General features: G+C 41.8%; 1 long non-coding RNA gene across 1 annotated transcript; it reads right to left on the bottom strand.

Moving 5' to 3' along the window:
- Positions 1–32,302: 32,302 nt before the first annotated feature.
- Positions 32,303–100,331, bottom strand: LOC121065477. The gene is made up of 3 exons (XR_005817092.1): positions 100,228–100,331; positions 33,855–33,967; positions 32,303–33,105 (listed from the first exon to the last, which is right to left on the bottom strand). It is a non-coding gene; the product is annotated as an uncharacterized LOC121065477 (long non-coding RNA).
- Between the last annotated feature and the right edge of the window lie 41,891 nt (positions 100,332–142,222).

Genomic DNA, 142,222 nt, shown 5'->3' on the forward strand with positions numbered 1-142,222 from the left:
GTTTAAAGCAAGGATAATGGCTTTGCAAGGAGGTTTTAATTCAAAAGGATAATGAAAAAGAAAACAAAGAGGTAATAATTGTCCATCTATCTCAGCACAAATAGTTGTTTCATGCTGCATGTGAAGATTTCAGCTGCGACATCATTTGCCAAACATATAATATTCCTACTATTAATATGAATTGGCTTGCAATGAGGAATAAGACCAGAAGTATAAGTTAGCATATAATTAAATATACAAACATACAGCTTCTGCTAGAGACTGTAAGACCAGCAACAACATTTCAGTGAGCTGTTTATGAAACAGCCAACAAGAGGTTACAGAAATGTCGAACACAGCATTTCTTACATGAGTTGCTCCAAGCACCTAGTGCCAATGCAAGCTGCCCATCCAAGGCTGGGCAGAAAGGATAATGCAAACCACAGATGTCTATCTCGGTGACATGCACCACTGTTGGCTGGGAAAGAACAGCCTGGGTGCCCATCAAATCCAACGTTGTAAGCAATAACAGTAAGACAAAACAGTGGAGGCACACTTTGCAGTGTTGGCTTTGGGAAAATGAAGATTTTGAAAATTCAGTGAGATTACTGACTCACCCTTCAATGAACATTAAATAGCTGTCTGCTGTTGTTGGCAATATTCAAATCAATACCTTAGAGGTCAAATGCCTTGTAGCAGACCTGTTCTACCAAACCTAATCCTACTGCCAAAATATCTTCACTTGCATTTTGCATTAAATACATGTAACACTTTAAGAGGACTGGTATGTATGACCTAATATTATTCATGCTTATGGCATATTGATTTCTTGAAAAAAACAACACTACTGAAATCTGAGGCCCAAGTTCAACAAATCCTCAGTTCTGCAGTTAAAATGCAACTCCTCTTTTGTGTCAGGCAGGTTCCTGACTGTAGGTTCTGCTACTGCTCTTCATTTAAATCTTGACACTCAAGTAGTCTTAAAAATATATATAATAAATAATATTGACATTACGACAGTGTCATTCTCTTCAATCATCCTGTTTCCTCTTGAGAACAAAATGACACTGAGAAGCATGAGAGCTGCGGGGGTTGTGACAGTTGTAGAAAATCCTTCTACTTGATTCTACCCCAAAAGGTATCAAAGGAAATTGTCTACTGAATATTGCTGGCATAGTCTGCTGTAAGTTTTACAATATTGCTGAAGTATTCTGCAGTGGAAATGGTGAATACAGCAGTGTTCCTATTACAGTCTCTAGTGTTGTGAATGCTTACTGTTTTTGTTGGTTGCTTGGTTGGTTGTTGTTTTTTTTAAGGTTCTTGAAACATTAAATAAAAGTATATGGATGGCTCTTTGGGGCTACCCCAAAGGCTCATCTGATCTGGAACCTGGTCTCAGATGGTTGCCTGAAGAAGATGGTTAGGGAAACAGAGCTGTAAAATACAATGAGCAGCAAGGTGATCCTTGCCCTGGCATAGCCTCCCACCTCCCAATTTTTCAAGTGAAGATAGATTTTGAATGGGTGTTTAGAACAGCCAAATCACACAGTTGTGAAATCCCACCTGTGCTGTTTTGACAACCCAGTTTGCAACCTCCGGTCTAACCCCAGCATGGGTAAGAAATATGGCACAGTGATTTAACACTGCACATTTTCTCAGTGAATCAGCATGTGTATCTAGGACAACCATTTCTTGATCCTCAAAGCTGTAATACTAGGAGCAGGATACTTAGCACCCACATGTAATGCATTGCCCATTCTTGGCTCATGTATCCTTTCCTCTTTGCATAAGGCAGCATCTTTTTACACTTCCATTTATTAACCCTGTTTTGGAAGGGGGGATTTTATGGTGTTATTTTTTATGGCTTTTAACACTGTGGGAAGAACGTAAGACCCAAGTAAGCCTTCCCCCTGCACCTCTAGGCTTCCTCATTGCCTTGAGTAGGATTGCTTTCACAGATCTCCATGTGGATTTGCTACTTACTAAGTAAGAGAAAAAACAACATTCTGCATATTACAGGGACTCAAAGGCATTGTACTGCAGTCAGAATTGGATTAAATCAGAGTTCAAGATACCTGTGTTTTCACTGTGACTTGGCTCTTTGCCTGCTGGGTGACCAATTATTTAAACAAAGCACAATAATGATTTATGTCATTCAAAGTTCCTGCCTTCAATCCCAAGACTTCAAAAGACAATTTCTTGCCTTTGGTTATGGAGCATTAGTAGATGTCCAGCTAATAGAAGCAGGGGAAAAACGCAACACATGCACACAAAGTGGTAAGAGATGAAATGTTTACACAAATAGTGCTGGACCAGCAAATTATAATAGGCCTTCTGTGAGAATTTGGGATATCGATGTGAACTGGAATAAACCCTGAAATGCCATATTTAGCCAGACTGAAGAAAATGAGGCATTGTGAAAAATAGACTTAGAGATGCTCACATCTCCTACAGTTTCACAATATGTGAGTGAACCTACCATAACAGCCGAAATACTGTGGCTTTGTTAATTAGCTGCCCTTCTGTAGTACGCTGTTTAATCAGAACAACAGCCATAGAAGTCCCTCCCAGCCTCACAGCAAAGGTGTTTCAGCAAAAGCTGTAGTGAGACGTGCTATTAAATGTGCCTTTCTTAATTCATCTTGTTAAAAGCATAAATGGAAGAGAGAACTAGTTCAGCAGCTACTCTTTCCTATCTTTTTTGTCCCCATCTGGTCCACTCATTCTCTGGGGAGCCATGTTGTCTTAATTTAATTGTACATGTGAAGGATAAAGAACTCGGGTTTCAGTGAGACCTCAGATGGTGACAACTAACAGCAGTATCCAAGGCTAAGGCTGCAGCCAAGACGTCAGGAAGAGCTACGGTGTCCATCTTTCTCAATGGAGCTCAGCAAAGCCTGCTTAGCTTACTCTCCTCTAGGGTGAGGGACAGGTTCTCATATGGAGACAGCAGCAAATAAACCTGAAAAACAACATCAGGTGTGACCAGCAGAAGAGCTGCCAGGAAAGCAAGAAAAAAAATTAACATCCTTCATCTTCAGGTAGCTGCAAATTTCCTTGTGCTCTGAGAGAGCTACTTCAAAGCCCCACAGCAGAAATCTTGAGAATTACCCCCAAAATGAGAGCAAGCTGGGCACTTTCCAGAGCCTGGCGCTATGCTTCTCTCTCATCTTCTCCACCACTGGAGCTGGCAGCTGCTGTGTGCCGAGGCCCCACATGGCCCCACAAGGAACCACGCTGGTTATAGCACAACAAGGCAGGTAATGCAATCACATTTTATACTTCTGAAGCCAGCTATATGACTGCCAACTCTTTAAGTAGAGTGCAGAAGCTTTGCTAATAGGGATGTTTAAAGCTGTTTTTTTTTTTTTTTTTTTTTTTTTTTTTTGGAAATGGCTCTGCTTTGACTCATGTTGTATACACCAGATTTGCTTTTATGCTGTTCTCAGTATCTCACTCAAGCCCCCGAACTTCCACAGATTATCCCTTGCCTTTGGATGCGGAATGTGATTGTTCATCCAATTAACACAGGTAGGGGGAAAAGAAAAGACCCAAATCCACAAAGCGGAATAATTACTAGAAAAAGATATCTGAGGATTCCAAAAGGCTTCAGGGAGAGTTGTGGGAAGCAGAAAACTCAAATACCACGCATGATGGTATGAACGGTCTGCAGGAAATAATCCCCCCAGTAAGTCAGCGTTGCCAGTTTTTTCTCATTATGTTGTATTTGGCATGACTTCCTACTCTGAGTTCCTCCGAACAGAAAACCCCAGATATGAACAGGGATTAGCTGAAGTACACTACCAGAAACCTGACACACTTTAGGCTGTGTCAAGCTCTGGAGTGCTGTAGCTGTTGTTATACCCACACAGCGAGCAAGGCTGCGGCTCCATACTGCGGGCAGAAGGGAAAAGGAGACAGAGGTAAGGAAGAGGTGGGCAGCAGTGCCAAGAATTTAAGCAGGGGTGGCTGCCAGCATGGCTTCTCCACAGGACCTCAAGTGGTCTGTATGGATAGCACCACTTGGTAAGCACATTCCCAGTCATCTCCCACCTCAAGGGGAATCTGAGGAGGAGGAAGATGGGGAGATCCCAAAGCAGCAAATCCCCTTTTTCTCCTCCCCTGAAGACAGCTGTAAGTCAAAGTGCAAGTGCTGATAATGGTAAATCTAGTTCAAGCACGGAACTGAAAAGAGGCTTGGAAAAATCATCACTTCAGAAGCTGAGGTTTCAGCCAGTTACTAGGTCAAAGTCAGCACACCATTTGTCTTAACATCCAAAACTTAAAATCATGACCCTCTCCAGAGCAGTGTTTCTCTATTCTCTATTTTCCAGCCTTCTTTCTGGTGAAAGGATGAAAACAGCTAGCCCAGTCCAGCTCTTCCACAAGTAGGCAGCACATCCGCTTTCCTCTCTCTGTCCTGACAACCCCCAGCAGCCCTCCTGGAGCCTTTGGCCCCTTCTGTCTCCAGCAATGCCCAGTCTCCTCACTGCTTCACAACACAGGCATAACTGTGACACATACCTGAGGGGAGCCACAGAAGATTTCACAAGAAAGACCAGAAAAAAAAAAAAAAAGGCAGTTTTCAGAAGGAACTGGTTTTGATGTCAAAATGCAAGTGGGGAGCTAGTTTTTCTAGCTGAATGCAGGAAAGCAAGGTGTTGCAATAAGTTACCCTCCAAACTCAGGCTCCATGCCAAGCTTTACCCTGTGTTTTCCAGGTGTGTTGGAGAAACATGTTTCTCCTGTCTCTCTGCCTGCCAATTGCATCATTAACTGGGAAAAAGGTAGTGCCTTGCAATAGCCACTAACACTTGTTTACTTAACACTTTCTTTCCTAGCAACAACTGGTGCATTACACATAGGATTCAAAAGGTGGAGATAACTGGTCAAATTCTAGAAAACAACATCCAAACACTGTCTCTCTCAATATATGAAGGAATATTTTAACCAGAGAAGGAAGAAGCAAAAAAAAAACCACCTCCTTATCTCTAATAGTACCATAATCTTCCCTGGCTCCAGCCACTCCATCTGTACAGCTGAAATGTTTTAGATAAAGCCACATCCTGTGAACATGACAAAGGCAAAGCTACTCCTCTGAGGATGGGGAGTAAGTGCATAAAACAACCATTACCATATCAGCACTACTATCATGACTGGCATATCTCAATGTACCTATATGATGCAACTACTTCAAACATAATAAGACACTATTACTTTTCACTTCACTGTCTCTCCAGCCAAAAAGGTTATTTTCGTTACAGTCTAGATGCTACTTCACTTAGCCCATCCTATGAGAGATGTTACATGCAAAAGTGGAGGTTATTACTGAGATAACCCCTCTGTCAGTCCTTGTAGGGAGCTCCTCTGATCTAGTCCAAAAATAAGATTACCCAGAGGCTTTAATGAACTATACTTAATTGATGTCTGGTATTAACTGCACCCTCGTAAGAGAGATAATATCTTTTCCCTGGACACATATCATTCATATCCTGACATAAATTTAGTGTTTGTTGAGTGGGCCCATTTATATTGTCTTACAAAATGTCAGACAGATCAGTTCTTGCTTCAGTTTCTAATTTCCTGATATAATGGATATGTACATCCACCATTGACAGGCAGCAGGTCTCAGGCTGTAGCCTCAACAGCATTATTCTTTCTGATTTCCACATTAATTATTGACAGATAAAAAGGTATTAATTAAGAATGGCCAGAAACAGCATACCTCATTGCTAACCCACCTCATTGCAGAGGACTGCGTGGCATGGCAAAAGATGGCAAGTAACCTTTGGGGGAAATCTGAAGAACCGATTGAGGCAGAAATATACAGAGGAACTTGTAGGAGTTAGGAGCATCCTTTTCCCTGCTGTGAGCAAGTTTGAGAGCAGGCTTAACTCCAGCAACAGCCTTGTCCTTTCTCCTTTCCATCTGTCTTACTAGCATGGACTCAAGACATTCACTGTAGTTAGAAATACCCACAGCCAGGACAAATGACAGAGTGAACTCCTATATCTGGATAGACACAGACACAGACACAGATTTCTAGGTTGGAAGAGACCTCAAGATCATCGAGTCCAACCTCCGACCTAACACTAAGCACTCCACTAAACCATATCGCTAAGCTCTACATCTAAACGTCTTTTAAAGACCTCCAGGGATGGTGACTCCACCACCTCCCTGGGCAGCCCGTTCCAATGCTTAATAACCCTTTCGGTAAAGAAGTACTTCCTAACATCCAACCTAAAACTCCCCTGTCGCAACTTTCGCCCATTCCCCCTCGTCCTGTCACCAGGCACGTGGGAGAATAGACCAATCCCCACCTCACTACAGCCTCCTTTAAGGTACCTGTAGAGAGCGATAAGGTCGCCCCTGAGCCTCCTCTTCTCCAGGCTGAACAAGCCCAGCTCCCTCAGCCGCTCCTCGTAAGACTTGTTCTCCAGACCCCTCACCAGCTTGGTCGCCCTTCTCTGGACTCGCTCGAGCACCTCCATGTCCTTCCTGTAGCGAGGGGCCCAAAACTGAACACAGTACTCGAGGTGCGGCCTCACCAGAGCCGAGTACAGGGGCACAATCACTTCCCTAGACCTGCTGGCCACACTGCTTCTTATACAGGCCACGATGCTGTTGGCCTTCTTGGCCACCTGAGCACACTGCTGGCTCATATTCAGCCGACTATCAACCAATACTCCCAGGTCCTTCTCGGCCAGGCAGCTTTCCAACCACTCATCTCCCAGCCTGTAGCTCTGCTTGGGGTTGTTGCGCCCCAGGTGCAGGACCCGGCACTTGGCCTTGTTGAACTTCATACAGTTGATCTCAGCCCATCGCTCCAGCCTATCCAGATCCTCCTGCAGAGCCTTCCTGCCCTCGAGCAGATCGACACACGCACCTAACTTGGTGTCATCTGCAAACTTACTGAGGGTGCACTGGACGCCCTCATCCAGATCATCGATAAAGATATTAAAGAGGACCGGCCCCAGTACCGAGCCCTGGGGGACACCACTTGTGACCAGCCTCCAACCAGATTTGACTCCATTCACCACAACTCTCTGGGCCCGGCTATCCAGCCAGTTTCTAACCCAGCGAAGCGTACGCCAGTCCAAGCCCCGAGCAGCCAGTTTCTTGAGGAGAATGTTGTGGGGAACGGTGTCAAAAGCCTTACTGAGGTCAAGGTAAACCACATCCACAGCCCTTCCCTCATCCACCAGGCGCGTCACTTTGTCATAGAAGGAGATCAGGTTCGTCAAGCAGGACCTGCCTTTCGTAAACCCATGCTGACTGGGCCTGATCGCCTGCTTGCCCTGCAAGTGCCGCGTGATGACCCTCAAGATAATCTGCTCCATGAGCTTTCCTGGCACTGAGGTCAAACTGACAGGCCTATAGTTCCCCGGGTCTGCCCTCCGGCCCTTCTTATAGATGGGTGTCACATTGGCTAGCCGCCAGTCAACTGGGACCTCCCCCGATAGCCAGGACTGCCGATAAATGATGGAAAGCGGCTCGGCCAGCTCCTCTGCCAGTTCTTTCAGTACCCTCGGGTGCATCCCATCGGGCCCCATCGACTTGCGCACATCCAAGCTCCTTAGCAGGTCGCCAACCATTTCCTCATGAATAGCGAAGGCCACATCCTGCTCCCCATCCCCTTCCACCAGCTCAGGGCACTGGGTGTCCAGAGAACAACCGGTATTGCCGCTAAAGACTGAGGCAAAGGCGGCATTAAGCACCTCAGCCTTTTCCTCATCCTTAGTAACCAGGTTTCCCCTCGCATCCAGTAAAGGATGGAGATTCTCCTTAGTCCTCCGTTTCGCATTGATATATTTGTAAAAGGATTTTTTGTTGTCTTTAATGGCAGTAGCCAGGTTGAGCTCCAGATGAGCTTTGGCCTTTCTGATTTTCTCCCTGCACAGCCTCGCTACATCCTTGTAGTCCTCCTCAGTGGCCTGCCCTTTTTTCCAAAGATTATAAACCCTCTTTTTCCTGCTAAGCATAAGCCGCAACTCTCTGTTGAGCCAGGCCGGTCTTCTTCCACGCCGGCTCATCTTTGGGCACGTGGGGACGGACCGCTCCTGTGCCGTTAAGATTTCCTTCTTGAGGAGCGCCCAGCCTTCCTGGACTCCTCTGCCCTTCAGAACCGCCTCCCAAGGGACTCAGCCAACCAGCGTCCTGAGCAGCTCAAAGTCAGCCCTCCAGAAGTCCAATACAGCAGTTTTACTGGTCCCCTTCCTGGCCTCGCCAACAATAGAGAACTCTACCATTTCGTGGTCACTCTGTCCAAGATGGTTTCCGACCACCACATCTCCCACCAGTCCTTCTCTGTTTGTGAAGAGAAGGTCTAGCGGGGCACTACCCCTGGTAGGTTCACTGACCAGCTGCATCAGGAAGCTATCTCCCACACTCTCCAGAAACCTCCTAGACTGCTTTCTCTGTGCCGTGTTGTGTTTCCAGGATATATCCGGGAAGTTGAAGTCCCCCACGAGGACAAGTGCCGACGATTTTGCAACTTCTGTCAGTTGCCTATAAAACTCCTCATCCGTCTCCTCATCCTGGTTCGGCGGTCTATAACAGACCCCCACCAGGACGCTAGCCTTGCCGGCCTTCCCGCGGATCCTAACCCACAGGGATTCAACCTCATCATTCCCAGCCTGGAGTTCCACAACATCAAAAGATTCTCTAATGTAGAGAGCCACGCCACCACCCCTTCTGTGCTGCCTGTCCCTCCTGAAGAGCCGATAGCCAGGCATTGCAGCACTCCAGTCGTGGGAGCGGTCCCACCACGTCTCCGTGATGGCAACCAAGTCGTAGCCCTCCTGCTGCACGATGGCTTCCAGCTCCTCCTGTTTGTTACCCATGCTGCGTGCATTAGTGTAGATGCACTTCAGCTGGGCCATCGCCTTCTTCCCCAGCCTAGCCATTGTTTTCCCCGGCACGGCTCCAACAAGCCTTCTTTGAGCCCCGTCCCCCTTCTTGCCTAGTTTAAAGCTCTCTCTATGAGCCCCGCCAGCTCCTGGCCTAGGATCCGTTTTCCCCTTGGAGATAGGGACCCGTCTGGGGCCATCAGGCCAGGTGCCGAGTAAAGCTCCCCATGGTGAAAAAAAACAAAATTTCTGTGCTGGCACCAGCCTCTGAGCCACCTATTAACCACGTGAGCTTTCCATGTCCTCTCCGTGCCTCTCCCTTCCCCCGTAGGGATAGACGAAAACACCACCTGCACTCCCGCTCCCTCCACCAATCATCCCAGCCCCCTATAGTCCTGTTTGATAGCCTTCAGGCTTCTCTTTTCAAGATCATCACTGCCAGCCTGGACTATCAAAAGCGGGTAATAGTCAGAGGGGCGAACCAGGTTTGGAAGCTTCCTGGTAATGTCTCTGACCCTGGCCCCAGGGAGGCAGCAGACTTCCCTATGCGTGGGGTCAGGCTGACAAATAGGGCCCTCCGTTCCCCTGAGGAGGGAGTCGCCCACAACAATCACTCTTCTCTCTTTCTTGGTGGAGGCAGTCCTGAGGCGTGGAGCCAACTTCCTCACCTCAGGCATCCTCCTGGGTAGGCCCTAAAGAGCAGCTCAGGTAGCTGAGGAAGGGTCAAAGTCATCAGGTTCGGCTCCTCCTGCAGAAATCCTTTTAAAGCATCATCCAAACATGGGCAAAAATCTTTTCAAAATTCAAGACAGACACAGCCCCTCTGAGTCAGTGTTTCTGAAGAGGCTCTGAATGCGACTCCTGAGCTTTGTTCATGATGAGACACACGGTGCTTCTGCTGGCATTCAGGCATGCCTTTAATCACCTCATGCACAAGAGACCTCCCTGCCCATAGGAATCTGAATTCCCAAGGAAGGCTTTGCAATACTGAGGTGCATGAGAGGAAAGGGTAGACAAGCTGCCATGCTCAGTAGCAGCAGATAAGAGGACCACAGTCCTTACAGCTAAATAAATAGCAAAGCATCTCTTGAGGCTGATGATAAGAGTCCCCCTGAAGGACACAATCTCAGCTCCTTGTAGAAGAAAGAGCCTGGTCATGCACATACACTGCTGGTAGTTACACAACCTGCACCTTGGAGAAACAGCATCAAAGCCAAGTAATATCGAGTCCAGCATTTGCTACTGATAAACACTTGAAAGGTAACCAGTCCTGAGAACTTTACTCCATTAGAGTGCAAAAAAATACGTATCTTATTTCTGACACTCTTTGCTGAATACAAAACGGTGGGAGTGAAAAATCCTCACAGTATCAATACAGAAAAGAATGACTATTTCACAGCACCACATAAATATACAATGAGTGAAGTTTCTCTGTTGATATGATTTCAAAGAGTGGTCATCCAGCTGTATGAACACTCATTTGCACACACACATACATCAAAGGACTCTCACAATTGTTGGCAATTTTTGCAATACCTGCCTACCCCAAAACCTTCTCCTGAGTTGGTGTCATAACCCATTGCCAGGAAAACTGCTTAGATGCCATGTATTTCCAACAGGTGAGATCAAACGGAACCAAGCTGGAAAAACGGAGATTTCTCCATCTACCCATTCACACAACTGCTTCTATATGCAGAAGAAACAGAAAACCAAATATACCAGATAAACTCAGCTTCTCACAATCACCAGCCACCCACCTATTGTTGAGAGAAATCAGAAAAAAAAAAAAAAAAGCTCCCTCTGATTGTGCACAAGAGAAATGCTGGAGATTATGTACTCCTAATGTAAGGATGTGCCTGCTGATGCTTGTTTTTCCCTTCTCTGTCCAGCTTCTTAACTATTCCCAGATGCAGGAAACCAGTGATTATTGATTTCCAGTCTATATTTCAGGCTCTGATTATTCAGTGAGGTCTCAGAGGGTAACTAAAGTAATGATTTGTTGCTGTTCAACAGCTGGAAAAATTCTTAGCTGCCAGCCCAACCTTGCCTAGTTTGTTCTGCCAATGTGATTTAGTACCTTGTAGGTGCGCATCTGGAAGTTGTGGCACAGGCATGCATTTTCCTGTTTGTGGCCCTCTAGAGTTCAGCCTCTCCTCTACAGTACCAAAAGTCTTCAATTCCCATTCATATTAACAGGAGTTGGGGGACACTGAATACTCAAGAGAGGTTCCTGGCACAAAGAGAAGGTCTTTCTTGTGACAAAGAAAGACACAAACATGGTACTGGTGAGTTGAAAGCTTCTTCTGTCTCCTTCTTGAGAGAAAGTACTCTTTTTTATGCCACTCCTTTCATTTCATTTCAAACTGCAGCCATATTTTTTCAGATTAATGTGTCTTCACCTGCATTCAACTCACATCATTTCAATATTCAATGTTTTTTTTAGATCCTTATCCTTGAAGTCAGTAGAGGCCCATTCAAAAGCCTGAGGTATCCTTGTTATTAAATGTGGCTCTACAGATGAGCACTGGCATCCAATAGGTCTTCTCAGGAAAACTGCTATTACACATGCATCATATTAGGATTAAAAATAATAAAAAATAAATAAAACCTCCTTAGTCAGAAGCTTATCTAGGCTTGAATTAATAGCCCGCACATTCAACTTCCTGTTTGTTCTGTGTGCCCTTGCTGCAAATGTTCCCAATCTCACGCTGTTTCTGTAATTGTGTTGAAAAAGGCCATCAGATTCAGAGCACTGTTTCCCATATTTCTGAATTACATTTATAGACGAAGGTACTCCAGGGTACAGTGCACGCTTATCTTTCTGCACTTTAAAACATGGCAGGAGTACCACAGTTCTGAACTAAAGATGCATTAGCAGAGTCATGCAGTGACAAATTGCATAACACCTGCTTTTACTAGGCTTAGCTCCAGTCTGCTATTAGTCCCTCACTTTCACGAGCATTCTATTTTACATGTGAAAGAATAAAATAAAACTTGGTCAAGGTGGAATTGTAAATAAATGCCAGTACATTAAGTTGAAAAAGCTTCAGGGAATGTCAGTGTTGACAACCAGGAAGGTCCAAAAGCCTAAAAACGCAAAATTTACACAAACAAGACCAGTGATGCTGTATGATACATGGCCTGTATCATTCCACACAACACCATGGGACAGAGGTTTGCATCCTTCACAAAGATCAGGATACTGAACCACAAAGCCCAAGCCCCATCCATTTACAACACAGCACAGGCAGCCAAACCAACTGATGTTTTCACTGCACAAATGTGACGCACGTGGGTACATGGTTTCTGTGCTTCTGAGCCACGGGAAATCAGGCTGTAATGTAGGTTGGTGTGGCATACATACCCATGCTAACATGAGGCTGAGGCAGCTAGATTAGGTAATGTGGCGGGAGCAGGACTGTCCCTGTTCTCTGAGGCACTGATTGTCCATGTTATTCAAACACCTCCTCTCTTAAACCATCTGCAGGTCTTAATTAACTGAGAGAGCCCTGCTGCATTGCTCGGCATTGCTGCTGTTTCTGTGACTGAAGCGAGGTGGGGTCTCCTTCAGAGATGGTGCCAGGTCCAGTGGGAGAGACAAGGGATGATCTCAGGAAAGCAAAAGTCCATTTCCAACCCTTACACAGATCCATTTTACAGCACTACACACACTTACAGACACCTCATCTTCCCCTTACCCCAGCTATAAAAAGATGTCTGTAAAGCATCCTCTGATCTTCTGACAAAAGATACCTTAAAGAGGGGATTACAGATCTGAAAACAGGGAGGACAGATGTCTTCCTCTCCACTCTGCTCTGCCTAAGGAGCTCCTCTGCCTCAGCACATAGCCAACTGCTGCTGGCTGCAGTAACACTGTTAGGCAAGGAGGACGGGATAGCACTGGGAGCAAGGCAATGGCCTGGAACCCAAAGAAGGTGGTTTTAGCTCCAAGCTCGCTGCAGGTTTCTTACTGGCTTTGACTTAGCCATTTAATCTTTCTGCACTTCAGTTATCCCATTAGAAGAATCATGAGATAACTCTTTTAACATGCATGGGTGTTGTAGGTACATTTAAGTCGCTGAAGAGCTCTTATACTAAGATGATTTAGGCTATAAAAGTACGTAAGTGTATTAGGAATTCTGTAGCTAGCTGAGTCCTATTTCATATATGGCATACGGAGTTCTTAATCCACAGATAAATTCATTTCAATCCCCAAATCTCGTCAATGGCACTGGTTTCCTTCACGATCAACACACACTCACAAATCTATCTATCCCAAGCCATCTGGATATTACTGGATTAAGAGAAGCCAAAAAAGAGCGGAAATTAAATAAAAATAATGAATAAATAAAAATACTTGATTTTAACTATTCATAATTCACCAGTATTTCAGCTGGTGTATTTAAACTTCCCAGAAACTGATCGTTGCATAAATTCTCACATGCCAAATGTCAGTAATGACAACCTAGTTAGTTCAGAGGCCAGGGTATGGAAACTGTACTTTAAAAGAGTAAAGTTAGCTTCAAACTGAACTATGAACAGAAGAAACCTTTAGTAATGCACAAACTAAGCATGTGGTTTTTTACTGCAGTACATCTCAGTTTCACAAAAGCAGCAAAGATCTTGAGGAATGCATAGTCTGGAGCAAAGGGGATATAAATTACAGGAATATAACTAGCAAAAACACTGAAGTAAAGAACCACATCATGTTAGATATGAAGTGTCCTGTCATAGATCAAACTTCAGGCTGAATACAGTGAACTTACTGAAATGAGTATATCACTCTTGTAGTATGACTAATGCAATCATCTTGTTCATGTGACCTGATGAGAGCTTTCTGCATGTGAGATTTAAGGTGAGAATTTAATAAAATCATTGAGCTAGAGCTAATGTCATCTGGTACTTTAAATTTTTAAGATGGGAAGTTATTAACAGATAAAAACCTTTTGTTGAGTTCGGTTAGTGATTCAAAAAGGTAAATTTGCTGAAATGGCATGACTGAAATGAAAGGTAGTGTTAACATTCATTCTTTTGCAATAAATAATGAGTTTAGAAGCTCAGGAAGGCTGATGCATAGAGCCCTAAATAAAGCCAAGCATAGCCTGGGCAGATGCTGTTTCATACTTACTCCTTTACCTCCGTGTTCCAATTTAAACCTCACCAGGAAACAAAATTTAAGTGCTAATAAATAAATAAATAAATAAATAAATAAATAAATAAATCTATTTCACAACTGAGTATTTTTTAGCTAGGCAGTCAACTAAATACCTTTCTAGGCCTTGTAGCTGTTTTCATCCTTTGATGCAGACAAATACCCATGTGGTAAAGGTAGAAAACAATACATCATACTTCATCTGGAAGCCTAAATAACCCTTAACTATGAAGAATAAGAGAATTGGGCTCGTACTTCCTAAATCGTTGTTTCTATTCTAAAGAGTCATGACTTCTAGCCTTCCTGCAACCTGAATTTGATGGCAAGGCATCATTAGAATATAAGAGGAAATAAATTGTCTTTTTAAAGAGGATGAAATAGCACCACCATTAGTATTTTTAAAATGGGCAAGGATTTTTTTAAATGAATGATTGAGTTGTCCTGCAAGGAGACATTTAGGCCTGCACAGAGTGCCAATAGCAAAAGCAAAGAAAATAGAGCCCCTAGAAGCATTAATGACTGAGGGCATGGTTTGGATAACAACACAAAAAAGCAGGGCATGACAGAGATAAAACAATAATGGACTGAGGGCTCTTCTGAAACCTTTCCATCATCTTAATAATCTTTAAGATCTTTCTATAAGTTTTTGAAGTACCTCCACTTTGAATCCTTACAACCAACTTGCAAGAAGGCAGTTTAATAGACAGAAAGAATTGCTGAGACAGATATTGGGAAAAAATTAATTGCAAATTTGCATTATATTAATGCTGATTTTATTTAATAGGTGGATTTCTAGATGAAAGAAATGCAGGTTCTTCAACACGTTTGACACAAAAAAAGCATTTGATGAAATGCCACGTGAGAAAGTATTCATTAAGCAGGAGAAGATAGGGATTAGTGCAAGGAAAGAAGTGGTCTGAGCATAAAAAGGAAGTTCTTGAACGAAACGGAGCTGACTACTGCTGTACTTTAAGAATCATCAGGAACCAGTTATGTCTCTTATTTTCATACAATGACTTCAGTTAAAAACAGGACTGAGCTACAACATTCACTGAAGGACGTCATCTGTAAAGATGAGTATCAGGATATTGTGTGGGAAGAACCTGAGACATCCGAGAACAGGAATAGCAGAAATTGAATCAAATTGCATAGTACAAAAGTGGCAACATCTTGCACTTAGAGACTACTAACAAGAAGTTTTTCTCTAAGCTGAGAACTCATTAGTTGGAGATGACAGAAGAGGAAAAAGGCCTGGGGGTATTCACAGAGGACAGGATGACTAAGCCATGACAGAAAGTGTAAATACAGTCCTTAGTTGTTTTCAGGTAAAATGTTTCTGGTAGAAATAAGGAAGTATCAGCACTATTGTACAGCCCATAAACGCCATGGAGATGCATCTGCAATATACTTCTAGGCAGTGATATTTAAAGTAAAAAAGAAAGATAATTTGAATCTAGAGCAGGTAATTAGGATAATGAAGGAAATTAGCAGCTTTCTTCCCAACGATGAGAACAACAGCGAAACGAAGGATTTAAGGAGATATGAATGCTGTCCACAAATAGCAGAGAATAAATGCCTACTAGCGCAAATTATGACTTATGCTAAATGACAGTATGGGCACAAAAAAACATCGATTTGTCATGATCAGAGATTGAGATGGAGATCAGAAGAGGAGAGAGGCAGAAGAACCACCTTACATGAAAATGTTAACAAGAAACTAAATAGGAAGAACTCCTAGTTTTAAAGTGCAGCATGATCCCCTTCCTGAAATGATATTATGACTTAAGAGCCTGAAAAACAGTGGACTTGACTCAGCCCTGAAGGTCCCTTCCAGTCCCATTTCTCTGTGTACTGCTTTAAAAAAGAAAAAAGAAAAAATCCATCCCACTCCTCCATCCCCCATTTGCAGTCCCAGCTCAAATAATAGTAGTTCAGTTTCGCTGCATTTCTGAAATCTATTGGTGTTTAAGAACTCTAAAGGATTTTGCTTTTCCTTTGCACATAGCCCTTCCAGTCCTTCTGTCTGAACCACCAGTTGAAATATAAATAATGATACGAGTACTTAAAGCAACCTGATAAAGTCCTAGTATAAATCAAACAGCTGGAATAGAGACCAATCCAGCTAAAAATATGCCCAGTACCAGAAAATGAAGCACCACAGGTAGAATGGATTTTGGCTTTTAGAGGTTTTTCTGTTTTTTGTTGCTTGTTTTAAAGGTAGAAACTTGTTGCAACAACGAATTAGTCCATCCACAAAGCAGCAATGTACCACCTGCTCCTATCAATACTACAAAGATGTATCTTAAAACAACTTTTGTGACGCTACATGTACTGAATCTTCTCATGTATTAGTATTTAAATGGATAATGGCTAAAGAACTGTTTATGAATGACTTGGAAGATGTTGTGAGAAGAGTTTTATGTTTTAGGAAACCTCTGATGCAGAGGTATTCAGTCTAATATTATTTTTTGTAATAACTACCTAGTTTTCCTCTCCTGGCAATACTTCACAATACAGCAGAAGGCTTATTTTTCAGTCCGACATGGTCATGACGGCATTTGATATTACAAATTGCTCACTCAGATGAATAATGAAATACATGCAAGTAAAATGGATTCCTGGGTACTGTGATTCACTAGGCTACACGTTCTTTTTTGTGGTTTCCTGATACTTCTTCATACTACACTTTCTTTGCCTTATCCCTCTCATTTTGCACTGCAAAGCATCTTCCATTTGCAATCATTTTGGTTAATATTTTACTGTGTACTAATTATCCACAAAATTTGTTATGCTTTTACACAGCTTTGCAGGCTGCTCTTTTTTTTTTTTTTTGTATTCTTTTCTCCTATATTTTATAAGCCTTTGCCCAGACCAAAGATGTCTAGGTTAAACAGTCATCATTCTCATACTGCTGACTATATCTCATTACTATTGCTCCATTCATCTTGGTTGGTTTTGATTCCTTTCTGTTTTAAATCTGGCTGATTTTTTTATGTTGGTTCATTATGACTGTGTCCACTTAAGATCTTTATTTTCTATAAAAAATCCACTGGAGTCAATAACCAGAGTGTTATCAAGAAGAGGATATAAGGAACCTCAAGGCCAAAAAGATGTGTCTAACTTGCACCCTCAGAGAGACATAAACAAGAAATTGTGAAACTGTGTGAACAAGGAGTGAGGGGATGGCATTTTAAGTGACCTTGTGGAATCCTTCCTTCAGTCTCTACCCCTGCAGATATAAAAACACTCATCTAGCAACGAGAACTGTGCATTTGCTTTGTTTTTCTATCAGACTGAAACTCCCACTTAAATGCAGAAGGGCAAATTCTCACGTTCCTCCAGAATTTCAGCCCAGTCCCAGGACTCCAGCTGAGCAGAGTTTTACCAGACCATGTCTCCCCAAAGAAGTCAGGCTTAACAACCTGTTTTTAAACCTGGACCTGCTGAGCAGGCTACTGCTCACCGACCGTGGCTACAGTCATGGGGAGTCAACCTCTAACATGGTTCAAAGGGCAGCCTGTCCACTGCAGGAGGAACAGGACAAAAAAACACTGGTGTGGTCCCGGTATACAAGAAGAAAATATTTGAAAAAGGATAACAGCCATCTACTGCTAGGTTTCTGGAGTACTGACAGAGGCTTGGCTCAGGGGAAATTACCTGAAACCCTTCTCTTAGCACGCCAAAAAATTAAGCCAAGACAAAAGCTTCCCTTACAGCACATTCAGTTTAGGTCCCAAACCCAGGCTGTGAATGAGGAATGCTCTGTTCATCATAAAGCATCATCATCTTCATCATTTCTGCTGCTCCTCAGCCTCCCTGTTCCTCTGCACGTGTGTTTTGTTCCAGTTTGAATGGAGGAACCCCAAAGACACAGAACAAGGAACAGAAACAGATGACAGAGAAATAAACCTCCTTTGTCAAGTTAACTTGCTGATATGCTCAATAACATAGTTCTTTTTAAAAGTAAAAATGCACACATTATTAATGCAGTTTCCCAGCAGCTGGCCATTCTTTTAAGTTGTCAACCCATTGAGAAAGCAGATATTTAAGTCTTTAACTACCTTTCTGTAGAACTATACTGAGCCCTCAATCAATTGAATTTTCAATAGCTGTTTGATTTCCCAACAGGAATAATTTTATAGGCTAGCTTCCTACTTTCTCTACTCACTACTGAATACAAGATCATTACCATGTTCAGTGTTTTCTGCCATGTATGCAAAGCAAAAATATAGGAGTCCCTACTTCATATATGCAATCCTGTAATATATTGGATACTTCTCTTCTGATCCAGTGATGCGCATATGAATGTCCTTCATTTCAAGGATACTTCCCTCAATTATTGTAGTGCTCTTTAAAAAGCAGGGAATAATTAATGCGCTTAAAGTTGTGTGCTTTCTTAAGCTCTTTGCTACTGTCAGGTGCTCTGCTCAGGCATGCTTAACAGGATGCAAATTTTTGGACCTATGCACTACATTTATGTGGCAAGGTTTTGGTATTGGGGGGCTGCAGGGATGCCCTCTGTAAGCAGGGCCCAGCAGCTGCCCCATGTCAGAACAGAGCCGGCCCCAAAGGGAACCCACCGCTGACCAGAACTGAGCCAGTGAGAAATGTTGTTTGCACCTCTGTGAGAGCAGATTTAAGGGGAAAAAAAAAAAAAAAAAAAAAAAGCTGGGAGAGCGAGGAGTGAGAACCAGCCCTGCAGCCCCCAAGGTCAGCGCAGAAGGAGGGCAGGAGGTGCTCCTGGCACGAAGCATGCAGTCCCCCGGCGGCCTGTGGAGCGGCCCCTGGTGGAGCAGGCTGTCCCCCTGCAGCCCATGGGTCCCACATGGAGCAGATCTCCACACTGCAGCCCATGGAGGAGCCCCCGGTGGAGCAGGAGGATGTGGCCTGGAGGAGGCTGCAGCCCATGGAGAGCCCCCGCAGGAGCAGGCCCCGGGCCGGAGCTGCAGCCCGTGGAGAGGAGCCCACGCAGGAGCAGGGGGTCTGGGGGGAGCTGCCGCCCGTGGGGGACCCATGCTGGAGCAGCTTGCTCCTGACGGATGGACCCCATGGTATGGAGCCATGTGGGAGGAGTTCTTGAAGAGCTGCTGCCTGTGGGCAGCCCCCGCAGGATCAGTTTGGGAAGGACGGCATCCCGTGGAAGGGACCCCACATGGAGCAGGGGCAGAGAGTGACTGTGAAGGAGCACTGGAGATGAAGTGTCAGGGACTGACTGCAGCCCCCATTCCCTGTTCCCCTGTGCCACTCAGGGGGAGGAGGTGGAAGAGGGTGGGTGAGAGGCAGGTAGTTTTAGTTTGCTTGTGGTTTCTTACCGTTCTAGGCAATAAATTACACTAATCTCCCAATCTCTAGTCTGTTCTGCTCATGACAGTAATTGGCAAGCGATCTCCCTGTCCTTACTTGACCCATGAGCCTTTTTTCATCATGTTTTGTCCCCCTGTTCTTTTGAGGAGGGGGAGTGAGAAAGCGGCATGGTGGAGCTGAGCTACCTACTGGTGTGAAACCACCTCAACCTAACAGACTGGAAGTACATCAGCATCAAAAACAAACAAACAAACAAAAAAATAAACACTCATTTTCCTCATTTTCTGTGAATCACGGCAGAAGTTCCTCATTGGTGTTCAAAGTCCATTGTAATCACTGCAGCTACTTAATGATCATATCAACAGAGCCCATATTTTAAAGATGCCTTCTTCATTTGTGAGACACCCAGAACTGGAAATTGGACTCGTGTTACTTACTCTTTTCAGTGATCTTTTCATATAATCTTTACACAGATTTTTGAAAGCTCTTCTAATTAGACCAGGAGCATTTCAAGCCATGCAATGTGTTGCTATGTTCCTGCCGTAGACGCAGAAAGAAATGGCTATCCAGGCTTAAATGTGTGGCTACTGCTGTCTTAAACAGGAAGGATGGTTTCAGTGAGGTTTTAGGCCAGAAATCTGTTTTTCTACTTGTTTTTATAACACAGCAAAATGAGCAGTCATGAGGCAAGCCCATGACAGGTTAGAAATGAGAAATTCTAAGGGCTATTAAACTTTCTAAAAATGTTCCCAGTGGATCAGCATAGACTTACCCAGTGCCTCTATTTCTGTATTTGTGATATAGTGGTAGCATTCAGTGTTCGGTGCTTTATTCAGTGAACTCTTAACAGTTTGGTAGTAACCTTAGCTGACACAAAAACAAGGAAGGACATCACAGCACCGGCACTCCTGAAGCAGGATTTCAGCTTAGTTTGTTCCTATTACATTTTTCATGATAATCATTTTACAGACTCTTGTTTTGTCTTAAGTTTTTTGTTGTTCGTTTTGGTGGTTATGTTACTTTTAAGAGGGGACTGTTTGCTTTTAAGTCAATTGAAAAAAGCAGGCATTGAAAGAGAGAGAAGACAACTTTTTTTCCTCAGTCTGTGCATAAAATCAGAGCAGCCCAAAGCAGTATTAATTTGCCCAACACACAACACAAGCATAAGTAACCAAGTGAGGAAGTAAAACGCAAAAGGTCAGGTTATTCATAGTCAGTCTGCTGAAATCCAGCACAATGCATGAAAATGAGAATGGCCAGGTCATATTTTGCGCGTGTAAAGTTTGGTTTTACACCACAAAATGAGAATTTGAATCCAAAGGAAAGGAATGAGTCCATGCCCAGTAAGAAGATAGAAAATACCTGTACTGGGTAGTAAGAGACACCTTCTAATCATCAGAGCTTTGAATGGACTTTCAGGCAGGACCTGCATCCATAACTTATGCCCTGAATGGCATGTGTAATTGCTGTTGACAATATAAAATTTATTCTAGATTTATACTGGAGTTACTGAGAGCAGAGGTCAGTCTTTCAACATGAAATAGGTCCCCTGAGAGACACTGCAGGGTATCAGAGAGTGACAATTTGCATCATAAGAGCTTCGATGACACTGACATCAGTAAGTGCCCTGTCAGCATTCTGAAAGAAAAGTAGGCACAAAGTATACAGATTTTCATTCAGTGCCTTAAATACTTAGCACTGGAGAAAAAGGTTGAGTCCAGGCATCAAGGAAACCATACAGCTCTGTCTTTCTGTCCCAAGGCCTGCCGTACCATCACCAACCTATAAAAACACCGACATAAGCCCTGATGGGACCAACACCTTTTGCAAGGAGCACTGATGCAAATCCTATCTGTTAAAGCACTCTAATGCACTTTTCACAGATGCTCCAAGATTATTGGAAGGAAACTTGGAGGAGTTTCTCAGCCTCATATCTCTATAGAGACAAAAAATATGCAAAACATTAAACGAATTTGACAGCCTCCTTGAGTTCAAGAAAGGATGGGAAAGAGTAGCAAGAATTAGCATTGCCCTTACAAGTAGCAGCAGCCATCTCCTGCTTTGTTTCAGCACGGAACTTACACCTCTGCAGGAGCACAAAGGAGCCATAAAGCCGCGCTGGCTGCCAAGCCAGAGATTCTCCTTGCACAGGGAGTTCACACACCGCAAAGCCAGAAACACCAACTCCGTGTCATTCGTCCCTCCCTGCGGAGGTGATGGAGGCAAATGTCAGCAGCAGCTCACAACTGCAATTCTCCAGCTGCTGGAGCAGCTGCATGGGGCCAGTGCCAATCTGGAAAATATTAGAATAATCTTAAAGCTGCTTTGAATTATTCCAAGAGCTGAACCAGATGGCTTAACTTTTCACAGCAGACCGCGCTTGCCTCTCTCTGACCTGCTATCAGGATTTCATTCTTCACAGCTCGAATCCTTCCTTGCATGGGGGGGGGAGGGGGGGGGGGGCTGGAGATTACCTGGGGGGGAGATTACCCAGGTGTGCTGCTACCAGCATATTTTCTTTTTTCATGAGTAGATATTTAGTCAGTGACTGACAGTGCTTCAGGCACTTTAACCAACTGCTGCCCTCATTTAGTGCTGAGTCTGCCCAGATCTTTTGCTTCTGCCAATCAAACCTCAAGTTTGCCTTCCAAAGTTTGTCTTGGAGTAAAATCCATATTTTTTTGCCACACTGATTCAGAAAGCCATCTGACAGAGCTCTCCTGATCAGCAGGAGAGGACCAAGATATTTCCTGGAATGAAACTCTTCATTAAAGGACTTTCTCTACCAGGGAAGCACAGTGTAGTTATTACAGCATGTAATTAGAAGTCAAAGGACTGAAGTTTAAATAAAATACCCATGTGACTCAATTATTAACTTTCTTAGCTATTAATTTGCAATATGTACCGACTCATCTCCATCACAGGCATATTGACAGGCTTAATCACTGAATATACCTGACACACTATAAAATATTGAAAAGCTGAATACTTGGTTTTGTGGAGGTGGCCATTTTAGTAAACATAACAGAATGAGGGAGCTAGGAGATTATTAGCTAAAAAAAAATAAAATGCATCTGCGGTATAACTTTCTTCTTTCATGAACTTGGAATAAGTTTTCTGGGGGCACATGTAACAGTAAGTTGCCCTCTACTACTGAACAATACTACTATTTGAATTAATCTTGTAATAGTCCTAAAAGCAAATCTGGTTATTGTCAGACAAATTCATGAACATTTGGACCCAGGTTTCTTCCCCTAAAACAGAAAAATAGTTTTCAGCTCCTACTGAAAGCCTTCTTTTACTTGTAAAAATAATAATAGTAATTAAAGAAGGAAAAGAAGGTCCTCAGATGAAATGTACACAAAGGACTAAAAAAGCACCTGCAGGAGACAGAACCTTTTACTTGATAGGGTATTATAATCATTGGAAGTAGCACACGCTCCTGTTTTGCCTTTACAAGCAAGCCCAGTTTCATTTAATGAAATTGATGTACATTTAATGAAATTAATGTACAAGACCAGTTTAATTTAAAGAGCCATTTAAGGACAACCTGAAAAAAAAAAAAAAAAAAAAAACTACAGAATCAGAATGGTTGAGGTTGGAAGGGACCTCTGAAGGTCACCTTGTCCAGCCCCCATAGGGCCACCCAGAGCAGGCTGCCCATGACCACATCCAGTTAGGGTTTGAGTATTTCCAAGAAGGGAGTCTCCACAACCTCTCTAGGCAAGGCATGCTAGTGCTCACAGAGGAAAAGTTATGCTTAGATGGAATTTCTTGTAACTCAGTTTGTGACCACTGCCTCTTGCCCTCTCACAGGGCACCACTGTGAAGAATCTGACTCCCTCTTCCTTACTCACGTATTTATACACACTAAAGAGATCACGCTTATCTTCTGAGAATAAACAACCCCAGCCTCTCCCCATATGACACGTGTCCCAACCCCTCAATCATCTCTGTCATCCTTTGTCGGACTCTCTCCAGTACCCCATGTCTCTTCTCTACTGGGATGCCTAGAACTGGAGCCAGTGCTCCAGCTGTGGCCTCAGAAGTGCTGCGCAGAGGGGGGCAAGTTTATGCTTGTCAAAACCTCATTAAGCACATTTAAGCAAGCACGTTATTCTTTGATATTCTCAATCTCATTATCTAATGGTGCCTTGGTGCCTGGAATTACCAAGACTTTGCCTCAGTTCCTACATGCACTGATGTTTATGGGACAGGTCCCATGAAAATGTTGTCCCTCCAAAGCCTAGGGAGGAACAACCCATTAAGAGCAGGGACTGCAGACAGAGGAAGAGCAGATGCAGTAAGCAGCAGACACTTGTAAAACAGCTTCTTAAAAACATTTCCTGCTTTCCTCTCTAGGAGTCAGCAAGCACAACGGTTTGAAAACAATCCCCAGGAGAGTGCACCTTTGTCCTAGACCAGTCACAAGAGAACATAAATGAGAAGTTACTGCAATAGCACATGCACCTGAAAGACATTAGTGAGGAGATTCATATTTCCATTTTAAGGCACCAGTTCAGTAGTGCATTTTAAGCAAGCAGTGTATTTATTATTATTCTAAAGAAACAGTGAGCTTAATTACGTATTACAGACGTAGGAACATAACTTATACTACGGTCCTCTGTGCTATGTGCTACACAAACATGCATACACATCGGCCTCAAAGAATTTTCAATCCAAACAGAGAGAACTTATAAAAAGTAGAATTATGCAGGCTGGAGAGATTAGCTGTTTCCATCCAAACAGTTCAACAAAGATTCAAAATTTCCAAAGTGTGAATGACTCCTGTGCCCAGATACAAAAATCTCTACCCACTGAGCCTCCCTTAAGACCCTGGATATTGCAGAATGTTACAGTGGAAGTAAAAAAGAATGCAAGACTCAAATTCTGAGCAAAATTGTGCTCTAATATTACTGTAACATTAAAATACCCAATGCCAAACCTCATGGGTGGGAAAAGATATATCACAACTTTGCTTCCAAAATTTTTCCAGAGTTCTACTTATCTCTGACTTTTCTCTGTTTGCTTTTACCTTTTCATGTGATGTGTTGCAGATTTTCCTTGCTATTCAAAACACTCTAATAGCAGGGATGGGTTTTGAAAAAAAAAAAAAAGAAAAAGAAAAAAAAAGGTAAGTCTGTAACAAGGAAGGACCTACTCATCTACTCATGACATGTCCATGGTTATAAAAGCAGCACAAAATGCTGAAGGTTATGGAGAAGGAACAAAAGATCAACTTTTCACTATGAGCATAAGGAAACAGCACGTTTACTATGGAATTGCTGAAAATGCTAAGCAAAATCAGGAGAAGTAAACAATGCCAGGAGCTTGGGGACAGGGTAACAAAAATGACACAATTCATAGCAATTTACAGTGTAAACCAAAATAGGAAAGGCTGTATCTCACAGTCACAGCATAGTTTGGGGAGAGAGGAGGGGTTAGCCGATGGAGCCACTTAGCTGTGGAAAATCCTCTCCTATTTTATGGCTTTACATAGCATTATGCATGCCCTTCTGGGCAAGAAGTGATGTAAGCAGTGGAAAACCATCTAGCCTGTGGATGGACTTAATGTGAGATAAGCTATCTGGCGTGGAAACACATCTAGCATGCTTGGAAAGGAGTAAGCACTTGAGGGCTTCACGGCATGTTTATAGACTCAGCCATTAAGACAAAGGTCATCTTGTCTTTTGAACTGCAAGACTTCTCAGGACAATATATCTTTCACTAATCAGTAAATAACCAGGAGGCCACAGTGAAGTCCTGGCTTTGACTGGCTTCAAGATCCTACTGCAACCTACATGTCAGCCCACTGCAGACAAATCTTCAGCAGGACCAGAAGCAGGGCCTTGATCTCTGCAGAGGTAATCCAGAACCTGGATCGTCTTCCTTATTAAAAAAAATATTTTTTTAAGCAACCAAAACCCCATGAAAAACAAATAGAAATTACTCGGGGAGGGAGAGAGGGGGGAGGGGGCAGAGGGAAGCTGAACAGGTTGTGGAATAAAATTTGCACCTTACAAATACCACAGGTTCTAGATGCAACCAGTGTGGATTAGAGAAACAACCTGAAAATAAATCAGAAAATGCTTGACTTCAGAAACTATGTCAGTGGCAAATGGGAATGAAGGTCTAATTATCACACCAACATGTTTCAAAAATTAAAAATAAATAAATAAATAAATAAACATTTTCTGCAACTGTCACAGTGTCAAAACAAATATCTGCATGTTCGAGCAGATGTCAGATATTGTAGAGGCGTACTTGCAACTTTAAACAGAAAAATGTCTAAAATTGGAGGCATAATCTGTTGCCCTAATTGCAATATACACATAAATCTTAGCTGGAGAGAAAAGTGCTGATTTCATCTTTCTCTTTTTCTACATGCAGAACCTGACATCTGAGTACAAATAAACTGAACGAATCAATAGCATTTTCAGATACTTCCAGGACCATCCCTGAATGCCATTATTTTTCCTTTTCATCTTAATACTGTTATTTGCAAATGTGAAGAGTGTTTTATAAATTATTGCACTTGTACTGCAGTTAGCAGTAATAACAGAATCCTTTACTGAGACTATTTAATGTCTCACTTCAAACTCATGGACTATTTTTCTTCAAAAGAATATTTGTGGAAAGAGCCCATCAATGACATTTAAAGACTGCATAGAAACCACATCATTATTATTGTTGTTGTTATTGTTATTGTAGTCAGTCTCAAGACAAATGCAGATGTAAACAAAGTGGGTTCAGCCAGAGATAAGGCATTTTAGTAAAAAGTCCATGTGTAAAACAGTGCAGAAATGACATGCCTAATATGAAAACATTAGACTTCTTAAAGGCATCCTCATAGAGATGGATCTTTAAGAGAGACCTAAATGTCAAGAAACCGCATGCCCTGGAGATTTGCTTAGGCAGGTGCATTCATTCACCCACACATGACCAAGGACTGCAGAATCTGGCCCTGAAGCTAACACTCCAGCCACCTCCTTTCACAGCACCAGCTGATACTGAGTTGTACCCCACATACGTTCAAAAGCATAAGTCAACAACAATGCAGTTGGTTTTGTAATTAAAAAGAGCAACATCTCTCACATGGTGCGAATTATGAAGGAAACTGGGATAAACCAAATTGTCTTCCTCTTTTGCCCACTGTGCAGATAACCAATTTTACCATTTTTAAATCAATTATTTCTTGTGATACATGTCATGCAACCTATTGGTTTAGCCAAGAAGTCAAAGGGACTCTAAATTCCAGAGAGCTCCTCTGTCAGTGCAAAGGGCCACAGCTCCACTGAAGTCCTCAAAGCTAAGACACTCATAGAATCATAGAACATCCCGAGTTGGAAGGGACCCACAAGGATCATCAAGTCCAACTCCTGGCACCACACAGGTCAACCCAAAAATTCAGAACATGTGACTAAGTGCACAGTCCAAATGCTTCTTAAACTCCAACAGGCTTGGTGCAGTGACTACTTCCCTGGGGAGACTGTTCCAGTGCACAACAGCCCTCTCAGTGAAGAACCTTTTCCTGATGTCTAGCCTGAACCTCTCCTGCCAAAGCTTGACATGAGTCCTGTGGGTTCTATCACTGGTCACTTTCTCTTAACTCTGCTCAAACTCTGTCTTGACGTGTGTGCCAAACACATAAAGCAGTTCGCAAATAACAAGCTACAGTAAAGGGGACAATACTAGTGTCCTGTGTCTGGTGTGAAAGCACCAATGAAAAGTAATGCACATGAGGAAAAAAAGATTGCTAATATTAAAGACTGAGGTGGTGGGCTCTGAACTAGCTATTACCAGTCCAGAAAAAGATGCTGGAGTTATAACAGATAGCATTATGAACATGTCAGCTCACTGCTTAGTAGTTGTCAAAAAAGCAACCAAAATGTTAAAAATTATTAGGAAAAAAATAGAGAACAAACCCCAAAGCAATCATTCTGCCTGTATCCTTATTCCTGTTTTGAATTCTGCTCTCCTCATCTCAGAAAGAATGTAAGTAGAAGAAACACACAGAAAAGTGATAAAGATGATCGAAGGTTTGGCACAGCATCTAAACAAGGAACAACCAAAACATTGTGATTCCTCAGTCTGATAATGGAGATCGAGAATGAGAGGAGTTGGCAAAATCAGAAAGGGTATAAAGAGAAGCGGAGACAACTGTTCATTTTCTGTTCTAGTATAAGAACTAGTAGGCATCAAACAAAGTTCTCAGACTGAAGACGTACCTTCTAAACAAATAACTGAATGTGTAGCCTGGCTGTATAAGTTGCTATGAAGCTTGTAGAATTTGGCTAAGATGCTACAATCTTACAATTGCAAAAGCCAATCACAAAAATTCATAGAGGGGGAAAAAAGAGGTCCATCAAAGGCTGCAAAACATGCAAACAGCATACCAGGCTGAGGACTTCAAGCCACTAGAGGCTAGGAGAGTATACTGGCAAAGTACTGAATGCCTGCCCAGTACTTTACATATCAACCTGTAACCATTGCCCAACATAAGATGTAGTGACATATGGACTAGTACAGCCATTACTGTACTCTGCTCAACCTCTTTCAATAAGAGAACATGAGAGGGAAGCAGGGATTTCTTGCAAACACAAGGTTTCCTTAGGCAGAAGGGCACTTAACATGCTTAATTTTAAGCTCATACTTAGGTCTTATTAAATTTAATAGAACTGAGGTACAGGCATAAATCCTCTCTTAAACTGAGGTGTTTTCTGGGATCAGAGGTTTTGTTATTACTATTCATATCAAGGTCTTTGCACAACTGCCTTCACCTTCTGTCATTTTCCCAGGATAAAGCTAAATGTGCATAGTGCTGCAACAATTCATTACGGGCAGACTGAGCACAAACTTCTGTGATTTAATTATGTCAAAGCTCTATTGTCAGAGTTGATTGTTACTATTGCATGGTAGTTTGTCAAACAACGATTTTATCTCCTATAGTTCTATCCACAATTCTTAATATTCACTTTTTTATTATTATTTTGCTATCACGCTCTAATTGAGCAGATGCAAACATCCCAAGGGATTTTCTTTAAAAAAATAAATTATGATAAGAAACAATGAGTCTAACGTATTTTTATTTAAAATATTCACTGATTATGCTCCATTCAGAAGATAAAGAACAAGAAAAAAGTAAGGACCTAAAGGAATTTGTGTGTTCAGCAATGTTAATGACTAAGACTCTGGTCATGTTTTCTAGATGTAATAATATATCCTATAGCCTTTTGGACTAATCAAACAAAAGTAGGGGATTTATGTTCCAGTGCGCTTTAAGAAGAGGGCTTAGAAGATTCCCAGAGTAATTACATTTGACATCCAAAGCTATTTGATTGCAGTTTCTGAACATTTCTACCACATTTCTATTCAGCATGTGGCAATCTGAATTATGTGATGTTTTGAAGCTGATTAATACATGGTATTGGTCTTTTCCTTCTTTCTTGTTCTGCAGTGCTGATTGCTTTCATATCACTAAGGCAGAAACATTGTGAGTACATTCAAAATTGTCAGCATTACAAAAATCTCAGAGTCACTGGCATATTGGGAACTATTATGTAGTATTTGGGGACCTGAAATTTAAGGCAAAGAAATGGAAACCTTAGTGTATACTAATGGCAAGCAATTTTCTGCCACTGCAAATTTTGCTAGGACAGTGTGAAAGCTGCTGCTAATATATTTTCAGAGGACAAAATGCTGATGTAAATACCTTTGTGAGATTGTATTATTCTAATGATTTTACTTTTACTAATATGATATGGCACAGCTGACACAAAGGCGATTTTAATCCTCTTTCCACTCATCTAATTCCTGCTCTTCCACCTCACTTTTCAATCATTTTACAGGTGCTGTGTATATGCTACTCTGCTGTATTATTCAGCTGCAGAGAAAACTAGTATCTTCGGCAATTTCTGATAGCTAAAGGATGAGGCACTTTTACAGCACGGTGACAGAGTCAGGCTACCAGCTGTTGCCTGACCCAATGATGTGACAAAAGCCAAGTGTGGACAGTGCAGACATTCAACAATACTGAACCCACTGCCATGGAGCATCTCAGACTTGCAGCCATGACATCGATTTTGACAGGACAGGGTCTTTTTAGCTCTCTGGGAAAAGCACCATTTGTACTTAAGTGGATGCTCCAGTTCACATGCCATCTATTTTTGCACTCAGGATTTCTAGCCAATGTTTGTTCTAGCACTTCCCTGACAGTGGTTAAGGAAGCAGTAAAAGCCATTTTGTTCAAAACCTATACAGATATTTCATGATAAATGCCCTCACCTTCTCACTACAACTGCTGCCAGCCCTTATTGTAGTGGGAATTAAACTAGGACCTTAGCGAGTGTAGGGTACAAGGCTGAATTTGTCCTCACCTGATTAACACAGTTCTTGCAAGCGAGAACTGTCCAACCCTGACTTGCTTTATGGTCTTAAGAAAAAAAAAAAAAAAAAAGCCTCATCACTGGTGCAGTCTTTGCAGCACTGAGTACTGGCAGTATAGTGGTACAGAGGAGTGGGACCAGTGTGGCTTACTAAATCCAGCTATCAGAGTCCAAGATGCTGAAGATGAGGTGCCTGGTGATTCACTGCTCTCGAGGCCTCGTAGCAAATGTTCGCACACATCTTATTAGTTTCTGTGCTGTCTCTTCCCCACCTTCTATCTAAAAATCAGCACAGGGGTCACTGAGCAATGCTCCTGACAAGGTCCCTGCATCAGCCAGCACAGTAGTCCTCTCACTGGCAGCTCCACCTGAGTGCTGGCGAGTGCTGAGCCAGACCATCCTCCAGCACTGACTTCAAGAGAGGCATTGACAGCTGGGAAAGGTCTGCTCTACACCTTTTTAATAACCAGCTCCTCAAGAAAGAGAGGGAGCAAGCTCTGAGTTGGTAGACAGTGAGAGAGAAGGTCAGGAAACCCTCTCAGATAAGTGCAAACTTGTATTTTGAAGATTTGGGAAGGGTAAGCCGGTCTTTCTCACTTTGCAGAGCCATTAGCTTAGGGTTCTTTGTCATGAAAGCAAACAAACAAAAAAGCTTTTAATAAATGGAGTAAGTCAGTGCCTTTGTTACCAGATCTGTATTCAGCTATTGTCTGGAGCTAAATGCAGTTAAAACAGGGATTATTCTTTGACAGCTGTTCTTGTGGTGATACGTATGTGTAGTCAAACTCGGCCGTGCTTTCAGAAGCAGATCCATTTTTTATCCATTTTTTACCTTGTTATAATAAGAAGCAAATGATTTACAATGAATTATTTATTTGATTAATTTCATCCTTTTTTTCTTTTCTATCAATGAATTGTCCACAGACAGCATGTTGAATTCTTGAATTCATTTTTAATTTAAATAATATATTTGATGATTAATTCTGGGTATGTAAATTATTCATCAGTTGCTAATTCACAACTCAAAATTTGTTCTGTGGCATGCTATTATGAGACTCAGAAGACACGTGCACTCTTTCCTTCTCCCTCTTTGGCATGCTATACCTAGTACTGTATTATGAAAAATTTGTGAATTTTACTATTAAGAATATTGTATATAAAGTATATATATATATATAAAATATTGTCTTAGAGTTAAAATTTGAATTAAAAAAAATAACACCTCCCAGTGCTAAGCTTTACAATTTGAACCCTAAAATGAGTTTAAAAGAAACTTAAAATCAAAAACCAGGACAGGAAAAAATTCCTGCAGAAATTTAGAATATAATTCTGTTGAGACAAAGTGTTATAATGGGCTAGAGAATGATTTGGATAAGTTCAGTGCTGGATACTTTTATACAACTTCTCAAACCAGATGTCTGCAGTGATTTGTTTCCCTAGGAATGCATCATCCTGTTACCATCCTTTAGCTGAAACAACAGACAATTCCTAACCTGTTTCTGGAAACACAGACAAAAGCAATTGCAAGCACAGAAATTCATCTTAGTCATGGAAGATGTATGGTACTATAATATCCATCACCTCATTCTAAGCTGCCTTTTTTGTCTCATCATATACAACTTAAAGCACCATGCCACCAAAAAAAAACCAACCCTGCTATCCGAAGAACGTTTCTCCTGAGGTAAGAATGGGTTCAAAATTTTAATAATTTATTTGGTGACAATTTCCTGGCATGCAGTGACTCATTACTTGCAAATTGCAAATATTCACAAGTTGCCACGCAGCAATATGGCACGCTTTCTGTGATGCACGGGCATCTAAGCCTTCAGATCCCACAAACAGCACTGCAGACTTATGTAGCTACAACATTCACATTTATACAACTGTTAGTACAGAACTCTGTCTTACCAGGTGAAGAGGTTTTTAAGCCTTAAGCTATTTTTAATCTTCTGGATGTTTTTAAGTCATAAGAAAGGATGCTCTGTTAATTTCCCATTTTAGTCAGCAGGAGAGAAGGCAGACGATATAATAAACACACAGTCAATTGCACATATGATGACTTGTATACTCATCTGTAAACTCTACCACAAACTATTAACAAGCAGCTGCAATGATGAGGGGAAGAAAAAAAAAAAGAATTATATAATAGTTCATCATGATAGAAGCTGAGCATTAATACAGATTATTTTTAGCTGGTTCCTATGGAAACATGACTTCTGTGATCACACTATATATGTGTTTCTAAATAACTTTTGAACCTACTGGCTAATTTCAACTACCTCCGACAGAATGGTGGAGTGCTCACGATAGGTAAAGTCCTCTAGTTTGTGCAGAGCAGTAGGGTATCTGAGCGATTGCCCACACTAGAGAGCAGCTGATGGATGAGCTCAGCCTCTGTTGGTGAGCAGAGCATCTACTGGCTGAGGCATGGAAAAAGGTGATGAAAGAAGATGGCATGTATTCCAGTCGTAGAAAAGATGTCCTTTGGAGCTAATAGGCTGCCATGAAATACAAATCTACTGGAAACTAGACTTCGTTGGCCCAGGTGCTTACAGAGGTTCTAGTTTGAAAAGTACACAATATTCCGCTCTCCCAGAATTAGCTTACTTCTTGAAAAGGGAAGTTGACCTTAACACCGTGCTTTTATTTCAGACATAAAATCAGAAAACTCAAGCCTGTTGTTGCCTTTAACATATTAAACTGCTGAGCATGCCTGATTCTTGATACTGCAAGTGCAAATGCAGAGATTTAACTTTAAAACATACCACTGCAATGTCCTGTTTAAACAGGTTGTGACAGGCCTGGTGCTTACAACTCCTCAAGGACCCTTCTCTATATCCTTTAAATTCTGTCCACGGCCTGGATGGTCTGTAAGTTGCCCTCACTGAGCCCATCAACTTCAGTAGCTCTTTCCCTTCAGAGCCCCGACCTTTCCAGTCTCACGAGGGTAAAAGAGCCTGGAAAGCAATTCAGTCATGTTCAGTCACACTTCAGAGAATGTGCAGCCTGGACAAAGTTTCCCTCTTCTTCTTTCAAGGGAAAAAAGGGACAGAAGTGGCCAAAGGAAGCGCCTCCATGCTTACTTCCCACCTCCTGGCCTGACAGAACCAGAAAAATGTCAAACAAAACAACTAATTTTTCTGATGAATGCTGTCCCCTCCAGTGGGTCACTCCAAGCAAGTCCCACCACACAATCCACGTAGAGCAAGGTTCTACTCATGCCTCTCTCTCATCAGTTTTCCCAGCAGATCGTGAAAGAAGATACATGGTGATAAGTGAGTGTTCCTTCTGCCCACTTGCTCTTCTACAGCTGCAAGGTGAATCCCAGCCACAGACCTGAGAAGTGACTTCCCCACAAGGACAGGCAGACTCCTGAAGGTCCGGAGCAGCCCCTTAGAACCAGCTCTCATGTCCAATGCCAGATCCAAATCTCCTCCTGCAAGGTGACCAATATTCAAATGGAAAAAAATAAAAATAAAAAAAAATGGTCAGCTCCAGGAACCCAGTTCCTTGGTGGCATTCACACACCAGATGAAACCATTCATCGCATAGGGCCGATTTTACCTTTCATCCTGCTTATCCTGACCGTGGATGTGTCCATAAGCCACCACTGTCCTGTCTGACCCCTGAAGGATGCATCGTTAGCACCAGGCTAAGAGATCAAAGACCTACAGGCTGTGCTGCACATCACAGGCCACAGCAACCGTGCTGGGAATACATGTACCTAACTTAAGTCTTCTGGATCAGCCTCCGGACTCACCTCTTTTCTCCACCGACCATGCAGAATACAATCAGGTGCTCTGAATGGCAACTAAATGAAATGCCTGCAGCAACCAGAGGAAGGCTGTTAATACCACCTACTTCAGTTCCCTCTCCCTGCTACTCACAGTTTTTAACCCTTTTTAACCCTGCAAGGTTTTGAAACAACTGACATATATAACGGCAGCAACCCAGCTAAAACTCAACCCCCTGGAAGTTTTAGCAAACGGGATGTGACTTCCACTTTCAGTAGCTTTTATAATATATGTGTTACTATTCCACTGCATGTTATTCCAGTGAATGTCACCCAAATCAAATGCTTTTCATACAATTACAAAAAAAAAAAAAAAAAGAGAGAGAGACATTAAGATTCTACCCACAAGGACAGGAGCGCAGTAATAACGAGGGAATTTTCTCTGGCATTACATTTAATTTAGAAGTGCCAAGATTAGTATGTAAGCTCTTCTGGACACTCTGGGAGTTGGTATCTTGCTCTGTGGGTGTGTACACGTCTGTCTTCTTCTGTGTGGCTCTCACACCTGCAGCAGATAATCATATGCTGTTTCAAATGAGTTGAGAAAATGAAAATTACCTTCAAAAAGAAGGAAAATGCATTTGACATACCTCTTGTTCCAGCACTTGCGAGACTCACTATAATTACCACTGTGAGCTTGCAGGCAGATGGCAAACACAGCAGCAATTCAGTCAGCAGGACGCTGCAGAAATGCTCTCACTAACATTTTGTTCGAGATGTTTCAACACACAAATCTAAAAACTGGCAACCAAGACAGAACTCCTGCGATTATTAGTGAGCCTTAAATAACGAGCACGTTACATCTCCACTGGCCTTCCATGTCTCTCTGTACCCGCAGCAGGACACCTATGCTGTTCCCTACCTAGCTGTATGTGGTCTGCCCAATTAATGTTTTTACAGATGCTAAGATAGAAGGACCAGTGATCATTAACAGATGAGATTGAAAAGGGCCAGATTCCTCTCTGAGGGGGGAAAAAAAATCACACACATGCCAGGAGAATAATTTTAAGGCTCAGAGGCTTGGGCAGCAAGAGCGTCCAGGCAACCTGGAGGTTGTGAGCACCCACGTCACACTGAGCTTTTCATACGCCGAAGAAGGGAAAGGGGCGGGGGAAAGGAGAGCTTTGGGAAGATAAGGCTGGTAAAGAAAGAAAAAAAAAAGTAGTAATAGACTAAATATCCTGCTGCCTTAAGGCAGAACGGTTATCTTTGTTCAGTTTTTTAATCCACCTGACTCCTTAGCTAGGGGATTTGTGAATATCTCTTTGCACACGAAATCTCTTCCCATGGAACTGTGCAATAATTTGAGAGGTTGTAAGGAAAGGGTGCTTATATGTCTGAAAAGCATTAAAAAACTAATGCCAGAGTCCTACTGCAATGACAGGAGCAGAGGGAAGAGGGTTAGCTATGTTCTCTTTCTCTCCTTTCACAAACCTGTCACTTAACCTTGTGGGATTTTTTATTTTGTTTGCCACATGGGATGTGTTTTTACAGAGCCCCTTTCTCTGTAGTTACAGCACTGGAAAAGCAAAGGTGTGACTCTTCAGTTGCCTTCCCAGAGCAGTCTAATTTAGACTGCCACAGGACTGAACACTTTACAGTGTTTCCACAGCCGAGCCCTATCTTTATATGTAAGGATGAAGTGATTGGACCAACCTTCGCTATGCACAATGAATTTTGCTTGCTCAAATTACTTTAGGCCATGTTATTTGCACCCCAAGTTCTTTGCATAAGTTAAAGATGTGACCGAAGATTTCATACTGCAAAGGTATGAACTTCCAAGTATATGCTGGTTTTTTATGGTTGTAGACTGTTAGGGCTTATTTTAACCCATAAAAAGAGAGGGATTTTTAAATGATCTAATACATAAAACTAAGAACAAGATTAAAGAAGTGGATGGCACTTTTTAAAGAAAGAACATTTCCCCCATGCCCTTGGCTCAGAATGAGAGCAGAGCCAGGGCCAGTCACTGCTCCTACCAGCAAGATTGACAGCGAAGGCAGAGCACCTATTGTTTGCAGCACACAGCATCTCAGCTGCAGCAAAAGAAAGCAAATGCAGTCCATGACGTATAAAGAGTAGAGAACAGTCAAGCTTTTATACTTGGACTAAGATTCACAGAAAATTAGAAATGTTTCTTCTTGTACATTTAGCTGATAAGTATGAATAAAGGTTTTGATGCTGCAAAGGAGCTGGCTACTGCTGAGTGCTCCCACTCCCCTGACCTTGTGGCTGTGAAAGCTGTAGGGGAACGCAGCAGCAATTACACTTTGACAAGCCATGACACACAACTGACCAGAAAGTGCCTTATCACTGGTGCAAGTACTGTTTTTGACCAATCCTGGCAATACATTTTACATGTAAATGCATCTTCTGTTGCAAGTATATGTCAGAATTTTGTTATTTATGCTTTCATGCTACCTAGATCTAAAGGTGGTTGCCACTTATGTTTTATTGCAGATGAATTAGATGAGGTCCACACTGTCCCTTATCTCATTAAATTTATCTTGGTAAAACTAAGGTGTCATATGCCTACTTCAGTATTATCAAAGTGTGATAGATTCTGCGGGGTTTTAAAAAAAGAAGTTTATTAATGAAAGCAATATTTAGCAGCTTGAAAAATATATCTGCAACTTGGCCTCAAATAGCATGCAATGATTCATGTGATAATCACTTCTGTCCCGTAGAAGTGGGATTTGAATCCCCTCTAGCTGGGTACGAACAAACACACTTGCCAGGTGACACACCCTGGCTACCTCCGCTAGCATCACCAGCTTTTAAAAGAAAGCAAAGAAGTGGCGTTTTGTATCAAGAATGGCCCTGTGGGCATCTGTACAGTCTACACAGATACCAGGATTAGGAATTTCGGTGCTTTGATGCGTGGGCATTCGAACTTGCCAGGAGAAAGCAGCTGTTACTAGTTTGGGTCGGTTTGAGCTATACTGAAATGAATAACATGAATAAAATGAAGTAACAAAACAGAGAGCATATTCACTGAATACATATTTTCATAACTTAGATAGTTGTAGGTTATGTTGTAAGTTAGAGTATCATATTTCTGATATAAACAGCAGCAAATTAGTATATGCAGTGTACAGAAGCTATGCCTCAGCCAGAGGTCATAACAGCACAGGAAAAATAATCTGAGGGTGGGGAGAGCTTCAGCATTTTAACAAGCTTTGCATAATACTGTAACAAGAACTACAGCAAACAAAATACACAGATCAAGCATCCAGAGGCGCACACGCAGCATTCAGATCAGGGCATGGGTGTTCAGCAGGGACAAAAGCTGCTGATCAAAGCGCAATGTCCTCCCCACCAGTGAACAGCAGCCTTCCCTTGCTAAAAGCCCTTTACCACAACACAAGACAACAGAAAGCACACACTTTGAGCAGGAGCAAACTTCGAAGAAGACAGACACGCAGAAAAGCACCACATATTGGAGCAATTAATATTGAGAAACAAATTTTATACCCTGCTCATCCTTTCATGCCATCAAACAGGCAGCCCACAGAGGACAAGTCAAAAACACTGTGAAAGGTCTCAGGGAATGATTACAAACAGGCCAAAAAGCAAGAGCAACGTTAAATTTTTTTACATAACATAGATCTACACCTTCTCCAAACCAGTCCCAACCGTTGATATATTTTTCATCAGTCTTGCAGTAGAGCCCATCACTACTGACAGTGCTTTTCCTGACTCCAGCTGGCATGAGGGATGCTCAGAATCAGAATTTTTCCACTCCTAGGGGCCATAACAGGGCATACATCTTCACGCACATCCAGATAATGCACCTTTCCGTTTTGAGCTAATGCAATATTCTTTCAGTACCAACGAGATTTTGCTAATGAATGTTTTAGCATTCTCAGTTTTCATGTACTGTTAATGATAAAAATTACATTTATGGCATTTTATATTTTCTGGGAGCTTTCAGTTAATTAATAAATGAATTGATCCTTAACAACATAAGTAGGTTGCTATTTAGATTACCATTTTTAAGTGGATAACCCAAGGCAGACTGAGGTTAAGAACCTTGCCTATGATATGATAGCAGAGGAAGTAAAAGAGTCCAGGCTAAAACAAAATTAAATGCTGGTTTTTAAAAGATTAAAGGATACCAACAGATGTGTTGGAAGAGCTTCTTTTTATGGGAGCTCAAGTTCCATGGGGAAGTTTTCTGGGGAGGGGTGGGGTGGGGAGTAAACACGGATATCTTCAAACCCTATTTTCAGCAGTGAATTAAGATCATGCTGAATTTGGCTTAAATAATGCAGGCAGGAATCTTCCCTGAATACCATGAGAAACCACCAAAGAAATACTGAAAAGTCGGTCAGGATTCATTTGTTCTACAACTTCTGAAAACACGATTTAAAACATCCACAGACAGTCATATGCCTTTGTGAGACTGAGAGACAAGATAAGTTTGCTTCATCCTATTTAAAAGCTTTTGGAAAGAAGCAGAAGATTTGCAACGCTCCATGCAGACATAAAACTTGCAAAAATACATACAAGTCAGAAAGCTTCCCAGAAAAATACTTAAATATCCAGGCCAACTTGATTTCAGGCAACAGCTACACTTACAACACACAAGGTCTCCTCACACAGAAATAATCACATGGCACATGAAAAGTCATTTTGAAAACTATTGTGTCTGTCCAACAACAAACAGGGTCTTATAGATTTGCATGTGGAAACTTCTTAAGACACCACTTCCCTTCCGTTGTTTTCCAAGAAGTGAAGCAATTCCTTATTCATTCTAATGGAAATGAGGAACCCCTCTGTCCACCCTATATATATATTTTTTTTTGTTTGTTTGTTTGTTTTGTTCTTTAATAAAACATACAAAATGTGGGATCCCCAGCCACAGTGGAAACCGCACAGTGATGCCTTCCAGGGCACCACTAGACATTTATTGACGCTGCTTACCAGGAGCTAATTCTGCAGCTACATATGTTTCCAAAAGTCAACTGATTTACACCAGCTCATTATCGGATTGTGTATTTAAATCTCAACTAAAGATGTGTCTTGTGGACTCATACAAACAGCCATTTTAGCTCATCCGGAAGTAATGAGAATTGCTGCAGACAAGTAATGCTAGGCTCTGGCACTGTAGCTGGGGAAGTTTCTGTCTCACGTATTTTCACTCTGTGAATCTCCAGCAGACACCGTAACTCCATTTCTCTGCATTTTAAGGCCTACAGTCACTTAGATGCTTTGCATGGAGAAGCAATTAAAAGTTGTCATCTACTTCACCTTGCATTCCTAATGAAAGTAACACTTTTATTTTCAGGCTATATTCAGTAGATGTATGGAATATTTTCAGGGTCCAATAAGCAGGTTTGTTTACAGACATGGAAGAAAAAACAGAAAATAAAATTAAAAATTAAATTAGGGGTCATGTTCCTGTTCTTGCCGAGTTACTTCCCTAATGGGAAACTTCAGTAAAATAAGTTGTTAACTTGCCTGAACTGTTAAACCATCCCAACCCCCACACCCCCCCCAAAAAAAAAAAAAAAAAAGAGAGAGAGAGAAGCTGTGGATGCCCCATTCCTGAATGTGTTCAAGGCCAGGCTGGATGGGGCTTTGGGCAACCTGGTCTAGTGGGAGGTGTCCCTGCCCATGGAAGGGGGGTTGGAACTAGATGGTCTCTAAGGTACCTTCCAACCCAACCCATTCTGTGATTCTATTAAAAATTAAGATGATGAACTGCTTTTGAAACAGATTCTCTGCAGGAAAGCTGTTTCAAAGTGTTACAGTAAGGAACATTATATTTGAACCAATCACCTCCGTTTTGGTAACATAAATCAGCACAACTTAACAGAGGTGTCTCACTGCCTGTCTACCTTTGGATACTCTGTTTTGAAAATTGTAATTCCAGGCAGAGGAGAGATATGGTTAAGCAAAGAAATCAGCACACTCTTTCATATAATTTAAACTACAGAAATGAAATCGCAGTGAAGTTCATGGCTTCTAAAGTAGCTGCTAGAAGAAGAGATTCCCTCTTCTTGCATTGTGCTCATGGTAAAAAGAAAAAGAAAGAAAAGAAAGTAGTCCAGTATTCTATTAAGAGTAATGGGAGTTTTAGTTGAGCAGTGATAAAATTTAGCTCAGTATCTTGTTACACTACACCCTATTTATGATTTCCCTCCAATCAGTTCCTATGGTGAAACACAATGGAGAGCTGGGCCCCTTGCTTAGCATATTTCCCATTGCCATCCAAGGTAAAGGTCACTAATGCACAGGAATTTTAGACTCTAGTTAGACATTCACCTAACAACATGTGAGTTACCATGCAAATGTCATCCTTTACCTGAAGGCAAATTCCTGCCTCTTAATATTTAAATCCCATCTAGTTTTCACCAATTTCTAAACACCACATCTCTGAGATGTTCTTAAGAACACATTGAAGGACAAAACGTCTCCCTCTCTTTCCCTTCTCCTGTTAAATAATATAACTTTTTTTTCTGTTTTACCAAAGCAAAACGTTCTTCTCGATTCAGACAGTAAGGAAATCTCAGTTGAGCTGTTAGAGAAAATGTAAAGTCAATGAAAACAAGTTCCCTTCTTCGGAAAAGAAGTTCACACTAAAGAGAGAACTGAAGACAGCCACTATCATATCTCACTTGTGGAGACCTCACCGATACTGGCAGGTCTTGCCTAGTACATGCTGCATCTGATGCATGATAGCAGGGTCTAATGCACACCAACCTTGAAAACCAAATCTGCACTCCTCCACCCTTAGCTAACGAACACACAGCAAGGATAGGGTGTTTCTTAAGTCTGCACTCCCCTCCAACAACTTCTTCACAGCTGCAATAGATGCCTCTGTCTGCTTGGAATTTACAGCTCAAAACCTTCTCTTCAAGATCAGTACCCATTCTCTCCTCTGAAGAAATGAGACGAGCAGGTTTTATTATTTGTTTTTAAAACATTGCCAAGCTGTACAACTTTCACAATGACCTTCTTGGAACAGCACTAACCTGGGAAGTTGTTTCAGTCCCTTGCTTTTGAGACAGGATGAGGGAGAGCCAGGAACCCAGTTGAGTTCCACAGAAATATTCCGGTTATCGAGATTTGTCCCCGGAAGCTCTGTTCTTGTTCTGATAGTTATAAACAAACAATAACACCACCACAGAAGCCTGCTGGCATAAACGCATCTGAGTAAGACCAGAATCAAACCCATTGAATCTTTTACTGCAGACACTGAGTGTTGAAATGAGATGATATTGCTACAGGTGGTACAGCTATCAGCTGCAACGTTAACTTTGATGTGGCCATTTTACATAAAGTATTCTCTCTCCAGACAATGGAAGAGATGGCAACAAAGGCTCATTTCTTCCAGATCAGCTAAGTTTTTGCTTGTATCAAGCTTTTTGCTTGAACCATGGTGCAAGTCTGCTTTCATAGCCACATGGTCTAGTCCACAAAATGCCAGTCCAGTTTCTAAAGCAGAGCCCAAGTCTGCAGCAGACATGCAGTGCTTAACTTGGGGTTCCAGTTATGGAAACACAGTGAAGGTCGAAAGGCTTTTGGCACTGAAAGCTTTTTAATCATTTTTAGGTACAGCAAGTGGAAACCCTCCCCACAGACACACCACCAAATCTTTGGAAAGCTGCATGCTGTTTGGAGAATACTGCAACTGGGCCATGAAAAAGTCTGTGCCATTCACACGCATGCTTTGCTCACTGTGGATTCACCCAAGTGACTGGATCAGAACAAGAAAAACAAAATGATGCACTTTTCTCCTTCCCTGATAACTCTGGCTGCTCATCCTCTCCCTGCCCTGGAGGATAATAGAGCAATAAATCATCTGTTGAGAGAGTGTGGCAAAGACACCACTCTAAGCTGTAACTGCTTTTGCAAGGCTACATCTTATGTCTCATAAACCCTGGGCTGCAATCTGCTAATTGCAAACAGGCTGAAGAGAGCTTTGTAACCCCTTAGTGCAAATGTACCTGGCGAGCCAAAGAATCAGGCCAAGAGACTGAAAGGAAAGAGGCAGCCACTCTGCTCCTTTCCTTGTAGAGGCACTTCCAAGGAGAAGGGGGTTAAGAAATGTGTAGCCCAGCCATTAGCAGCAAGTGCAACCAGGCAGCACAGCTTGAAGGTGTGCTGGAGAGTGTGCATGGTTCCCAGGCTGGAACGGGTACAGAGGACAGGTGAACAGCCAGCATCTGTGCCATGCCGTGCTTGCACGGTTTGTCCCAAGCTTGCTCCAATGGCCAGTGCTGCTCATTCCTGCCCTCTCCATGTTTCTGACTGCGTTTTGCTTGGTTGTGCTGGTTTCCTGATGCTCTGACTGGCTTCCAGTTATGCAGCCTTTACTTTTATGTTTCAGTTGCATCCAATTCTGCCTCAATTCAATTTATAAGCCAGTTTTTGTGTAGCACCTGTGAAATTTCTGAAGTGCATTTACTTGTGATTGCTGGCTTGTACTTCAGGCAAGAGAAGAAAATTAAAACTGGATGTCATTGCAATGACTTAGAGGTACACGAAAGCAAAACTTGAGCCTTAGCTTAATCACCTGAAAGAGCCATGAATGACTGAAAAAAGTAATATCATAAACTCTAGGAAACATGAATCCTTCCTCCCAAAATCATTTTCTGAATAGTAGACAGTGATAAAGAAGAGTATTTATGTTGGTGTTCTACACATTTAATTTTATTTATTATTTTAACAGAAAATTACTGACAAAGGCAGCTGTGAGGCATAGATAACTACCACCAAAATTTGTTGTCAACTATTAGAATCAATGTGCGCCATCACCTGGATGTGAGAAAATAATTTATTTTCCTATTGTTTCTGACTGAAATGTCTTGGAAAAATACAGAAAATAAGGAACTTACCCCTTCTTCCTCTTTTAGAGCATTTTGCATTTAGTAGTCATAAGCACTTTGGCTGAAGACCAAGAAAAACTCACATTGGTCACGCAGGAACATATAAAGCACATTAGCTGCTCTAGTGTTTTACCAGCTCCTATGCTTCCCCTGCATCAGAGTTGCAGAGCAGCTGGAAAAAGAAACAAGACAGTGAACAAAAACAACTGGCTGAGAACTGGATGCTAGAATAACCCAGAGACACAAACACTCAGGGAAAAAGTCTTACCAGGTTTTAAAACAGAGAGAATATTAACCAGACCCCCCCCAAAAAAGTCTGGAAAGGAATACAATATTCCTTAGCATGAGAAGCAACAATTCACCAAACTAACCTGACAGAATATTGTGATACTTTTGTCTCAGGTGCAGGGAGAAGAATTAATTTAAAGTATGCCAAATAATTCACCACAATATTAAGTTATGCCATCTGGAAATAGGATATAAAACTCTGGGATTTCTCTCAAGATCAGATTTATAGAAAGAATTTCATATTTTGATAGGCCATTTAAAAGCAAACATCTTACAGCTGACCCCAGACGCTTTATCTTTTTGTATCAAATGCTTATTAAAGCTCCCCATCCTAAATAGATTTTTGTTTTTCTATCTTTTTATTTCCAAGAGCAAACACACATGGTGCAGAGCAGCATAGCACAAGAGATACTCAAGCAAACTGAGAATGAGCAGCATGGCACAGGGCTGTCCCACGCAGAGGTACAGCTCAGGTCCTGTAGGCTGTAAGACTTGTGTCTCCAAGCAGCACTGCCTTTGCTAATAAGCCCACTACCCTGTTGACACACTCATGTGGCTTCAAGACACTGCACTTGTTTGGCAGTTCTTCCTCAAAGTCCGACACAAACCCAATGGATACAAGTTGCATCAACGAAAATTTTGGTTAGATATAAGGAAAAAAACTCTTCACTGTGGACCATTGCTGAAACCAGAGCCCAGAAAGGTTGTGCAATATCTGTCCTTGGAGGTTTTTAAAACTCAATTAGACAAGAATTCCAGTAACCTTGTTTAGCTTTGAACTTCGCCCTCTTCTGAGCAGGAGGTTGGACGAGAGGGTCTAGAGGTCCCTTCCAACCTAAATTATTCAGGAATGCTAAATGGCACTAGATGTACTGATGCAGAGCACTGTGAAAAGACAGGCAGGTAAGATTTGCAAAATCTGTCAATCTGTGGATATCAAACCTACACCAAACCAGGCCAGACCAATGCACAGAAACAAGTTTTATCAGCCTTCCCTACCACCAGCAGAATGACAGGTATCGCACCAAGCATGTCTCTCCATATCCTCCAACTCACCCGTAGCATGCTATGACAGTACTCCCACAGGTCTGAAACAAGGAAATCCCTTCCCCTTTATGCTTTCCCCACTCTTTCCCCACTCTTTCCAGTACCTCCAGGAATTTTACAAACCTTCTCCACTGCTAAGTTTCCACATTTCCACTGCATTTACCTTGGCTCCAAACACCTAACAAGAAGTGTAGAAGCATTTAGCAATCTTGACAGGTGTTAAAACCCTGCACATCATTTTTATCTGGTGTAACAAGAAACCATAAGGCATTACGCAACTGACCCAATTTGAGGCATTTAACATAACAGAGTTTTACAAAGCACGTCTGTTATAATCTACAGAGGACTGATCCTGTCCCCAGTGAATATCAATAACCCTGTTACTGGAGGCAGAACCAGACCCTTTACGTCAGCACCACCCATCCATATTCTAAATAAGTTGTACAAGGAAACATATTAGTTTCTAATCTTGGTTCTTCAGCACCTAAATGAGCCTCATCACCATAGCAACAAATGGCTTCACAATCTTTAATGCCTTTATTTTCACAAGTCCTCTGAGAAATAGAGGAGGACAGCTGTCCCCATTTCACAGCTGCGTAACTGTGATGCAGAGAGGCAAAGTGATCTGCCCCAAATCCTGCAAGATATCTACTGAGAGCAGGATGTCAGGCATCAGGTCTCCCAGGCTTCCTCCTAGTGCTCCAACCTACCTCACCATTGCTTCTAAAAGTACTTCCCATGTCTATGGTTAAATGAGCATAGCCTCTAAAAATCTGACTTTTATATTTAGATGCTCAAGTATTCTAAAAGCTTGGCCTACCCCTTCATAGACTGGGCTGCATTTTTTTTAATTATTATTTTTATTTCTGCAGGGGTTTGAACTATGGATTAGGTCCAAAGGGCATTAGAAAACAGATTTGGCCAATTCATTAAGCTAGAAAGCATTGGTGCTTTTCTAAGCAAATCTCTCAAGTTTCATAACGTTTTAAGAGGCTGCAAAGGAATCTAATTCTGTACTTCCTTTCTGTTGTATTTGTAAGCATCTGGCTTCTACTCTGTCCATAGGGTGCACTCTAGGGAACACATACATTAGGGGAGCCAGCAAAAATAAAAACTTGTCTAGTTCTCCTAGCTGTGTCGGACAACAGTGGGTTATCCCAGGCAGGCATAAGCTCTGCAGAAAGCCAGGCCTCCTCTTTCTGTATAACCTAAACTTGTAATTTGTATGGGTCTCTTTTCCTTTCCAGGCATAAAATTCCCATTTCCAAATGTGGGATATTCTGATTAGGGCTTCTGTGTTAAGCTGTTTCAGCACAATTTGTTAGCAGGTCAGGACTGGTTTCTAAATCCATTTTACAGTGCTGTTTTCCCCCAAAGTTCAGATATTTTCTCGATTCTCTTTTAGTTGTAATGGTTTATAGGTAAAGCACATTTAACTCATGTGATTTGTTTATTTTATGAGAAAAAAATAATAAAGCAAGATTCATTTATCAATATAATATTTTTAGTTTACAGTTAGCATCAGTTGTATACAAAACATCTCAACCTTAAAATGTCTCTACTTATCACAGCAGTCTACACTGTTTATATTTATGAGGCAATTTGCACAAATGCCTTTAGATTGATGCAGTGATCACATTTATTTCATTTTTCTACATCTCGTATGTTGTGTTCCTCTTCCCTTTATACTGCCTTTTTCCAGGAACCTGCTCCATTCATCTCTTAGGAAGAATGGCTTTAAGAGAGGCAGATGGGAGCACCTAAAAAGTGAAATATTGAAACTGTCTCTACATGACATAAGTGTCCTCCTGAGTCCTGGTGAGTATTATATGTATTAAAAGGCATGTCTTACTTCAGAAGTAGAAGCTATTACTTTTAATTGTAGTTCTCAGCATGAAAAACTTAGAAAAAGCATCTTTTTCTCTCTTCAAAGTCAGGTCTGTATATTAAAAATGGAAACGCTCCAATACACACTAAAAAACAGGCCATAGTTGTCCTAGGAATACACAACAGCACTGCTAAGCATCACTGTAAAGAAGATATGTTAAGTGTGAAGTTGCCTTAGGTTTATCTTGGCTGTCTTAACTCTGATGAGATTAGAGCTGCAGAATCAAAGGCAAATGCAGTTCCCTGTTTCACTACAATAAACCTGGTGCTTATTTAAGCTACCAAAACATGTCAATGCTTCACTGTATCACCCTGTTTTGCATGTTAGCACTTGGTTCTTATGCAGAAGAGGTTAAAATACAGAACAGATGCTTTAATCTAAAGACGAATCACAGAGCTGTACCACCCAAGAGAACTGATGTTATGCAGCTCACCTCAGGTGATGCGATTGACCTCTGAGGTCCAAACACGCCTCAGTGAGCGCTACCAGCCAATCTGGCAGCTGCCAGAAAAAAAGTGTCAAGAGAGCACCAAGTGAAGCAGATTTTTTATTTGACATTTTATTTAGGGCTGTCTTGTTGCCTCCCTTTAGAGGTGAAGATGACCTCTTCGGAATGCAGCATTGCTGGAGCCATCCCCAATGCAAGTGATCCAGCAGAAGAAGGGAGGACACAAAGGTTCCTCAAGGATGTAAAGCAGCAGAAGGACTTGTGCCTGAAGCAGAAGTCCAAATGAAAAATATGAGGATGCCATAATGAAAACACACATGGGAAATCAAAGGAATTCAAGAAAAGACTTACATCTGTGGCACACGCCTGTTACACAAAATTGACTTCTCAATGAATATCCCAACAATAGGGATTAGTGTTGCTTTTGCATCACAAGCTGAATGTCCACATGTTTACACAAAGAAAGTGTAAAAAGTCCTTTACTAAGTTACCCAGAACTAACCAGTAACTGCTTATTGTGGTGTCACACACCTTCCCACTGAGAAAACAAAAGCAATTCAAAACACATGAGGTGCACAGAGATTTGGTGACCAGGCATGTATTCAGCAGCCTTTGCCTGCAGCAGAATGAAACAGGTTTTGTGTGTCAGTTTGCATTAAAAAAAAAAAAAAAAAAAAGTATTCTTAATAACACATGGATATCCATTTCAATAGCTGCCAGCAAGGATTTACTCTGTAAATTACTTCCTGTGTGAGGTGAGCATGGCTGTAATGGCATATTTCCAACTTCAATTCATTCTGCATAGAAAAGCAAACTTCCCTTAGATTGCTACTTGCATTCCCTTGACATAGTCTCACTAGAAAATAGTAGAATTAAATTAAAAACTGCTTATATCAAATCCATTTTTCTTGCATATTCTACCTGCCCAAAGATATGTCTGAGTCTGGGCTAGAGTTTAATGGACAATTTAAAGAGTGTCTAGTGACAAGCAAACTAACCTCCATTATCCTTAATTTAAAGAGGTATTGGAAAATGGTAGCAAAATAAAGGGCTTATTTGAAAGACCTTGGAATCGGTTTCATATTCATGTTTTGTACTATTTAAGGAACAATACTGCTGAATTGTGGGTTGTCACCCTCTGACACGGTGCTCAACAGAAAATTGAAAATCAGAATGCCTGCCCACACTGTTAAAACCTGATGTCAAACACATTAGAGATTTGTTGATATATAAAGCAACAGATAAAGAAAAACAACAAATAAAACAATACAGTTGGAAGCCCTGGGAGCTACCCTACTTCATGAAAATAGCACTCTGCATTTCAATGAAGAGAAACAATAGTTGTAAATAGCAATAGTGTCTCAAGAGGTTGCCCTCAGTTATATGAGGCTGCCAATGCAGACATATTTCATGAAGGAACAAGCAATAGATTCTCAAAAACACACAGGAAAAAGATATAAAGGGCACTGAATCTGCCCTCTTGCCTGAAATGGACAGGGAGAACACAGCTGGAGCAGGCTGAGATTGTGAACATGGCACAGCCAAAACAGATGGGTTTGCCATCTCCCGATAGCTAAAGTGCCACTGGCAGAGGATATCTCATATGTTGGAAGGAGCAATGCAGGGCATCTCAAAAGTCGACCAAACACTGTGAGCAGAGCTATCCATCAGTTTAGCTAATACCTTTGGTTAATAGATGGCAATGAGCAGCATGTTGCCAAACTCCTTGGTACATCTACCTTCTCACCAGAGATATGTATCTCAAAAGACCAGTGTGTATGGCAATGTGGACAACAAGAACAGCCAGGAACAGAGGAAATGTAGAGCTAGTACTGTGGAAAAGCCTGGGCAGGCAAAGGTTCAGGTGTTGTGCTTGCTAGTACAAATTCATGGTCTCTGTTGTGTTCCGTGGCCTGAATTCACATTCATATTGATGAAGACAGGAAAAAACTTGGTCCAATTTTTTCCTTTATCATGTTCCTCACATCAAAAGGCAACCCTGACAACTTCTGACCAAACAAAATGAAGGTTTTGCCGTTAATATTCCCTTCACAGTAATGCACATATGCACACAACATGCCCCCTGCTCTCTCCATCGTTCACGTAGTCACACTTTGCGTACTATTAAGCAGGTGATGCAATAACATCTGAAAGCTGGTAATACCTTGAGTCCAACTTACTGGACTTGCCTGCAAAGCTAAACTACAACACACATCCCTACTTACAGAACTATTTCCAGTGAGCTCCATGGGGAGGGCTCCCAAGGCCAAGAAAAGGCTGCAGGAGATTTCTAAATGGGCTTTATTGGTGACTTTGCTCTTGCTATCAGAAAGTTTTCCTGGCTGCTTTCCTCATTAAGCCAGCAATGGGATACCTCAGCAAATGCTCAGACACCTGAGATTTTAAGAATTCTGCAAACATCTATGAAGATTACAGACATACCAAAGATATACTGGGAAGATACTACAGAGGAGAAGCTTCATTACTAGTTCGGTGGTTGGGATGAAGCAGGTAATAAAATATCTCTAACAAGGTAACCTGCTTTCTTGGTATTTCATAGGCACAGACATAACTGATTTTAGAGATGGGCTGAAAGATTCACATAACTGAGCACACTTACAGTAAAATTAATAAATATATTTCAACCTTATTACAGCTGCTACTTAGCAGTCGAAGTGGTAAAAATCCACGCTTCTATGGCTCCAGAGTGACTTCACATGCTGGACTGCCTCCAGTCCTGACTAGTAGATCACAGCGTTTGCTTTATGCCAATAAAATGTACAAAGACAAGTGAGATACACTAAGTGAAGGGACTATAAAGACAATTAAAAGAACCAAGTGTCCATAAGTTGTTCAAGCTATGATGAAAGAGAGATATCAACAGCCTGGAAATAACAAAAACAGAAAGAACACACTTAATACGCTCCAGGGAAATTACTAGAATGAACTTGTGGCTCCTGTTTTGGAATCAGCCCAGTTTTGCCACTATTGATTAGCTATCAGTCACTGTCCTCCAGTTAATCAAAATATTTTACCAATGAGGATGAATTTTCATACATTTTTTTGAGAATTAATTTTAGGTGAAATAAATCCAACAGTGATGCAGTAAACCTTTCCCCTGTGGTGAGAAGCTTCCTGTGAATCCAAGCAGCACAAAGCTCAGACTGAGCTTCTCTGTATTGATGGATCAGCACGAGCTCAGTACAGGATGACTTCATACACTGCTGCGTCAGGCCTCTTGGAAACAGTAGGCATGATAACTCAAGTATTTCTTCATAGTGATTCATATTAGGCAGTGGAATATCCTCCTGAGAAAAGATATGGCAGCCTTCTTGTTGAGAGAATATAAAACCAGGAGAGCACAATACTAGAAACTGTCCTCCAGAGAATAAAACCTGTAACAGCCTTGTTGACAACTGAATAAGGCTTTTCCATCTTTAATATCTTCGACGACGCACACACCCTTAGGAAAGCTGAAAAGATTCATACCTAACAAATCACAATATTATTTCAGATTTTGGACAAAAAGACATTTGAAAAAAAAAAAAAAAACCACCTTTTGGCTATCCTAAAGGACAAAGTGAGGTCTCTCTGAGGTAACTATTAGCACTATCATTATGAACTTCAGTTCTAATCAGGTGTGCTGTTCTCTTTTAATATAAAATATAAACAAAACTACAGAATGCTAGATTTTCCTAAACTAATACCTGTCATATTTTTCCTTCCTTTATTCACATTTCTCCTCTTTTCCACTGTAAATAGTGGACTCAGTGAAATACTGTTGCATTACCTACATTCCCAGTTTAATTCACAGCAGTTAACCCTCTCAGGAATTGCTGAGTTCTGAATAATAAGATCTTGGTGAGCTTTCAGCAATAAACCAGAGAACAAGGTGTTCCTCTAAAGCAACAGCAGAAGAGATTTCCTTACATTTTTCAGAAACAACTGGAAAGAAAGATTTATGAAGTACATTACTGTAAGCCACAATCAGTCACTCTCCAGCATGAAAGGCTTGAAGAAAGAAGGTGCTGATCTGGGACCCCAAGGGTCTTATTGACATTTAGGTTTCACAAAAGATACAGCTGTTCTAGAATTCAGGCTGTCCGAAGCTTTGAGAAAGAAACAAAGACTGTTAAATAACATGGCCAACCCAATATTCAGAAATAAAAACAAATGCCAAGAGCCCCATCTGCCCTTCTCAGGAAATGAGCCAAACGTTGTTCTCTACTTTTCTGAATTCACCCTTCTATGAGATTGCATTTAAAAAAAAAAAAAAAGGCAGGGTAAAGGAATGGTTTAATACAAGTGCACAGAATTTGCAAGGAAATGGTTTAATCTAAAGAAAAGCAGTGCTCAAAAAGATCAGGAACATTTCAATTTCTCCTGTAGAAAAGTATCATAAACTATTCAAGTAACTCCCAGAGCATTTAACTTCAAGTAAAAAGCACATGCAGAAAAAAAATCTGTGGATGATTATTAGGATTCCTAACAGAAACAGCTGGTGGTTTTACAACAGGGCTAAGCCCTCCATCTCCATCCACCAGACAGCGTGAGACAAGACCAAGAAATGTAGATCATGCCCAGAAAAGAACCTCTAAATACAAGTGTGAAATAACTGCGAACTTCGCCATTACCTCCCTACTTTAATCCTTTACCAAATTCTGATTAAAAAAAAAAAAAAAAAAAAGAAGTAGTAGTAAGAACAGCATAGGAATGAGCATGCTAGCTTGACCCCTCTCTTCCCAGGTAAATTGAATGCTACCAGTGCAGGACATTCCCCACAAACTTATACACTTAGCCACAAGACACCTGAGTGGCAACAGGTTTTCCTAAAGCCGCAGATGAATTGGAGTGCATTCTACATAAATGGAGTCAGAATCTGTGAAATACTCCCTACATAAGTGACTTGAGAGGCAAATGATGATTTAGGACCAAGGCAACACTCCTTTCTTTTTCTTTCCCCCCCAAAAAACTCCTTCCTCATGGCCATCAGTTCAACATGAGCTCCTTGTGTTCATCTCCTTAGCTGTTTTTTTTTCTTTTGAAGCTCTGCCCATTCACTTATTATAATAATGAATAATTTACTAAAAAGAACAATCAAAGAAAACATAAGTCTGCCTTAATATTGGCATGTCAAATGATGTTTAACAGTTGCCTAGCACCACAGATTTCAATAGAGCATTTCTTCATCCCCATCAGAGTAAGTTAGAGAAGCAGCAGCAACACAATGAAACATTTGCAGAATTTCTTCTTCTGCTTTCTACTTTCTGTAGTAGAAAGATTTCTTCTTTCTACTTCTTCTAAGAGCTACAGTACTTCACTATAATAGGAATGATTATATGTGGATTTAGCTCAATTAAGCATCAGCTTGGTAATGATTTCTTTTGTTATCCAAACATTTTTGCATATGTTCATCAGGATGACTGAAGTTTACCCAGGAAGCCAAGTCAATTTTCTAGCTTTATAGTTGAGACAAGTTTCAAGAAATATTTTTAAAAACTGAAACTAACTAATTTCCATTCACACTTGTTACTTCAAATGGAAATGCCCCAATTGTTCACATACTGGCCACAAACGTATTCCTGGACAAGTCCCTTCCGCCTTTTTTCTGAACCTTCCCCACAAAAGTATATGTATTAGGTTGTATGATCTGAGAAAGGGTGGCAGGTCATGCATCCACATTACATCACGTGTAATTGTTGATTCATAAAATAAGGAAGAAACTATAGTTCAATACACCAGCTGAGGAGGATATTGATACTAGCAAACAACTCCCTGGATGTAGAAAATAGATTATTTCCTTCCTCACATAGCTGGCTTGAATATTTGAAAAAATTGTTGCCACATTCCACCCTGTCAATTTCCCCCTATGCTGTGAAACTGCTTTGTCCAGGTGTGTCTTTGCATCTTTGATTCTTCACTTTGCTCTTCTGGGAGCTCTCTATAGTAGGTCCACATCTTTCTTGAGTGTGGAATCCAAAACTGAACAAACCACGCCAGGTGAGTAGTTTGGCACTATGTGAGTAAAAAAAATTACTTCATATTTATGCATCCTAGAATCATATTTGTTATGTGTCTACCATATACCCCTTCACACATTTTCCATGGGACTTCACCATCCTAAATTTGAATGATTGATCATATTGGTCAGTCCTATCTATTCTGGTATCTTACCTTGTTACTATTGCAGAGCCTTTTATTTATTTATTTATTTTTATTTTTTTTTTTTTCTTTTCAGATAGGAGTTTCAATTTACCATTTATAATTCATATCTTCCCGTAAAATATTATGGCAGTCCCTCTTGGATTAATGTCATCTGCACATTTAACAAGAATGTTCTCTACACCGTCTTCCCGGTGACTGATGAAAATACTGAATAACACTGGGTCTAAGACAGCCCCTGTATTTTGACTGCTGGTAACTTGCTGTGGCAAGTCAGCAGTGCTATAGCCCTGGATGACGTTTCTCAGGCCACTTCAATTTAAAAATATCAAATTAGTCAAGAAGTCTCCATTTTGTTGTTCTCTGTTAAAGGCTGAGATCTTATCCTTTGTCACTTCTTCTAAGTGTTTCTAACACTAGTTGTGGGTGACCTCTTCCGTGAAGGTTGATGGAGCATTAATTATTTCTCAATATCATCTCTTGCTCTGATGTCCTATTCCCAGGAGCAGAAGACCAGCTCTTCCCTCGGTCATCCTGTTACTGTTTGCAGAACAATTTCCTATTACTTTTTTTGTGTTGCTGCTTCTGTGCCTTGACATTTTTGATATTGTGCCTACATGTTCCTGCTGTAAGTTTAATCCATCCTTTCATTCACAATGGTATAAATTCAAAGGAAAATCAATGATTTCAACAAAGTTTCTTGCACACAAAAGGTCATATCATCATGTCCCACGTTTCCAGATTTAATTCATGAAATTATTTTCTTCTTCACTGTAGCAAGTGAGTCTGGCATAAACAAGGACAACCACACTCTGTCTGCTCCTACAAATGCCCTCCTGCATCCACACTAGCTCCGCAGAGAAAGTTGTTTGGCTCAATGTGAGACTAATTGAAATACGTCCTTTTTCCATCCAGTTAGACCAGTATCACACAACATTTCAATGCATGGGACAGCACTTCCTCTTCGCTCTAAAGCAGTTCCTTGAAAACACACCACTGCTAATGGTCTCTCTTTTCCAAAATGCTCTGCAGTCTGTTTGCATAGGGCAGCAATTGCAATGTGGGCAATTTTGATGAGTATTTTTCCTACATTCTCTTAAAACTTTTAGACCTTTACTCTAACTGTAAAGCTACCTGACCTTTTGAGTCAGATATTCTCATGCACATTCGCTGCTTCATAACTCTCTTGTTTTCAACATGCAATATGTGGATCACTTTACAGGTTCACAGATTTCAGCTGACCACTCCCACTTGTAGCAGAAGAATCTACCTGCATACACATACGTAGATATTTATATGTATGCACACACATACGCATATTCATATATGAATACACACATTAAAAATATAAGTTATGTACATGTACAGACACACACACTTATATATTGTGTATGCATACCCTTTTCATATTTTACCTCCAGAGCTACATATTTGCTAATTATACAAATGCTATCTTGCTACCTGACAGCTTGAACAGATTCATTTCTCCAAAAATTCAGTCATAAAGGCAATTATACAAGAAATTATTAGTTTGAGCCTAGAATGAGGGAAGGAGTAGAGTTAAATATACACAAAAGAAAACAAGTTTTACATCCATGAAAATAATCAAGCATGGATTTTTCAATGACAGTCAAAGCAGAGAAGGCATGTATAACACAAGGAAAAGAAAAAAATAGAGTGACTGATCATTGATATAAACCACCACTGAAATTCAACCCTAAAAGCCAATTTAAACTCCTTCCTTGTTCACTTTCAGACAAGGAAGGATTCCTGTGGCATGCAGGTTTCCTCTGGGCTTGGTGCTGACCCTCTGCACAGAGAGGTTTTACCACCCAGGATAACCCCTGTACCATTGCAGCCACATGCTGCTGTAGGAGCTCCTCAAAGGAGAAAGTCCATGCTATGCATCAGCAGGACTGGTTGTAAAACAGACAATTTAATATCTATTTGTATACTAATGAAAAGAAAAGATATTTCAAGTACTTATTGACAAAAGGAGAATACAGAATGGGGCCTCTATACTTTGGGCACTCATCTATATGATGCACATGGGGCAAGTGGTTCAGGGTTGTTCTGCCTGGTCCATAGCTGGGGCTGGATACTTGCTCTCTCTCCAGGCATATTTACAGCCAGAGATAACAGCTATAAAGAAACCACCAAGTCATTTCAGTTTTGATAAACTACCAAAAACTTTTAGACAGCTCTATCCTACCAGTTCCTTCAAGTGCCGCATGAGTCACTAGGAAGACTTATCTCCTCAACTGGATATCAAATTAAGCTCATACAAGCAGGAACAAAAGAGGAAACCATAACCATTTGAGACCTGCAATATTTAGCCTCTTGGTCTCTGAAAAGACAGGTCCCATCTATCAACAGAAGCCACTTGCATTACCTAGAACAAACCTTGGTCAGAGGGATTATTTGTAGGCATGAATCCACACAGAAATAAACAGTTTAAAACACTTCAGTGGTGTGGTTATAAGACCTTCAACAATTTTTATTTCCCTGGCCTTTTCTTAGAAAGTTTCTGGGAGATGTACCTCTCTGTAATACAAATAAAGGAACAAAAACTGCAGGTTTGTACAAGTACCCTCTGGATATTATCCATACAAACTAGAAAGGGAAACAAGTAATGTTTAAGGGTAAAAATAATATTATGGTTAATCAAACAGGAAAAAAAAAAAGAAAGAAAAAAGTCTCTTCTTCAAGAAGAGACACAGATTTACCTTAAATTGGACTATAAACCCATTCATGCATAATTTGTATGGAAAAATTCTTCAAATAAACCAAATGAAAGGAATAACCCCCATTCTGCAATCACAAAGATGAACTTGATGCACTAAAATGAAAAGCAAACAGAGCCAGCAGCAGACAAAGCTAGGAAGTATGGTTTCTAGTAAATTTTAACTCAAAACACATTTTATCACTCTGTGTGCATTTTCCAACAATTTTTGCTTCAAGGGGGCATGCATAAGACCCACCTTCTCCAACCAGCTACCTACTCTCACAAAACTATTAGGAATTCATTATTTTTGAATATTCTACCTCTTCATCAAACATCCTCAAAATTAATTGAGTCACAAGGTAGTTGGGAAGGAAATGAAATATAAGACATAGCAGCAGACAGCACAGTCATGCAGCTTTCAGTTAGTTTTCAGTAGTTTTTTAAGGAATTAAATGAAAAATTGCAAGCACTATACTTATTTACCAAACCACAGAAAAGTGAGGGAGTATGGCCTGAGTTAACATTGTTCATTCAATACAATGGGTTCACTTAAGAAGGGTAGAAAAAGTCTCCTGTTCACAGTCTCATACTGCAAATAGTAAACAGCTGAGCCCACACGATTACCTTCACTCCTTTCTTGCCTTTCAGATCAATCACAGAATATCATATCCCATTCCTGCACAACTGGCTGGGCTCTCCTGCTGGCTTTGTGCAGCAGCAGCTCTAGCAGACAAAGAAATTCGTCCCTGCTAACAACATAGGACCAAAGCAAATCGTGGTTTTCACTTGCTCATGAAACACCTGAGATCCACTCAGCAAAGCAGAGACGGGGAAATCTCAGGGAGTTGGCTGTTGGGGCTGTCACCAAGGGAAAATACAGCCTCTTCTAATTCATGGGATCTGGCTAGGTACCCAGAAGTTTCATTTACTAATATCGGTGATCCCATACCTGGTCCTTTTACCCTTGCACCTCTTCTGCAGACCACTGGATTTTGCTGCTTCCCTTTTACTTTTTCTTTTATCACAGTTATGTTCAATGTGTCTGCTTTAAAGAGCAGATTTGAAACAATTTGTGCTATGTCCTGCTTACTAGTGTCTTTTAAGTTATACAATATGCACAGTGAGCTTAATTATGAGACAATGACAGGAAATTTATTTTTTTCCAAAAAGCAATAAATGTTAAAAATAAAAATGTGATGTTTAACTGGCAAATTGAATTAAAAAAAAATGTGAATTATTAACTGAAGAAGTCACTCAGCTTATAATAGTCTAAACAATAATGGCTGTATTATTTTTTAAAATTCCATATACTATTAGTCTTGCATCAGCTAATAAAGTAAAATAAACAGCAAGCATCTCATAACGAATAACAACCCTTCCTTAAAGAAAGAATTGCTGCAAAAATAAAGTGCACAAACAAGGAAGATTAACACTAGTGTAAAGGAATAGGCACTTTGAGCAGACAAGCATGCTTGAAAGACCCTCTGACCTGTATGAACAGCCAGGGCATTCCCACCTCAGAGAAGCTGGCCAGGCCAATGTACCTCAAATGGAAAATGGACCATAACAGAAGGTGCAAAGGGCACCTGAGCATCAGTTGAGGATATGAGAGATTTCACTGCACGTAACAGCAATGTTGGTGCTCAGTGGGTCACTTCTGTCAAAACTCAGAGTGCAAAAGAACTTCTGCTACTAACAAGAAAAAAAGAAAAAAGAAAGAAAAAAAAAGAGAGAGAGAGAGAGGTTTGTTTGTTTTCAGGAAAAAATGTCTGGGGAGTCTTTGTTCCCAGAGCTGAACATCTTGGCTTCCTTCCCTGAGCTCCACAGGAAAAAGATTACTTATTATGAGGATGCCTTTGCAGGGACAGTCACAAATTCGTTACAAGAAGTTTGCAAGAAATATCTCTATCATAGCACTGTCTGTAAACTAATGGTACAAGGCAACAGTCGTGTTGAAAAGAAAGATGACAAACCAAGAAAACACTGAAGTAGCTTCGAAAAACAGAAACAAAAATCCTGTCATGCCTCTGTGCAACAGAAATTCCTCCAAGTCTGATAAGGCACCAAAAATCTGACCATTACTGTTCTCACAAAAGAGAAGTGTGACAAAACTCCTGACGCACTTTGCCCCTTGTCAGGGTGCACTGAGAGACAGACAAAACTACTGTTCTGCTCATGTCAAGGCAGCTCAGTGAACAGATCTCTGATAAAAAAATTAAAATACATAATCTGTGCTTGGTTACTGATGTCAGCCAGACTGCATCCTTAACAAAAATAAAGGATATGCAGCTGGCCACAGCACAATAACTTCCTATTTTATTAAAATTATTAAAAGAGAAGAGAAAATACTCCTCAGGATAACATTATCTATAAGCTCTTCAAACAGTAATAACGCAGTTCAAGGAAATATGACTTTTACTATCTTCCCCTTGGATAAAGCCAATGTAGATCTTATTGCTTACTCTGTTCTTAATAAAGAAAAGTTGGTAAACGTCTCAGCATCATCAAATAGGTTTCAGACATGCAATTCTGTCCAAGATTATCTAGATTTTCTCAGGGGAAAGCACTGAAAGTGCCTGCACCAATACTGGCAGGGTCTGATTTTAATAAATGTTTCTCCTTTGTGTGTGCTCATACTGTAATAAAACACATATGGAAAATAGTGAAAATATTCAGAGAAACAAAATTTTCTGTGATGATGATTCATTGAAAGCAAAATCAAATCTGTTATTAGCTATTTGAGTCTAAATGCTATGATGAATGACTGGGATTTCCACAGTACTTTGCATCTTCAGAGTACTGTAATTAATTATTCTTATGCTGTGTGGCATTGTTTTCACACTAGGCTCTTTCAAAGTTCAACTAGACATTAATTCTAACGGCTCCTTTCCTCAGCTGCCATAATATGACAAAACTCTCTGGGCATATACCTAACATACATAAAGAACAGTGTTGTACTGAACCCTGCAATGACATAAACAGTACTTTTATTTTATTTTAATTGCTTGATACTTTTGATTAAAACCTTTTAAAATACTTTAAAGTGTTTTTGGTGTGTTTTTGTCCTTTTTTTTTTTTTTTTAATAAAAGAAAGCTCCAGAGGGAGCCCATGCACAAAGAATATATATAAAATAGCTTCCAGACTAATGGTAAAACTGTGTGCAGAAATTTCTTTAAACTTACTTTTGATATTTCAAAACTACAGAGAACTATAAATTTCAACAGGGAATAATCCTCCAAAGAATGTTTACATAACAGGGCTTATGTTGTTTTATTCGGTATACACATCAATAAATACAAAGCCTGTTGTAATGGAAACAATCTCCAATTAATATCAAAGATATTAAAATTTTGTCTCAGATTAAGAAGAGCTCAGAATAGCCTGTGGTAAGTTATCCGCAGGAGACAAGAGACAACCAAAGGAAATATTAAAATAACAGTAAGACAGCGGGGGTTAAAGAGGAATGGGTACATCGTGGCACCCCAGGAAAAGTATTCAGAAAGCCATGCAAAACCAGCCTGCTAAGGAACACATCAAGGTAAATCGGGTGCATGATAGATTTCTTTTCCATTTCTCCTCTGAAGAGAATTGTTGAATGAAATATACTTCACATCCCATTCTTATTTACATGTGACTCAGCTGTTTTCACTGGAGCTCATCTTATTTCTCTTGCCCCTTCTGACACTGCAGATCAGGCCCTCTCCTAAAAGCTCTTCCACTCCAGCTGTTTTCCCTCATATGGAATTAAAGAACCAGCTTCTCTACTGGGATTTCACTTCAAGTCTTCCCCTCCACAGCATGCAGAGAATTTGAGCCAGTTTTGTGACGTAATAAAAAGATTAACCCAAAGGGGAAAGGGAGAGAATAGAAAAACAGTGAAAAGTGCCAGGGATTTCAGCTAACTCCAAAATGACGCTCCTCTAAGAACTGGTGGTGAGAGGGAACTTGAGACAGGCAGAGGCATACGGTGACCTCCCATCAGGGCTTTGCTTTCCTTCTGGATGGCACCGACAGTTTGAGTCCTGGCAAAAGGGATGTCCAGATCTCTGTTGTTGTCAGCTGCTTGTCTTCATAGGTTTATTACTTTACCATTAGATTGATAAACTATTTGCAGACTGCTTTCAGGTCCACCCGGACCACAAAACCTTAGGCATCTTCTACAGTCTACAAAAGCTCCTCTCATTTTCTCTATGCAATTTGTCTCTTGCAGTTATTTTTTTATTCTTAATCATCATTGCCATCCCCAAATGGCTGGCTCACAGATTTCCATTAAAGCCACCGATGGGAGCCCCCTTCCAGGCTTTGCCACAGAATATGGTTTATCCCCCAAAGAGGGAGGTTTGGCGCATTGACCTTATCGCTCTCTACAGTTACCTTAAAGGAGGCTGTAGAGAGGTGGGGGTTGGTCTGTTCTCCCACGTGCCTGGTGACAGGACGAGGGGGAATGGGCGAAAGTTGCGACAGGGGAGTTTTAGGTTGGATGTTAGGAAGTACTTCTTTACCGAAAGGGTTATTAAGCATTGGAACGGGCTGCCCAGGGAGGTGGTGGAGTCACCATCCCTGGAGGTCTTTAAAAGACGTTTAGATGTAGAGCTTAGCGATATGGTTTAGTGGAGTACTTAGTGTTAGGTCAGAGGTTGGACTCGATGATCTTGAGGTCTCTTCCAACCTAGAAATCTGTGTCTGTGTCTGTCTGTGTCTGACTTCCCTCGGCAACAAGGAAGCTTGCCACTACTTCTACTGTCCCTGGCACCAAGGAGACTGCAGCGCAGAGCACTGAGAGTTTTACTTGAGAATATCCTCCACTGACATTTCACAACCATCCCTTTCCCATTCCCTTCTTCACCAGCATTCATCTTCTGTTCACATGAGCAGAGTTTACCTTATTGTATACTGGCAAAAGAAAAAAAAGTACTGTAAAACTGTGACACGTCTACCAACCCTATGGAGGACAGGCTCCTAATACAAATCCTGACATAAATCAGAAAAAGAAAATGTTAAAAGAGAAAACTTGCTTTATATTCATTTTAAATCTTAAACAAACAAACAAAAAACACTTGCATAACATTCCTCATCTTGATCATTGCAAGCATCATCATCTTCATTCTACAGACAGGAAAACCAAAGCAAGAGCTGAAGTAGATGACTTGCCCCAGACTAGAACATACCTCAGGGAACAAATCAGGAGAACTTCAGAGTTCCTGCCTCCAGCCCCCAGCCTGAGCACTGCTGATCCTACTGAGATTTTGGCTTCCTCCACTTCAGATTGCCCACTATTGTTTTGCTTTGGCTAGAAACTGCAAATCCCCCAGCAACTGGACTTAAAAAAAAAAAAATATATATATATATATATATATGTACACATACAATTCTCTGTATAGGTTCCTTTCCTGCTATTAAATATTCTTCCAGCCTTAAACACTCCAGCACACTTCAGTTTTAGAGGTATTATGGAATATCACATAGTTAGGGCAAAAGCAACAGTTTCCCAAAAAGACTTGGATTTTTAAATGCTGTGCTTTTTGCTAAGAGCAGAGATGCACAAACATACAGATGAACTGAAATAATCCTATTGCTCTGTTTTGTCTCAAAGAGCTATGGGGAAAAAGAAAAAAAATACACGAATGAAGAATGGAAATATTCGCTGTGTTTGATGGAGGAAGTATGATTAAAATGCACTGAAGCTGAAATAACAACTGAACACTGTCAAGACTAACTCTCACTAACTCATACCACAAGTGTCACATTTGTAATGCAGGTAAGAGTATATAAAAAACACCTCATCTCAAGGCATATCTTATAACATGTGGCCATTATCATTAAAAAGATATCCCCTGGAATGTCTCACAAGACTAGGAGAGGCAGAAATGCATACCAGTGTATCTCCAGTAATCAGAAGGAATTTAGTCCTGCCAGCAGAGGTGCTCCAAGATAACCATCATTTCTCTGTTTGCTTGTACATTACTCCCTTGATATGCCCTCCTTACACACGCTCAAAATTTTTTCCAGCAAAATAGTTTTCCATGGGAAGGTACTAAAAGTGAGCTGTTTATGGGACTGTGGCAATTGCAGAGAATTCCAATTTTTCCTTGACCTCCAGTGAAGCTTTCTTGGGTTTCCTGGATTTTTGGCTGAACAATTGAGGACCTCTATGAAGTCAAGGAGTCAGCACTTGCATGAAAAAGGATCCTACCAGGAGACTGTCACAGAGACAGGGATCCCAATTCCACAGGTGCCCTGGGGTCCAAGGAAGTCAATACACTAGTGAGGAAACAACTGTGTGCTCCAACGAATGGTGCATCACCACACATCTGAATCAAGGGACACATCAGCCAGGCTGAGAATGCTTCTCTTGCTCTAAAAGTAGCAGTCATTAAAAAAAAAAAAAAAAAAAAAAAGTTAACGTGTAAAGAAAGAATTAAAACAGATACTGATTTAAAATGTAGGCTATTTTTTTTAAATAATGTCAAATTAGAAATTTATTTTTAAAACTTATTTTGATTTAAGTGCTCCTGTTCTTGTTTTTCTTATTTCACAAGACATTTTTTCACTTCAATGCTTTACTTTGATTTAGAATAAAATGTTGTGTTTTACTGGAGAGTTTCCCACAGGATGAGCATTCATCCAGCTGCATTTTTCAGAGTCAGTGGGAATCCTAAGATGCCAGCTTAGTTCAGCAGTCACTACATTGTTTTACAAATTAACATGGCAATGGTAATTAGCATTGGCAATTGCAGAATGGCAGTAGTAATTAAACCAGCAAAAGTGTAGGCTGCATATCAGGAAATATTTTTCAACAAGGAAGTCCATTATATTTCGAAATTTGCCCCCCAAGACAAGGAACAAAAACCCCACCACTGGAATCAATTAAGCGAGTCAAAGCACTTGAAAATACACCATGGGGAACAATCCCGCGCCAGCCAAGAGGATGGGCAGGATGAGGTTCCTCACATCTCTCAGATGTGGGAGCATCCCAACCTCGAGAACCCCTGTTAGCTAGGAGAGCATCCCACCGAGGGTGCCCAGAGATATACCCAGGCCAGAGATATACCCAGGCAGGAGCAGCAGCTCATGTGGCCACCAGCTCTCTCACGTTGCAATGCAAGAAGCAAAAGAGGCTGCAAGACACTTCCCAACGCTAAGGAAAGGCTTCCCCAGCAGCTACGCCATGACTAAGAACTCAGGCAGCTCCTTCAGCAGCTGCCTGGCTCTGGCTATCGATATGGATATTGTGAGGGAAACATTCCTTAAAGAGTTATGCAGACAGGTGTAGCCTGGGTCTCTCGCCTGTTCCTGTTCAACGGAAGATGAGAGTATTACCTTGTATTTTAAGCCTGAAGGGGTCTCAGCATCTTTCTCCCAGGTTTCAGCAACACACTGCAGAACACAAATTTCAAGGTCTTGTCCTGCATCGCGTGCCTGCGGCCCCTGTTAGAGGGGCAGCGAGCAGCAGCGGAGGCAAGTCCAGGCCTCCTGGGAGCGTTTCAGCTCCCCATATTTCAGTGCAGCACCTACTGCACTATCCGCATGCCTCTCGAGGTGCCGGCATGAACATCAAATAGGTCTGGAACAGCTTTTTGATCAAACTTTCAGGCTAGAACCAGTTAACCTCCTCCCAGCAACAGACTGCTCTCCCAAGTTTGCATAAAGGAGAAGAAACACTCTACAATTTGATATTCCCCCAATCAATGACATTTACATGCCTTTATTCACAGGCTCGTTCTGATTTATTTTTTTTTATAGCTTGCACTAGTCTCCATAAAACCCCCAGCTGAATGCTGGTCTTCATTTATCTTCCACTCCGTTCTTCCAAATGCCAGAGGAAATTTCTCAGTCAAAAGATAACCTGCGCCTCCTTTATTTTTTCTCCACCCCCTTCATTTCTACATGGTTTCCGAACACCTGCTCTTTATGTTGTACTGCAAAACACTAGGCAATTAAAAACTTAGAGAACAAGTAAAAACAAAGCTTATCTCTGTGCAGGGAATTACACATTAGACAGTAATAGCTACACTGCAGCCATGAGTAAGCTGCTAATTTATGTGCGTGTTCAGTGCTAAACTACAAAAGCCAAAAATTACTGGGATTTTTATATTTAGACTTTAAATTCAAAAGTGAAGAAATTCGAAAGTGAAGTACCCATGGCAACCTTAATTCTGTTCATCTTGCCCTCTGATGCAGCACTTGCTCGGTGATTACATATTCCTGAGTAAAGCTACATCTCTCAGATGACGTAAAGCAAGGTTAAAGTATTCCTAAAATTAATAAAGTCCTTCAGTAATACTTGTAACATTTACAGCTAGAGGCATTCAAAACAGATCTTGAAAAAAAAATGAACTTCCTTAGGTTTTGGTAGGAAAAAAAAATGTAAGCTGCCGACAAAGAATTTTCAACTCCTTTTTTACTCTTTTTAACATTTGCTTTTTCACATTGCTCTCAGTCTCTTGATGTGAGAAATCAGTAACACACTAGTCATTTCAGTTGGGGATGTCAAGTTTCTGCTTCTCTGCTTATGCTCCAGTGAGAGCTGAAAAATATCATTTACCATGACTATTTGGTTTTGTGGTTTTTTTTCTCCCCTATTTTTCCCCACTGAATGTTTTTACAATGATTTGTATAGACAAGTATCATATCATATAATGATGTTTAAGATAAGGAGAACTACACTGTAAATTTCCAGGCATTTTACTACTGAATTTTAACCTAGTTTTCTAATAGGATGCTTATACGTTTGTGCTGTCTGTCCAGTGAATGTGTGAATTTGCAAGTCCTCCCCCACCTTTTGAGTTCAATAGCTAATTTCACCCAAACTTGAAAAAGGAGGGTACAGTCTCCAACATAACTGAGTTCCTACAAGTTTAATGGAAAAACAGGCAGGCTAGAGGAGACAGACACGAATTAACATGGCCGGTGACACCCCAGAAGAAAGGGGAGCAGAGCAGAGCCATCTCCCTTTCTGCTTTACAGCAGCCAGATGGCATTAATCTACTGGCAATGCCAAGCTGCAGGTTGGACAGGGGGTTGCTGTTGGTGTGGACAGGAGGGACAAATTGCATATTTTGCCACTGGCAGTGCTGTCTAATGCTCCTGATGAGCAAAGTTTGCCAACTGGACCTCAACACCATTTCCTCAGAAAACTCCAGTAACTGAGGACTGAGAGTGACAGCCTGGAAACATACAACTTAGGGGCACCATACTCGATGGGAGGATTCGAGTAGTCTTGCAGTGAAGGGCAGCAGAATGAGACTTCAAAAGTGGCCAGCTAATGTACTTTGAAAAAGGGCTGCAGGGGAACAGACTGCAGAGCTACTGCAGTGTTCATCCCAGCTGACACACATGGCAATGGGAGAACTGCTCACAGCGCTTTCTGCTAAAGCTGAACGAAGAGCCACATTACTCCAAAAAAGCACATTACCTTTCACAGTGACTCACTTCTTTACAATGTAAAGGTGACATGGCAGCACCTTGCGAACACAGGAAAGTCCAACTACTGGTTTTGCTGAGCTACAAAAAGCACTGACAAGCTTCTCAGCTCTGTCCACACTGCCCCAGCCAGAAGGCACCAGGTGAGCTCTAAGCCACAGAGAGTCCAAGGCATCTCTTACAGGTAGCCTGTCCCAGCACCCTGAAGAGGGGGACCTGATGTACTTCTGTAGCTTCGTGTTGTTGCAGAAGGAGCACTAGCAGTTTCTGAAGCAAGAAGGAACAGTCATCTTGCTTCAAAAACCCAGGGAAAATGAAAAGAACCTGACCCAAAACTTCCAGAATTTCTGAGATCACAGCGTATTTTCTGTAGTTGCTCTGTAGAGGTGATGCACAGGCACATCCTAACCTGAAATAATGGAGAACCATAACCAAATGCTATTCGCTCTCTCTCACCCTCACCCTCTCTCAAAATAAAACCCAAAAGCAGCAGCACCACCACCCAAAAGCATAATCTCTTCCTATATATCACAAATTAAACTGGATAAGAAACAGAATAACAAGATTCCGCCTTCTTCCTTCCTACTCAAAAAAATATAGCATTAACTTCAGCAGTGATAAAACATATTGATAGTAAAAATACTCCTCACCGAAACTGTGGTTACAGTCTGGGAAGCTGGAACTGAGAACTACTCCTTGACCACCCAGTACTCCACAAGACTCTGATCACAGTTTGGGGTACGTGGTGGCATTGCCCAGGAGTCTAAAGGAGCACTTCGATGGATCTGTTCCTTGGTAAAGACCATCTGATACTGGAAAGTTTCTGGGAAGGACCTTACACGGTTAAAGAAATTACAGTTCTGCCCAGTATCTAGATAGGTCACATATGAGTTTACACTTTCCTGCTTCTGTCCTCCCCAGTCAAAGCTATGAGCTCTTCCTGCGTTGCAGGACACTATGCACACACCTTACCCTACACCAGACAGCAAATGAGACCATGGAGTACACAAAGAGAATCCCATCCCCTTCCTTCAGGTCAATGCCATTCAGTGACTCTGAGTTTGTGTGAAGCCACAGTATCTTCCAAGAGAACTACAGGTAGAAAACAGTGCAAATGAAGTTCTGTTTACCCAGTCACATTTCTCTCTTAAAAACAAATACATGGGGCTAAGGATGTTTTCCCCTTCTATTTCTGTCATTCTCAGAGCTCTAGGCAAAGCATGAGGAACAGCTGGTTGCTCACTATTCACTACAGGTTCACACCAGCAGTCCTATATATAGGCGATAAACAGGCTCACAGGCTTCCCCCCAGCACATGCTGCTCATTCCCCCAACCATATTGTCCTCCCCAGACCGTCTCCCTGTCCCCCAGCTTCTCCTACACTTCACAGGTGTGCAGATGCACAGGCTTCAAAGCAGCGCTTCAGAGGCACTTTATTTCCTTGGAAAAGAAAAAAAAAAAAAAAAGAAGAAGGAGAAAAAAATGAAGTAAAGCCTGTAACAGCTTCATTTTGTGCTGTTCAAGGGAGCTTAGAAATCATTCCCGAAGAGGGGCAGGAAGAGGTGAGAAGCAGAACCATAAACAGCCCTAATCCTGATGTTGGGCTCCCACCTAGTGGGACCACGCTGCACTACTCTACGTGCTAGTGCAACCCCAGCACCTGGGCAGGCCGTGTTCCTCCCGGCTGAGAGAGGCATTTTACATCCCCCTCAGTTTTCCCCCTGCTCTCACCCTGCCTTCAGCAGCAGTTAAATGCTACTGTTTGGCCCACGGTGAAAAAGGACCTGCTGGGGGACTGCCGATGGGGGCAGGAGGCTGCTCGAGGACTCGCCTGCCTTTAAAAGCCGCACAAAGCCTGGAGACTGCTCCCAGCCTCAAAAAGACAGAGTCGTGCGGGCTGTGTCACTGGAACAGTCATGGAGAGCAGGAGGGACCAAGAAGACCCTGTTGAAGGTGAAAAGAGGAGCATCTGTCCAGGTCTTTCAGCAAGAGAGGACCATGGGGCAGGGAATGCAGCAGAGGAGGGTGGGAGGCAACAGAGTTTTGTGCTTTCTTGCTGTTGTTTTTTGTTTGTTTGTTTGTTTAGCAACTCCAGAGCTAAACAGAATTTCAGTTTCAGCCCTCCCTTCCCTTTGTGGATTCCTCTGTCCATCAGCTGTGCACTGTCTCAGGTTAGAGACCCCAAATGCTCTCTGGGCGTACCAGAAAACTTGTTTCTCCCACAAAAGGATAATTCCCCAGAAAACGCATAGCACTCAGCAAATGCCCATTCAGCTCTGTCTGCTAGCAGGTTTCTCAGGCTCGGCTCTCGCAGCAGCAGCACCATTCACATAAGCACCAGTACCTATCTTCTGAGTTATTTTGCTCTAATTTGGAAAGGGCAATGCTGCAGGCAGCTCTAACAGGAGCAAGGCACTGAGCTCTGTGTGCATTACACCTGCCTTTCTGAAGCAGCAGCACTTTCCCCAACAGCCTCTGAGAGGGAAGCTCATGCATCTTCCCTGCTACCCACCTGGCTGTTAGTGGAGCTGCAGCCCATTCCTCTAAAGTTCGAGTAAAACAAGCATTGCATGTTGAGAGAGAGATCCTGCAGATGAGGTGGCGCTGAAGGGGGCCGCCTTGATTAAACTACGTTGTTCTGCTGAGAAGTCCTCAATGCACTTTCTTGGTTATGGCTGTTAGAGCTGCAGCAGGGTGACATGAATTGCCTTTTATCTAATTGGAAAACTCCCACAGAGTTTAGAAGTACTTATTTAGACAGGCAAATCAATAAAGGAAATGGTAAGCATGAGAATATAGTGGGACTATAGAGGCTGTGTGGGTCCTGTATGCTTCTGCTTAATAAAGATTAACTCTAGCCAGTTTCCTGCAATGCCTGGACAGTAGCAAAACAGGTAGATTCTCCCCAGGACATCAAGGAGTAGCTTGCCCTTACGTATCTATCTAAAGGCAAGAGAGTAATCCTTCCGTTGAAGACCAGAAATTCAGAAGGAACCATAGAAATTTAGAAGACGTTGAAGAGAAGGAAGAGGAAAAACTTATCTTCAGTGTAACAGCTCTGAAGCTGGCAACCTGATCAGAAAGGACAAGGGAGCAAAATCTGATTTACAAAATAGCAAGGGCTACAGCTGTATTTCCACAGTTTTGCTGTTACAAGGAACATTGTGATGAAGGAAATGAGCAATGATCTCAGCTTTCCCACTTGCAACTTTCCGTGTCCTTGTACATCCACCCTCACCAGTGGCTCTGCAAATTCCCACCCATGCAGCCACTCCAAGACCTCAGAACTATTAAGAACAGTTTTTCAGTTGCTAAAAAACTCCAGGTTTCAAGAAAAAAAAATCACCTAAAAAAGCCCACAATTCTTACAGTTGCTTAGTTTAGGATTAGTTTTGTTTTTCTTATTTCTCTCTGGCATTCCTTCTCCTAAATCTCCAATCACTTTCCCAACAGGCTTATGCTAAGTAGCTTCATGCAGCCAAGAAAAAAAATCCTGTTTAGCAACATAAGTATCCCTTTTCCCACTGATGCTAATAGGAGTTTTGTGCATAAATCACGGAATGCACTGATGGGAGAACAGATCCCCAAGCCTACAACTATCTTTATCCACTGCAGCAAGGGTTTGATTCTCTCCTCATTTACACCAATATATGGACCTCAGGGGGTGCACATCTGACATGCGTCAGCATAAGTCAGAGAAGACTCAGGCCATGGGATGAGAGCAGAGACATTGACATCTTATTCTGGTGGCAAAAGTCAGAAAGAGAGTTCAGAGTAATGCAGGTTGACTCATGATGGCTTCTCAGAAGATGACAGCACTGGGCAGGCTGGGACTCACGCTTCAACCTCCCCATCCTTACCTCACCATCTCTCTCCTCTGCCAGAGGAGAGTTTCAGGGGTTTCAGCCCTTCCACAGGTACTTCCCTGACATACAGAAAACCTGTTGTTTCCTTGCTGGGGGACAGCTGTTTAGAACTAGGTCTTGGAGGGGGTAGGCAGGACCTCATGCTGGTAAAGCCTCTCCTTACGAACCACTGCATGGACATCAGTCCACTAATCCCATTGCATCTTTTGCAGTAGAGGACTACTAAAACAGGGTATCCTTTACCTTCTTCTTGCTCTTCTTTAGAAATATCTATAGAGCGTTCATGCAGTGACCTCTCCAAGCTACCCCCAGTTCTAGAGAAGGTGAGCACACAAAACAAAGGTGACCCTGACAGTTTTTATTTGGGAAGGCTGTTTGATGCCTCTGGACTGCCAATAGCATACAGACCTCTTCTAACATTGTCTGGCCTTCATGATGCCCTCCAAAACATCTGGTGGGTTTGGGATATTCCAAAGCAGGTCAGAAGGTGGGTCTCCTCTGCCAGGCACGTCAAGGTTTGCAGCACAGGTCACTGGGGCTATGGTTCCTTTACCCTGGTGTGGGTGACCAGAGGCAGAACAACTGTTAGGAGCCCTGCAAAGTCTTAAGAGAGAAATATCATGACTAAGGGAGCCTAATGGAGCGTAAATACAGCTGGGGTGACCCAGAACTTCCTAAGGAGAATATAAATGCATAAAGCTAATCTTTTCTGGGGTCTTTTTCTATGATCATTGAGCTATGTAGGTCTATTGTTATGAGAAAGCACTCCTTTGTTTCAAAGAAAAATTACTATAAGGATTTTACATAAGTTTTTTTCTATATGACAATTCTTTAGCTCAGTTTTCTTTAAAGACAGGGTTTTATCGATCAACATTAAAAAGTAAAAAATAAATAGCCCCTTTAAAAAAGTACTTTTCATTTGCATTATACTCAGTTGGAGAGGGAAACGCATAATAAAATTAATGGATTTTTTAATAAGTTCCTTTTCTTCTTATAGACAAAGTGTGTGTTTCAATAAGGACTGTTTCTCCCCTTTCATGATCCCGCTCTAAAGTCATGATCCCATACTTTGGACATCAGTCTGTTGCCATGGAAATGATAGTAATATCACCCAAAAAACGCAGTATTATGATTTCACTGCAGGATCAAGGACAGAGAAAAAGGCTGCAAGGGATCAGGTCCTTAAGCAGCAATAGCCTTAGTTACTAACAAAAAGAAAAAGAACAATAATGAAAGATACATTCAATGCAAATTAATTTACGTCTTGCAATGTTCAAATAATATTTTTTTCCTAGAAGGAAAATACTTTTTAAAGCACTAAATGCTCACTTTCTGTTCTTCTGATCTGCAGTCCCACCCTCCATTTGAAATGCATCTTTTCTGTGAATGGACCCTAGTAATTTCTCCTTCTGTTCCTCCCCAGTGCCCATCCCAGGATCACCCTCCTGAGTTTGTTGTCCCAGACTATTAGTTAAAGGACTGATATTTAATTCAAAGAAAGAGATGCATTTGAAAACAGTCATTTAGTTCAGGTGATGTGTGTGATGGGAAGAGGTGGTGTGTGCCAGATTTTACCCTGAAATAGAAATAGTACATGGCTAACATAACACACTGATGTGGTAAGTTCTGTCTAAACCTCCAAACACATACTTTCAGACACTGAGTATCCCCAATACCATAATTTACACCTCTAAAGAGGTAAGAGGAATTTCCTTGTTCATTATCACAATCTGCCATAGCACTTGCCCATGCTAGTTGAGAAAATTTTAGTTCTTCTCTCAGAAATTCAGGGATCCTACCTTAAGAGATGGCCAGGTCACTTTCAAATGTCACATACATTCAAAAGTCCAAATTTTGAGGCCTTCACTTCCACCAAGCATTTGGTTAAACCTGAAACGTCATCAAGACCACTAAAAGTCCTGCATGGATGAATTCAAACCTGGGAATAAGTTTCCAAAATCTCAAATTGTAGTAGCTCACAATGGGACTTGCAGGAATGTGGGTCCTACTGGACATTGCTGATGTAACTCCTGACAGGAACACCAATGTTGCAAGGGCAGTGGGCACACTTTGAAAGACTCCAGAAGAGAGCTGTGACCCTAACAACTTGCTTTCAGGCCTTATCTGTTCTCAGGAGTTATTTTTCAGTGGCCATTTTGAAGGGTTGCCAAGAGCCAGAGAAGAGAAGAGATGCTGCTACAGAATTTGACTTTAGACTTTGAGCTTTAACAAGCATGACTTTCTCCCAGAATCTGCCAGTCTTGGCAGCTCCCTAAGAGCTCCTTTCCACATAACCCACATCAAACGGTTTCCCCTTGCAACCCTATCTCAGGAAGAAAAGAGGATTTGCAGTGGTCACACACAATACAAAAGGTGCTGGAAAAAAGATTAGGGTGAAAGAAGAAGAAAGAAGTGGTCAAGATAAGTGTGTTCTCCTTCATGGGTTCTCTCATTTTCTTTGAGATGAAAAGTAACTTTCTTCTAAACATCAATATACAGATGCCATAAACTTGTGATTGCTTATGAATTTACATGTATACAGCTCAAATTTCTCAACATTATTAACTCTTCCAAGTGAGAAAGCGTAGAGCATCTGTACTACATACCAAAAGACTATTCATTCCCATTAGGAATTTACTGATTTTTTTGCCTCCAGATGTGTTTTAAGCTGCTGGGATGCCTCAGAATTGGGCAGATTAATGTGTTCTAAATGTCATTCGAAAAAGGGCACCGCTGCCAATGGCTCATTCACACTGCACAGATTTAATTACCTAAATGGGCTTCTTCTCCCCCCCCGCTTTTTTTTTTGTGGTTATGTTTTGTCATTGGTTTGCTGTTGTCTTAAAAAAAAATCCACTTCAGTTTGTATTTTTTCCTTTCTCATTGAAATTAATTTCCCTAGCTGTTTTATTTTTGAAAACACCTGGAATATGGCTATTACTTCAAAGAGGTAATTATGAAATTAGAAAAATAACTATGATACTTATTTCTTTAATTATGGATATAAATAGGGACTATAATGCAGAAATTGCTTACAGACATCTTTCTGGATTGTGCTGGAAGAAAACTGCAGAATCTGCTGCTCATCTAATTCCGAAGAGATATAAACCATGATAAAATGAAGTGGTTCCTAAATCTACTGACGGTTCTGTCTGAAACTTTGACGAGGCCCTTCCCTATCGTAGCCCTGTTTGTGCAACCAGAGCAAAAATGGTTAGTTTGGGATTTTGTGTTTTAACAGTTTTCTTGGGTTTTAGTACATCACTGAAAGCAGATAGTACCTGCAGGCTTACTACAGGAAGCAGGACTTCCCTAATCCTGAAAGAAGTACAGCAAGATAAAACACAATAGCAGCCTATTTCTTTTGCCAAAAGTCTTAGCCACTTGCCTTTTTGAGCTGGAAGAGTTAAGCCCACATTGAAATGCCTACACACAGAATAGTAGCCGCTCCAGTTGCTACACAAAAGCGAGTGCATTAAGGAAAGGTGACAGGGAAGGTTTTTAAGAGCAGACGGGCTAAGCTTATCTCAGGCATAAAATGGCTGCAGTCAATCTCAGGTCGCACTCGGTCTCCTGGGGCCTCTCCCAGCCCCTCGGCACTAGCAAAGGACAGAGCCTGCACATTAGGGGACCCAGGCCAGCAAGAGCCCGGCACAAGACCGAGAAATGGTAGCAACAGCACCAACAATCAGAGCAAAATGCCGTTATTCACCAACCCTGTTCAAAGCCCTATGTTATTTTAGATGGCCACGGTGACAGCTATAATTAGGCACTCTTAACACAGTGTGATGCTTTTCAGAAATCAAGGCCATTTCCTCCCCTGCAAGAGTCATGTCAAGGGGCAGCTTCCACGACTGCTGCCTGCTGACCTCTCTCTGACACAACTTGATGATTTGCTGTCATTGATCTCAGCCCTTTTTTTCCCATCCACTGCTCCCAAGCCACCTGCCAGGTAATAAAAATCTGCATCAAAATGCACAGCACATGGGGTGCTGCAAGCCAGAAGTGACATTTGTCTTACAGACCTGAAAAACTGACAGTGTCGACAGGGACCAGTTATCGCAGTGTTGTTTGATCTTTCTGCTGAGGTTGTAAGTAACTTCCATCAGCATCCGAAAGGGACTGGATCTGCCACATTAACTATAAAAGCAAAGTGCTGCTGTGCCAGTGGCAGAAGACACTGTTAAGCAACACAAACAGCACTTGCCATCTACAGATCTCTAAAGACTCCCTGAGTTTCAAAGGGAAGGTTTAGGATGCTGCATTTTTCTTGCACCATTGTTAAGTAGCTCTTTTACTTCTCACTCTTTGTTGTCAAGATCTGTGTTTGTATTCATGCCCAACATAGGCAGCTCAAAATGGGTTAACAGAACCCAATGAGGATATGTGACATTTCACGCCCAGTCCCACCCAAATGGGAAAATTCTGGATTCCTTTGCTCTCCAAAGCACCTCCATATGTTAGCAGAAGCAAATGGACCCACTGCTAGAGGTAACAGTATTTGGGGCCTATAGAGATCTGCCTCTCTTCCTACTCCCTTTTTCCTCCACAATGTGCAACCCCAGAATATGACTTGCATGGCTACAGAAGATATATCTGAATTACATACCGCTTTCAAAAAGCCCATTGTGCCAGTTTTACACTGAAAAGCCAGTGTGGTAACCCAGCATAATACCACAACGACAGCGATGGGGAGCTAGAGCTAGTGCCATGTGCCTTGCCAGAGAGGCAAGCTTACAGAACCGATTCTGGCTCACTGCTTTTCCCACTCCAGGTGTCTAGCCCTGAATGAGGAGTAAAAGAAAACCACAAGAGAAAAAAGACTGGAGAGAAAAAAAAAAAAAAGGACAAGAAAGGGCAGGAGGTAAAGGCAAACTGACAACAGCTGTTCTCCAGTGTGGCACACACACTTACCACACACTTAAGCAAGTGTGGAAGCTAAAGCAAAACAAAACAGAGTCATGCTTCCAGAAAAAAAACTAATTATGCTGGGTCCATGAGGGACAAACTGGACCAAGCAATTTCCAAGCAAAAATCAAACTCCAAATGCATTATGCTAATCCTCAGACCTTTAAAGATCTTTCCCACAATTGTGCCTGTGTCATCACTTGGTGTTTATCAAACACTATTCATTGAACAACCTATTTGGTGTGAGGATGAAATTTTCTGAATTTACTGATGTTTTGTGAGTTTACAAGAAGCACCAACTCAGTTGCTGCTAGTACCACAGACTAAGAGAGGCATCAGGACATCTCTGATGCCATTTTCCTACCTGGGAAAGGGATGAATTCATCATTTTCCATAAATCAACAGTAAGTCCAAAGTTTGAATGATTTCTGTAGTCTCCATTTTCAGATGCATTGCAGTTAAGCCTAGAATATGATCACATTTTTATGTTAAGTTCATTGGCTGGCTTTGGGAATTGCTAATGCAGACACCAGGCTTTCATTTTACCTCAATTTCTTGTACAGATAGTGATCAGTAGTGATTAGAGTCTGTCATGATGAAAGGGAGTTTTGAAGGCACACATGAAATGATTCAGTGATGTCACTCGAGTTTTTGGATAACGGCGGTTCTTTCCAGATTGGGGGGGGGCAATCTCTTATTTAATCTCCGTGAGGGATGATCCCCTCACAATTACCATTGAAGTACCTCTAATTGTGCAGCCAGGGAAGTTGCCCAGGCTGTGGACTTCTGCCTTGTTAATAAATTCCTACAGGATTTCTTTTTTCTGTCGTCACAATGCAGCCCCTTTCATAAACACTAGAAATGTCTGCTTAAAAGTAATCTTTGTTTCCATCCAGTTGTTCAAGGCTTCATACCAGGAGACTTTTTACTCATCCTCTTCCCTCAGGTATGTATGTGATGCATAGATAGATGGTCATATATTTAAGGAAAATTTATGTTCATTTTTCACTTGTTTTTTAATAGATGGAACAAAATAGATACCTTTTTTAAATTAAAAAAAAAAAAAAAAAAAAAACTTTGGAAGAAAAATAGAAGCTGACACACTGAGAAAAATCCAGCCTGCTGTTTTACTAAATCACAGAATAATTAGACATAGGTTAGGAAATTCTTCTAACTGCTTGTCTATGCCATCCTTCAATCTTAATGCAGCACAAAGATTACCTTCCAAAACTTATGTCTCCACACCACTTAAGCTTTTCTGACTAAGTTTTTCCCTTTCTTTCAAAATTATTACAGTACAGGTATAAGCAGATTTGCAGCACTGGAGCTACGGACCTATTTCTTCTCTCCATTATACAAAAGTAAAATGAGGAATAATTCCAATGAGAACACATCTCTAAAATCAACTAAATTGTACCAAATGTTCCTAGTCTTGAGCCAATATTTTTCTATTGAAAAACAATACAAAAAAAGTATCTAACAATTTCAAATGGACAGTTTATGGGATCTGGCACTTTTGAGGCCAGAGGAAATATTATTTTAATGAATTGAATTTATGAAAGTACTTAGATTGCATCATTACTCTCATAGCTATAATGCTTAACTTGGAATAGTGGCTTGAAGCTAAATTTGCTCCTAAAAGCAGGATTTTCTGTGGAATCTGCAAAGTTACAATCCAAAAGACTTGGCTCAATTGCAATCTTTCCTTGGAAGAACTTGAACTCCGTACACACTTTTTTTTAACTGGCAATTGTCACATGCCTCAAGTTCTTCTGAGTCTGCCCAGGATGGCCGCAGCAGCACCCAGCTTGGCCCAATGCAAAGCCAGGCTGGAGGGAGCACTGCTAAGAAAGAAAGGCTGCAGCCCTGGCTCTCCTTTCCAGTGCCCCACTTTAGGGAGGAGGATTCAAAACTGCTTTTCCCAAACGAGTGCTCTAACCACTGCTTCAGGAGAGGGCACTCACTGCTCTGCCTGTTGAAGCTGTGACACTATGCAAGAGGGAGTTCAAGGGGGAGGAAGAAGAGAGGCAGACAGAGCCCAGCTTTGAAACCCAGCGGTGAGGACACTCCTCTGGGCAAGATCCAGGGTTCATGTACCTGACCTGTCCTGCACAACAGCAAAGAGGGGTGTTTTTTCTGTATTCTGTGACAGCGGCATCCAAAGCTGCACCTCTGTCTGTCAAGCACCCTCTCTCTTTTAGCCCCAGTAGGACAAAAAGCAGATATAGCATGGGTGGAAACCTTTCCATCTTGTGCCAAGGATCAGCAAAGGTAAAGAACCGCCTCACCTTCTCTTCTAGACTTGTTGTTCGTGTGTAGCAAAGGAGTTTTCTTGAGTCTGCAATCTAGTGCAGCATTAAGTGATGCAACAAGCTTCCATATGAATAAAATCCTAGTGGTGAGGATTTTAGGAATATGGACTAAAATAGTATGCAAATGAACCAAAGCGATTTTTAATTTTAATTCAATTTTTTCCTCACGATCTGGCCAATACAGCAAATTACCATGATCTTCTAAAATAAGTTTAATGAATTAGCATAGGCCATTCCAGTGTCACATGAGAACTATAACTTGCCATATAAGGTCTAACGTATAAGGTCTACAAATTCCTCAAACCTAGACTGGTTTCAGTAACTGCATCTTCAAAATCCCAGACAATACACATACTACACCCCACCACATTACTGTTTTACCAGAAGTCCTTCTGTTGGATGACCTCTACCACGCACTGTATTTGAAATTATTTTCTAGCATTACTGATGCTGAATACCACAAATTTTTGAGTTCCCATCACTTTTTCCTTTTGAACTGCTTTGATAGCTCATATTATTAAGGTTTATTATTAACACAAATATGATGCTACACCATTGTCACTTGCATTCAAATTTGACCCCTAAGGAATTCAAAGTTACCACTTCACACACAGCTACAGAGACTGACACAGCTCTTCTCCTGCAGTCACTTCACTAAAGTTGTATCGCTTCCAGCTGAGCCTCACAGCCAAGACAATATCAGCAGAAGACTCGCTTTCAATCATTCACTTGTATATAGACACACATGCACACAGACACAGAATGTTTCCAGACTTCCTAAAAACAAATTTCAATTCTTTTTACAGGTATTTTTATAAAACCACTGAGCACTCTTTCTTACAGTGATATTTCTGACACAAGAACACAATGAAGCTGAAGTTAAAGCTGTTGTTCTACCCTTAATCTGCTGCATTGTGACTGTGGTGATGCGTTGGTCACATACCTGCCTCTGTAGGTTTGCCACGTGCCTTGCAGGTTTAGACAGAAAGCAAGGACCTCTAGGCACAAAGGCCAAACAGGTATAGCTGTGCAGTACCAACCAGCACTGCTGGCATCGCTGCCTGACTCCCAGCCTGACGACATTTGTGCAACCTATGAAATTTCCCAGTTTGTGACAAAGCCTCCAAGTTTATTACACTTTTTTTGTCTGTTCACTTTTCAAAGCCCATTCTAACACTGTTTCATAATGAAAACCAAAGGGACAAAGTTTTCTTTTGTATAATTTGGTTCCTTTATATTTGCTAACTCTGCTGAATTCTTCCAGGAACTGCCTCGCTATTTACCACACAGCAGAGGTCTGATACCTTCCCTACTGAGACGAGCAGCTTTACCTTCTCCTTTGGGCTCTCTGTACTCTTCCAAATTATTCTGATTGATATAGACCTTGATCCAGGCTAATTATGCAGAGCTTCCTTTATAAAGTGTGGTTCCCATGGCAACAGCATTGGGCGAACAGGTGCGTGGAAAGCTGTGATATATTAAATGACAGCTACCCTCTGCTTCTCCGATGCAGATTGCCATTCTCAGGGTTTATTTATAGCAGGTAGTAATTAATCCATGTGAATCTCATTTCATTGAGAAGGAAAAAATTAAAATGCACAGAATCATTAGCAATAGCCCTAATTATCCCCATACCTTTGATTCTGAAAATTTTGTTGCCATCAGACAACTCTAACACGGAATTGTTGAATTATCATTTGCACAGAGATGTCATTATGAGAAACACTAAGCTGTCATCTGTAACAAATACCTCTTATTCCCGCTGCTGCCACACTGAAACTTGTGTTAGTGGTGCTGCACTAGAGGTGGAACAACAAAATATAGCCACTGCACTGTAAAATTTTAAAAATTAAGAAGTAGATATAAGTTTTAGTTGGCTTTTCTTGGGGGGCCGTAACTCTGGACTGGGAATCAAATGTACACCATGGGTCTTTAAAACATGACAGGAATGACAGAAAACAGATTTTAGCCCTGATACCGACTCCTTCCATGGCTCAAAGCAAGTCCCTGAACCTCTCCCTCTCAGACAACTTCCATAATGCCACTTTCTCCAAGGTGTTAGGACTAAATGCAAATGGTCTGAAAGTACTCTGAAGATGGAAAATTACTTATAGTGATGCAAAGGGAGATAGGCATTGTATTTTAAACAACTGCACGTAGTAGATTCATCCAGACTGTTCTCTGCCTAGCTCAGCCTTGTGTTATAGATAAGCCAAAACTAAATTACAACATTTTTTGTGGCTGGTGAAAATCATGATTCATATTGTGATGCAATACTAGTACCAGATGGAGTTCTTGGGTCTTGGCTATGTCTCAGTTTTCATTTTCTTTTATTTTTTTTAAATGACTATGTGAATGATCATGGTTGGCAGTAAAAGCCCACCAAAAAAATAGAGATGATAGAAAATGATTACAAGATCAAAACAGCCCTCTAAAAAATTCAATACACATCTCAGATGAAAGTGTTCAATTTGGAGCAGAAGGTTGAGAAGGTAAAGAGAAGATCCCCAGTTGCTGCTATAGATGCATTGGGAATATCTTTACAAGCAATTGTTACAATCACAATTACTGCAAAAATTACATATTTTTCTGCTGCTGTGTTTGGGGGGGGGGGGGGGGGAGGGGACAAAAAACTGGAAAAATTTAAATAACCAGCAGATGTGGTCCAGGTCATGCACAGGCAGCACAGCCACGCCGCTCTCAGTCTCAGGGCCTCCTGAAACCATCAGATAAACAGGGTTACCAGATGACAACAATTAATAGTGTAAGGCACTGAAACTGCTTTTCTCAGCCCTCCAACCTTAAGTGAAAACTTTGGGACTACAACGGCTTGGAAGTGTTGGAGCCTGAAGAGTGTTCCCCTCGTAAAGAAGTGCTGCAGAAAGGCAGTAGCACGGGGCTGTGGCTGAAAGTCCCTTGCAGGGGACTTGCCAAGGCCACTTCATCCTCAAGGACGGCGTGCCAGAACAGTGTAGTCTTACTTGAGCTGTGGGGCTTGACTTTGCCAGACTTTGGAGGACCTTTTGTCAACTTGGAAGGAGTCAGCAGCTGCTCTCTCTTGAAGGTAAGCAGCTGTGGTGTTGGAAACATTGCAGATTACTGCAGAAATCATGCAAAGGGACCCAAGTCAAGGTTCAGTGCCAGTCCAAGGCAGCACCTTGTTCTTGTTTTACCAGGTTCAGATTAGAACTTCGTAGGCAATAGCTAAACTAGCAATTTTAAGAGAAAGCAAAAATCACAATGGTGTAGCAATTACTCATTTCGCGAATAGACCCAGTTAAATCAGAGCATGAAAAATGAAGGTTGCACAGGTATGCACCTACCCTGCTGGGAAATCCTCCCATGATAAAATCCTTCTTGAGAATATAAATATTTCATAGAAATGGGTTACACATAGTTTGAACCCTGATATAAATCACTGCCTACTCAGACCCAGACCCAGTTTTCATGCTAAGCACTACTTACAGGAGGCCCTACCAAGCTTAGTTAGGATGCTGGCTAGTATCGAGCAGTAGAGAGAATATAACCTCTGCATTTGAGAGACTTGATCCCCTTTTACTGAGTCTCATACTAGATCCACCTGTATTTGACCTCATTCTGGCAAATCTGGTGTATGTTCAATGAAATTCATTAGCAGTGCTTCCATTTTATTCTGGAAGATGATGCCTCAGAACAATGCAGGTGAATCAACTGTTCTTGCAGAACAGTTTGTTTCCACAGCAAGGTCTGCACGTTAGGGCTTTCCAACTGGACAGGGAGACCTGTGCCACTCAGCCTCAGGACTGCTCGTAGCAAAAACTGCCCTGCAAGACCAGAGGTAGCTGGAGAACAGCATACCGTTAAGCGTAGCTGCTGTTTGCATCCAAGATGAGTCGGGGATACAGAGCATGGCACAGATACAATTTGTATGTGCTTTGTGCTAGTTAAAATTCTTTTAAACTGGACAAATCCAGCTGGACAAATCCAAGCAGATTTCAGTCCTTCTTTAGCATCTGAACAGGAGAGAGAGGCTCAAGTGTCTTGCCAGCTAAAGGTTTGCACTAATATCAAACCTGAACCTCTCAGATCTTCTCATTGCTCAAAACCCCAGTTCAGACTGATTTTTCTAAGTGTTCTCTGCCTCCTTAAAGAGCCTAACCTAGACCCCAGGTCTGAACTGCCATTATTTTCCCAGATCTTTCATTTTTCAGAGGTTTGTGGCAGGACATAGAGGCCACCTTGGCACTGTGAGCCCCCATCTACTGGATATTGACATGTAACCTCACAAGCTACATCAGTTCCTTCAAAATCACCTCAAAACTTTTACCATCAATTCCTTAAATAACTGCCAGCAAGGAGGAGGGGCTACTGGCAGCTCCAGTGCATACCTGATGTTTAAAACCAACTACATGGAGAGCTGACCTATGTAAACCTACTTTTTCTATAATCTCTCCCTGGTGCTCCTTCCACTTTGCTTGTTACATTTTGCTATGGAGTCTGGTTCTCAATCAGACTGCAGCCTCCCGCAACAGGACCTTCACCTTATCTTTATATTGCACAACTACAGTACAAGTAACAGTTAATAATAAGGGACATAATGGAGTTGTGGTGATCCAGGGACACAGGCAAGGCAAGGTTTGAAGCAATAGAGAAAGTCTTCCCCCCGATACACACACAACCTTCCCCACCCCAGACTGACTAAGAGAGGTGGAAAAAGCAGACGTGTTTGTATGCCCAAGAGATCATCTACTTTTTCCAGCTTTACCAGTTAGTTTAATAAGAGACAGTACTTGCTTTGCCTAATAGTTATTAGGTCAAGAGAGTTAACATCTCAGTTAAACTCTATTTAATCAGGATTTTAAATTTAAGCATGCCAACTTAGCACTCTTTACAGTGAGAGATCCTTTGTGCGCATAAAAGAAGGTAGACTGCATGGGTCACTGCTAGAACTCATTTAGAAGTGTAGCCACTTGGATTTTTTTTCCTCTACCCTAGCAAAGCTGTAAATATTAAAATGCCATGCATGGCTTCCACTAAGTCATCCTTTTTTACATGAAGCATATCAAGTTCTGCATTTTGAATGTCTCTTCAGGGTCTCCACTTTAAGTCATTCGTCATTCTATACTAAGGAGCATGTAACAACCCCATTCAGCAAATTCACATCCTGCTCATGATTTCTATGATGCTCTTTCTAGTGCCATCATGTTTCTGCAATCAGAGGGCAATAGGAAAACTTTCTCTTTTCCACGTATGCTGGTTCTGACTGCTTACAGAAATGATCTCTCTTAAAAGTAATGCTGAATCAAAAATTATCACAGACTGTGTGACGTAGTGATAGGAAAACTGTTGGTAAAGAAAAAAAGGGACCCACTGTAATAACCCACCTTCTAGATGCTAGTGCACGGCTGTAAAAATTCAGCTCGAATGACATTCAACAAAACTCTTAGCTCTACACAATCTGTAAAAAGTTTATAATAATCATCAGGGGTTGGGTCCAGCAAACCTCTGGAGAGGTAAGGAAACACAGGGAGTCCTTCTTTTGTCAACAGCATTAACATCACACAGGAAATGGTCTTTATGAAGAAATTCACAGTCCGTCTATACATCTGTCTACACAATTCATTGTCTAGCTCACTTCATGCCTGTTTTGTCATTCAGCCCAGCCTGCGAAGAGTTTCTCTCCACCTCTCCCCAGTGTATAACATTTACAAGAAAGATTCATTCCCTTTCTGGCCCTCCCCCAAGTCCCAGAAGGAAACTTCTCCTTTCTTCAGTGAACACTCCTCTTTCATGTTGCTCATGAACTTTCATGTTGTTCATGAACTCCTCTTTCATGTTGCTTTGATAATTCCCACTTGATGGCCTTTGTCAAAACTGTCATCTTTTCATTTGTGGAAAACCTTACCAGGACATATCTGGGGCATGGCATCAGTGACACTTTGGTGACCATGGAGTTTGCTGTTGAATGAAACCAGCCTGTTGACCTTCAGATTCATAGTCTGGTACCGTAGCAGGACTCTGCTAGAGCTTCAGAGCAAGGAGCAACACAACAAAACATTTGGTGGGGAAAGAAGAGGCATCACAGAATAACTTGAAATATATGCAGAAACAAGAGGAAAGATGTCCATTTCAAATATTTTGTAGGTTAGGTTTATCTCCCAATCAACTTCACCTTTCTCCTGCTTTCCAAATTACTGCAAGGCACAGCCGCAGTTGTTCCAGGGCTCCTGAGGTCTGAAGGCAGCTCTTACTGAAAAGAATGGACATTCCTCATACATTCCTCCTGAACCAACTAGTTTAGACCATGCTGGTTTAGGCAAAGAAAAAGTAAAGAAAAGATCAATTCAAATTTCAACAGAATATTTGAGGTCACTAAGGACTGCTGGTCCCACAGATACCAAGCCTAAAAGAAACAACCAGCAGCAAAACAAAGGGCACAAGTATCTCAGGAGATACAATTATTACAAGGTGGAAGAGTAAAGCACCCTAAAAATTTATGAAGTGAGAAACTTTTAAAAATGTTGACATACCAAGTACTCAAAGAGAAAAGATGAGAATTCTTGTATGATATAGACCCATCACATTAATTATAATAGGTCTGTCAAAGATTTTAAAATTCCTAAGTGATAGGCTTTAAAATGACATCAACAACAGGGCACTAAGTTTAGTTCTGCAAAACTGAGGAAGTAAATTCTAATAAAAGAGAACCTGTTTACTCTATAAAATCAGTTTCAGTCCCTGGAGTTCTCGCTTGAACTCAGCAATGTAAGCAAGAGTGGGAGGCAATAGGACTGATTGAACAATATTTCCAGTTTAACCAACATTTTCCCTATCAATTGTCAGAAAACATAGTGGTACCTTTTCTCCATTATTCAAACAATTTTACCTAACAGAAGGCTTTTTTAAATATGCACAGTTTTGAATGCATTCAAACTCCAGCATCAGCTCTCTTCCATTCTATATTTTAGATCAAACCCACATTAATCTGGCATCACTGCTGTATAGTGAAGGCAAAAACATTTTAGGAATATTGTAATAATCCCTCAAACAAGAATCAAAACTAAAGAAATTCCAATTTAAGTTTAAACTGAAAAAAAAAAAAAGCCAAGTGAAATGTGATGCATGGAAATGCATTAAGTCACAAAATATTTTTTTTTTCTCTTTGAAAGGTGTAATAATGATACCATTCAGAGTGCTGTATAAGAATATTTGTGGCCCTGCTAATTTTCCAAAACAACTGAGACCTGAAGGTGCTGTTTGTTTTGGAGGATTTTAAGTGAAACAAGGGATGTTTGGGTTTTCTTTTTTTATTGCTTACACTACTGCTTGAAGCTAAAGCTTCAGAATTTCTTAGCAGTGTATTTCCAGGCTTTTGACTATTTGAGCCTGTTCTGCACTTGCTTGCTTCTGGACTTTCTGCATTTACACGCTCAATTCTGGATATTACAGTATCCTAAACTCTCTTGTTGGCATGCAACCCCAAAACCAGCAGCTGGTTAACTACTTTTACAAAATAAGGCTTTATTGTACAATTTCCCTTCCCTGCCTCAAACAAGAGCAGCCTGTGCTTTCCCTCCCCTTTCAGAAGAGCATGAGAGGACATCTTTCTGTGCAAAAGCCACTCTTCCCACAGCCTGGAGCAGCAAGATATCATTAGCTGGACTCCAGCAACAACCTCAGGGAGACAGAGAGCAACGGTCCTAGAAGTACCCTACGATGCCTGAGCACAGAAGGAAGGGGGCAGACACCAGACACTATGGCATCAGGAGCCTGGATAAAGTAAATCCCAAAGATCCACCAAGAGACTGCAAACTGGACAGCTAAAGAAAAAAATAAGCATCGGGCAGTAAATACAACATGGTGCTCAAACCAACCCAGCCAAGCCTGGCAGACTGTGTTAGGAGACCTCCTATCCCCCCACCATAACAGGGACTCACAAAGTGCATATATGTGAGTGAGGGCATAAACAGGTGCATAGTACAATATCAAGCATGCGCTAATAAAGAAACCGATGACTTACACCTTGCCTGCCTTACACCTCTGTTGCCAGCGCCACCCACCACGCAGTGGAGTGCAGAACTGCTGTGAGCATGTGGAGCAGAGCCATCAGCTGCCACGGGGAACTGACTGTCTGCAGCAACCCACTTTCTGCTCATGTTAGCTCATGAGCCAATCGATTGATTGACTCCTGCACTCCCTGAAAACCCATTCTGCAGCACTCAGATGACATTCTGGGGAAGATCTTTTGCAACTTTCTGGTCGCAACACAGAGCAGTTCAAAATCCAGCCTCAGCAGAGTCACAACCGGCTGCTGCCTCTCCTCGGTGCAGAGAAAATCCATCTGAATGCCTTTCAAAGCTGACCTCAAGCTGGTGTTCATGACCTGCTCCCCCCTTGGTTCTGACCTCACCCAAAATAGCTTGCCTTGCCTGCAGCACATTCACTTTATCCCTTTTGCCTGGATATATTTTACAGGTTGCTGCACAGTCTCCTCTTCCATCCACAACCCTGCCCTCACCCCCCTCCCTTTTTTTTCTGTCTTTTATAATGCACGGGCAAGTTGCCAGCATTCATAAAGTATTTTGGATATGGAATAGATTCATACACTGGCCTGTTTCAAGACAAAACTACCAGAACTGCTTTCTTGGGGGAAATCAGATTTCTTACTCCCCACTTATCAGCCAGTTCCTCCTCAAGAAACACCCCTGCGGGGAGCAGCCAGGGCTGGGCACTGTGCCCCCAGTGGGGACAGGAGAATAACTGCTTCACATATTGCCCTCAGATCCGTGGCACTTTCACTCACTAAGAAATAATAAAATAAGTAAGTAAACCATCAGCGGGCTAAATCTATCATCACTCACCCCACTCTATTTTTGGGACCTCCATTCAAATAGCCCAGAATCATCTGTACAATCTCCTTAAGGAGTGTGTAGATCTCCATTAAATCTACATAGAAGCTTCTCCAGATAAATCTCCTGTAGAGAATGAACTTGGAGAACATATATTTCCATTTCTTTCCTCACCTCATTAATTAATATGGGAGCATTGGCTGACTCCCACATCCAGATCTGCTGCTGAGATGGTTTCTCCAAGCCATTCTGCACATTGAGGCTATTCTCACACATTACCATATGCTTCCTGCTTGTCTGGATTCAAGTGCAAAATTCACACCTCTCTTTTTCTCTGTTTGCTGACTGAGGGGAAGGTATCCTAAATTGACCCTTTCCCTAATTACTGTATTTGATACAGTTACTCACCTAAGTAGTCCACCCCTACACAGCCCAAATAGATGCACCCCTGTAAGAGTAGCAAAAGTAGTAAGTTTTCCTAAAAAGGCGGCTTGCCTTATCCCAAAGTTTTTTTCTAAATTCAAAAACCTAAACATTTTTGTGGTACCAGTCTATTTTCTCCAATTAAAAAATGAAGAAAAAAATAAAAAATCTCATACTCAGTATAAATGGAGATCACACCACCAGGAGGAAGAATCCCCCACTCTGGCGCAGCCACAGGACACACTCAAGTCATGTTTTGCGCAGAAACTTTGTGCTTTGCGTGACATCACAATGTCGAAAAAGGTCACTGAAACAGTCAAAGAAAGAAATTAGTTTGGGGTAAGGGGAGAGATTTCATCTTTCTCAGCCAGGTCATCTCAAGAGTCAGTTTTCCAGCCCAGACTTGCAAAGTACAGCATCTGGGACTTGAACCCCGTAGGCCAGCTTCACCCATGAGGAAAATGAATTGCAGAGCTAAACCACCTTGCTCGTGGAAGAGCAGCTAAGCTAGTCCAATGGAAGTAGAGAAGAGACAAGCCCAACAAGTAAGCCAACCCAACCCTAGAAGTGAAGTCAAATCCACAAAAAAAAAAAAGTCCTCTGTTTTGGGTTTTCTGGCTTGTTTGGTTGGTTGGTTTTTAGTTTGTTTTCTCTGGTGTTTTCTTTTTTTTGGGGGGGTGGGGGCAGGGTTGGGTTTTTACTTTTTTAAAAAGATATTTAGCGTTCTTAATTAAAATCATTTAGCTCATGTTACAATGGAAATTGTAACATTTTACAAGGAAACAGCCCCATATTAATCAATGTAACCCCATATTCCTAATAAGCAGAATTAACAGTTTAGACTGTTGTTCTCTCTCACACCGCAATGGAGAGCATTATATTAGCAATGGACCATCTGGAACAACAGGCAGCCAGGGCTTTGGAGCATCAGAATGGATAGCAGTTTGCAGACTCTACATGGTTTGGGGAGAGTGAGATTTTAATAACAGTATATCTTCCCAGATATATCTTCCCAGTAATATCTTACCAGACACTTAATGTGAGTTGAACCATGACTTTATGATATTGGTACTTACTGTTTTACTATAGCCAAGTGGGCCTAAACAATGTCTATTTGGTTACTACTAAAAAGAAATAAGCGAATTAACAAGCCTATTTTCAATAAAGTTCAGAACTGGAAAAAGAATCAACTCATGTTGCGTAAATCTCCAGCTAGATCTTAAAATATCTGGACTTGGTTTAATTACATTTTGAATGTGATCCCCAATACGACTTGCTAACTTTTAGGGTTTACTAACCTCAGCTCATTTAATATCCTTTCATTACATTAGCGTAACAATCCAAGAGCAAGGTTTGAGAACTAAAACTATGTGCTTCCTCCTGGGCTTTCCCGTATGTTCACCATCTTTAGCTTAGACTCCCAGGATACTCATGCCAAGTCTTATAAAACGTTCTTAGCAGAACAGAAAAACATCTTCTTTCACTCTAATTCATATATTTGTTCTTTACAGAGGAACAGGGGGGATGGGAGAGCCTGGTGCTGCAAAACAATACTCTGCTGGGTATCTACATAATATCCTGACTCATATCACGGAGAAAAAATAATTTTTTAAAGAAAAGCTAAAAGACCAGTAGGTCAGAAAGCATGATACAGTCCCCACCTGAGACTGACAGTTGTGGTCTGGATAGCTGTTCAAACACAGACTGCCTGACTCCAAATCTGCCACTAAATAATAACAAATTAAGAAGACATTTTGGCTGAAGAGTCATAGAATCAACCAGACTGGAAGAGGCCTTTGGAGGTCACGTAATCCAGCCCTTCTCAAAAAAGGGCTGACTTGCTCTAGGCGTAACAGAAAAAGGCCCATTTGACAAAATAAACAAACAAACCCTACATTTTCATGTCTGTGAACTCTAATGTCAAGGCAAAAATGTATGGGCTTGCAGACAAGCCCAACCCTTAGAAACCCAGTAGGCGGGAGGGACCCCCACTGGAGGAACAACTGTGCACTGACACAACAGGTGGGACACACATCACCGAACTTCAGTGTCTACAGGGTTGATGATGATAACACTGCCACCTACTCTCCCTCTATAATAAGTGGGAAGAAATAAACCTCTCCGGCATGATTAATCTGACCTATTTAAATGCTGCTTTAGGATAGCAGGAATTTCACTCCAGAATCTATTGACTGTCCTGATTTGATCTCCATCGCCTGTAAAGGAAACTCAGTTATAAGCAGATGAATCCTACCCTGTGACTGCTTTTACTCATAGCACACTTTAAACTAGAAATAATGTGAGCAAAGCGGGGTCAGGTTGTACCTTTCAAAGCCAGTACCACTGCAGGGAGGTTGTAAAGGGATTTGGGCAACTATAGTATTTTTTTTACAGATAATATATACAGACCTTTATGAAAGACTATCTAAAAAAGCAAATGTTTCTCAGAGCTTCTTCAAACTACAATTTCTGCATCTCCAAGAATCTTGCCCCCTCCCCACCACCACCAAGTATGGAAATGGTCATGAGTTTTCCTTAATTCTTCTTCTAAAATCTGTTAAAAATAAATTGATTCCCATGGGCCAGGAATATTATGGATGGGAGGACTCTCCCTCCATGTAGTAGCACCACCAGGGCTCTAAACCCCAGTGCCACAACATGGTTATGCTCACACAGATGCATAGCCTTTTTCTTCATTTCCACCTATGGAGAGATCAGGACATGACTTAATTTCTAGACTGTTCTAAATCCAGAACTGCTAAAACCAAAAAGGACCAAGATTCTTCCGACTCCCACCTACTAAATATTGGATAACACTGCCAAATTAGCACAACAGCCCAGAAAATTAATACAATGCATTGAGTGCTAATGCACTGCTGCTGTGGGCTGATGGTGGTTGTTTTCTGATCATCTTTTTATTTGTTCCCGTAGAAGCAGCCATAAGGAAATGGAGCTCTTCAAAGTTCAAGGCATGAAAAGGTGCTGCAGTGATGAACTGCTCCACTATGAAATCAGAAATACACATGGGATATTTCTGTCCTGTTGGGATCTTCAGTGCTAAGAGGAGGTCAACTAAGAGAAGTGTGGAGGTCAACTAAGAGAAGTGTGTATTTCCTAGGCTTTTGCTACACAGAAACTGTTGCTATTGCTGATAAGGCTACGGACAGAGAAAACTGTTAAGCCCAGGTATTATCCACATACAGAGTACTCATACTTAACCGTATAAAATAGCCACACTATATCGCAAAACACAAGGCAAGGTTACAACAAAAGTCTAGTGACGAACACCCTCCAAACATTAGACGTGTAAATGGGTATTTAAGCCTGATCCCTACTCTGTAATAAAATGAAAGTAAAAAGCTCCAGGTCCAGTCCCCTTTGATCTGATATAGGTTTAATCAAAATTGGAATTTAACATCGCAGACCTATGTTTAATTTAACAAAATTATAGGTGAAATTATAGAACCATAGAACAGCTCAGGTTGGAAGGGAACTTAAAGATCACCCAGTTCCAACTCCCTGCCATGAACAGGGACACCTCCCACCAGACCAGGCTGCCCAAAGCCCCATCCAGCCTGGCCTTGAACACCTCCAGGGATGGGGCATCTACAGCTTCTCTGGGCAACCTGTTCCAGGGCCTCACCACCCTTCTACAGTGAAGAATTTCCTCCTAAATACATCTATGAACCTACCAAAGGAAGTTTGAGCTTGAAATTACCCTGCCCCATGCCTAACACAGGCCAAAAAAGACAAAGTTCTGATGACAGAGAACCCCAAATGAGGAACAAATGTTCTTGGGTGCTTTGTATAGTCCACAGCACCGATTCAGGAACCTGCTCAAATACACCAAACTATTGCCAAATCTTGAAAGAAAGGAATTCCTCAGATGTGCAAAGATGAGCTACTACCTGGGCTAGCAAATGAACATTTGTATATGCAGCAATAACATCTGACTGATGTCATTGTCAAGTTCTCTTTAATTTAGGTGACTTTGATAACCTCATCAGATAATGCTGCTGTGAGGAGAATCCTTATTTGTTAATTCAAATGGCATCTGCTACTGGGGAAAAAAATTAGACACACCACTCCCCAAAGATACAGTTCATATATTCCCTAACAGACATGATTTCAAGTAGTCTGAAGTTTAAAGAGGAGCTGTTTTGTGCTTCAATTAAGAAACAATTTGAGCCAAACAATCAGTTCACTTGCTCCAGAGGAATTAGATTCTCAGCACATATTTTTATGTTTCCACAAATCAGATTTTGTGCATTCTGTTAAGCTGCTGTGCATATATAACAGGTAGCCAGACATATACCGAGCTGCCCTGTGCCTGCATACTCGCTTGTGGAGGACAGCATGCAAGTAAATGCTCCTACAAAGAGTATTGATGCTTATATGCAAGTAACGAGTCATCATGGCATATATCATCTTGGTTTTTCATTCTGAGGTCTTTCCCTCACCTATTAATCTATGCTGAAGGGACAGCAGTTCTGGCATTATTGTTTTCAAGTAGATAATAAATTAATCTGTTTACGACTCCCCACAGGTCCTTTTTTGCACCCAAGCGATTAAGAGTAGAAACTATCCTCTTCAATTCTGCTAAAAGAGCAGAATGATTCAAGGATGAGAACAGGGGTAAGAGCTGAGTATGCCAAAATCCGTATTTAATCAGACATCAACTATATTACAGTACCATTTACATTTAGACCTCTGCTTATTGGCTCAGAAAGTAAGCAAAGAGAAGCCAGACATGACTTAAAAGTTACATCAACCTTTTAAAACCCTGTCTAAAGAGTTTTAATTTCTATAACATATACAAGAGTATTTAAAATGGAAGAAGCATGTGACTCCAGATACAAGTATATAAAGGTTTAATTCAATACAAGGCAGGCAATGTAATTGTCATTAGTGAAGCAGCAGGAGCTATTAACCTTATAGGACAACAACATTTTAAGTGTCTATAAACTGGTAAAAAGATGTTTCAACATCAAGGGCCCATATAAGACTTCAACAATGCTTGTGGTGTTGCTTTTTTGTCTTTTTGTTGTTGTTTCTGTTTGTTTTGGAGTTGTTTGTTTGTTTGAAGGTAACTTCATGTTTCATCACACTGCTTTTCTGTTACTAACAGTGAGTAAAACACAGTTTAAGATGTACAGTTTAAAATGGTCAAGAAATAAAGTCAAAGTTCTCATTAAAATAAATTACTGTTCTCAGAAAGCAATCTTTGATATCTGTTGTTCATCTTATTCTTATTAAGGCACAGTCTATAGTGAGCTATTACAATTCACTTATGGAGAATTTTAATATAACAATAATACTGAATACAAGTCTTCTATCCTAGCACCACATGCAACAACACTGTTTCTTTTAAATTAAAAAAAAAAAAAACAGCTTAACCGTATCTCTAACTTCAGCTAATCAACATGTGCAACTCTGCAGCTGATGTGCTGAGGAACCCACAGACTTGGGTTTCTCACCTGTACGGTGACAACAGCACTCCCTTACAGTTCCAAACACTTCAGCATCCCAGAAGAAGGAAAAACTAACACAAAGGACTCTGCCACTGCTCCCCAAGGAAACCTTGAGCATGCAGAATATCTGACTCAGAGCCCAGGTGAGGCATGAGAGACATGCAACATGAGAGGCACGCAAAAGCTTTCCATTCAGAAGTGAGCATAAAATGGCAATTTCAGTTTCATAAGAATAAGATGGCCAAAATGATCAGAAGGGGGAGGGACTGCAGTGATCTTCATCCTAGGATTCACCAAAATATCACAACGCTGTCTAGAGAGCGCAGATGGTCAAAATAATGAAGGACACAGAACTACCTAGCTCAGTAGCAAGGCGTGTCCAGTCTAGCGAGGGAGCAAATATTGCAGGTACCTGGTATCTTCTAGGCAACCTCATTAAGTGCAAACCCCAGCAAATTGAGCCTTTAATTAAAGCTGTTCTTCCAGAGAGACATTACCAAGGAAGAGCAATCATGCTAGTATCTTTCAGCCTCCACCGGGCAGGAACAGCCTTACTCTTCAAGGAGTAGGTGTCTCCTGAACATGATGTCAGAGCATGGGTCACATACCGGCCTTTGGGATTCTCTGCGGTATCAGAAACAGTCACACAGCAGACCCAGAGCAGCAGCTGGAGGTCAGGTAGGATACTGTAGGTCATTTAAAATGAGGTCACTTGTAGATGTAGAGGCAAGAGAATCAAGCCGTAGATCTCCATAATGAGAATTTGGATACCATATACATACCTTAATATACGCAGTCCAAACCCCAAACATATAAGCCTGCTTTGTACTAACTTCCAGAAACTTTTCTTTTAATGTTTAGGGCAGGCCCCAAACACAGTGTCCTTACTAGAACAGTACAAGAATCCTTACAAACCTATCAAATCTTTTGTTCCCAAATGAATCCCTCAATCAGATGTCGGTGGCTCCAAGTTTCTGTGGCTCCCCATCTCCACTCAAGAGCATCTTGCTCCTGCACATTCAGACACAAAAGGACTGGAACAAAGAACTGGCAAGTCTGTACACACATGATTTGAGGACATAGTGTCTACATGAAGCAGACTCCTCCTTGATTGTCCATTGCCCAGAGACACCGAGTCAGTTGATCCAAGTCCTGGCATCAGCCAGATGCTCTGTGGGGTCATTAGGATGCCACAAATTCTGCAGGCTTCATTAAAGGCAGCGAGTGACCAAAACATTCAAAAGATGCTCACAAGTGTGGAAGTTTGGAAGGTCAGTTGTTTCCCAACAACTCAGAATAGTTCTACACATTTTGAGCATTAAGAACCAGTATTTCACATTTCCCTCTGACCTGCTTATAATGGAAATTTATTAGGACAATTTAAACTGGCACTAACAAAATGAGTTAAGAAGCTTGTGGTTTTAGTGGTTCCTAGAGCACCACCCTCAGGAGACTGGGCATTTGACTGAAGTTAGTTAAATCAGACCCATGAAAAAGGGCTTAGCAGGACGTATTTTGTTCTATAGCATCTGTGCAGATTGGAAAACTCTTTTTACTTGAGAAATTAAAAAGCCTGAGGTTAAATGGGATTTTGTGTCATTTTCTTTAGATTCTGCCCATACCTCATTATAGCGAGATTACCAGGGTGTTGATGAAGAGCTATGCTGCTTTCCAAAGACAATTTTAGAGATCCTGGTCTCTCCCTACTTCCTCTTCACAGCAGCATTGTCAAGTTTAATTTAATCCACTTCAAAACCACAAATACTATTTTACCAAAGCATAACAAATTTGTCACTTTCAAGAACCACGTTAGGCATCATAGTTCAATCTTCAATGAGAGATTAAAAGATATGTGCTGAAGATTAACCAGAATAAAGCTTTTCATTAGGAGTAGTCAAATGAAATTCTGAGGAGTTTTAGAAGCAAATTATTGACTTGTCTGAAATACACATACAACAATTACGAGTTTGTTATTACTGCTTGGTCAAATGAAAGAGCCTATTAAGAACATTTATCCTGATTGCACATGAATCTCCTCTTACCTGAAGAATTAGTCTGCATTACAGTAAAACAAATCAAAGGCTGCTCTGTGGTCAACACAATAATAAGTTGTAAAGCACAAATGGCATTCTTCCCCAGCAGCTGCACTTGAAGAATCTTTTTTTTCTGTCTCTAAAGGCTGCATCTCTTTGGATACATCTGAGTGATAATACACTGTGCTCTACACAAAGAAATTCAACGAACAGGGAGAAAAGAAATAGAAAGAGAGGGGGGGAAAAAAAAAAAAAAAACACTCTCCTTCGGCAATACGGCCTCACAACAAATAGCCCAAAGATCTTGGAAATCCTGAACTTTTGTCACCTGTCAATGATTCCAAAGCAGGCAACACTTGTTCTTGACACAGTAGAGTCCAACAAACCTTTTCTTCTGCTTTGACACAGTTTTACTGTGTTTGATTTTCTTTACCATGCAATGGAGCTTCATAAATAAACAGTCATTATCAGATCGAAATGAAGCACAGCTGAAGAAGGTGGGCATATGCACACAGACTAAGCATGGGCCTGACCCAGGAAGAAAGTTTCAGGAATTTGAGCACTGAATTTGGAACTCACAGCCGGTGTTCAGCACTGAAATTCCTGGTGCAGCACAATGGCCAGGGCTACACAAGGGGGTTCCCTGGGGCTAGCACTCCAGGAAGGGAAAGAATATCTACTTCAGTCAGTAGCAAACACCTAGAAGATAGACATATCTCAAATTTCTTAAGTTTACTTACCTCCTTGAAGTCATAAGCATCTAAAAAGTCCACAGCCCCAAAACTCCCCTGAAATTTCTTCCGTCATCTGTTTGTGTACAGACAACAAACCCACTCCTTCCTGAAGATGGTGGAGACTATGCGGGTGATGAAACAATTTATGTCTTTGTATTGCACACCTCCCCAAGAAGTAGTAAATCTGGATTTAATGACCTTAGCTTACTGACGCTCAAAACCACTTCTTCCAGTTTTCATACTGTTTTTAAGTAAGATCTGGAAGGAGCCTGTAGAACTACCAACGGCTAAGAGAACAGTTGAGGGTACTCTATTCATGGGGAGTGAAATAGAGACCAACTTATCACCCACTGTACTTTGTAAAATACTCTTCAAATTAATTTGGGGGAATTTTAGAGTGTTTCCTATCACAAAAGACTAGCCTTCTTACATGTGCCCCATTTTTCACAGGCTATTAGTTTGATTATATTACACACTTCACTCACCAGAAGGTGAGTTCTAGTTCAAGTTTCTTTTAATTCAAGTTTAATTAGCATCCTATCTGAGGAAAATTGCCCTGTGTAAATGTTAATATGTCAGTGCACCACATACTTCTTGATCATCTTTTGAAAAAGGAGAAAATACATTTTATGGTATTTCAAAGGAAGAGCAACACATCCACACAGAAAGAAAAAAAAAAACACCAAAAAAAAAAAAAGAGAACTTCACATTTGTGTCTGGTTACACAGTGAAGTTAGATGCAATACATCTTTATTTTTAAATGAATAATGGTCGTACACAAATTTCATATTTGGCCTTTGAAACTGTTTACCAGGAAAAACAAAGGTGTGCTGTGAAGAATTTTTTTTAAGCATGATTCATCTTGCTGTCATTTAGGACTAGAGACAATGGCCTCAAGTTGCACCAGGGTAGGTTCAGGTTGGAAATTAGGAGAAATTTCTTCTCAGAAAGAGCAGTCAGGCATTGGGATGGATTGCCCAGGGGGTGGTAGAGTTACCATCCCTGGGGGTGTTCAAGGAAAGGTTGGACGTGGTGCTTAGGGACACAGTTTAGTGGGTGACACTGGTGATAGGGGGATGGTGGGACCAAATGATCTTGGAGGTCTTTTCCAACCCTTATGGTCCTGTGATAAAAGTAAAAACCATTCCAATTCCTCTCTGTCTCCCTTATACTCAAGTTTTCATAGCAACCCAAAGTACTTATCAAACCTCTGCATGCAATTCTCCTATCTTGTCCCTTACATCATCATTTACACTTGGTGCTGACTAGCTGCAGAGTTAATCAGTCACAGTGTACTCCATCTACTTTACCCTGGTGCTAATCTGCTAATCCTGGACTATGTATATAGGACTCCTCATTCTAATGACTTGAGATTTAAAGAATGTTTGGGGTTTGTTTGTTTTTTGTTTTTTAAGTTATTTTTATTTATAACAACTGGCTTTCTCTACTAGCTGGCCACTTACTACTAGTGTCATGTTATGTACCATCCAAAGCCATGACTAAATTGTGAAGAAAGTACCTAATAAGTGTCCCTGTGCTTTGGTTAGGACATTGACTGCCCTACTACCGGACTGCAAATACGATTTGAACATCATGCAGTAGAAAAGCCTTAATCACAAAAAGAAAGTAGCTGAGCTCAATTTTGAGTGGAAAAATCTGAGTTTTTACTATTTGTTTTACAATAGATTCACCTCTCTTAGAACCTGTATCACACCGTCATCAGGAAGTAAACAAGTGTGAGCACAGAGTGAGATCAGGTTTTGTCACTTACCAAGTAGGCACAAACATGCACAGAACAGAGTCTTGCAAAGAAACATTTACAAACAAAAAAGCAAAGGGCAAAGACCAAAGATTTCAAAACAGAGTTTATGTGATTGGTATGTCCTCTCTGTGAACTATGTGCAGCGGTGGGTGTGCATATGGAGGTTTTCAAGGGCACAGGATAAGATATTTAGTCAGAGTAAGGTCATAAGCCCAAATGACGACGACTACATTGCATATAGAGCACAGAGCCCAGACATCAAGATTGGAACTCGCCCTCTGGCATAAACGACCCAACAATCCTACCACCAGCAACTACCAGGAGCCTGTCAGAATGAAGTTATTCAGCGTAGGTGCAGCCTGGAAAACAAAGCAAGTATTGACATCCATGTTCAGCACATTGTCCAGAAATTTCTTCCCATGTAAGGGGTATGTCACCTGATTTCCACATCATCTCTTTTTTTTCAGATGAGAGCCCAGGCTACTCAAATCTCCATTTCTATTCTTCTTTAGTGCCATTTTAAGTTTCATTAGTTAATGCTTCCTTCCTCACATTAAATATCAGTTAAATTCAGCCACTGTCCATCCAGCTGTTGTACCAGAGTTCACAACAGATGTCCTGTGGGGCTTCAAAAGGCCAGAATCGATCTTTGAACAGGAGCAATATATCCTATGAAAAAGGAGACATTCTGAACCATTTCCTCTGGAAACGGTCGCAAGGCTGGCCTGATCCCTTCAGTTAACCATAAAAAAATAGGACAGGAAGAGGCTGAAATTGATTATAATGTTCTGGCAGCCTCTGCTTAGCAGGAAGAAGAAATCTGCATTCAATTAGTATGGGTTCCTGTTGAATGGTTAGGAGGTCTCTACTCATCCAAAAGCTGCAGCTTTCTCTTCCTCACGAGCAAGCCTTGATAGTGAGCTCTTCTCTCAAGTCTTTAAGTTACTATTCAGCTCCTACATGCACACACCAGCCTCTTTTTCTACCTTTACAGGTCACCCTCAGCTGTTCTCCTACAATCCTGATTAAAGAAAGTGGGTGCTGCCAATCTGTAAAACATTTCCAGACTCCAGGATTCTACTTTTTTTCCAATTTTAGAGATGTTGATGCACATGTTTTTGTACTGCCAACAAGCGTAGTCAATTGGGCAATCCTAGGTCGCCTATTTAACATTTTGTACAGAGCGCAGGAGTTACTGTTCTAACACAGCAATGCGTCAATTCTGTGGGGTGGCTGTGAACTGCTTGCTTGAGTTCTCTGTGGTGCCACCACACTGCCTGTCTCTTAGCTAACTTAAGTGCTGCTGCTGCTTGTTGTAAATTCCACAACTACACCACACGGTCTGGGGAAAGGCACAGAGCTGTAGGCACCATGTGAGACAGCAAAAGGGAGCCTTGCTCATGGGCTCTCGCTGAGATTTCACCCCCATGAAAAACAGTTCATTCACAGCCAGGCTGTACCTGATCTGAGGCTTTGCAAACGCCTGTTAAATGGCGGGCAGCTGCTTGGCTCAAGCGTGGACAATCCCAATTTTCCCAGTGCATACTGGTGCTGACTATACATGGAATTCTGGTAGCACAGCTTTTCCATCAGCAAACCCAGACAGGGCCACCTTAAGGGAACTATTTTCAGTCACTGTCATGTCCAGGGTGTAGGATTAAGCACCAGAAATTTCTGACGTCTCTCACTTTCTTTGCTTCAATGTGAATTGCAGGATTCTGCTTTAAGTATTTCTACTTTAGATATAACCCACTACTGACTTGATTTCAGTGCTTCTCTTCTGGTTTGCTCCACAAAGCAAACATAAGTCTTTCCTAATTGCAGCCAAGCTCTTCCAGCTCCAGATGTAGGTGCAGATGTATTTGGCTAGGGAAGGCTCTGAATCATTCCCAGGTGCCAGCTAAAACAAGTCCTCAAGTAACAGGTTTGTCTTTGTGCCCCTGTGGTTGCCTGCTTTCTGAACATCAGAGACCACTAGATTGTCTTGGTACAGGTAGTATTTTATGACTGAAGTAGCATAACAAATACTACCTTTACATCCCTCTATGCAGGTTTCAGTAACGTCACAGAGCAGAAGTGCAAATCAACATACCTTGTATTCAGCAGAGATTAGTGCTTCAGCACAAGCAACAATTAATACTGTTAGGGGACAGCCAGACGTAACATGACAGAAGACACTTGCCTGAGAAATCCGGTCTTTGCACCAGGCTTGTGCACTCTACGCCTCCGAGGCACAACATTTCCAGTTTAGATTGATTCAGAAACCATAATGGTTACACACCTTGCATTTCTACACAGACCTGCCTTATATATTGTTTTAATTAGTGTCGCTGGTCCTTTCTGGATCATTACATTTTTCCTAAGACTGAAGAAGTATAAATGAAAGGCAGATTCTGAAAAACAGAACTCAATATCCTTATGTAAATTAGGTTTCTGGTTGTTACTAATGCACCCTTCAATCATAAATAATAAAACTGGTAAGTTATACCCTTTTTCAGGCAAGTTAGGCAGAGTTATCATCCAGAGTATACAAAACGGGTCTTCAAAAAAATCTATTCTGCAATATAATAGAAGTGATGCTGAATGATGGATGGGAATCAGTTAAACTGATTTCTGGGACACATTACGCATTAATAAATCAGAGACTGTTTGTTCAGTGAAAGAAGTGTAGGAGGCACTTTTATGTTAAAAAAAAGTTTAATATTATATTTCAAAGGAACCTACAGAAGGATTACCACTAAGATCTTTTTACGAACACTAATACTGAGCACTTACACGAAGATTAAGAAAACAGTCAACTCCACAAGAGCTCCTGAAAGTTATTTTTTAGAACAAACTGCTGCTTTTCACTGCACTTAACAACAACCACTTCCAATTTCTGAAGCTCTCTTGCCCAGCCCACAGCAAACGTATTAGTTCCCATATTGATCACTAATTATAACACCACAAAAAAAATCTCCCTGCTTAGCAAAAAACACAGTCCCAGAAACTAAGAGAACTTCTACACTGAAAATCAAACACAAACCTCAACCACAGGTCCTGAGAGATGCACACTTTCAACGTGAGCAAAGACAGAGGTCTGAAATTCCTCAGGACTTGCTCTTGCAGATCACCTCAGTGCTATCTCTACCTTTCAAGTGGCTGGATGAACTATACTTAAAAAGCTGGGGGGGCAGACTCCCAACCTGAAAGAAAAAAAAAAAAAAATGAACCCTTGCAGCTCCCAGGGACAGGGGACTTGTGTAGGCAGAGGAACTTCCCCAAGCTGCACTTCTTCCTCACTGTCTTGACTACAGGTGTAGGAATCTAGGAAGATACTCCCATATTATAAAAACTCAACACACTTTGGGGTTTGCTCTGTTCAGGCACAGGCTCTTTATGCTGCAGAAATGGTTTGTTTCTACCCCCTTAAACAACAACAAAAAGAAATGTTTCTTCAGATTCATTTACAGAGCAACCCTGCTGCTACTAACATGTTGAAGGCACTGTTGAGGTTACAATGCAAAACAATTGAGACAGCCATAGAACAGCTATATGCCGGGAAGCAACATCCCAGCTGATAATACAAAACAGTGAAACCTGCAAACACGGAACCACCGTTCTGCCAATAAACCCCTACCCTCTTTTCCTCCTTTGTTCGAGTTCAATCACAAACTCTCAGAATGGATGTATCATGGAAGAGTGGGCTTATATATCAGCAAGTTAAGGTAACCAGGCTCAGGCTCAGCCATAAAAACCTCCACGTTTTCATTAAATTAGAAAAAAGGTAAGTGAAGACAAAACATGTCCTGCATTTTCTGTAATTGTAGTGTACAATGCAATCTTCATTTAGGCTGCTCCAGGTATTAGGTCACTTGCATCAGTGGACAGGTTATATATAGCACAAAGAAACTCATATTAATTGAGAGCACTCCTGCTTCAAAAGCCTAATACTACTATGGTCTACGCATTTTAATAGAGAGGTTTGTGTTGTACATCCATTCTACAACTTGTAAGAGATGCATTTTCTAGAAGTTAGGCAGCATTCCTAAGATGAAGGGCATGAAATTACATGAATACATAGTCACATAAAAACATAATTTGCACAACTAAACAAGAAATTAAGAATAACTTGTAAGGCTTATAAATAATAGAAAAGAGAACGTTCCAAAGTTTTGATGTGCCATAAAAGCTAGGTTTAGAAGGTGATGAAATTATTTAAATTAAACAGAACAAATGTCAGCCGTGAATGCCTAGGCATTTTAATGAATTCATCTGTAAGACTATGGTGCATGCTAAGGCACAGAGCCAGTAGGTATATACACATACAGGCAAATTATTTGTGAATATAATTTCAACCATGTAAGAAATACCTACTCAGACAGGAGAGGAGTTCCTTGAAACAAAATCTGCAAGGGCTCCGGAAATTTCTCCAGTACCAAAGCCTGACTGTAAAATTATCATACACAAAGATGAGGCTGCAAATGGGTCCAGAACTACTGAACCAGTTTGGTCCAAGCAGCTGAAGAAACTCTTTTACTTTGATCCTAATGCATATAAGGCAGTTTTGCAACAGAACAGTTCCACAATTTTAAAATGCAGCACTTCCCACCCTGTAAAGGAGCCAAGAACCAGGCTTCCCTCCTGTAAAGTGATGTATTAGAAAAGTCTAGGTTCCTATTCAGTCGGAAGACAACATTCCCCTCCAGCAAAAATATGAACAAGGCAAAGAAGCTACACACACAGTAAATAAAATGGGCAAATAGAGCTGGTACTCAAATTATTTCTCCTCAAAATAAAGTGACTGGAAAAAAAGAAAATAACCAAAAGGCAACAAGTTTTAAAGTAAGCAAAAACAACCTGCTGCCCGTGCATTTCAGAGACCATCACTGCTAGGACCCCAGAAAACATTGTCAGAGCTCCAGAATACAACTCATCACCCACTGACTCTCTTTTACTGGTCCTGAAGCCATTTCTTATCCCATCTCTTTCAATGAGCCTGATTTCCTCAACCCTACCCAACCACATCACTCAACTCAATACTGGATTTATCTTATTTGCTAAGTAGCAAGCATATGTTACACTTTGGTGGCTAAACAACCTGTGGTGGTGCAGAGCGTTCCAGCTCTTCAAATCCAGAGAGCCCAAGCTATAGGCTGTATCATATGCATGTAATCAGTATGCTGCATACTGTATTGCGTATCATCTTGATTATGATACGTTTTCTGTTTAGTTAATTTCACCTCCAACTCCCCTAATGAAAAGAATGCTTACAAGCTCCGTTCATTAGCAGCACCGTGGACTCAGCTGGTGTTACGAGCTGTTACCTGTAGATATTGCTAGCCATATGCTTTCCATGTACAGAACCACACAGGTCTCCCACAACCCATATGTAGCCATTCAGTGGATTTCTGACATTCTAATCCTTAATCCTTCATTTCACTATCTCTAAAGATCCCCATTACTTCAGTTGCATAGCTACAATAATTAAATTTCACATTTTTCAAACCTTCAACTATAATCTACAAATAAAGCTTAAATCAGTGCATAATTGATCTGCAAAAATCACTGCCATGGTGTTTCATGTCAACATTAGAACAAAGGATGATGGAAAAGTGTACACACTAACCGTTTGAAAGTCTCAGGGATGTGGTCTTTCCATGTTTCAGGATGTGAACCAAACCACAGTACTGCAGGAAACAGCTTACAGTCAACTTTGTGTTCTTGCATGTTCTCCTGCAAACAGAGCAGACAAGATGGATCATGCTTCTGACTTTTTATGGCAACTACTGAACCTCTAAGAGCATAAAACGGGTTTGAGTTATAGCAATCAAACTGACAAAAAGTTATATAAGCTTGAAGCACTAAAAGAACTTTTAGCACTAGTATTCAGATTCTCCCAATATCGTCCAGGCATTTTGTCAAATCAAAATTAAAGCTTCCAGATCATGAAGGTAAAACCTGACTCTTCTGCCCCACAAAAATAGTAATTATAATTACACTGGACCATGAGGACACATCTTTTACAGAACTCACTCTTGTCCTCAAAAACAGACATTTGCATGACTACCAGCTGCTAACAAACTGCTTTTGTGGGAAAGCCCAGTTATCTTCCCCTGCCCTTTTAAGGCACAGCAGGAGAAATGCCTCCAGGTAACAGCTTCGTATTGCTCTTTTGGCAAGTGAGCAATCTAGTCAGGTACATACACTTCATCATGGTACAGGGAAAGAATTCCTTCTAGGGGGACTCTCAGATGGGTTAGAATCATGAAGACATGGAAATGGACATTCAGTAGGTAAGACTGAGTCTGTTAGAGACTTCACATGGGACAAATGGAATATCAAGGCTTGTAGAAGTGAGAAAACTGACCTCAATGAACAGAGATCAGACTACAGGAATGACAAGTAGGCAATGGTGGCAGCTGCTATGAAATTGACAGAAAGAGGAAGAAGGCAAAACACTCTGCAGGTATTCACCAATTTGTAAGAAACTGCAGCTTCTGAGAGAACATGAGCTATGTGGACAAAGAATAATTATGGATCTGCCAGGCTGCAAATCAAATTCATTTCCAAGATTCAAGTGGAGAACAAGTCAAACCTTTGAGAAGAAAACTAGAAGGTCTCATCATTGTGCAGAGGAAAAATTGTGATACTTAAAAACAAGAAGCAAAAAACCAGGGCACCAAAAAAAAAAAAAAAACCTTTCAACAGTAACACATGTCCAAAGAATAACTAGCCAAAACAGATAAAATACCTAGAAAGCTTATTGCAGGTATGCAACTAGCATAGGGCTGGCTTAAACCTTCTTTTAATTTCCATTAAATTCTTATGGACAGCACAGTCATTCCTTTATATGATGATAAATGGTTACACAAAGCACAAGATAATGTCACATTTAGCAATCCAAATCCTAATTAATGAACAGTGTTCAAAATACATTTCATTAATTTGTTAACATTAAAGCAGTGAGCTAGCAAAAGGAAACAGCATCCTCTGACTTCTCAGCAGCTCTCCACCAAATCAAGATATTTACAGGAGTAAGGTGTCCCTAAGCACCACATCCACATGTCTTTTGACCTCCAGGGATGGTGACTCAACTGCTTGCCTGGGCAGCCTTTTCCAATGCTTCACAACCCTTTCAGTGAAGACATTTTTCATAATATCCTATGTAAACCTCCACTGGCACAACTTGAGGTCATTTGCTTATGTCATATTGCTTGTTACTTGGGAGAAGAGACTGACACCCACCCCACTATAGCCTCCTTTGAGGTAGGGAGCTGTAGAGAAAGACAATCCAAACACTCCCTAACATACAGGCCTACCCCACCGCCTCTTTCCTAGCCTATCCCTTCAGAAGAGTTTCCAGCCATCCATTGCAGCATTTCAGTCATGCAAGCCATTCCACCATGTTTCTGTGATGGCAACTACTTCATAGCTTTCCTGCCACCCAATGGCTTCCAGCTCCTCCTGTTTCTTGTCCATACCACATGCGTTGGTGTAGATGCACTTCATTTGGGCTAGTGATCCCATCACTTTTTTTTTTTTTTTTTTTTAAATTTTGGAGGAGGAGCGGGTAGGAGAAGCCCTAATTCCTATACAACCATTCTTAGGCATTTCCATGATTTCTAACCCATCAATATCCCTTGTGACTTTGCTGTTGCATGGCTCTCCATCCCCTACCTCTACTGGGATGGGGGACCAAAGGACCTTGCCAGCACACCATCCCACAGAATCTGGCATTCTGCCCCCAGGCTTATCTCTAGCAAGCCTGGTTTCATCCCTTTCCCTCTTCAATTCTAGTTTAAAGACCTTTCAATGAGTCCTGCTAACTCCTGAGCAAAGATCCTCTTCCCCTTTAGAGACAGATGAACCCTGTCCGTTGCCAGCAGGCCTAGCATTGTGTAAAATGACCTGTGATCAAAAAAAAAAAAAAAAAAAAAAAAAAAGTTCTGCCGGTGACACCAGACTCAGAGCCAGGTATTGATCTACTGACTCTTCCTGATTCTCCCCTCACCATTCTTTGCAACTGGAGGGATAGAGAAAAACACTACTTATACTTCTGATCCCTTAACCAGTTGTCCCAATGCCCTGAAGTCTCTCGATTGCCCTTGGACTTCTTGTTGAAACTTCATCACTGCCTACCTGAAAAATCAATAATGAATAATAACCTGAGGGTTGCACCAGGGAAGGAAGCTTTCTTCAGGAGGGATTTCTTTACATCTCTAATCCAGGCCTCAGGGACGTAGCAGACTTTCTATGAACTGGGTCTTGATTGCATATTGGGTCTCCCATTGCCTTCAGAAGGGAGTCTCTTATGACAACTACCTCTCTTTTTTTCTTTTTTTTTTTTTGTGGGAGGTGTCTTGATACAAGGCATAGGCCAACTTGACCTTGGTGACATCTCTATGTCAGATGAACCATTGTCCTCAATATTCTTCAGTTCCACTTACAGAGCCTCATAACTATTGGGGAAGGGCACCCAGGAAGGTGGGGGAGTCACTGAGGAGATGTATCTGTCACAGCAGGCAGGAATTTGTCACCATTGACCCTTATCCATTAGGTCACTGTGTGCAGCCGTGTGGAGAGAGAATAGGGAACCCTCCACATTGAGTGTCCCTTCTGCCTGCTGGGCCTGTATCAGGGAAGGCAGGGAGCGAATCCAGCATCTATCTCCCTCTCAGACTCCCTGATACTCCTCAGCCTAGTCACCTCTTCCCTGTCACTCGGTGGAGGAGTGCCTCCCACAGGTGTGCTTGCTACTTCTACCCCGAGCTGGCATCAGAGCAGGGCCTAGCCTGCAGCCTGAACGTGGGGGCAGCTTGTTTCCCCACAAAGCTCTGCCTGAGAGGCTGCGGCCTTCTGCTGGGGGGAAGACTGCTCCCTGGTCAAAGGGGCCAAGCTTCAGTGATAACTGACCCATCCCTATCACCTGACTGCCCACCCTGGTCACCAGGCTCCCCTGGGGATGCCTTTGGACATGGGGGGGACTCCCTCAGGCAGGACCCTCTCCTTCAGGCCACAATCCCCCACTCCTTTGCCTCTTGTCCTTTCACCATACACCTCCAAGGAAAGTTTAGGTCCTCCGTCTCTATAGACACCCTATAGGGAATGGAAAGCCTACAATATGTGTCCCTCTCTTTCCATCTCAAGGCTAAACAATCAGAGCTCCTTCAGCCTCTCCTGTACACCTCATAGTCTATCCCCTCACTGCAGTCTGCCTCTTACACGGGAGGGAAGGGGGAAACCCCAAAACTAGACACAGCCCTCCTGTAACAACCCAGCAGTATTCCCCTCCAGGGAACAAGGCTGTTACAGAGGTGGACTAGCAGTGGTTTCATTTTCTCATCAACAGAGACACATAGGTAAGGGAAGCGTCCCACCCAGTGGCGTCTAGTAAATATATATATTTGACAGCCCAGTCACGCTTCTTACACAGTGATCCTTTGCATGAGGATTTAATACATTACAGAGGCAATTAGTAAATCCAATACCAGCAGAAAGCACCTCCAAGCCACCCACAGACACAGCAGCCAATCACAGCGCTAGTGGTGCTCAGCTCCAAAAGGCCACAAAGCCAAAAACGAGTGCCTCTTAGTTTTAGGAATACACTATATGGGAAGATACAGAATAAGAGAACAATAACTTAAATCCATGATAAAAGGGAAAAGATACAAATTTTAACAAGAGAGAAAAACACATCTATAGAAGATTTTACTACGTTGAGTGGTGCTGTTCTAGTTACACTGGATAATCTTGAAGAAAAGAAGTGTTTTCCATATCACACCCTTAATGTGTTTAAAGAAAAGGAAAAAAAAAAAAAGCCACAAATTACCTTAAGAACTGAATCACTCTGACAATTAACAACACTTATCCAGCAAAGACTTCAAAGACACAAAGCATATCCTTCCAAAATCCCATTCACCCAGCCAGCCAGGAGCAAGTAGGTTGGTTTTACTGAACAACTAGCTAGGAGGATATGGATTTCCTTGTTTACGGCAGTCACACAAGAAGCTGAAGTCAGCAGACTTCCACAGAAATTCTGCGAGGCTGACATCCCAAGGAAGGCAGCAAATTGGCATCTCAACTCCATAAGGAAAAGTGAAGGGGTACTCTAAGGATGATTTTAAAGAATTCCCTTGAATTCAGACTCTTTCCACAGCATCCTGCCAGAGGTCAAGCAGATTTTTTTGTTTGGTTGTTTTTTTGGCCTAAGGCTGATCACCAGGAGGCTCCTCTTTCTCTCTGACTCCAGAAACCAGCTGCTGACACTTGCCTGGTTGCTCTGGATCTTCTGGAATATCAGCTCAGGGTGCTGAGTCTCACAAAAGCTTCTTAGTTCCCTTTTTTTAAGGATAAGATATCCCATGGGAATAGTACAAGAGCTTTGCTAGTTGTCTTGATGCTACCCATAACACAAGCCAAGTAAAAAGCAAATAAATAATTGACTTACAAAAATCTAAACAACCACCCTGTTTCTGATATTGCAAAGGATAAGTGAACAGAAGTGAACAGAAGATTTTTCTCTTCTATCCACTCATCCGAGCATCAGATCTAAGGGGCTTCTCACTCTTCTTTATAAAGTTTTAGATGAGAACTGCGTGATGAAGGCTTCACTCTGAACAAGCCTTCAAACCTCACATCTTCCTCACAGAGAAGAATACAGGCTGAGGGACATGTCTGCCATAAAACCCCATCCCTCCTGAGTGGCCTCCAGCTAGATTTGGATCTTGATCCTTTTCTCCTTTGGGACTACTGTTTTTATCTTTACTAAGGATGCAATTTCAGTAGTCTTTCCCCACCACCACCTTCTCCCCTCTTCTATTGAGTCCTCGCTTCTTTGGAAATGCGTGAGGTACAGATGTCCCTGTGAGAAAACTATGGAATCAAAACAAATCATGAAGAAGTTAGGGCTAGATTAAAAGTACTTCTGACTTCCCAAATCAGTTTCACACCACACGCCAAAACATCCCAGTGCTCTGAGCCAGCCATCCAAAAGATAAGTTGAGCAGGAAAGAAAGGTAAAATCACCAAACGGGAAAACTGTAAACACAGCCATAGGGCACCTCTCCAGCAATACAGGTTCATGCAGATAAATGCATTTCCTCAGCAGTACAAACGAGATCAATAACAATCCCTTTAGATAAATACCATAAATAATATGCCACTGCAGGAATAAACCAGGAGATTAGAAACAGAAAGGATTATTTATGTAAGAGAGCTGCATTGTTGTTTTGTTTTGATTTTTTTTAATTATTATTCTTTGGTTTGTACAGCAGGTTCCTGAAGTCCTCTGAGGAATGAAGCTCCATACATTTAAGGACTGCTTATTACTTCTACCACTGAAAGGCAGCAACCCCAGGACTGCTCTCTTGCTTCCACTGGCAATTGCATCTGGCATTTTTTACAGAATGTGGTGCTTTCCTTAAATCTGTGGCCATAGTTTTCAGATTACATGAATATAAGTTTCTATCCCTTACATCATAAGGAGAAATATGAATGGTTGAGACCCACCCCAGCACTCACTTATTCCTGAAAAACTTTCCAGTTGCAGGACTGACAGCCACTGTGACAGCATGGGGACACCAACAGCTACCACCTCCTCTTCAGATGTTTCACCAAAAATCACACCGTTACCAAGTACTGACCTGTAGTCTTGGCACAGGCAGGTATATCCTGAACAGGTTTATGCAAGATCAAGTACTTCCATGGGACATTAGACACCTTCCAACTGGCTTGTAAGAAATGCCTCTGATGGAGGGGATAGTTCATCAGGGTCCCTAAAGCAGTTTTCCAGTGACAGAAATACAGTTCTTTAAAAATAGATAAATAAAATAACACACAACACAAATGTTCCTCATGAAAGGTGCTAAGGCTCTTCAACACTGCAAGGAATGCTGGTTTATAGGGTTCTGGTTTTAATACAAACATCTCAGACCCTACTGGATGTTAGAGAAATGCTGTTTTGACACAAAAGCTCCGATTTCATATACAAGACTAGACATGGTAATGTTAGGCCTTTAGAGAGCTTCTACTAAAGTCACAAAATTCAATGAAAAATAATATGGATTTTTCTTTTTGACAGGCACAAGGATTATCTTCCATCACTAGAAAAAGCTATAAAGTGATATTCTGTGAGAATATCTTGAAATGATATTTCAAAAGGCTTCTTTTGAAAGAATGATTTATGGATCACAAAGACCAATGGGTCTTTTATCAAAGAAAATAGATTCCTTTTCTGAACCACAAAGAAAAGATTAATGATATCCTAGACAACATCTCCACTTTTGAGAGTTGCATAGAGCCAAAAATACAACAGATACAGCAGGTTAGTACTTCACAACACTGCACACAATTCACTAATTACAGATGAAGTTCTCATGATGTTTCATGGAAGCCAGAAAGCAAAAGTTACAGCACAGGGAAATTCATGTCATGAGTTACCTTATTCTCTCAGCACGTATTAAAGATGACAAGGGGATTTTAAAAAGTGCATGTGACAAAATAGCAAAATGGATACAAATGAGCAAGTGCACTGTTTTATTTTCTCAGCAGAACTAGGAATGTGCATGTACATTAAAAGGTGCTCCACGTATGAATTTTAAGATACAGCTTGATCATATCCCTTCCTCAGCTCAGTGATCTAATTCCTATCAAATCCTTATTCGGTGTACAGCTGGGATGGACAGGCTTCACAAATTTTATTACCTTACCAGAATGGGCAGAAGATTTAATAAATAAACACTCACACATCCCTTTCTTTTTAAAACTGGCTCCATTATAATTGATTTCTTTTTAAAGCAATACTTTCCTAGAGAACTGGTAACCAATATGTAAAACCACAGGTAACATTTATTCAGCCTCCAAGTATGGAATACATGTAAGTGCTTTTACATATACAGAGGAGAGGTAAAGGCAAGAAAGTGATGAAGAAACGGCAAGCAACCCACGCTGGCATTTACTGTTACACTGGCACATGCCATCCTCAGAAGACACCACAGATCTGCAAAGACCAGAAGCAAACAACCACATGGCTTGCTGAGGAAGTAGGAGGTCAGGGTTGCATGTGTCTGTCTTCCACGTAGTTGTAGAAGTGATCTATTTTCACCATTTCAGGCACATCTGTTAAAGCTTTACACACAACCATATGAGATTCTACCATCAGTTTCCTACGGACAGTTCTTCCATCCCTCAAATACCCAACCTTTTCCTTCAGCTTGTGAGCTCACAACCCAGGCTTACTCATAACCTTGTTACTAGACAACTGAACAAGGTTAGACTTGGCAAGCAAGAAGAGACAGTACCTTAAAATAAGATAATGCAACCTACATCACATTTTTTAATCTTATTTTTTTCTTCTTCATTACAGCGTCTAGTTGATCCTTTGACAAATTTACCCCTTTGATTTCCAAAGTATTAAAGGATGATGCTATTTCTCAATCATTTTTATCAGTGCCTATTCCTCTAGTCCTGTATCACTCACATTGTGCAATGGGTAGAGCCACAGGTAATAAGAATCTTGCTTCTCTACTTCTTCCCTTTTTCTTTTTACTCTTGTTGTCATTTGTGAGCTTTGTTCTTTTGGGTTAATGTGGCATGTCTCCCACATAGCCTTGGAAAATAACTATAATGTGATTTGGGTTTACTGTCATTAAACCTGATTAGCAAGAAGTGCTCATGAAAATCCATAATTACCTCATGAAACAAAAAAGACATTTTTTCCAGGGAACTACAAAGAACTTCAATTTAACTATTTGGAGTACTCAAGAAAAGTTATTGTCACGTTTCTTCCCCTCTGCACTTTTCTGTGCCTTGGAAATATCATAAAATACCAAAACCTGCTGAAGACATCAATCTTCTCTCAAAGCTGATTTCTTATATAAAACCAAATATACAGTCTTTATTTTAAAAATATATAAAATAAAAAGCCCTATAGAGCATAATGCATCTTGATGGATGGGCTAGCGCTTTGGATACAAGCCGGACTCTGTGACTAAATTATAATAGTTTAAAAAAAAAGTTCCAGCTGGCCAATATCAGCATGGCAAACATCCACATAGCTGAACTGTTTTACCTCCCAGAAGAGGAATGTTGATGTTGCAGAGGACATTGTCCAGTAGTTCAGAGTTTCACCCCAGCTTCACTAGTTTTTTTGGGGGATTCTGTTTTTTTGGTTGGTTGTTTTTTGTTGTTGTTGTTGTTTGTTTGGGGTTTGTTTTTTTTGTTTGTTTTTGATTTTGTATTTGTTATTTCTTGGGAAGGGGAAGATACCACTCTGAACTTTGCAAGTGGAGGCGTAAGAAACCTCAGTTGAAGACCTGATCTCAGGTCTGTTTTCAGGTGCAAAGTAAGCCGAGATCAGTCTGTACCAACCATGGCTTGAAAACCTCTGTAAGAGTAAGTAAAGTAAGAGCTTTTCTCCCCCATTGCATCTGGAAAAGGGTCTAGGGCAGCTCTACTGCTGCATTTCATGGGGAAGAATGTCCAAAAACCTGTCCCCAGAGCTTTGCTGAGTGCCTAAGTGTTCTTGCTTAATTTTTCCAGTATTGCCATCCTCCAAGAACAAGTTTACCAGTAGCTGGCACAAGAAAAAAAAAAAAAAAAAAAAAGTTTTCCTTTGTACTACAACATTTTACTTTGTACTCTTTGTAAGAGGTTTCCAGTCTCTGCAGTTGTGTTATGTTTTATATTGGCGGATTATGTGCCCACAACCCTGTTTTTAAGCTAGCGGTTTTCTCAAGCTATGAGTGCCACAGACTGCTTCCCATAAAGCTCTTATATCTGTTTCCAGGGCTGTTCACCACAGGTTAAGTATTGCCCCAACTTCTACAAAAAAAAAAAAAAAAAAACAGCAATGCCTGTGCATGCTTGCTGAACTCCATTCAGAGACTTGATTAAATGTCCTCTGCCTGAACAACAGTTGGGTCTGTAAGCTAGGAAGCTGCCCTTGAAGCACTCTAACATGCAAATGTAGAGATGTAGGTGAAAATACGTACAGTAAAATAGTATTTGAGGAACTCTCCAGCCGTAGGCAGTGAAGCTAAAAAACACTGACAATCTCAGTGGTAAAGTGAGAAATGTAGAAAGTGGAATAAAGTCACCTTTGTGGTATATGAGAGAAGTAAGCAAACTCTGTTGATTATATTAGCAGGTAAAATTCTGCTCACACATTTGCCCTCCACATGCAGGATGATCATGAAATCTAAACGTGAAAATAACAAGCTTACTTCAGAAGGTCTCAGCTTGCCTCTCATGCACATATGTGTAGGTACATGCAAGCACAACCAATAAACTAGCTAGCTGAAGCTCTCTGCTATTCCCCCTCATTCCAATTTTGATTAACCTACTAGAGATAAAAATCTGCATCTTCCCCTCTGGCCAGTCCCCTTCTAGCTCCATCATATCAGAGGCTTAAAACTCAGAAGCCAGTTTAAAGCTTCCCAGAGCTGAAAACTCTACCATCAACCCTGAAACTGAACAAGACAGACAAAGCATTTGTGCATTTATTCACCCCCTGAACACCTTCAGCTCCAGAAGAGGTATTAAAGACACCCAGAAAACCGTATGGAGGCTTATGCATTAAAGTACCAAATAATCAAGAGCCTCCATCTTTTTTCCAGTGAAGAGACTGCAAAATGGGGGCCCAAACAGGCACTACCTTACAATATTAAGGTGTATATTACAAACCTGAAGAGCTTTATCACACAAATTGAGTTGTGGATGAGGAAACATTCTTTACACTCGCCACTTCCCTGTCATCTAACACTATTAAAAACAAATGAAAAACCAACCTACTGGATTAATGATGAACACACGCAAGGGACAATCTCTTAATTTAGTAGAAATAGAAAGTTTAAAACAACCTTCAAGTGTCATCAGCAAAGGCAGTGCAGAAATTCTCCCTCTTTCATGACACAATTCTGTCAATTAGCCAGAAACAGCAATTACCAGTTCTTTTCTTTATTATTTGTGAAGAACTAAAACTTTCTGAAGATGATAGATGGCTCCTTGGAAAATGCAATGCTCAGTTCTGCTAAATTTGCACTTCTCTAGTTTTTTTTTTCTTTTTTAAACCATTCTTTCACACAGACCGTGAAGAGAAAGAAGTAGGGGCTGCTGGGGGAAACAGGAGCAACAGGACACACATCACGGAAGAAAATGCCAAGGAATAGCTTGAAGGAGACCACAGAGCTTTCTCATTTAGCTCACTGACCAGGGCAAAGACGTGTTCCTACACTTCCATTAATTAAACAGAAAAGTTAACATTGTTAGCAACATTAGGAACAAAACCTCATTTAAATTGTTCCAAAACAAAATAAAAAAGCAGCCGATATATTCAGAGGATGACCTTTGAGAATTCTGACTTCATTAACATTTCAAACAGCAAAGCACAAACTTAAGACAGGAAATAGAATTACAGTGCTATTTAACTGCAGAAATGTATATCATCAGCATGCCCATAATTAACAGGATACCAATGTTTGTCCCGTTGTCTCTGTTAATAATGGTGTAACATGCAAATGGGATTTCTTCTAAGAAAGTTGAAGGGGATGTTTAAGTTTATTGCACGTGTTAAGCACGTGAGTAAAGCCAAACAAGCCCCTTTCTGCTCTGAAAGGAAGGGATGCCTCCGCACCTGCCTGCCCTCCCAGCCTCGTGCAAACAATTGCAGAAGGTAGAGGCAGGTTGCACTTAAAACACAAAGTCGCCCTTCCCCATCACACCACAGCAAGCTAGTTGCCTGGGGAACCACCAGCAACCTGTGTAGGTGTTAGAGAAAGAAGTTCAGAGGCTAACATCACCCCTTCCACATGATGCCATGGGGGATGGCAGATCCCATTCCTCTGAAGGGGACCGTTTTCTCTAGACGTACCAGCAGTGCCTCCTCTTGGATGGATTAGTGATGATATCCATCCCCGTGAAATACACTTGGGCCCATTCCTTAGACTGCAATCAATCAACTAATGCACAAGTCACCACTTAAATAGGTTAGCAAGCTGCTCCTCCTTTAAAGGGCAGTATGCACATTTGTGGGTTTGTTTTTTATAAATACATACACACACCACACACATAAGAGCATTCTGCTGTTTCCTCAGATGTATTCTGCAGTCAGTTAGACCTCGCTGCTGGGAAACATCACTCTGATATTCTGTCTACTCTCAACTTCATTCTCTTTTCCCATGTTAGACCTTTTCAAACAAATCTCCACCCTCCACAGTGTTTGTATTCCCAAGCCATGGCACCTGTAGGCCGCTTGGTCATAAGCTGACAGGTTGTAGGACTTATCTCACCTATGTCAGACCAGCCTGACAATCTGCAAAGCCCCATCTAATGCCTTATGATAGAGAGGCAAGGCATGGTAATGAGTTCCTGAAAGGGTCCTGCCTCTTCTCAGGGTACAATGAAGGGCTTGGCGTGATGAAGTCATGAAGTGTCACTGCCATCCCTACAGTTCTGTGATTAAACCAAGTTAAGTATTTTCCATCTATTCCCTTGTTATCCCTTTCCTATGCAAGGGGGCTGAAGTAGAAAGGAATTCAATTTACTCTCTTGTAAGGATTAGGGGGTGGGGGGGGGAATTATTTACAACCTCCCTCTCCTTGAATTAAGACATCATTTAGATTATGAGTTTGCTTACAAACTCCTTAAAAACTCAGAAGGATGCTTATCTGGCCAGTTGTTTTGGTCACATAATAAACATGGACAAAAGTGTCATCATCAAGCTGTTATACAATTACTGTTGTGCTCCAGATTATGGCACAAACCTCTTCAGGGTTAAGGAAATAATTATGGTGGGGCTGAGAGACTTAGTAAACAGTGGAAGATCAAGGATGAACCAGATTTGTTGATCCCAGCAGAGAACTACAATTAAGATGTAATATTTCCTTAAATTTTTGTTTCTTCCCCCCCACTCTTACTGTTTTTCAGTATTAAAAAGGCAATTTATAATTTGCAGTTCTCCAGATCAGCCAGTGTATTTCACAGCAGGCAGGTAAGATTAAACTGTCCATCACAACAAGCTGTCCTTTCCCTGTTCTTATATTATCAAAGCCTATTGAGATTAGAGCCATAGGAAACTGGAGGAAATTTGCCTCAAGTTCATGAGCTTATGAAGTTAGATTCCTATACACCTGTAGTCTTCATTAATAAAAAAGCAAAATCCCTGAGGTTCCCTCAGTGGCAGGGGAAGAGTTTAAGACTGAGAAACATTATATGCATTTGCTGAACTTTTTCAGGACATCACAAAATATCTTCCCAGAATGCCCTAACACAGCAGATAACTGGAAAAGAAAGCAAAATCCCTCAGAAACATAGGGCTGATCGGTTTAAAGAGGGAAACTGCTTACCCCAGTCAGCAAGACCACAAGAAAGGCTTCAAGCCACTTTCCTTTCCACAGGACTCTTATCCAACCTCTTGCCTACTGCTGTGTGTGGGAGGTGAAGGACATTTCAGAATGCTTGACTGGCTCTCCACACCAGCATCAACACCACCACCACCACCACAAAAAAAAAAAAAAAAAGATGGTGTTTAGCACCTTTCACTAGGAGTCAATATTACAGCTTCTCTGTATCAGTTACGCATGATGAGTGATACCGATCTCAATAACATGTACAAGGTGCTTCTAGATTTGTTATTAATTGATATACTTCTCACCCAGATCTGAAAACCAGGACATGTCACTGTACTATGTAGCCATCTCCTGCTTGCTCCCCAACCTATCTCTGTTCTCCATTCACTTCATGGACACCCTTTAAGCAGCACCTACCATGCCAACCCTAAGTCGTCTAGGATCGGAGTACCTACAGGACTCCTCCCATGATGCATCACTCCTCGCCAGTCAGTTGAGCTGATCTCTGGTGAAGGTCTGGGTGCTTTCCCTAGGGTTTGAACCAAGGCTATGAAGCAAGGGATGACCACAGATTGTCAGCTAGCTCCATGTGGCTGTCACCTTCTCACTGGCAAGGCCAAGCACTCCATATCTGACCAGAAGTAAACATGACTTATGTTGTGGTTTAACCCAGCCGGCAGCTAAGCACCACACAGCCATTCACTCACCCTCCCCCCTCCCTCTCTGGGATGGGGGAAAGAAACGAGAAAATGAAGCCTGTGGGTTGAGATAGAGACAGTTTATTAGTACAGAAAAGAAAATGCTAATAATATGTACAAAACAAGTGATGCACAATGCAATTGTTCACCACCTGCTGACCGATGCCCAGCCTATCCCCGAGCAGCCGACCCCCCCACCCTGGCTAGCCACCCCTATATACTGTTTAGCATGAGTCAGATGGTATAGAATACCCCTTTGGCCAGTTTGGGTCAGCTGTCCTGGGTCTGTCCCCTCCCCGCTCCTGCTGCACCCCCAGCCTGCCCGCTGTCAGGACAGGGCAAGAAGCTGGGAAGTCCTTGGCTTGGTGTAAGCACTGCTCTGCAACAATTAAAACATCAGCATGTTATCAACATTATTCTCATCCTAATCCAAAACATAGCACCCTACCAGCTACTAGGAGGAAAATTAACTCTATCCTAGCTGAAACCAGGACAACTTGGCTCCAAGTGGTGCTGAATGCCTGGGGTAAATCACAAATGTTTGTGCCACAGAGCAAGCCAGCTAGTTGTTATATTCAGGCAAACCACTCAGCATGAGCTAATTCAAACTGCAAAAGCCCCGGGACATCCCAACACCATGATGATAGGAACAGCCTAAGGGACCAAGGGAAAAATAAGTAATCACACAGAAAACTGCTGCTGGGAGCAATCCACAGAGCTCTGTGTCAGAGCCCAGGTACACCCCACAGTTTTGTTTGCAGTGTAGATAAAGTCTACCTCTTTCTTTATGGACCTCTGGTCAAAACCAGAGAAGTCACCCTTCCAACCATAGCAGCGTAAGGAAAGAAGGCCTTCTAGGTCACCCACATCCTTCTGTGCTGTCTCCGCCAAACTCTACCTTTGGATGCTCGCCGACACAAAGCCCTATTAATGCACAGTTGAAGGAATTTAGGGGACCATATTTCTTAGAAGCCTTTACTAGATACCCTTTATCATTCCTAATCTAAAACACCTTTCTTCCCACTAAAGCCCCCTGCTACTTAAAAACCAGAACTGCCTGAGGACAGATGTGTCCCTACAGAGAAAGCACAGAACATAAACTTCCTGTCCATCCCGTGACTGATGAGTCACATAATCTGGGGTGACAGTCAAACACAGAGAAATTAAGAGCTTTCACAGCTTGGAGAACAGAATGAAAAGGCAGAAATGTGAAAGAGTGAAGGGCTGAAAATATTTGCTCCTCAAAAGGATTGATTTTTAAATCCTCTGCTTCACACATATTAAGCAGCAGCAGGAAATCTTGCATACCCAGATGTATGTTTCAGCCAAGAGGAATGGGCTCAATAAATCCAGTAAACAGGAAACTGTTGAGGACAGGTAGACATAATTCTTTTTCCAGCTCCAATCTGCTAACTGATAAAGTACATGGCTGTTCGCAGTTCATTTTTCTCACCCATTTAACAAGAATTACAGCTACACATTCTTATAAAACTCCTCAGCAGCTGTAGATTGCAGAAGAAGGGGACAGAGGGAGGGAAGCAATGCCTTCCAGCTTCATAAACAAATTAGAGCTGGGAGAAGATATAATTCAGTACTGGCTTTTATTTTTGCCAGCCCTTTAGACAGGATCTAAATCTGTTTCAGAAGTGGACGAAATGTACATCCTTTTGCTTTGCCCACCTCCCCTCAGCAGCTTCCCTCCCACCCCTAGGTCTGGTAGTTCACAGCACAGGCTCTGTTTGAGGACATCTTTGGTGGGTATAAACAGATCTTGCAGCAATCACATTTGGGTTTATTGCTGTTGTTGTACTCAAGCACAACATTGACGTGAAGTGCCCACCGTGCTTTCCTTTGAAGCTATGCTCACTTAGAACTCAAATGAGAGGATCTCCTATCGATGATTCACCAGCAGATAAGCAGAAGACCAAAGGTACTAAATGGGTTCCTCAGACATAATCACATTTTCTAAAGTGAGCACTGCAAAAGCATAAGATGAGACTAGCTTTCAGTAACAGTACAGCAAGATGTATTGGTGAAAAATGTTTTCAAAGGATTAATTTTTCAGAACAAACAAGGACTGATACAACAGAAATCAACTTACACAAAAAGTTATGAAGAATAGCAGACCTTTTTTCTTGGCAGGATTCAGTAAATGATACGTTACTCATTGCAATACATATAATTGCTCATGCTAAGCACAAACAAAAACAAGGAGACAAAGCCAAGGAGAGACTCCAGCGCCAAGTTTATAAGGAGCTTTTGCATAGCAGGGGGATGTGTTTGAGATGAACAGAGAAGCTGATGAACAGTAAACCACCTCTCTATACTTACAGCAATGTCAAATCTTATGCACAGAGGCAACACCACAGAAGCAATCCACAGAAAACCACAACAGCCATAGGTCCCAGCAAAGACCCCAGACCTCAAAGGACACAAGCTAAGCGTGCTCTGAAGCTTACCACTAACCCCGTTTGCCTATCCAACATTTTTCAGCAGTGGCAGTCACTGAAGTAGTCTATCTACCTGTTACAGTACACAGACAGCAACAAGAGAACCAAAATCTGTTTCCAGGAAGATATGTTATAAAAAGAAACAAACCCAGTAGTAAAAAAATAAAAAAATAAAAAAAATAAAAAAGAATCCCCAACGAGCCCTGCCGAGTACCAGTCTCCCTGCATAGATATTAATGGGCAATAACAAAGAATTTTAATTCCCACAGACTTCTTGTGTTTAAACCTAATCAAATATATTTACAGCAACATAAGGAATGAGAAGGGAGAAAAAAAAAACACCCTGTGTTGTGACAGACATCCACAACACTCTCCTGGTCAGACTAACAGCTGGACAGCCAGCAAAGAAACCAGCTGGGAGGCAGCCAAGCTTGTTATCCTGCAGCAAAGCTGCGGTAATTTAGCAGGCACTGAGAGAAATCAGCGAGATTTATTTGAGACACCTGAGACACCCCAGATACTTTGTGGCAAAGGAGGAAGAAAAATCCTGCTTTCTCAGTGCTGAATGGAAGGGGTAAGAGTGGGGCAAACACCTGCAGACACGAGCAGCTCTGCAGTCACCAGCCCTTCATACCTGTTGTGGGAGCCACAAATTAATCCACAAGGAGCTCACATGCAGGAGCAGTGGATACAACCAGAGCTCTCTAGCTCTGAAGTAAACTATAAATGACTAATTAAAGGCCAAATAGTATTACAATTACTCATGTTGCCTGTCATCTTACACTGTGAGTGGTTCCTTTGGCTTCAATTAGTTGCTATCCTGATGGGTGCTGACTAAATAGACAAATGCCCAGTCTTGGCAAGTTGAGAAACACTGCCTCTTTGAGCAAGTTTTCTTATCAAATGCCTTGTTGCTTTGCAGCTCATTACCCCACCTGAGGTGAGCAATTCAGAACTCTGAAAGGTCTCAATACTACACTTCTTGTTTGAGAAGTCTGCTTTTTCCTGGAGACAAATGCTGTGAGACACACCTGCATGAGTCCTCAGCAGGACCTAGAGGAGCAGCTGGCTTCGGCACATCCTCAACAGACAGGCTGTGAAGTTCATGGAGTGCCATCCCTCACCTCCTGCTAGGTGCCCCCACTGCCACCAGGCAGTGGTGGCTGAATTATGGCCTGTGGGAGCACACTGGAGAAAACATTTTTGATGTTTCAATTTTAAAGAGAGACAGGGAGATGCTGCAATGTCAATTACAGCAGAGCCCGTGTGCTCAGAAACCTCCCAAAGAGGGATTTTAGAGCTGCTCTCATCTTACATACGCCCTCTGCAGAGGGTTATGTGGGTGTCAAACAGTCCAAAATAAAAATACCCAAAATATATATAACCCCGCAGCAAGAAAAAAAACATAAGAATCAGCTGTTATTTTTCATTTTATAGCTTTTTAGAAGCTCAGTAGAAGTTTGTGGGGTATTTGTTTGTTTTTAAATGGCTTCTTAGCACGTTAAAGACACCAGATGCCTTGTATTTATTACACAGCCATCCCAGCTTGCATGGGAACAAGACATTATTTTGTGTGAAGTTTTTCTCCTAATATCTCTATTTATATACAGCACTGATCTTGCTCCATAACAAGACCAGATTGACTTTATGTTCTGGAAAGCTTCATGTCTTCCAATTTCAGGAAAAATAGGACCAATTTCTTATCAGTTTTTCCTCCTCCTCCACCCCCTCCTCAACAGAAAAAGAGGTTTTCCTATGACCCCTCTGAGCACAGGCTAGCTGAGGGTCATCAGGAGAGCAAGCTTGGGGGCAACAACATTACAGAAAAAGTTGAAGCCTTTGATGAGAAGTTCCCTTTTTTCATCTGTAACTTTAAGCTGTATCAATTGCTCAAACTGCTTTTGTCACCTCAGCTGACTTTGCTGAGCAAACAGGACTTGCTCAGCACCAGAGTGCCTGGAAAGATCCCAAAAGCCCCTGTAAAGGTCCAAGCTACATCTCCAACACCAGAGAAAGCAAAGTGTGCTCCCAGTAACACCTGCAAGGATCAGCAGGGACCAGATGGTCATGCACAGCTTGTCTCATTTCCAGCTCCTCTGCTGGGCTTACCTGACAGTTAGGTAAGAGGATTTATCTCCCCTGTGGTAAATAGGGAAGTTACATGGGAGCTCAAATTACAGAAGTTTTAAATATCTCATGAGCTTTTTCCAGCTTGAGTCTTAACCAGTTGTCAGCAAAGAAGCAGGTGCCTCCATTGGCAAAACACAGGGGGAGAAGGAAAAGGGAAAAGCATGAAAAACAGCCCAAGGGTAGTAAAAGGAAAACAGGCTTTGCATTCCACATGCCATCTTCAGGTCTTTACTGGTTGCCCCATTTGAGGCCAGGCTGGCTATGAACTGGAGACAGCAACCCAGATCACCAGCCCCACCTTGGAGCCAGTGACTTTTTAGTTTATTTGTGTGTTTTTAATGACTGAGGTAGCAGTCAAAAGAGCTGCTGGTGTAGATCTAGAAGTCATGTTAGTGACACCACCTGGGTTGAGGGAACAGATAATATATTTGCGTGTAGGTACATCTACAAGAAATCAGCAGAAGCTGAGGGAATGAAGGAGGGGAAATGCATGAGTTTTTAAAAGCATGAACCAGGCACTTCCCTTCCTGAGCAGTCAGTCATGGAAATAAATCATCTTATTTTGATTCTCAGCCATTTATAATCACAAAGAAGAAAGGAAGTCTTGTTACCTTTGAAGCCTGTAACCATTTAATCACTCCAAATGTCATCATTCTACAAAAACCCAACTGACTGGCTCCTTTCCTCAGCTGGTCTTTCCCCAGACCCTGAATGTTGATCTACGCACGCATGCTCAGTTCAAAGCAGTAAGGCCTGAACAACCCCAGCAACAACCAAGCATCCTCCTTACTCCCATAAGACTTCGGATGACCCAGGTAAGCTCATAAGACAAACATAGCAGAGATTTTCATAATTAAATGGAGACCATCAAAAGTAATCTAAGTTCTTAAAGAAATGTTACAGTGTTTATAAAGGGAAGATGATGCTGTTCAAACTGCTCCTGAGAGGACCATACAAGCAACAAGTTTTCAGCATCTAGAGTATGTTTGTCTACTAGATACTTAGCAATGTATCTATGTATACTTATTAAAAGTGAAAATATACACAAACCTTGGCAGTGGAGATACCCGCTGTAGATTTAACACATACCGCTCCCAAGTCTATTTATTTTCTCACATGCCTAGAGCACTCCCAATAAAGCCCAGGAGGCTTCAAACAAATTCTTCTAGGGTGCAATACCACTGCCACAGGCAGAGGTAGAAAATAAATGACTTCAGGTGCTTTGGGAACGTTAGTGGTGCTGCAGGCAGAGAGGCAGGCAGTGGAAAATAAATACAGCTAAGCAGTAGGAAGTAGATTACTTTTGCTCCTTCAGGCCTCCCACAGGGGAAGTGAATGGCAAATACAAGGCTAGAAAGGACTCCCAGAGTTACCAACATCCCCAGTTTCCAACTTAGGAAGTTAGACCCTCTCCTTTTAAATTCTTCATCTGACCCTGCTAACATTATGAAAAGAAAACAGCAAGCTCCAATGAAGTCCTGCACCACTACCACTGCCCGTGCCTCAGCTGGCAGAGAACAGCCACCTCCAACTTGGGACAACTTAGTCAGCAGGAGAAGACCACCTCAGGTGAAGACCCCCTTGACTTACAAAGATGACATAAAGCATCATCTGACCCTTTGACTAGCTTGAACACAGCTAGACTATGACTTGACTATGACAGCTAGACAATGACTAGCTTGAACACAGCAAGCAGGCAAACACCAGCCATGCAGCAAATATAATGCAAACCCCAATACAAGACTCACATGAAGGGGTGGCACATGATTAACTTTTGCCAGCAAGGCCAGGGCTAGTACAGAGCCAGGTACACACCAAAACATCATTTAAACACATACCTGCAGCAACAGAAATCAGCCACCCATAAAGGCAGGCTCTGAGAGGAGCTGAAATGGAGCTGCTGGGGCGTGGGCAGGGATGGGGAAAGGCTGTAGGTGTGACCCCTCAGGGCCATTAAGGGCTGGAGAGGCCTTGTCTTCACCTAGTGCTCCTCCTTTGCTGGCCGTGATCTCCAACCAGCAGGGCCCTAAAACAAGACTCATGGCCTTTTGAAGTTAAACATCAGAGAAACTGCAATCTTCTTGGTGTGTCCATGAAAACTGCCCTGTGCTGGCCTGTCCCTAGAGAGGCATTTGGAGAAGCAGGAGCCATGTTGACCACAAGCGCTGTTGGGAACCATTTTGTTTCCTCGGTGAAAGCTGGATCCCTACAGTCTGCTTTCCTCAGGAATTAAAATTCAAGACCCCAAAACTGGCTTGGTACTTCTAACTGCTCTGACACTTAAAATGCTCAAATCCTGTTTGCGAAACTTTTTCCACCTATTTTTATTTTAAAAATTAAAAATATCTTAATGATATTGGAAATGTTTTCCTTTCTTTCATGTATGCTCTGCCAAGTATTTCCAGCTCGTTGAATGTAAGGCACATAAGAACTGTTAAACATTCAACATCAGTGTTAATCTGTGCAATTGCCCCAAATCAAAGGCTCTATGCATTTGTTAAATACCACTAAATGAAGAAAAGCTTTTGAACAACTCTAGCACTATGAAAATTCATGAAGACAAATCTTCCTGCACTGACAGCCATCCTATGTACCTGTCTGCTTATCCAGCATTGTGCAGGGCCTTAAGTCTTCCCTCTCTTAAGGCTTTTTAAGTCAGGTAATCTCACAGGAAATTTAGCTATTTTTTCAAAAAGAAATGGAGAGAACATTGTGCAAACATCCATCCCTCCAGGCCTTAAAAATATTCCCACATATACTTCAAAACCCAAGGAGAGGCCAAGAAGAAACTATTTGTGTTTTATTTTTTTACATCTCATGCTAGAACAGCTTTTGGAGTTGGCAGCAAGCTCACAACTCAGATAACAGCTGTGTTGCAGGCAAGAGAAAGACAAAAAGAAATGCATAAACTCCCCTTAACTTCTCCTGTGCTCCTAAGATCTCTGGGTGAATCATTAAACCAGTGGCTTCTCTATTAAAGTCATATTTGATTTTTAGCCTTCTTAATGGAGACATTTCTGAAAGAACACTCTAAAAACACACAAAAGAATTTTTAAAAGTAGCAGTTTGCATTATTAACATTAATGAATTTTAAAACTCCCAATTTACTTTTAACTTCCTTGCATTTTCATTATTAACTTTCCCATATGCTCTACTCAGCATAGCCCTATGTAGAAACATGCTGAAGTAATTTAATATGAAGATGGAAAAGACTTGGATAGCTAAGGCAAGTTCACATCCATCTGTAGAAAAAATGGTCTTGTCTTTTTGACAACAAGGAATGAAAAGAACACCCTGGCATCTATTCTTATCTGAAGATCTGGGAGTAATTGAGGGTCTTGCAAGACTGAAGAGGGAATCATTGGGCATGATGCTAAGTCAGAAGAGCAGAAAGCAGTACAGTCTGTCCTCCCAGAAGCTGCTGAGCCATCTTCACGCAGAATAAGGCACATCATCCTGTGCGACAGGATGGGCCTGAAAAATGAGGCTCTGCAAAGGAGAAGTGTTCAGTATGGAAAGCTTATTTGAGGTTACTGCTCTACTGAGAGCACCCAGAGGTCACCTGTTCTTGCTCCCAAACGGGCCCTGACTCCAGCTGCCCAGCACCAGTCAGAGGTGCTGGTTCAAAGGCTGGAAGGTCACATCAGCACAGAGGTACAAGCCCCAGGGTGAACCAGCTTGGGCACAATAGTATCAGTGCCCACATCTTCCAGTTCAAAAGCTGCCCTCAGCTCTGGAGAAAACTTGGCTGTAATCTGGGGCTTCCCACATGTGACACCACATAGCGTAGGCAGGTGTGGAGAGAGAACAGGTGGAAACCTGGCAGTGTAATGGCCTCCTGCCCGGTGGGGTCTGTGCTTCCTTCAGGTCTGATGGCCAACTCTGTCTGAGGCACCTGATGAACTGGCTTTTTATTTTGTTATGAGAAGGGGAGGAAATAGACAATTTAACAAAATTCTACTTTTAAAACTGCCTCTCCCTTGGAAGTAGAATATCTAGCAATCCAATTGATGTCTTTATTGAAATGCCAGATCATGCTGAATTCCTCTGCAGCAGCCAGAAATTGTTTGTTTTCTGCGTAAGAGAAGGCTAAAAAATCCACCATATGGAAGCAGAAAGATGTTACGGCAATTGCAGAATTAGCACAGAGGAGATATCTATGGTTCGGGATATTTCCAGGACTGACCGCAGCAGAACTGCAGCAAAAAAGAGAAAGGGGAAAAAAAAAGGCATTAAAATATATATATATTGACAAGCTACCTAAACAGTGAAAAAAAATATCTGGGAGAACTCTCAACATTGCTATGGTTAAAATAAATAGCTAAATAAAGATTTGATACTGGGTACTATGCCAAAATAGAGCAAACATGAATTAGTGGCCATTCAGAATGGTAACCTGAAGATGTTAGTTAGAAAGGGCTTTCAAGTAACAGAACACATTTTGCATGAAAATGCTCAGGAAAAAGATTAAGCCTTTGGTTTATCAAAACAGACCTGAGGTCTGAAGTCTAGAAGCTGTAACCTGACCATATTGCTTAATCCCACTACACTGCAGCTCCCTTGGAGAAAAAATGTGATCCAAGCCTTCCAAAACTAGAGAGCTTTTGAAGATCACTGTTACCAGAAATAAGATGCTATTGAGCTAAACTTGTAGCCTCAAGTGAATTGCAGAGGAGAAGCATCAGCATTTTCTAGTCAGAGCAGAAGTGTTGTTTGCTTCACAAGGGGCTGACTCCAATCTGAAATACAATGCTGCCATTCTGCAAAACATGTTCCTCCCTTCAGTCCTGACATGACTGCAGCATTGTGATATTCAGATACTACGACACTTATTTTAAAAGAGAGTCCATTTGATGGGATATCATTTGAGGAGCTGCACTCTGCTGTTGGCAAGGAGTTAAAGAAAAATACATTGCAGAGCTAAGTTCAGGCACTATGAACATGCTGTAGCAGTAATATGAAGGAAAACAGGGCAGAGGAAGAGAGCATCTCCTCTCAGGGGAAGAGCAGTCTCACTGATAAATGAGATAAGACGATTAATAGCTGGAGGAGAGCAGATCAAAGGATGAAAACTAAAATCAAATCATTAATACAAGCTGTCCACACAAGTGACAAAAGCACAGATCATGGTAGAAAGACCAAGGCAGGTAGGAAAGAAGGCAGAAAGCTAACTTGCTTTTGGCATCACTTTAAGATGGGAGAAGAAAGAAGCCTAAATGTCTGGCTGGCATGCAGAGGGCTGCAGGAGGACTCACAAGCCATAAAGTCCAACTCGAGCATGTTGCATACAGTTAGCAGTAAGGATCCGACTTTTCACAATCTTTCCTGAGGACAAAAACCATTTGAACATTAGGACACTTGTATACACGTATGAACCACCTTGTGCCTGAGACATGGTAATCTCCCAAGGACAGGCTTTAGGAAGCTTACTGGGAAAGAGCAGAAAGTCTGATTTCAAACCTGTCAACAGACCCTACAGTGGAGGACATGAAGCACAAATGCCCTTTAAACAATAATGGTGACATGCTCTGATCTGCTAATAACAAATGTAGACCAGATAGGAAAAACACATTTTCTCAACGCTGCTGGGGCATAAAGCTCTATAAATGTCATCAGATCAACAATGTGGGTTACAATGAAGCATGCACCTCAGCAAAGATGAAAAACAGAGGTATCATCAAAGGAGAAAAAAAGTCACATATGAAACATAAAATTCACATACATCTTAGTACTGAAGTTTAATAGTGCTGTTTGAGCCAGATGCAGCTGTTCATTGGCCTTGGATTTTGTACTTAAGAGACACAAAAGCTAAAGAATTGTTTTGCCAGGTAAGCATCCTTGCTAAGTAACCCTGATTAAGATATTATATTATGACTGTATTCTGAAAGGATGAGCAATGCTGCAAACTTCGTGGTTCAAGGCTTCACAGTTGAATGAAATCATCTCTTGTTAGCTGTCCACAGGCTCCATCAGCTCCACAGATACTGCATTGCACAGGTTGAAATTGTGTTTCAGTTAACAAATGCCTTTGCTATCTGCACCTAGAAGAGTGCCTGGAAAGTTTATGAATGAGGTATTGTGTGCTAAATGATGCCCTCACGCACAGAGATGCATGGAGTAAGCAGGGAAAATGTACAAACAGTTGGAGAAACAGAAGATTTGACTGAAAGCTCTGAAATGCAATCCAAGGTGTATGACATGGAAATCAAAATGTCTGCTCAAGAGGATCAGAAAACAGAGCAACACAGCACATGGGATGGGCTTGCAGAGAAACCACCAAGAGCCAACGCAGTCATTGCAGGATTTCCTCACCACTGCCAGCGCAGCCCTGAACAGCAGAACCATCATACAGGTTGGTGACTTGTGACTGGACATGGATACCCACTGCTGCCAGAGCAGATTTAGAAAAAAAAAAAAAAAAAGTCAACAGGCAAAGATAAGAACAGAGACAATCTAGCTGGACTGTACAGAGTTTTGAAGCTGCTGGTAAAGTCAGAAATAAAATCTGTATTGGTTTCACCTCCCCTCTAGCCTACAAGCAGATGTTTTTGTTAAGGTGTTAGGTACAGCTCATTATAACAGCATCAGGATGTTTGATTGAGCATTACTGTTTACAGCAAGGGAAGAGCATTAGCTAACAGGGAAATTAGAGGTTCTTTTTCAAACATGCTGTGACAAATTGTAGTAAACTATACTATGATTTTTTATTTTTTTTATGGAGGGAACAACATGACCCCATTGTGACAATATGGATGTTTACCCATTTTGCCTCATTTGCAGACACAAAAACTGTTTTCAATGTAACAGCATTTGTTTGGGCATGTTTTAGTCCACTGAAGCAAAAGCATACCAGATTTGTCAAATTCTTTGAAGTTCGTGCTGAACAGCCAACAAGATTTGGAGAAAAAAAAATGTGTATATATACATATATATATTCTGGTAAAGCAATGGGACAAGTTCTTAAGTTACATCTTGGAAGTAAAGTCACGAACGAAAAGCATGAAGTAAGTAGAGGCAAATATCCTGTACTTGAATTCTTATTTTCTGCCAGATAATTATTGCAGGCTTCTCCAAAGCACCTTTTAAGAGAGATAACTACTAATGCTAGAGATGCTGCATATGTTGAGATACATACAGCTAAACATCCCAATTAGCTGTACCTCTCAGACATCCCTTTGCTGCAACAGGGAAACAATGCCAAAGGGACTCTGTTCTAGGCTCTCCTTCGCGCTGGTGGTACCTGCAGTTTATCAAGGTAACATGTTGAATTTTCAGAGCAGTTCCTGGGTCCCCAGTTTTGTTCTTTTCTTGCTAGTCAGTTTACAGAGGCTGACTGTATTTACAGCTTTGATAAATTCTGTGCATTCAGGAGAGCACAAATTAAATATTGCCTCAACCCATGTGGGGATGGATAAAAGCCACTTTAGCACGTTGGTGTTTTACCCCCACTCTAGCTGGAGGATCACATTTCCACCCTTCAGATACCCTCCTTCCCAGATCATTGCATTAGAAATTCGCTCCTGGATCTATAGTAACTTGCAGCCTGCATGTAATGAGAGGTATCTGCTCCAGGGGCTCTCAGACTAAACCTGTTAAGCCCGCCCCAATGACAATGGGGCAAGGTGGTACCACTCTTGTCAGCCCCTGCGTAACCATCCTGAAGCCCACCGCAGACAGCATTCCATTCCCTTCTGACACCCTCTGTAAGGCAGATAAAGTCTAATTGCTGCTGTTGTGCTGCTGAAGTAGCAAAACCCTCAGGAGGGTGTCAGGCAAACAGACACCAAACTAATGGACAGGATGTCCACAGCCCATCAGAGGGCTATGCGAGATGCTTGGGTGGTGTCCAGAGAGAGGCGTGTTGGCTGAGGAGGCAATCTTAGAAAAAAGCTGTGTTTTAGAAAGATTTTTAAAAACTCTCATAAAAAGAAGGTGAGAGATCTGAGAAGTACACAAAACAAGCTGTAATGAGAAGCCTAAGTAAAAGAGAAAGGGATATCAGGGAACAGAGAGATTGTGTAAGCTGATTGGTGGCTGGTTTTCTTACCACACGTGAGCCTCAAATGTTCTGTCAGTAGAGCCCCTACCCGCAAGCAAGCACAAAGCAAACCCCCATAAACCCACTGTAGTGCCACTGGGTAACCTCATCACCTGTGCTTGGGTTAGAAGAAGCTTCATATTAAAAAAAAAAAAAAAAAAAGAGAGAGAGAGAGAGAGAGAGAAATGGTTTTGGCACAGCATACCAGTGCACTTACATGTCTTGCCTGCAGCCAAAATGTCAAGCAAATCTGTGGTAGGCAACCTCTAAAATTACCTTGTTTTGAGATTTGGTTTCCTGAAAGGGACCCATGGTGCTCTGGAGGGGACAAAATTTACAAGCAGCTTCGTCAGATATTTGCTAAAAAAACAACCATCATCTCATGCAACTGTCACATGCATGAGATCAAAAAGGTGAGAAGCAAGCCAGCATCGAGGCCACTCGAGGCAGCCGAGGGAGCCGCCAGGACCCGGCAGCCCTCGCAAGGGAGGCTGACCAGGTGTAAGCAGAACCAGCAGCGTGAGCGGCGGGCCATTTAAATCAGGTGTCGCCGCCATTTTGCAGCCACTCGCCGAGGCGATCGGCTCTGGGGCAGACGCATTCTGCAACGGAGCGGGGAAGCGAGGCGGTCAGGGTTTTTTTCCAGCATCGAGACCACTCGAGGGCAGCCGAGGGAGCCGCCAGGACCCGGCAGCACTCCCGAGGGGGGCTGACGAGGCATGGGCGGAGCCAGCAGCGCCCCCTCCCTGGCCGTACAAAGGCAGCCCCTAGGGAGCTGAGCGACCAGGGTGTGGCACGGCAGTTTGCTTGGCAGTTCGCTAGGGCAGGGTAGGGTAAGGCAGGGCGTCCCTACCTGCTCAGAAGAACAGCTCATGTACCTGCTGTCTACCTAGAGCTAAACCGCCATGGTCTGCACTAGGAAGAAAGCTCTTTCTAGAAAGTCTGTGGCGACCCAGACTGAGTGCCTGCTCAAAAATGTGGCAGTTCATGTTTCTGGATGCAGGGAGTGCCTGAGCCTGTTGCTGCCATCTGAGGGCGGCAAAAACACCGTGTGTGTGAGGTGTGAGCAGGAATGGAAGCAGGTCCCTGCTCGACCTCGCAGACAATCCCCGTCCCTACCGGCCTCACCTTCCCAGGTGCCCTTACGCAACAGATTTGAGGCCTTGGAGCTTGAGAGACCGGTGGGTGAGGATGAGGTGGAAAGTCCACCCAGGAGGATGCCTAGGGTGAGGAAGTCGACTCCATGCCTCAAGACTGCCTCCACTAAGAAAAAAAAAAGAAAGGTGATCATTGTAGGCGACTCCCTTCTCAGGGGAACAGAGGGCCCTATATGTTGGCCTGACCCTACCCGTAGGGAAGTCTGCTGCCTCCCTGGGGTCAGGGTCAGGGACATAGCCAGAAAGCTTCCCAACCTGGTTCGCCCCTCTGACTACTATCCTCTGTTGATAGTCCAGGCTGGCAGTGACAATATTGAAGAGAGAAGCCTGAAGGCTATCAAACGGGACTTTAGGGGACTGGGACAGTTAGTGGATGGAGCGGGAGTACAGGTGGTGTTTTCGTCTATCCCTACAGTGGCAGGGAGGGGTACAGAGAGGACACGGAAAGCCCACCTGATTAACATTTGGCTCAGAGGCTGGTGCCAACACAGAAATCTTGTTTTTTTTGACCATGGGGCGCTTTACTCGGCACCCGGCCGGATAACTGCAGATGGGTCCCACCTATCTCTAAGGGGAAAACGGATCCTAGCCCAGGAGCTGGCAGGGCTCATTGAGAGGGCCCTAAACTAGGTAAGAAGGGGGACAGGGATGAAAGAAGGCTTGTTAGAGGTGTGCCAGGGGGAACAGTGTCAGGGCCGGGGGAGAAGGCAATGGCCCAACTGAAGTGCATCTACACTAATGCACACAGCATGAGCAACAAACCAGAGGAGCTGGAAGCCATCGTGCAGCAGGCAAGCTATGACTTGGTTGCCATCACGGAAACGTGGTGGGACCACTCCCGTGACTGGAGTGCTGCAATGACTGGCTATAGGCTCTTCAGAAGGGACAGGCAGCACAGAAGGGGTGGTGGTGTGGCTCTCTAATATAGAGAGTGTTTTGATGTTGTGGAACTTGAGGCTGGGAATGATAAGGTTGAGTCCCTATGGGTTAGGATCAGAGGGAAGGCCAACAAGGCAAGCATCCTGGTGGGGGTCTATTATAGACTGCCGAGTCAGGATGAGGAGACGGATGAGGAGTTCTACAGGCAGCTGGCAGAAGTTGCGAAATCACCAGCACTTGTTCTCGTGGGGGACTTCAACTTCCCACACGTATCCTGGAAGCACAATACAGTTCAGAGGAAGCAGTCTAGGAGGTTTCTGGAGGGCGTGGTCTCCTGATGCAGCTGGTTAGTGAGCCTACCAGGGGAGGCGCCCCGCTTGACCTTGTGTTCACAGACAGTGAAGAACTGGTAGATGTGGTGGTCAGGAGCTGTCTTGGGCATAGTGACCACAACATGGCAGAGTTCTCTATTCTTGGCATAGTCAGGAGGGGGATCAGTAAAACTTCAGTCTTGGACTTCCAGAGGGCAGACTGAGCTGTTCAGGACACTGGTTGGCAGAGTCCCTTGGGAGGGGGTTCTGAAGGGCAGAGGAGTCCGGGAAGGCTGGGCAGTCTTCAAGAAGGAAATCTTAATGGCTCAGGAGCGGTCTGTCCCCACATGCCCAAAGACAAGCAGGTGCGGAAGAAGACCGGCCTGGCTGAACAGGGAGCTGTGGCTAGAGCTTAGGAAAAAAAAGAGGGGTTGTGAGCTTTGGAAAAGAGGGCGGGCCACTCAGGAGGACTATAAAGATGTTGTATAATGTTGTTTTTTGATGTATAAGGATGTTTTAAGGCTGTGCAGGGACAAAATTAGAAAGGCCAAAGCTCATGTGGAGCTCAATCTGGCTACTGCCGTTAAAGATAACAAAAAATGTTTTTACAAATACATCAACACAAAAAGGAGGACTAAGGAGAATCTCCATCCTTTACTGGATGCGGGGGGAAACTTAGTTCCAAGAGATGAGGAAAAGGCTGAGGTACTTAATGCCTTCTTTGCCTCAGTCTTTAGTGGCAAAACCAGTTGTTCTCTGGATACCCAGTACCCTGAGCTGGTGGAAGGGGATGGGGAGCAGAATGTGGCCCTCACTATCCACAAGGAAATGGTTAGCGACCTACTACAGCAGTTGGATATATGCAAGTCAATGGGGCCGGATGGGATCCACCCGAGGGTACTGAGAGAACTGGCGGAGGAGCTGGCCAAGATGCTTTCCATCACTTATCAGCAGTCTTGGCTATGGGGAGGTTTCAGTCGACTGGCAGCTAGCAAACGTGACGCCCATCTACAAGAAGGGCTGGAGGGTAGACCCGGGAAACTATAGGCCTGTTAGTTTGACTTCGGTACCAGGGAAGCTCATGGAGCAGATTATTTTGAGTGTCATCACGCGGCACTTACAGGGCAAGCAGGCGATCAGGCCCAGTCAGCATGGGTTTATGAAGGGCAGGTCCTGCTTGACGAACCTGATCTCCTTCTGTGACAAAGTGACGCACTTGGTGGAATAGGCAAAGGCTTTGGATGTGGTCTGCCTTGCCTTCAGTAAGGCTTTTGACACCATTTCCCACAACATTCTCCTCAAGAAACTGGCTGCTCATGGCTTGGACTGGCGTACGCTTCGTTGGGTTAAAAACTGGCTGGGTAGCCGGGCCCAAAGAGTCGTGGTGAATGGAGTTAAATCCAGTTGGAGGCCAGTCACTAGTGGAGTCCCCCAGGGCTCAGTATTAGGGCCAGTTCTCTTTAATATCTTTATTGATGATCTGGATGAGGGGATCAAGTGCACCCTCAATAAGTTTGCAGATGACACCAAGTTAGGTGCGTGTGTCGATCTGCTTGAGGGAAGGAAGGCTCTGCAGGAGGATCTGGATAGGCTGGACCGATGGGCTGAGGCCAACTGTAGGAAGTTCAACAAGGCCAAGTGCCGGGTCCTGCACCTGGGGTGCAAGAACCCCATGCAGCACTACAGGCTGGGAGATGAGTGGTTGGAAAGCTGCCTGGCAGAGAAGGACCTGGGAGTACTGGTTGACAGTCAGCTGAATATGAGCCAGCAGTGTGCTCAGGTGGCCAAGAAGGCCAACAGCATCCTGGCTTGTATAAGAAGCAGTGTGGCCAGCAGGTCTAGGGAAGTGATTGTCCCCCTGTACTCGGCTCTGGTGAGGCCGCACCTCGAGTACTGTGTTCAGTTTTGGGCCCCTCGCTACAAGAAGGACATGGAGGTGCTCGAGTGTGTCCAGAGAAGAGCAACGAAGCTGGTAAGGGGTCTGGAGAACAAGTCTTACGAGGAGCGGCTGAGGGAGCTGGGATTGTTCAGCCTGGAGAAGAGGAGGCTCAGGGGTGACCTTATCACACTCTACAGGTACCTTAAAGGAGGCTGTAGCGAGGTGGGTGTTGGTCTATTCTCCCACGTGCCTGGTGACAGGATGAAGGGGAATGGGCTAAATTGCGCCAGGGGAGGTTTAGGTTGGATATTAGGAAGAACTTCTTTACTGAAAGGGTTGTTAGGCATTGGAATGGGCTGCCCAGGGAAGTGGTTGAGTCACCATCCCTGGAGGTCTTTAAAATATGTTTAGATGTAGAACTTAGTGATATGGTTTAGTGGAGGACTTGTCAGTGTTAGGTCAGAGGTTGGACTAGGTGATCTTGGAGGTCTCTTCCAACCTAGAAGATTCTGTGATTCTGAAACTCAGCTGGCTATACTGAGGATTTTACTGATTTTTGCATGACTTTGTCCTACAGGAATTAGGGGTTTAGTTACACTTGGAAGGGAGTGAAGAGATTGTTCTGTTTCTGTGTTTCATGTAGAAGAGCCTGAAGCGTACCCAGTGACAGCGCATTTTACTTACCTTTAAACTCTGAATCTACCTTTGGGGACCATAAAGTTCACGCTGAGAAACAAAAACAGCAGAAGTAAAGCTTCTGAGCCAACATCAAAATATTTGAAACACCCGATGGTGAATTAGAGAGCACAGGAGCTTGCAGTACAGTCCTCTTGTCAGGGGTCTTTCAGAGAGGGCTGGACCTGGGAAATTAATGTTACTGGGATGATAAAATTTATATCACACTGGGAAGGAAAGGGAAATAACCCAGCAGCAAAAACAGAGATGGTAAAAGATGTTAAGAGTTCTTCACTGCAGTACTTTGCTTCTTGTAATGTTTTCCCCACATCTCTGCACTGGTGTCTTTTGATCTGTGCGTCCTCCTTTGTGCCAGTTCCCAGAGGGCTGCAAGGAGACACACAGAGCTGAGCAAACCAGCTGGCTTGTATTGAGACTGGGAGGAGATGGGGATTTGGACTCCAAGGACTGGTGCAGTAAGAGAAAAAGTTTTCTTGGCCTTTCTCTGTTGGCATCCCAATGCTGTCCATAGCACAAAAACTTTGAACCAAAAAGTGTTTCTACCTGCATTTCAACAATGCCCATGCTGTTGATTTGGCCAGCTTGGAAAGGGCCAAGTAGGCTGACTGGATATTTGTGCCAGTTAATGGAAGACACGCTTGCCAAAATGGTAACACAGAACCTAAAATCGGTGAAACTTGAGAAAAGAGAGAGCAGCAACAACTTACCAACACTAAAAGGCCATCTGGAGTGAGGAAGGGGTGCAGACACAGTGTTTACACTCAGTTACTACACCATGCTCAGAAACCTCTTTTCTTTTCCCTTTTCATTTCACTTTTTCTTTATCTGTGATGGTAAGAAACCTATTAAATTAAGTAATCAGCACGGCCTAACTTCACCTGTCAAGGAGCTCTGTTGCTTGTGCACTTCAACCACTGAAGTTCTCTTGAACCCGAACTCCTACCTGACACCTTGCTGGCTAAATATTTAATAGCAGCTAGCCCAGATGGCAGCTACCATCACATATTTGGGAAGGATGAGGAAAGCCAGAAATTAAGGTTCATTGTTCATTTCTCCCCTGATGCAGGGTGGTAGAGAGCCTCAGTTAAAGAAACACCTTAGAAATTACGGAGCTGATGGAAAAATTGCGTTCTCCCCTCGCCTGGTGCAGTCGAGGGGCTGTGTGGCAAGTACCTCAGCAGCTCACAGCCTGCCCAAGCCTACTCTTCTGAGGAGCGAGCTACAGCTGCTTCTCCATGCATCAACTCTGCCTTCAGAGCTCTGCGGAACGGCACCCTAAATGCTGCTAAAGCTGATATAACAAAGCAAAGGGGAAACTTATCATTATTCGTCAGCCCCAGGTTCTCCACAAAGGGAGAAGGAAGGAGGGCCGAGTTGCCGCTGCTCTCCCAGAGGAAGGCTGCTGCTGCATTCACCAGCCTCCCCCTGCAGCCCAGCCCTGCGAGCCTCGTCCCTTACCTCCATGCTGCAGAGGGAAGAAAAACCTTTTCCAAAATGAACTTTTTTTAAAAAAAACGTTTTTAGGAATAAACTAGCAGCTTCTACCAAGACATACTGCACTTCTTTGATAGTCAATAAGAAAAGCATTTGAAATCTCATTGCAGCTTCGAGCATTTAACACTCTGAGGGTTAGCTCAGTGCATTCCCCTGAAGGCTTCCTGGCACAGAATTAACCGGAACATACATCATCACTTTTACAGGCAGCATCATTTCTGATATCTTCAAAGATAACCACATGGATCAGGGGGATTATTGTGGCATTAACTGCTCTGATTACATTCCCTACAGTTTAATAACAAGAGCACTGAGACCGTAGGTGTATCAACAGAGTTTTAGATTTGCGAGCAAGGAAAGTTGGGGGTTATTAGCAGAATGTGAGAAAAGAAAAGGTCACGCACTAAAATGTGCCTCTCAGGATGCAGCTGACATTCAGTGGGGCAAGAAAAGTGATTTCTCAATATAGCGTCATGAGTTTTCTGATGAGAAGCAATAGGGATTTTGTTAGGAAAGCTGTAGATCCATCTAGTCGCATCCAGACTGCTTTGGCTATGAACTTAACTCATTAAGAAGTAAGAAAACCTCATTTTGCAGCACCTATTATCAGCCTTTAAAAAAATATTAGCTATGCTCTGTGCATGGTTTGTTATGTTCCTGTTTATCTGCCAGGGTCTGCAGTGAAAACTGCAATAGCTCCTGAATTTTATTTTTTAATCAGTAAAAAGAAAATTACCTTCACGGAAACAAAAAGCCAGAAAATGGGGTCTCTGCAAAATGGTGGCTGCTAGCTGCACTATTGTTCCTCCTGCCTGATGTTTTCCCCAAGGAGATATGCTCCTCTCTCCATCAGACGTTTTTGGTTAGTACTTTATTGAGTAAAGCATAGAGGTAGCTGAAAAACCTTACAGCTAAAATTACAAGCTACCAATGAGATTAAACATTTTTCTCAGGCACATTTACTGAAGATAATGCAGAATAAGTTTACAATTATATTGTTCTATCTCTCTCTGCTTGTTAAAGTGCAGAAGACAATCTGTAGTTGCTTATTTTGTATCTAAGCAACTGTCAGACTCTGTATCTACTAATAAGAAAGGGTATAATTATATGCTGCTACTTTAATTAGCTGCAGATGCCTATGTTTATGAAATAAAATATAAGATTTTCTGTGCAGAGTCTTGCTTTTATGCAAATAGCAAGAGCACTTTTGTAGGTTTTTCAAGGCTTTGTTTGGCCCACGCAGCTCGCTTGGGGCAGGGCACAGGGCACATGCAGACAGTTCCCAGCATGTCTTAGACCACGGGCTCAGAGCCCAGCTGCCCCAAATGCCCATCTGGGAGAGCTGATGGGCATGGATGGGCCAGTGCCTAATAGGCCTTTCCAACACCCCCCAATGCTGGAGCAAAGCAGGTGCTTGCCCCTGATCCAAAGACCAAGAGCCACCAGCATGCAGCCTGCTTAGGGACACCTCTTGCAGTGCCCCAGGGACGTGCAAAGTGACTGAGTTGGGGAAGAATGCTTAGTGTGAATTTCTGATCTCATCAAGGTGCTTCCACAGCACGTAGTGATGCAATGCAGCATTTTTCTTCAGAAGAAGTTAGAACAGGGCTAGTGCTGAGGGGCCTTTTCTGTGTGTGAGAGCAGAAGGGAGTGCCAATAAAACAAAAATAAAATCCAGCCTCTTTCAAAAACCCACAAAAACACAGGCATCACAGTATATAGATGATGATAACCTTGTTCAGGATAGAAAATACTTGTTAGATGAGTCTCTAATTTCCATTATTCAGTATTTTTAGCCTTGTTTCCATGGAAATAGCACTTGTGTGATGATGCTGTCCTGCAAGGCAGTGAGTAGATTCACACATGTATATGTTCATATATGTATTCTTCTTCTGGCCTCCTTCAACTTTGAACAAATTCACCAGCAAAGTTGAGGTTCCAAGGAGAATCAGATGCAACCAGATTTATGAGAGCATCTAGGTAAGGGAGAAGTGATCTTGTGGTTTCCCAGACAAAGAGGTCTAAATAGATGGCCTGCCTGAGAGGAGAAGGAGAGCCAGGCCACCTCTTAACTGCTGCATCTGCAGGAGCTTCAGTAGCAAATGTCATCCTTGCTTGGACATCAGCCACTCTGTGCCACACAGCATAGATCCATGGGAAATTGGTTCTTGTGTTTGGAAATCAAGGTTCCTGTTCAGAAACTTGTAAAATGCAAGAGTTCTGCTTGAAGGCTCAGGGTGCCAACAAAACAACCAAAGTCTGTTTTCCCTGTTTGTCCATATTTTGGGGGTATCTTGCCCTGCCAGCTGAACACTTCAGAGAAAGAAGATGAACCAGTCAACCAACTTCATCTCATTTTGAAGAAATGAGCTACAACACTGCCTCTCATGGTAACGCATGCAAGAAAAAGGACAGGTTGGATTATCAGTCTGAATTAGGAAGAAACACCGAGCATCTGTCACCATGTTTCTCATTTCAGAAAGATACAAAATCCTTAGCATAACTTTATATTCAGAGATTGTATGCCCCTCCATTACTGTTGTTATCCAATTGCAAGAATAGTTATACAAGACTGCACCCTAGTAGGCTGCAAGGGCTTGCAAGCATATAGCCCCTGCCTTTGTCCTCTTTTACTACACTTCCTAATCTCTAATCAGCTCTCTGCAAGAACTGGCAGCCATTTCTCTGCTTGCTGCAGCACAAACCATCAGCAGAGATGCACGCCAGATTCTTTTCCGCAGAGCCCAATTTTTCTCTTGCTCTTATCGCACAGTTCTCAGTCTGAATTCAAGGTCAACCCCACAGAAAAATCTCTGTATTTGGTCTCCCTCATGCATGATGTTAATGTACAGGATGCCAAGCAGTTCTCCTGTACCAGGTACTACTGAGTATATAGACAGGCAGAGGAACCTGGCTGAATGAGACACCTGCTGGCTGGAGCACTGACATTTATTCAAAAGCTTCAGTGGCTAGCTTATCACATAGGATATCTGTCACAAAGCCCCATCAGCCTTACTTCAAACAGGATTGGAAAAAAAAAAAAATCTGTGCCTAAGGTTAGCCACATAAAACCACTACAACTGTATTAACTGATGTGCTACAGGTTGAAAAAAAACTTTATTTGCTCCCATGGTGGTTTTAGCAGAAATTCAGGATTATCCCCTTTGCAATAGCAGCTTTATGCCTTCTGATGGGTTTTATAACCTGTGCATAAATAACATTCAGTAACAGGTAAAGTCGACTGCCAGCCCATTTTTGCCACACTGATGTATGATGTGGTAGGAATATCGCCCTCTCCTGATCCCAAAACACAGCAAGTACAACTCAAGGGAATAGTACGCAGAGGCACAGGTTTCAACTTCTATTACCCTGAGCTTCCAGCTCATCTCATCACGCTCCTCTCCACAAGGTTTGATAGATCACACAAAGTGAAGCCGCAGGAGATAAAAAGCCCAGAGTGGTACAATCTAAGTTCACCCTGACCACATGCTCTTCCTTTGCTGTAACTGTGATGTTGAGGCTTCTCCTGGCAGCTCTGCAACACTGCACAAACCAGTGCACAGCCAGTAGTATGGGCACTTGCAGCACACTTTGCTTTGGGTACCTTCCAGCATAAGCAGTTATCCAAGTGGTGGCTCTTGTCTAGAGGGGGAAAGGAGATGATACATGTCCTTTATCACCTCCTCTTTAGAGATTTGGGGAAATTTTTTATACTACTCTATGCATCAAGATTATTAACTGATGATGGAGGCCATTGCCATCAGTACATCAAACACCTTACTGTCCTTCTACCCCTTAATTGAGAATAAGGGGCATGAGGTGTCCTTTTAGGGAAAACTGGGTGGCTCCACTGTTATCACCACTGGCAACCCGAGGGTCAAATACCACGTGCTTAGCATAGCCAAAAATGAGAAAGAAGAAAAAAACCCTCTAAATTCAGTAAACTGTCTTCCTACAGGTGCTGTTTAGCTTTCTCTGATATCTTCAGAACAATCTTTTTATAGCATAACAAAACTTTTTCTTCCATAAGCCTGTATCATTTCATCTTGAGCCTTAACAATGCTGTTCAAAATTTTCCACACAAAACTGATGATTCCATCGAGAGAAGGATTTAACAGCAGTGCAGTATGCATTGGATCATCTGATGCCTTTCCATATAATGCCACCTAGCGGTAAGAAATTGCCAGCCTCGCTTGATTTCTTAGTTATATTTGGGGATTGGAATTGCACTGCAAAGTTTTGTTGACTTTAGTGCAACAAGAAAAAAAAAATATTTCAACATGGCCATATAACAACATTGGAAAACAGTTGTGTCTTTGAACATTGGAAGACGCAGTGTCTTTGCTGGATTTACATCTGTGTTGGTGCTAAGTTACATATTCCTTTTCTGATTCTGGAAATCACCTTACCACCTTTCCTTGACACTACTTCTCTCCCTGTCGAAGGAGTATGAGAAAAATTAGTTTCCTTCACATTTAAAACCTTTACTGGAACCTCTCCCACCCTGCACAGCTACAGCACCACCCCTTTTCTCCTTCCCTTTACTACAATTGCTCTGCATTTTCTTCTGTTTCAAGTAATTCTGAAGCCCTTTCAACCTGAACTGTTTTCCTCACACCACCCCAAATGATGAGATTTACATCATCTTCCTGCCAAAATGCCAGGCCTTCTCCTGGCTCTTGTCTGACCACCTTGACACCTTTCCTCACCACATTTTTCTCTCCCGCCTTCCTGATGCAACATCTTTTGTTCCTGTTGTGGCTGCTTGCAGTGCCAGAGCTGCTGCTGCACCTTTCTCCTGCCATAACACGCTCTCCTTTTTTCTGCTCCCAGTCTCAGATGGGTCATGGTAAAACTCTTCAGCTACTTTACTCCAGCATTGCTTCCTTGCAGCAGTGATTTAAGCAGTGATTTAAGTGCTAACACAGCACTGCATCAGGCAGTGAGCACACACACCATCTTTTACACTGGGGAGATTAAAAAAAGACACTGTCCAGGTATGCAGACTAAAGGTATGAAATAGAAAAAAAAAAGCCATGTATCTCTTGCAAAGCAATAAGGAAGGTAAGGGTGACCATGAGATCTTGGCTTTCCTTTTGCCTTCCCAGCAGAGCACCCTAAATTCAGCTTAGTGGGGTCAGGCTGCTGGACATGGGCAGTCAACATAGTTGTCTCTGCACTACGCTGGCTCTACAATTCAGGCTCTAGGTCATCAGCCAAGGCTTTTTCTTGGTATCTACATTCACTTAAAATTGGCAGTGCTTCATTAAAAGCAACTCGCCTGTTGTTCTACCAAAGTGAGCTTGGGAATCTCCTCTTGCCTACAGCCACACCAAGAGGAGGTGTTGGCAACATGGAGGACTTGTGTGGTAAGTGAGGGCTGGCTGCCCTCTGCTGCAGGCCTAGCACACAGTGCCAAGCCCACAAACCCACCATTGCGATGTTTTCTGAGATTGCTGACACCATGGTCTGGCCCTTCCTTACCTGAAGGTTTGACCCAGGGAAGGTTTAAGATGACAAAAATTAAGAGGTCCAACAAGGTGTGATAACGAGTAGGGTGGAAATCCTCAATAGGAAATACAAAACAGAGCACCAAGGGAGCTTGAGCCATCTGCAGACATCTTCATGCAGATAATGCTCTTGGTAGTTCTCCAGAGAAAAAGGACCTGACAGTTACATAACAGCTTCTGCTCACGGTGTGCTATACACACACCATCACATGCTGAAAAGCAGGCAGGCTGTCAGTAGATCGCAATTAAGCGCAATAATCCATAAACACCGTGCTGGCCAAGATACCAGCTTCCAGTGAGACTGCCCTATATAGTCCAGGCCCATACAACATAACTCACGTGAACAAGTGGCCGCCCTCCTTTCCTCCTCCACCACTTGTTTTAGCTCCGCAGGGGAGCTTGCAGTCAAAATTGAGACCAGAGGATGCGCTCATTGCTAGAAGTGTCTGCGGTGGGACAAGGGAAGTCCCAGTTTGGCCAGGCTCAGGCTGTAACTGAGCAATAACACAGTACAGGCATGCTACATGCTGTCACTCCGAGATGTATTGAGAGGAAAATAAATGTGTATTTAAGAGTGCAAATTCAGTCAGTACCGCCATATGAGATGGTTGAACTGGTTTAAGGTGAGAGAGCTGAAAGAGCTCATAGCAGTTGTCTTGTGATAATTATGGCCTGGTACTGATTTCACAATAGTAAAGCCTCTTCCCTTTCACACTTGACTGCAGAAACTTTTCCCTACAACCTAGTTAATAAAACTGATGGCCAGCTTTCGCCAAGATTTAGAAACACTATTTTATTTTTCAAAAGGTACAACTGAGATAACTGTTGTTACCATCAATGGTTATTATACCCAATATAGGGGAATTAGATGCAAGGCCAAAGCTATCATTAGGAATTAACAGCAAATACTTGCTAATGAAGGTAACAGTTCCAAATTTAAGTCCAAAACTTGAGTCCAAAACAAAAATTTTGACCATTTTTCATTATTTGTCAGAGAATAAGAGTATAAGACTAAGTGTTTTGGTGAAAATAATATTCAAATAAATTCTGTGATCTAGCAGTATTTAAACTATAGTGACAAACAATGAAAACATGGTAAAAATAATAAACCCTGACCACTTTAAATAAAACTTTCAATGGTCATTACTAAATCTAAAAAGCTAGCAGGTGTCTAATGCTATCCAGAAGTGACAAAAAATATCCCAAATCCTCCCATGTCCCCCCCCGAATGACTACACAAGAACCTCTCAGTGTTGCTCTGCCATAACTCATTTTTCAAAAGCTAGAATTTTCAAAAAAAATTTAAACAGTAAAGTTCTGAAAATTCAAATAACTTCATTTAATAGTAACAGAACCAAAACTTAAAATTCAATTTGCTGTGTTCCATCACTAACACTATTTTAGTGTTCTATTAAGATAAATACATTCCAGAGAACAGGTGATGAGTTGCAAGTCACTTCAGAACCATGTACATTTTAATATCCAACAAGTATATGACTCAGCTAATAGAAAAAACATTTGCTTCCCAAAGAGGTGTTTTTGGTTTTCCCTCCAATTTTCAGCTACCTAGCAATTTGTAATGTTATTTCAGAATATCCAGGCCCAAATATTCAGGGTACCCTGAAGTAGCAATGGACTATTTTCAACATAATTCAGGCTAAATCCCACGGATCAGCCCTGAAAGCAGTCAGAGTAATTCCTACATCCTACTCCATACTATAGCGAAAGAACCAGCATAGGGTGGCAACGTAGAAATTGGTGGTCAGGAAATGAGTATTTTCATATGACCTGAAAGCACATTAAAAAAAATGAGGAAAGACCTACTAAACCTCCAATAGTTTGGTATTTCACTGATGATCCATTATTAGTTTGCTTTGTAAGACTTGCTTTTCAGATGAATTGCTTTGAAAGCTTTTATACAAATGTTCAACTTCAAAACCTCTGAAGAGCATAAAGTAAACTTTTGTCTCCATATAGCAACTACAATATAGATATTATAGTCTCTTAAAAAATAAAAATGTCCTTGGAGCATTCATGTGGGCCACCTATCTACTGGAGTAAGTTAAAGGCTTGTAAGGGTGAAGTTAACACCTTTGCCCAGTAAAAACATGCTGCTACAAATCATATGAAACCCAGCCTAATGCAAGACAATGAAAACATACTTTAATCTGAAGGCAGAAGGGCATTACCACTTCCCTCCTCATATAACCAAAGGGAAATATTTTCAATCAACCTTGAAAATCAGTACCACTACAAAGATTTAAGTACAGCTGTTATTACAGAAGAGCTGCTGTACTGTAAAGCACCTGCTTTACAGGTGCAGGACACAGGACACTGTTTCACACAGTAGCTGATACGCTAAGTGCATTCACCACAGCAGAAACTAACTTGGGGACCCATAATTTATTTCCATCCTTTGCAAAGTAAAGACTTGTCTGAAGCCATAGTACTCAAGAGAGAAGCCATGAAATCAGGTTTTCTGATTTTTTTTTTTAATGAACTACAGAAGAACAAGATAACATTTCAACTGAAGTCATAACAGCTGCGTGCTTAAAAGCAGATACATACATGTCTCTGGATTTTTGTTTTTAGAAAAAAATGGTCATGTGAAAGCTGAAAGTAATGCACAGATTTCTATACATATTCAACTAATAGCAAACTAAAACAAACTAACAATCGGAAAAATGTTTTAACAATGATTTCAAATCTAGGAAACCTTAAAATTTCAGTTCTAGGAACCCTTATGCTGAACAAGTTACATTTTTATACAACATTGAAATAAGTTCTATAAATTGAGGCACTAGAAACAAAACTTAAACAATAGCTCAAATGCATCTAAGGTGCAAACGGAACACGGAACAATCTACAGGCAACAGTGTACTAGAAATATAGAACTAAAATGGCTGAGTTAAACTTGCACTTGCTCACATCGACAGTGATATTAGTGGAAAACTGCTATTTTTTCCAATTAAGAGTAAAATCAGATTCTGATTGTTGATTCAAAGCAGTTCCCTTCCTAGGCTTTTCTCATTGTCCTTGCTTGCCTCTTAAGTATTATTATTATGAAAAACATTGGAGATGTCCCTGTGCCACCCCATTCAGCCGTGGTTATAAAGAAATGCAAAGCACATCTCTTTGTGCACTGTTGCATCTATGGTGTTCGATTCACCTATTCCATCCTTCTCCCCTACATGACTGAGCTTCTACAGAGCTGGTAAATCTGTTTAGAATTAGATACTCATGTTCTGAGAGATGTTTACTTTTCGATTTACATTTTCTGTGGGGGACACGGAGCATTAAAGATGAGTAGCCTTCACAAAGTAATTGAGTGATCACATAGCAAAAACTTGAGACAAAGAAAGAAGCTCACATGGATACATATGTCGCTTTCTTTAAGCAGAAGAGTATTCAAGATCCAGTAAGGTTCACACCCAGATGCTACAGTAACTGGCACCCTCTAAACCTCCTACACTAAAGTATACCTTGCTATTTTAATCAGGCACTTAAAAAGAACAAAAAAACAAAGAAAAACAAAAGTAGTGACATTTAACATAGGTATTGTGATAGCTATTCTATATGGCCAGAACATCTTGTATGAAGCACTCAAGAAATTAACTGTCCCACCGAACTAAGGGCTACAGGAGGAGTGACTCCCCCACTACACAGCATATTTAAAAAAATATGAAAAGTTTAGCAAATATTTGGTAGAAGCCATTAGTCACAAGTTTATATTCTTCACTATCTTAATGCAAAACATAATGCAAGGTAGTCCCTTAAGAAAATGGATCCAAAAGTAAATATTCAGTGTGCTTTAATTTACAAGGTAATTTTTTCTACCATAAAAAAAAAGTCTCTCCACAGATAATAAGCTCCCTGAGGGAATGCACAAAGTTTTGAGCTCTTTACTAGGGAAAAAATATAAGAACAATTTGAAAAACTCCAACAATTAACAGTTGCCCTATGTTAATCAATTACACATTTTTGATTAACTTCTTTGAAAAACATGGGTTAAACCAACCAACCACTGGTCCTCTA

The sequence above is a fragment of the Cygnus olor genome, chromosome 2 (assembly GCF_009769625.2).
Source record: "Cygnus olor isolate bCygOlo1 chromosome 2, bCygOlo1.pri.v2, whole genome shotgun sequence".
Taxonomy (NCBI): domain Eukaryota; kingdom Metazoa; phylum Chordata; class Aves; order Anseriformes; family Anatidae; genus Cygnus; species Cygnus olor.